Here is a 134480-nt window from a genome sequence, read left to right on the forward strand (position 1 = left end):
TGCAATGAGTATGATAAAAAATAAGAGAAAAATAAAAACATATATATGTATGAGAAAATAAATAGAAAACTAAAATTGTTCTTCCTAGAGAAGGCATGTAAAAAATTTGGCTCTCAACAACATGGGTATAAAGAAGTGACACTGTCCAAAGTTTCAATTTGAATTGGGTTAATCAATTTGAAAGAAAAGCCTTCTTTTGTTGTATTTCCTTTCCTTGTATTTTTAAGAGCCATGCTGAAATTCTCTGCCGTCTAAATGTTAAGAAATTTCACCGTTATATATATCGCTTAATTCAAGTTTTAGATATGCATATATGTAAATTCTGAAGTTATTTTTTTAAAATAACATATCAGCAAATAAAGGCTCAAGCTTAGTAGAATTTGTTTGCATGATTATGACAAATTTTATTGATCTTTTATATAAAAATATAAATATGTGTTAATATTATTTGTTTTTTCTAGCACACTTTAATTTATTATTGATTAATATTTAAAACGTTTTTAGTAATAAAATTTATAATTTATTTAAAAGTTTATAACTTATTGAGTATTAAGATCCATATAAACTTTCTTACGCATAATTTCATAAATTGAAATAAATTTTAGTTAATAATAATAATAAAATATTATAAAATATGTGTTAATATTGTTTTTTCTATTTATTCCATCTATCTATCAAACTTTAGAGTATGCTAGCTCCTAACATTCTTCATTACTCTATTTCTTCATTGAAGGTCAATAATATATATTTTAAAATACTCTTATTATTTCAATACCCAATTCTCAAGAAGAGTGATGTTAATTATTTATAGGATTTCATCATTATTTTCTTAGACCTCAAATATTGCGCTGCAACAATTTTTTATACAATTAGTCTTTCATGTTATTGACTGACCTTAAAATAAGATGAAGAACACGGCTTTAGTATTTTGAGTATTTTATTAAGAATAATACGTTTTTAATTTTTTTTATATGTCACCATTTAAAAAAAATTATTTGTCACTTTAAAAGTTTAAGAAAATATTTATTACTTTTTTTTTTATTATACTCTTACTCTTTAAAAACTAATAAATAAAAAAAATTAATTAATTAAAAATTTTAAAAATTTAAAAATAAATAATTTTTAAACAAATTAAGACATTAACTAATTTTCTTAAACTGTGTGAAATAACTTTATATATGATAGATAAAGAAGAAACAGAGAGAATATATATGAATGAGTTATAACATTTATTTAAGAAAAGAAAATACTAAATATTTAATAAAAATAATACTTATTATATTAACAATATAGATAATTACTTTAAATATTTAATAGAATATATTCAATGATCGAATATTAAAGAAAGACTGCACAGATACACCATTGTTTTACTAAATCTTTAATATTTATATTACATTATATTATATGAACTGCATATTTCCTTTACATATCTTTGATTCTTGGAAACTAATAAACTACAGACACATACTGATTAATAAAGGGAAATAAATTTATTTTTAACAAGCTAAACAATATTATTGGATTTTAAATTTAGGACATTGAATTACTTCCAAAATTTAAGATGGAAGGGACTAACCTTGTTCAACCAAAATTACTTTCACACTGACCATGTGAATTGGCTTAATTAAGGTAACCATCAATATAGCTTGTAAAAAATCAGGGAAGGGGTCTCGATATCAGAGTTGTCTATTCCAATTTTGTAGATTTCAACCAATGAACTATAAGATGCTTTAATTAACATATCCATTTCTCATCCAGGATAACTAAAATATTTTAAAAACAATATTCATAAATTTTAAAAAATACAACAAACTGCTTGAAAAAAAAAAATTAAAATGAGGTATTATATAGATTTTGAAACTCACTACAAGATTAAAGGTATATATACTGCTATTCTAAACTCATAATATCTATACCAATGGTTTAATCTTTACTAAAAATGTTATATTAACAAAGATTAATTAAATACTAAATTGTTGGTAATTAAATGAGAATTTTTTGTAACGAGACAACTAAATTCATTTGCATCTTGGTCAATTTTAAAGAGATGACTGAATGCTTTTGTGTTTCATTATCATTTTGCATTGCGAAAATGGGCAATAAAGAAGCTATTACCGCTGCACTCATCACACATGCAATGTGAAGAAACAAGTGCAAAGGCTATCCAAAGACACAAGCATTGTGGTGACGACATACGAGGGAATTCACAATCATCCATGCGAAAAGCTGATGGAAACTCTAACCCCTCTTCTGAAGCAAATACAATTTCTTGCTAGCTTGTAAAGTGGAGCTGTTTCTTGGCCACAGCTACATGGATGCACGTATATATCAAGCACAGAAGTTAACTTACTTATATAAATGCTCTTTGCATTTCTAATTACTTTATGTCATATATATTACTCTAAGAAGTTTATTACTAGTTTGCTTGTAAACTTAATTTTATATGAATCAAGATCAATCTATATATGATGATGATCACTTGCGATGATCTGGGTAATAAAACTTGTGTACATTTTACAATAAATCACGCTGTACTTTTCAACTTCAGTCTTTCTTTGAGTTTCTTGAATTCTTTTTTACATGTCTTGAGGTACTCAACTAATCCTTAATTTATGGTTAATTTTATAATTTTTAAATAATGAAAATGTTTTAAGTTATGATACCTTAATTCACCCATATATAAATGCATCAACAAAGCTTTTCTCCTCCTCAAGGGAGAAAAAGAAAAGAAAAGCTTTTCTCTACTATCATTTTCAGTTTTCTATCTTAGTTGGCCATTACAAAATTTCAACTTTCCAGTTCCAATACATTATCATCGAATAATTAACTTTTGATTTCCTGCTTCATTACCTTTGCAATTATTCCTTCTCTAACTTTTATCTTGAGTAAACTTGTTTTATTTATTTTCCGCTTAATTTCTTTGTCAAGTATCCTAGTAAATTTCCAACATTCATACATTCTTATTGAATGACTTTTTATCTCTTTCTTCTTTACAATTGATTAATTCTCCTTGCACTAACCCTTCGCATTATTTTATATTTTTCATATAATTATTTTGCCTTTTACAGTGTCCGCTAGTCAGTTGCCCATTTCAGTTCAGCAATATTCTACAAATATTTCACATTGAAAACTTAATAAAATCACGTTTCAATGTAAAAATTATAATTTATAGAGTTGAAATTGATCCACATTTGAATGGATGGATTTGACGGAAATTAAAAAACGTTATTAATCATTCTGATTATATATTGTCTTAGTATGCAAAACTAAAAAAGAAGACGATAATTTTTTATTTTAAATAAACATATTTCAATTGATAAATTTTTAAAATAAAAGATATAAATTAATATATTAATAAAAATTTAGTATATTATCATCCTAAATAATAATTTGAAATTAGAAGTATACCCTCCCATGTTCTCCAATAACCCTCTCACAAAGCGATGGGAGATGCTAGTGTTCTGATGCCTTGGGTCGTTAGTCCATTGTTGGTCTCTACTAGGACACAAAGATGTTAGCCCATAAAATCTAAAATTGCCCCATCCAAAACCTCCACAACCTGTCAAGCATAAAAAATAATAAAATTAGTAACTTATTTTAAAAAATATAAATATTTTTTAATTTTTAAAATATTAAATAAATTATCATTGTCAATTTAAAAACGATAAAAAATTATCTATGTTGATAGAAACAATAGCAATATTTATTTTATATTTAAAATATAATTTACAGAAGATGCTTCCCATCTATCAAATTTCGTCGAACACAACCAAAGGTATTGAAGCTGGCCAGATAATGCCAAAGAATGAATAATCTGTATACAACTTTTTCATCAATTATTGCCGCATATTTATCCCAAACACAAAGCTAGATTCTACTTTCTACGTTATCTTTTCCCCTGTATTATATTTTTTCTATAAATTAAATATACATAATCGTTTTTTCTTTCTTTCATATTATAATATTCTAATCTTGAATATAATACTTTATTCTTTCTTTTTCTTTTCTCTCTCCTTTTCTGGTGATTTTTAAGGGAGTAGAAGTGATTTATTCTTTGATTGTTACTCTTTTAAATGGAAAGTGTCAAATTAATATTAGCTAAACAAAAATTCAAATCACAGACACTTTATAAACAGAATGAATGCCAAAGGAACATTTGCAATTTAAAAATGTAGAGTTACCAATAACTCTTTTTGAGGTTCTCTTTTTCATTTTCTCTCGAATCCCCTTATTACAAGGACTAGCACGTTAAGCTTCATAATTCATTCACATTATTGTACCTTCATTTACAATATTCACTTTCTTCTCTCCACTCACCAACGTGATCACACCCATCAGCATTAACAATGGAGGCTAATTTTGTCGGCTAATTAAATGTTCTCTTTTTTCTTTTCTACTTATTCCTCCTACTTTTCTTTCACGTTTCACAATCCATTTTCCATTTTTTATATTTGTACCTCAACTCTTTTGTAAAACAAAGATCAACAAAAATATTGAACTGGAGTGAATTATGTACCAATGCAAATGGATCAAGTACAAAGAAGATAAGGGGGTGTAAGATAAACCCCACGATTCAATAAACTTAATCCAAATCAAATACAAAAATACAAGTTAGTTTGTATTGTTGATTTGATTCAATTTAATAATAACATGTTTAATATAATTAGTTCAAATCTTGAATTTTTATAATACTAATTTAATGACCTAGCTTGTCAAAGTTTAATTTTTTTTTATTGACATTCAATAATATTTTGATTGGTTACTAATTTACACGCACATAAACACGTAAATAGTACACATTATAGTTTAATTTAATTGAATATTTAACTTAAACTTTACAAAATATATCAGTATGTTTCTATTTGATGGACTTTAAACTATACATTATCTTTATGAATCTTGAAAACTTTTCCAGATTCTCACACTACCTAGCTTTGACAAGTTACATTTTATATTATTTTTGGTAATTTGTTATAAATTTATTTTTTTCAACTTTAGAAAGGTCTATTAATTATTAGTTAACTTATTAGCTTTTTTTAACTTTTTATATTATTATCATATCTATATTAGTTCACTTGCTTTTTCAGCTCTAAATTATTCTTAAAATAGATATATCAATTAATAAAATTAAGTTATTACCAAAATCAACGACTACTACCAAGCATACAGCATAATGCACCAACTAAATTTACCGTACGATCAAATTTTCGTTTCTAAGCACAAAAAATTATTTCTCCCTATTCGCCAACAAAAATCGTTCATTCAAATTTTCTTTTTAATTATAACAAATAATTGATTTTATTTTGTTAAATTTATATTTTAAATTTTTTTTAGATAAATGTTTGAAATGAGACACACTATAATTAAGAGTTAAAAAATGAAAATAATAATAGTTTTTCATACTTAAGATAAAAGAAAATACAGAGAGAGGTTCCTTCCTTGAACAGGTGGCACTGTACGTACATGACACGCAACACAAGTAGCCGACATGAATGTAATAAAACGACACCGGGAAAGACTTAGGAGTGTCCCTTTATGATTATCATTTATGATCATCGTAATCGGATCTAATCCTATTCCTAGCTCCCCAAAAGTCCAGATCCGCGAAGCAAAAAGGGGCCGCGCGCGACACGTGTGACGTGTCGGCACTGAGTTTTGGTTTGTAGTATAAATATGGGAGAGGGAGTGGGTTTGAGTGTGAAGGTATCGTTGGGTGTAATCGGTGTGAGTCTGATATTTGCAGTGTTGAAAATGTCGCAGTTGTTAGACAAAGCCAAAAACTATGTTTCTGAGAAAGTTGCCAACATGCCCAAGCCTGAGGCGACTGTCACCGACGTCGATTTCAAGCGCGTCAGCCGCGAGTGCGTCGAGTATTTGGCTAAGGTCTCCGTTTCAAACCCTTATTCCACTCCCATTCCTATCTGTGAGATCAAGTATTCACTCAAGAGTGCTGGCAGGTTCACCTCTTTGTTCCTCTTTTTTCTTAATTATTATTATTGGTTTTCTTTTCGTTTTTATTTTTAATTTTCTTGTGTTTGCGATTTTGATGCAATCATCGATCGTAAACCAATGGTGAATCAGGTTGATTTTTAGGATCGTTTTGCAGGGCACTGCTAAATTACTCTTCAAGATATATTGTGCTCTAATTTTGAGTTCTGAAAATTTAAACTCTTTAATTAATATTGATGATGTTATAAAGTTATTTATTTATTTATTTTATTATCTTTATATATTTAAAATGTTAAATTAAACGACGTTTTATCAAATTAGATATCAATAAGGAGTTTTTAGAATTTTAGAAATTAAATTACCTTACTCATATATTTTTAATGACTGATTCAAGGATTATTTAATGAATTACTTGATTTTTGTATAATTTATTTTATTTTCCGTGTTGATTGTCTTAAATAATTTAATGGAGATATTCTTCAAACTAGATTTTCTGTGTTTTAATATGCTTATTGTTATTTTTATGAATTTAACTTTATATATTCATAGTCTTAATTAAAAATTAACTTTACTGATGTTGTATATTTGCATTAGCTATTTTTGTTGGTTTGTAAATTTGATTTGTTGTTGGGTGGTGAAAGGGAGGTTGCATCAGGAACAATCCCAGACCCAGGGTCATTGAAGGCAAGTGACACAACAATGTTAGATGTGCCAGTGAAGGTGCCTCATAGCGTATTGCTAAGCTTGGCAAAGGACATTGGTGCCGATTGGGACATTGATTATCAATTGGATCTTGGCTTAATTATTGACCTTCCTGTCATTGGCAACTTCACCATTCCTCTTTCTCAAAAGGGAGAGATCAAGCTCCCTACCATTTCTGATATGTTTGCCTAACTTTACCACAAAACCCTTGGAACAAACAAAATAAAAAGTACACCCTTATCTCTTTTCTTTATCATTTCGCTTCACTTTTTTTTTTCCAATTTGGTTGTACCCTTTCTGTTCTTAGTATATATGGATGCTGTCAAGTATAAACTACACGTGACTATAGTGTTTTACATCACAACTTTGAAAGGAAGTTTTTTTGAAAGCTTGGGTTCGTAAGTGTTACAACTCTATGCCAAAACAATTCAATGTTAAGGGCTAATTCGATTGACCCCTATTACCCATTACCCTTTCTAGTTTGGTAAACATACCTCATTTACGAATGTTGTTCACAAGGCAAAACTGAGTGTGATTTGGACGAGTAAAACTAATGTGTTGGTTTATGTTTCAAAACATTATTCTTGGTTAACCACAGTACATCATGGGTACATAAATCATAATTTTACATGCCTAGCCTTGTTAAATAGTCGCTAGATCAATACAATGTTAATTGAATATTTTTTTTATTTGACTTAAATTAATTATCACTTTAAAATATTAAGAGAATATTATTTTTTTAATGATACCTTTATTTATGGTGGATACATTACTTTTTTTTTATTTATCCTGTTACTTGGGCTCATTTACGATTTCAACTTCTATATGAATACATTAAATAATCCTGTTTGCATGGTTTGAAAAACTAGACAAACGAGTTACGATCCTCTCAACTGAAAAATTTGCTGTAGAAACGTGCAATATTTAATCAAATAATAAAATATGTTTCAAATAATATATATTTGATATTAGATGGAGTAAAAATATTACTATAGGAAATAATTTTTCTTAGAGAGCCTTATCTAACGATAAAAAGAATAATTAAATCGTGTTCTAAAACAAACAAAAATGACACTTGGAGGCCTGCTCTTTTCTTATGCTTCTGGGTTTAACTGGTGCCTTGATTGAATGCATTTTTCATTTTAGGTCTTTTAGGACTCTTTAGGCCCGAGAGAGAACTTTGTGTAAAAATAATAACTGACATTAAACAATATGGGGATGTAGCTCAGATGGGAGAGCGCTCGCTTAGCATGCGAGAGGTACGGGGATCGATGCCCCGCATCTCCAATTAATATATATATATTTTTATTTTTATAGTGGCTTAAATTTTTCAAGATATTTTGATTTATATTCTTCCTCTTCTAGAACTTCAAAATTGCAAAATAGACCAAGCCTGTTGATGTAAAGATTTGCATGACTCAACAAGTTTTCGTTCCTAACTAGTTGTCATTTTTTTATTTTTTTTCTTCAACATTGATCTAATTTTAATATGCCAAAATGAAAATAACAACAAGGCTTGCAATCATTCTTCAAATACCAAATCAATAAAGAAAAAGTCAAATTTTTGCATTGACCAGCACATAATTATAACATTTTATGAGAAAAAAAATAAAATTATACAAATTTACAATAAGAAAATTAAAATAATATTAATATTTTAGTGCACACACAAATTGTTATTGTGTGCATGTTAAATGTTTAGTAATAGTTAATTTTAATATGTTTTTATTTGAATTAAAGAATTAATCTTTATATAAGAGTTCTAGAGAATTTATATATATCAAGGAATTGAGTAAAAATTATCTTAGTAAAAATCTATCTTAAACCTAAAAAGAAACTAATTGGAAGTTGATTTATCACTTAACAATAGGTGAAGTCTATATTCTATCCCCCTTATCATTGATTAAATTCAAACTCTCTAATTACGTACTTTTTGCTTTGCAATCCTTTTTTCATATGAATTTTTATTATAAATGAATTTTGCAAGTTTTATTTTCTGGAACTTTTTTTTTTTTTTAGTAAAATAATGTTTTAAATTTACTTCTTGCGAGACGAAACTCTACTTATTATTTTATTATTTGCATGATTCAGTATCTTTCTTAGAGCAATTATCAGCACACACAAAAAAAAAAAAAAACTTTAATAAGCTATGAAATATTTAATTAAAAAAAAAACTTTCTTTACAAAGATCAATTAGCTAGTTGCCAATTTAGATAACAAAAAATCTATATTTATAATTTTATTAAAATATTTTTATTAATAATTATCATCTTGATCACATTTCACTTTCAAAAATGTAAAATTCTAAATACCCATCGAATTTTTTAATTTTTGGGCATTTAATCGTCTAACAATTTTGAAATTGAAATGTTGACTCATTAAAAATCTTGTTTGAATCCATGCACATATAATGTCCCTTTATTATTTGTAAAAGAGATGGCGTCTAGACTACAAATTAAGACATCTACCGACATTTATATATTAAATATGAATTCTTATTTTTAAATAAAAATATATTTATAAAATCTCTTTAATTCTATATTAGTAATAATATTTAATTTATTTTAAAATACTAGGATTATTAAATTTAAATATAATAAAAAATTATATTTTTTTTATAAATTATTTAAATTAATAATACTCACAGCGGGTACCAAAAATTCATTAATTATTACAATTTATCCACCAACCATGGCAGCCAAGCAAGTCTCGTAACGTGTCTCTGAAACCGCATGAATGCACGCTGTTCACTGTTCAGGATAAGTATTTATCGCCGACATGTGTATGCATCCATTAAAGGTCATTGTCGATCTACAACTGATGCTCAAGGACGCAATTTTGTCTACAATGGCCATGCCAAAACGTCTCCATCATGAACCAATATTTAAGTATTACGAGCCAGTGGATGATACTTCACACATATTCATCCATCGTTGATTCATTTGGTGCTTCACCAATGGAAAGAGAGCTGTTCCTTCACATGAATGGTGGCAAGGGAGAAGGGAGTTATGCCAACAACTCCTTACTACAAGTACCATTTTTCTCTTCATATAAATGTGATCCATATTAAATTATTTTAGCTTTATTAAATTAGGATATTGATCTGATCGTTTTGATTTTCTTGCAGAGAAAAATGATACTTAAAGCCAAACTCATATTTGAAGAAACAATAACGGGGTTATATTGTGATTTTTCTTCGAATTGCTTGAAAGTGGCAGATTTAGGTTGTTCTGTAGGACCAAATGCACTTCTTGTGACCTCAAATGTTATTGACATTGTTGATACCATAAGCATCCGCTTGAATCGTGAACCACCCACACTCCAATTTTATCTCAATGATTTATTTGGGAATGATTTCAATACTATTTTCAAATCACTCATTGATTTCTATAAACGATTGGAAGAAGATAAAGGACACAAGTTTGGTCCATGTTTTATCAATGCCACCCCTGGATCCTTTTATGGAAGGCTCTTTCCTAATAATTCCATCAACTTCTTCCATTCCTCCAACAGTCTCCATTGGCTCTCTCAGGTCATCAAATAAACTCTAATCACTTCCCTCACAGCTGATTGAGATGTTATGGTTGATAAGACCTAGTAAATGTTTCACTATATTTTTCCAATGTCATTTCAAGTTCTATTGTTTGATTTGCCGATTTAAAATCTTACATTGTATATTTATAATTTTTTTACAGGAGATAATTCTGTACCATACACTCTTTTAAATATGCTAATACAAATTTAAAAACTCACGCAATCTTAAAAATTTTACAATCTTCTCATTTATATAAGAATAATTTAGGTTTTTTTATTATTATATAATTAATTTCCTTTTTTCACTAAAAAAATATTTATTATTAGTTAAATTTATTAAAAATAATAGAAATAATAAAATTTACTTTTAATTTTATAATTTTTATTCATATTTTATATTCTTTTTAATAAATTTGAATCGTGTATAAGAAATGACACTCTTATTCCTTTTATATATATATATATATATATATATATATATATATTTTCATATCGATCTAATCAAACTAAAATCTAAAAAAGTTTACCCAAAAGTTGAAATATAAAAAATAGGAAATACATATACGGTGTCCCTTACAGTTCATGACTTCGCACATAATGATCAGGAAATTCATTTTTAACTTATATGTTTTTGTTAATAAATTAAAAATATTATGTTAATTTGTATTTTATTTTTCAGATTTTGTGAAAGAAATGATGACAAGATGTAAGTTTATATTTTATAATTAGTAATAAAAAATTAAATGTTAAAAATTAAATTAAAAAAAAAGAGGAAAGCAAGAATATATAAAAATAAAATAATTTTAACATTTTTTTATTACAGGATCCATTATTGGGGTTACTGTCACATAATTAGCACAAGCCCTCCAGCGGTATACAAAGCATACCTTAAACAGTTTCAAAAAGACTTGAAATTGTTTCTGAAATCACGTTCTGAGGAACTTGTGCCTGGGGGGGCAATGGTCTTGGTTATCCTTGGCAGAGATGAAACACATAGAAGAACCATTTGGGAACAAATTAGCCTAACACTCAACGACATGCTCTTAGAGGTAATTAAATGTTACTTTATATTAAGTTTTTAACACGATTTTGTTGGTAACAAGTTTTTAAATAAATGATTTGTTAATTACTGTTATAGTTCTTCTACAATAACTAATGTATGATTTTGAGATTTCTCAACAATTTTTAGAGCACACTTATTAGTAGTTTGGTTTTTTTTTTTTTTATTGTTACATATTAAATCATTTAAATTATATTTTTAATAATCCTTTTTGACAAAAAAATATTTTAAAAATTTAGTTTTTCCTACAATTCACAAAAATGATATTTTATTTAAAAATATATAAATTTCTTCCTTCTAAACCGTAATCTCATATTTAAATAAATATTTCAACTTTTATCAAATTATCACTATATTTTCTTAACTTCAAAAATTATTTCAGATCTCAAACAGAAATCCCCAGTTACTTTGATGTACAAAAGATTTTAAGTGTGTACTTGGTTGTTTTCCTGGATAAAAAACTATTTTACTGAAAAAGCTTCACTACTGTTTATTTGTGTTTAGGATTTGTTAAAAAAGTAAATAAAAAATTTGATTATTTTAATAACACTCTTCATAACTTATCTAAATCTAAAACTTAATTATTGAAATAATCTAAACACATACTAAGTATTTGATGCAAAAAAGCAAAGAGAGTTGATTTACTTTTTAAAAGTAAATTGACTTGATTTATTCAGAATAAAATCTTGAAAATTAAAATCATACACAGTTAAATTAAAAGAAGTCGATAGTAGTGCAATAAAGTCTTTTTAAATTACATAACTCATTGAGAATGTACACTTTTACACTGCAGGGTTTGATTGAAGAAGAAAAATTGAACTCTTTTAACATACCAACATATGAACCCACAGTGGAGGAAGTTAAACATGTGATTAAGGAAGAAGGGTCATTGTCCCTTCAAAAACTTGAGTTTTTCACCATGCCTTTGAATGAGTGTATTACTGAAGATGGTGACGATTCTTCTGTAGATGTATATGCAAAAGCCCAATTTATAACCAAGATTGGTAGAGCTGTAATGGAGCCTCTCTTGTCAGCACACTTTAACGCAATAATTATAAATGAAATATATATCAGGCTTCAAAAGAAACTAAGGCAACTAATGGAGGTGGAGAAATTGGAGGGTACTTTTTTGGTGATATCCATGACAAAAAATGCTTAAAGAGAAATTGTTCAAAAAAAGATCTTTAGAAGTATTGTTGCTTTTATGAATTTGCTGATGAAATAAAATTGAGTAGAAATGCAACTCTAGTTCGTTGTTAAGATTTGTATCAGTATGTCACAAATCTTAAAAATGACTTATAACAGTACTTATGCACGTTTCTCCTTTTAAAAATATTTCTCTATTCGTATGCTTATATTTAATATGTAAGAAGTGGCTTTTATTGACCTAGAAGTTGAGATACTCTCATGTTCTCTTTTTAATATTTATTTTGTCTTAAAATATCTCTAGATCTCCTATTTTTAATATAAATTAAGTTTGTTGGCCAATAAAAAAATGACTAATTATTTTTTTGTCTCTATAAATATTAATCATTTTATGATTAGTCTTTATAAATTTTTTTATCAGGATTTAGTCCATTTTGAATTAGAAAATTAAGATTTAGTTCTATCATTAATTTTCTTTCTATTAAGTGCTAAGTTAATTGATGAAGAGCCAACTCAGTATTTCATGTACCTATCTCGAGATCTAATCATTGTCTACATGTCATGTTACGTAATTTATTTTTTATTATTTAAAAAGATTTACAAATAAATCTCTAATTATATTTTTTATATTTGCAAATAAGTTCTATTCTTTTTTCTCTTTTTTACTCTCTCACCTTCCCCCTTCCTCATCCTCACACCCTTTCCCTTCTCTTTCCCTCATCTACACCCACAACCACAACTCCAATCCTACCTCTACCCCTTCCCTTTCCCCCACCCCACACTTTCATCTCCACCACTTTTTCCCTAAATAGCAACCCTTCCTCTCCCCACACCTCCATCTTTACCTATTTATCTATACCGCAATCTCTCTCACACACTTTCATCTCCACTCCTCTCCCTCTCCTAAACTGTTATCTCACCTCGCAACCCTTCTCCTTCCAAGCTATCTCACCCCACCACACCAACCCACCCAACTCTAATTCCAACTCCCACTCTCGTACAATACTTATTATTAAGATGGAGATGAGAATTTGAAGCGGTCAAATAATGTTGTCATATAGAATGCCAAGAAGCAAGTGTAGGAGAATAAGAAGTCAATCAAATAATGATGAAGTCAATCAAATAATGATGGTGTTGTGAAGAATGATGGTGGCAGGGATAGTGATGATGGCAAGGGTCGAAAGTTAGAGAATGGTCACTCCAATGGCAATTTTGTTGCTAAAGATTCTAACCTGAATAGTAGTGTGAATGAAAGTTTTAAAGTACACAAAAGGATTTAGATATTTCATAAAATAAATAAAGACCTGCCAATGTTGGGTCCTATTAATTAACAGAATAATTCATAGACAACTTGACTTTTGTTCATAGCCATGACCATGACTTTCCAATCAATCTCAGGAAACGAAAAAACTAACTCTCGTTCAAAAGAGTTCTAAAAGTTTTACTAGTTCTTTAAACAAATTGTTTTTTGTCTCAAACACTCTCTAAAAGAATTTCAATAAATGTCACAAATAAGACAAAATATTTACGATGACTTTTTCTGAAATGCTTCAGTACACAAATTGTCTTTCAATCAGTGTCACTGAGCTCATAATATACCCAATTTCTTTAGTCTAAAGCGAAGTCTTGAGTCTAAACAGAAACATATACACAACGCGTGCCATGATGCCAGAGGCCTATGCGAAGGGGTTAAGGAAGAAGAATGACTCATTTGTAATTATATAAAATGTGTTAAAGGATTTATTTGTAAATATTAATTTTAAATAAAAAAATAAAAAATAAATGATGTAACATATCATGTAGGGAGTGATTAGACTTCGAGATAGTCACGTGAAGTGCTGAGCTAGCTTTCCGTTAGCCAGCTTAGTATTTAACAGAGAAAAGGTTAACGGTAGGGACTAAATATTAATTTTTAACTTTACAGGAACTAAATCCTAATAAATTTTTTTTATAGGGATTTATTACAAAATGATCAATATTTATAGAGACAAAAATATAATTAAGCCTAAAGAAATTTAACTGTATATCATATATAAACATAAAATAAAATATTGAATCTTTTATTGTTTGTAGGCAAGTATACCCATCAAAAAGTAATAAAAATGTTTCACTATATTTTTCTAATGTCATTTCAAGTTCTATTGTTTGATTTGCCGATTTAAAATCTTACATTGTATATTTATAATTTTTTTATAGGAGATAATTCTGTACCATACACTCTTTTAAATATGCTAATACAAATTTAAAAACTCACGTAATCTTAAAAATTTTACAATCTTCTCATTTATATAAGAATAATTTAGGTTTTTTTATTATTATATAATTAATTTCCTTTTTTCACTAAAAAAATATTTATTATTAGTTAAATTTATTAAAAATAATAGATATAATAAAATTTACTTTTAATTTTATAATTTTTATTCATATTTTATATTCTTTTTAATAAATTTGAATCGTGTATAAGAAATGACATGGACTGTAAGGGACACCATATTTACATATTAAATCATTTAAATTATATTTTTTAAATCCTTTTTGACTAATATCTTATAATTTAAAAAAATATTTTAAAAATTTATTTTTACCTACAATTCACAAAAATGATATTTTATTTAAAAATATATAAATTTCTTCCTTCTAAACCCTAATCTCATATTTAAATAAATATTTCAACTTTTATCAAATTATGACTATATTTTCTTAACTTCAAAAATTATTTCATATCTCAAACAGAAATCCCCAGTTACTTTGATGCACAAAAGATTTTAAGTGTGTACTTGGTTGTTTTCCTGGATAAAAAACTATTTTTACTGAAAAAACTTCACTACTGTTTATTTGTGTTTAGGATTTGTTAAAAAAGTAAATAAAAAATTTGATTATTTTAATAACACTCTTCATAACTTATCTAAACTTAAAACTTAATTATTGAAATAATCTAAACACATACTAAGTATTTGATGTAAAAAAGCAAAGTGAGTTGATTTAATTTTAAAAGTAAATTGACTTGATTTATTCAAAACAAAATCTTGAAAATTAAAATCATACGCAGTTAAATTAAAAGAAGTCGAGAGTGCAATAAAGTCTTTTTAAATTACATAACTCATTGAGAATGTACACTTTTACACTGCAGGGTTTGATTGAAGAAGAAAAATTGAACTCTTTTAACATACCAACATATGAACCCACAGTGGAGGAAGTTAAGCATGTGATTAAGGAAGAAGGGTCATTGTCCCTTCAAAAACTTGAGTTTTTCACCATGCCTTTGAATGAGTTTATTACCGAAGAAGGTGACGATTCTTTTGTAGATGTAAATGCAAAAGCCCAATTTATGACCAAGATTGGTAGAGCTGTAATGGAGCCTCTCTTATCAGCACACTTTAACGCCATAATTATCAATGAAATATATACAAGGCTTCAAAAGAAACTAATGCAACTAATGGAGGTGGAGAAATTGGAGGTACTTTTTTGGTGATATCCATGACAAAAAATGCTTAAAGAGACCTTGTTTGAAAAAAGATCTTTAGAAGTATTGTTCCTTTTGTGAATTTGTTGACGAAATAAAATTAAGGAGTAGAGATGCAACTCTAGTTCCTTGTTAAGATTTGTATATGTGTGTCACAAATCTTAAAAATGACTTATAACATTACTTATGCACGTTTCTCTTTTTTAAAATGTTTCTCTATTTGTGTGCTTATATTTAATATGTAAGAAGTGACTTTTATTGACTTAGAAGTTGAGATACCCTCTTGTACTCTTTTGAATATTTATTTTGTCTTAAAATATTTCTAGATCTCTTATTTTTAATATAAATTAAGCTTGCTGGGCAATAAAAAAATGACTTAATTTTTTTTTTTGTCTTTATAAATGATAGTTATTTTGTGATAAGTCCCTATAAAATTTTTCTATTAAGATTTAGTTTCTATAGAGTTAGAAAATTAAGATTTAGTCCTGTTGTTAATCTTCTTTCTATTAAGTGCTGAACTGGTTAACGAAAAGTCAATTTAGAACTCCATCTGCCTATCTCGAGGTCTAGTTACTACCTACATGTCATGCCACGTAAATTTAAAATTAATATTTATAAATAAATCTCTAATTACATTTTTTATATTTGCAAATAAGTCCTGTTCTTTTTTCTTTTTTTTACTCTTCCACCCTCCCCCTTCCTTCTCTTCACACCCCTTCCCTTCTCCTCCCCTCATCTACACTCACAACCACAACTCCAACCCTACCTCCACCCCTTCCCCTTTTCCCACCCCACACTCCGGTACTTTCATCTCTACCAACCTTTCTCCTAAACTGCAACCCTTCCCTCTCCCACACCTCCATCTTTATCCATTTCTCTATATTGCAACCTCTCTCACACACTTTTATCTCCACTCCTTCCCCTCCCCTAAATCGTTACCCCACCTCATAATCCTTCTCCTTCCTAGCTATCTCACCCCCATCACACCATCCTACCTCACCTCACCTAACCTAACCTAACTCTAACTCCTACCCTCATATAATACTTATTATGATTTGAAGTGGTCAAATAATATTGTTACAGGAAATGTCAAGAAGAGGAGAATAAGAAGTAAGTCAAATAATGATGGTGTTGTGAAGAATGATTATAACACCTTAAATTTAATTTCAATTTAATAAGAATTTCACAAATTCAAATAACCAATTTTCATAAAATACTTCAAAATAAGGGAAGAGTTACAAATTAATATCAAATGATTGCTACAAGACTAGTTTAGTTACAACAAATTTTAAAATAAAAACTAAGTCTGATAGCAGTCCATCTATCCCTTCATTGAGTCCGGTCTTGATCGTCTTGATTACCTAAAAAATGAATGTAAGGATGAGTACTCTACACTACCTAAAACACACATTCAATGTAGAGTCTCACATCCAGAACCTTCCCAATACATTCAACAAACACAATCACAGGCAGTAATTCACATCCATAAGTACAAAACACAAATCTGTGCATATGCATACCAGCCACACTCACTATAGTACTGTGATCACAGATTTACACCATGAATGGTCGCCGGTTACCCCCGCCTCACGGATACCACGTGGACAGTCACGAGTCGCTCAAAAAGGATAGTGGTCAAAGGTCTAGTCAGGAAGAGAGTGTGTGGCCTGCGGTGCACCCGTTCCGTAGTTGGTGTCACCACCACTCCCTCTTCCCCAAGGTATTTCTACCGTCCTTATCTCCCACATCCCCAGTGTATTGTTGAACTATTCACAGCACATTACAACGGCGCTAACATGCCCATTCACACATATTCCATTCACGCATGCAATGATCATGCTTACACATGGCATACAGCCCACATGGCACTCAAATATACGGCACTAGGCCCACATTTATTTCACATTACACGGTGCATAGCGCACATTTATTCACAATATCATTAATTCACCAATCAATGGCATTCCATCACACACAATCACTCTCACAGGGTCCAATTATTCCACCACACATCACATTGCATATCAATTTTCATCAAACACATAATTTCTATCTTCTATCTCAGCCACATTGCATTAACCATCAAAATACACAAGAATTACAATACATTGAGATAGGGTAGAGTCTCCCCTTACATTGGATTGACGTCTCATGCGCTAAATCCACCAAGAAGTGCTCTCCCTCACGGATTTCGTCTTAAACACATAGAAACTCCATGAGAACCCAGGGGAAACACGAAAACAGAGAAATGGGATGAAAAACTGAAACCCTACCAATTAAAACTTACCTCCAAGCGTTCCCCACACGGATTCAACCTTCAATCAAGCTCCTGAACGCCTTTGGAGGCAATTAATCGGTGGAATAGGGCTTTGGGAACGAGAGGATCAGAGGAATTTTGAAGGGAGAGGGAGAAATAACTCTCCCCGAATTCTAACCCCCTTTAAATCCTTTTCTGGTCGCGACACTCTCGCTACAGCGAGATATTCTCGCTGCAACGAGAAGACACGCCCTCTCGCTACAGCAAAAAACCAGAGAAAACTGCACTCTGGTTTCTGCAGAATCTTGCTACAGTGAAACCCTCTCGCTACAGTGAGACCCTCTCGCTACAGCGAGACTGCACCCAGAAATACACCCCAAACTGTTGTTTTGTCGCTATAGTCTCTCGCTATAGTGAGACGTCTCTCGCTACAGTAAGAAGGCGACAATTCTAGTCCTTCCTATCAGGGTCCTCTCACTGCAGCGAAAATAGCCCAGAATTACTCCTTGCACTTAGACACTTAGCCCATTTTAGCCATATCCAGTCATGCATACACATAATACACACATCCATATACTTAATACATATAAGCATCATTATCAAGTAAGTCGACACGCACATATATATGCATTTAGATTTATATAAATAACAATAATTAATATTACTGAAATTCGGAGCATTACAATGATAGTGGCAGGGATAGTGATGATGGCAAGGGCCAAAAGTTGGAGAATGGACACTCCAATGGCAATTTTGTTGCTAAACACTACAACAAAATCATTATTTAATGACTATTTTTAGTGACAAAAAATTTTTGGTCAGTGACTAATTTAGAGACTGAATACATTATTAATAATGATAATTATGTTTTATCTTTTAGTGATTAAAACAGAGATCAATTTTCTTTAAAATTTAGCGACCAATTTATTTATCTCTGTTAGTGACCAATTGAGATATTAATTTAAGATAAATGTTAAAAATATTTATTAATTAATTTAGTGACTAAATTAGTGACCAATTTTTTTAGAAAATTACAAATTAAAATATTTGGTCACCATTAGTAATTAATTTATAAACTGATTTTTCAAATAGTAAAATAAAAAAAAAACAGTAGTAACAGATTTAGAGACTGACAGATGATTTATTAAAATAAAAAATAAAAATAAAATTATTAATTATCGTAGTGAATAAATTAGTAGCTAATTGTATAAGAAATTGATGAATTAAATTTTTTATTTCATTATTTATTTAATATTATTTATTATTAAATTTTATTTACGAACAAATATAATTTTTATTTTATGCTTCATAATTTATATTATTTAAAATAGTTATACAAAATATTTTTTGTTAATTAATAAAATCACACTGATTTTATTTCTTTTTCTTAAAGAGTCTTAATTTTTCTATTTTATTTTATCAAAACATCAATCTTAATTTTTAATAAAAAATTTTAATCTGTGAATTATTTCACTTAATAAAAATTCATATATTATCTTTTTTATTGACACAAGAAATGTTAAAAAAAATTAAAATAAAAAATGCTCCTACTTCATCAGAGTTATTTCGTCACACACACCAATATAAGAAGGATAAGATGCGGGTGAATATAAGAAATCTGTGCATATAGATGTAAGTAACACTTTTATGTAATTCAAAATTATTTTTAATGTATGATTTTAAGGCTTTTATCTTATATTATTATTTCTAACAGGCAGAATTTACACGCACATGGGAGGAAGCAACACAAATATCATCTTCTCAAGAATCCCTCCACTGAGCGAGTTAGATGTGTGGCATGAGGTAGCTGGAACAAAAAAAGCGAAGAGTATATGGCCTTGCATTGGAGTCCACTGTGGTAGCTGAGAGACTTTTTCCAAGTTCTTCATCATCTGAGTAGGTGCGAAGAGAGGAACTTCAAGAATTAAAAAAGAAATTAGAAGAAGTACAAACTGAAAAGGATGACCTTCGTACTAGGGTGGCAAATACTGAGAGAGATATTCAATTCAATAACCAATTGTTACGAAAAATGATGGAAAAGATAGACTTCCAACTTTCTGGTTTACAATCAATGCAACCTATTTGTGAAGAAGCAACAAATGGAGAGTTAGAATCAGAGTCAGAATGAAATATTTAATATGTGTTACCTTATATTACTAGACATATCTTTTTATATTATGTATTGAGTTAGAGACTCATGTAGTGTATGCAATGGGAGACTTTAACAATTTGTATTGTGTTTTAGAGATTTATTATGTATGCTAAAATATGTCTATTATATCTAAAAACAATGATTATTATTGATGATATATATGTGTGCTTATCAGGTTCCATTATGATTAATCAGTTCATATGTTTTAAAATTAATATTATATTATTAGTGACCGATTTTGGCACTAAAAATCAATTTCTACATCAATTTTGAAATTAGTTGCTAAATCAATCTCTAAAATCTATCACTTCAAAATTGGTCTCTACATCAATTTTGAAATCAGTTGCTAAATCAATCTCTAAAATCTGTCACTAATTCAATTTCTAAAGTTCGTCACTAAATCGTTCTCTACTTTCAATAACTAAATTGGTCTCTAACATTAGTCATTAGATTCATCTCTAAACTCCGTCACTAAATTTGTCTCTAACGTCAATCATTGATTTTATCACAAAATTAGTCTCTAAACTTCCTAACTAATTTGATCACTAAAATCTATCACTAATTTGGTCACTAATTCAGTCTCTAAATTAATTAATAAATATTTCTAGATCTCTTATTTTTAATATAAATTAAGCTTGCTGGGCAATAAAAAAATGACTTAATTTTTTTTCTTTGTCTTTATAAATGATAGTTATTTTGTGATAAGTCCCTATAAAATTTTTCTATTAAGATTTAGTTTCTATAGAGTTAGAAAATTAAGATTTAGTCCTGTTGTTAATCTTCTTTCTATTAAGTGCTGAACTGGTTAACGAAAAGTCAATTTAGAACTCCATCTGCCTATCTCGAGGTCTAGTTACTACCTACATGTCATGCCACGTAAATTTAAAATTAATATTTATAAATAAATCTCTAATTACATTTTTTTTATTAGTGATTAAAAAATCAGTCACAACTAACTATTTTTCTTGTAGTGTAAAGATTCTAGTAATGTGAAATTCTAAAGTACACAAGGATTTAGATATTTCATAAAATAAATAAAGACCTGTCAATTTCAATGTTGGGTGCTATAAATTAACAGAATTATCCATATACAACATGACTTCTGTTCACAACCATAGTCATAACTATCCAATCAACCTCAGGAAACGAAAAACCTAACTCCAGTTTAAAAGAGTTTTGGAAGTTTTATGAGTTCTTTAAATAGTTTTTTGTCTCAAACACTCCGACTTTAAAAGAATTTCAATAAATGTCATAAATAAGACAAAATATTTACAACGACTTTTTATGAGAAACTTCACTACACAAATTGTTTTTCAATCAATGTCACTGAGCTCATAACAAACCCAATTTCTTTAGTCTAAAGAGAAGTCTTGAGTCTAAATAGAAACATACACAAGGTGCATGCCATGATGCCAGAGGTCAAGGGGTTGAGAAAGAAGAAAGACTCATTTGTAATTATATAAAACATGTTAATGAACTTATTTGTAAATATTAATTTTAAATAAAAATAAAAAATAAATTATGTGGATGCTACATAGATAGTAATTGGACTTCGAGATAGCCACATGAAATGCTGAGCTAGATATAACTGAGCACTTAATAGAGAGAGACTAAATTTTAATTTTTTAACTTTACATGAACTAAATCCTAACAAAAATTTTATAAAAACTTATTACAAAATGATTAATATTTATAAGAACTAAAAGCATAATTAAGCCTAAAAAAATTTAACTGTATATCATATATAAACATAAAATATTTGATCTCTAATCGTTTGCTTTGTATTTTTGACAGCTAGGTTTTTGTCAATTTCACTTTAAATAACATTTCTTCTTTGTGAGGAATATTAGGGACACTTGAATATGGTTTTTCTCTTAAGATTCTTTTCGGTATTTGTCATGGCAAGTGAATATCTTTTGGAGTTTTGAGTTTAGTATGATTTTCTCTTATACCCATTTTCATTTGTTTTGGATTCTGCGTTGGTTGTGCTATTTTTCTTTTATCCTTCCCACGTTCTAAGCTTTTTAAATTTGAAGGTATTCTATATGTTTTGTTTGAATCTGAACGTGTGAGAAAGAAGTTGGATCTGATTTGAATTTTATAGGCTTGGTGTCGGTGGTGTGCATTGGTAATTAATGGAATTAAGCTAACACCAAACAAATGAAGAATGAAAAGAAAAATTAATATTCAAATGCTTCCAGTTTGGATTAATTGGATCTAACACTAATAACATAAACAATGGAAACCAAAAAACAGGATATATGATTTCTTCTCTTTTAATCGTAAGAAAACTAAATACAATGGAAACCAAAACAAATGACAAAACTAAGAAATCAGTAACAGTAATCGTAAGAAAACGAAAAATGAAAGACGACATATTCATTTCCATACTCAAAGTTGACAAAGTATTTTTAATTAATGAGATCGTTAGAAAACTTGAATATGATTTTAACATTTTGTGAGAAAAATAAAATTACGCAGATATGAAATAAGAAGATTAAAACAATTTTTAAACTCTATATTTTCGTTTTTTTATAAATACCATTTTTGTATATATTATTTTTAAATATCAGAGGTAAAAAATTAATCCTCATCAGCCACATGTATAACATGCAGGATAAGTAGTATTTATTGCTTGTGTTTTGGTTTGTTGGGTACATCTTATAAAAGGTGATGATAGTCTCGTGTTTTCAGTGTGACATTGTTCTTGATAGATAATTTATCATTTTTTCATTTGGTGCTTCATCAATGGGAGAAGAGCTATTCCTTCACATGAATGGCGGCAAGGGAGAAAGGAGTTATGCAAATAACTCCTCTTTACAAGTACTTCTTGTAATCTTTCTCTTCATTTAACTAAAATCATATTTAGTCTAACATTGATTTTATTGCAGAGAAAAGTAATACTTGAAGCCAAGCCTGTACTTGAAGAAACAATAAGGACGCTGTATATAGATTCTTTTCCAGATTGTATCAAAGTGGCAGATTTAGGTTGTTCTGTTGGACCAAATGCACTTCTGGCCACATCAAATATTATTGACATTGTTGATACCTTGAGCAAGCACTTGAATTGTGAACCACCCACATTCCAATTTTATCTCAATGATTTATTTGGAAATGATTTCAACACTATCTTCAACTCTCTCCCTGATTTCAGTAAAAGATTACAAGAAGTTAAGGGGCACAAGTTTGGTCCATGCTTTATTAATGCCACCCCTGGATCCTTCTATGGGAGGCTCTTTCCCAATAATTTCATTCACTTTTTTCATTCCTTCAACAGTCTACACTGGCTCTCCCAGGTAAAATAAACTATTGAGGTGTTTTAGTTTTTTTCTGTTTTTAACCATTACAATAGAAAAAAGTTGAGTTGTTATCATTTTATTACTTTCCATGATGTCTTTTTTATGAGTCATTACTTTTCCCTCTTTCTCCATTATATTATATATTTTAACTCATACTTTTTTCTCTTGTTTTTGTTATAGGATCCATTGTTGGGGTTGACTGGGGAGACAGGATCACTTAATAAGGGAAACTGTTACATAGTTAACACAAGCCCTTCAGCTGTATACAAAGCTTACCTTAACCAATTTCGAGAAGGCTTTAAAGTATTTCTGAAATCACGTTGGGAAGAACTTGTGCCTGGAGGGGCAATGGTCTTGGTGCTTCTAGGTAGAGATGAAACTCCTAGAAGAAACATTTGGGAAGAAGTAGCCCTAACACTCAATGTCATGCTCTTGGAGGTAAACAACTTTGTTTTTAAATTTCATTAATCACTATTTTAATGTGTATCTATAGAAAGACAAACAAATAATAAATTTGTAGTTTTTGTGGTGCATGAATTTGTACCATTTAACATTTTTGTGTGACACCACAGGGATTGATTGAAGAAGAAAAAATGGACTCCTTTAACATACCAACGTACCAACCTACATTAGAGGAAATTAGGCTTGTGATTCAGGAAGAAGGGTCATTTTCTCTTCAAAGTCCGAAGATTATCACTTTGCCTTGGGATGAGGGCGTAAATAAAGGTGGTGATGCTTCATTTGTTGACGGAAATACAAGAGCCGAATTCATAGCCAACTACACAAGAGCTGCAATGGAGCCTCTCCTGTTAGCAAAGTTTGATGCAAATGTTATAGATGAATTATTTCTAAGGTTTAAGAAAAAGCTTGTGCAACTAATGGAGGAGGAGATATTGGAGTATGCTAACTTGGTTATATCCTTGTCCAAAAATGGTTGAAGAGGTGTTGTTCAATGGAAGATCACAAAAACTTGTTTATTTGGTTTGAATTTGCTATGCTTTTGTGAAATAAAGTTTGCCAGCAAAAACTTAGTTTAAGCTTAATTGTGTGTGATTACAGTGTGTTGTTAGGATAAATTATTGTAAAAGAAGAAAAATAATATTTTTTTTATGAATTAAAAATAATTTATCTCTTTGAATTTGAGCTTTTCAAGCTCAAATTAAATCAAACCTATGTTGTTGGTGCTGTGGCTCTCACAAGAATCTATAAGAATAAGCCATCTTCCAATACAACCTTAGCCTATAAAAAAATCAAAACAGGAAAATTTTTATTGGAGTGAAATTTTTTTATGGTAAAAAAACTTATTTAAAATATTTAAAAGTGAGAGTATTAAAATAAAGTTTAAAAAATTAAAATATTAATTTAGCTTACGATATTAATATTTATTATTGTTATAAATATTTAAAGTAAGATTAAAAATAATATTAATATTCAAATAATAATATATTGACATGTCTATTCTCATGATATTGATAAATGATTATTGTTAAAAATATATTTTATTAACAGAAATATTATACATTTTTAGAAATACTTGTTGAATGTTTTTTAGTTAATTTATTAATATAATATTCTTATAATAATGTCGCTATATTACTTTGTGGATCTACAGTTATCACTTTGCTCCCACTTTTTTCCATATTAAATGTTATCTATTGGTATCTGGAGTAGTTAGAGACGTGCAGTATCGCATCTTAATCCTGGCTAATTGCCATTAGCATTTTTATGTTTTGCTTTAGTGTCATTATATTGTAGTATTGGGAGTGGCTCTAGAAACATAATATCTAGGATCCTCTGAGTCTGACTTGTGTATTACATATTACATAATACATCTAAACTCTCGACTGCCTATACATGTCTCATTGGGTTTGGGTAATGGTTCATTTATTAAATTTTGGGATTATCTTTGGGTGGGTAATGTTCCTCTTTCTTATGATTTTCCTAGACTTTATCATTGGACAATGCCCCTGTCATTCAGTTGACTCTTTATCTCACCCAACTGTTTCTTGGATTTTTCACCTCTTGAGATTGACAAGGAATTTTCTGAATGTCAGTCTCTTTTGGTGTCATTGGATTCAATCCATCTTTCTTCTAATAGATAAGAGGATTTGGTTCGTAGACACTTTGTGTTTATTTTCTTGCATATCATACTTCTAATTTTTCACATCAGACCCACTAATGCTTCCTATCCTCTGAATAAGTGTTCTTGGATATCTTGTGCTCTCTCCAAGATCAAATCCTTCAATTGGACCGTGGCCTTTAGTAGGATTAGTAATTACTTTGAATTTGACACCCCAAAATGTTTGATTTCCGTGTAATGTGCAGATTGAGTGCTGAATCTTGTTTACATTTGTTTTTGCCTTGTCCATCAGCATCTTATCTATGGAATAAATTATTCAGTGTTTTTGGTGAACATTGAGCTTGTCTAATGGACCTTTGGAAGTTTCCATGTGTTAATTTCCAGAGGATTTGATGTTGGCAAAGTTGCCAAAAAGCTTTTAGCAGTGTTCTCTGTCTGCAGTTCTTGGTGTATAAGTAATGTTAAGAGTCTTCTCAGACGGCAATCTTTTATTGAGTTCATTTGGCTTTGAGTAGTTTTTGTTAGACCAGAAAGTGTAGAAGAAAGTCCAAGAGAACATTTGCTGGATAGAGGCCCAGTTAAGCCCAAAATATGGTATATGTATTCTAAGGAAGAAGGGACCAACTGTAAAAGGTCAGGCTAACAACTAACAAGTAGTTAGAAAGTTAGTCTAGGTCTTTGTTAGTCAGAAAGTATAAAAGGAGACTGAATAACAGAAAAAGGGGGAGGAAATGAATTGTATTCTTTGGGTTGGAGATTCAATCTCTGGAAGGAGCTGTGATCTCTGCAATTGCTTGTAAATTATAATTCTTTCTTGATAGAGCAATAAAGATTCAGTCTCATTCTTTCATTCTTATCTTTGAGTCCTAACAGTTTTTCTAGCTTCTTTCTGGTGTTTTGTTCATGATCTTTTTAGAGAGGGGATCCTTGTTAGTTAGATCCTTAGATAGATTGGCATGTTGTGTTGTTGCATGTTTCTTGACCCGTTTTTTTTCTGTTATGTCTTCTTCAGTTATCGAGGATTTGTTTTCCTCTTTTTGTATATGCCTTTTTATCTTAATAATTTTTTTTCTTATTATAAAATAGCACATGCTGGTAAAAATTTGGAATTTTTTTACCAAATGCATGAATATTTTCTTTTAACAAATGCATGAAAATGTGTTGTATTCAATGTTTATACCATATATTTTCTCCTTGAATTGTCTAGTTGAATATAGTACTTGGTAGATTAGTTATTATGGTTAAAGATATCATTTTTTTTTTTTTCAAATTTTATTACATTTCTTGTAGATTGAGCTCATTAGGAAGATCAGACTTGGTTGTTGTTGTTATTCTTATAGATTGAACAATATAAAGCAAAAATCAAGCGACTTCAAGCATCCGAGGCAGAAATTAAAGCACTATCAGTTAATTACGCAGCTCTATTAAAAGAAAAAGAGGGTATAGCTGCCTGGTTATTACTTTCCTACATATATGCACCTATAATACGTTCATTTTCTTCTGTTGTTTCTTATGTTGGAGCTGTGTTTCTTATTCAGTTGTTGACTGGCAAAAGGAAAACTTGTGATGCCAAAACTTAGTCTCTTTTGTTTGCCAAAAATTCATTCACCCAACTTCAATCCTACATGTGACATTTTCATTAATGTTTCTTTCCATCCGTTCATGGATAAGTATACATTTTAAAAAATAATAAAGAGTTTTAAAATAAGTTTATAAAATTTCGTTTCATAGATATTGTTTCTATTTTTTTAGAATTTTTAATTTAATTGTTTGAATTTAAAGAATACAAAATTAAACAAAACAAAAATTTAAATATAAAACTAATTAAAAAATTAAAATAGCACAATATCTAATAATAAATTAATCAAAAATAACTTAAGGCGTGTGGTTTCACTTTTATACTTTTTTTATTTTTTTTAGATTAATTTTAATTTTAGTTTTCTTATGATTGTTAACCATTCATACTAAATCTATTAACACGCAAATATCATGTAATGTTAACAATTTTTTCTTCAAATTATTACCATCAATAATCATGTAAAGTAAAAGAAAAAAAATATAAAAAAACTTATGAGTTGTTAATTTAATAATCATGATAAAAAAATTAAGCTTAATCTACCTAATCATTTGTTTTGTTTTACTCTATAAATTCATTAATTATATATAATATGATTGTCTATAATATAATTAGTTATGATATGTTCAAGAATTATCAATTCTGACATATAAATATAGCGTAATAGAATAACACTATTCAAAAATTAAAATATAAAATTATCATAAATCATAAAAGTTTTATAGAGTCATGTAAAGAATCTATTATAATATCTAAACTATGGATTTAGCTAAACATAATATATAAAAAAATTAAAACAATAAATTAATTTATAGTAATAAAAAATAATTGCAAACTAGATAAGTATAAGTTTTCAACAAAGAAGAAATAAATTGACTATTGATAATGATTGAAATTAATAAAAGAGTCTAGGCCTGGTAACTTCCATGATCAAACAGGTAAAGCTCTTTTATTTCTGAGGTTACAAGATTAATTGACTAAGCCAACTTCTTGGCCTTCAATGCACCAATTGGAATCTTACTCAAGACCTTAGCGTCAAGAACAGCATACTGCTTTTTAATCTCAATGACAGCCTTCTCTGCAGGTAGGTCTATCTTATCCTCGTACTTCTCATAAAACACAGGAACCGTGTGCAACAAAATAAAAGCTGTACATGGAATGAATAAGTAAATGAATAAAATTACGTAAGAACATTTTTATATAAAAATTATGTAATTAAAAGGAGTACTGATTACTCTTACTTATGTAGAACAGGGTCAAGAAATTGCACCAGTTCCCCACAGTTGACAGAATTCATAAGCCAACAATAACCTAACACAACATCCACAACGAATCCTCAATATAACACTATAAGAATAGTAGTATAATTCTAAATGAGAAAAAAAAAAAGTTAAGCAAAACATTCAATAAGACAACCATTAATCCATTAAAGCACAGCGGCATGCAAGACCTGAGGAAGTGCCACAATCTTTGGAAGTTACAAGCAATTGGCCCAAAAATTTAATAGAGATTCCTTAAGAAAAACTTTTATTCGTATATTCATATAAATATAATGATGACAAAAAGTTGCAAGGTTACATATAATTGTGTCAAGCAGTAATCTATATATGTTATTTACTTTAGCACATTAGTCACATGCATATTCTTACCTAATTAGTTCTTTCTTTTTTTTTTATTCTCGTGGCTCGGTACTACTTAAGGTTGTGGCTGAAAGGCATGTCCTGCAGCAATAACTCTGTATACGCCCGGTACAAATTATAGAACAATTTGGGCTCTGAGCAAGTAATAATATTATTACATACAAATGTTATTATTTTTATGTTTTTAAATAATATAATAACTACTATTATTAAAAAGGAATAATATTATTTTTATATTTTTTTTATCTCTTTCAATTACATCACATATTATTTTATATTTCTATATATTTTTTCTTCTTATTTTGTTTCTTAAGTAAAAAATCATTGTAAAAGTGTGTTGTCGATTAGATTATCCATCGAAAAAACCTTACCTGGACTCAAGAATATTAATAGCAGAATTTAATTTTGACTTACGAGGGAAGATTAAGGAAATTATATGCAATTTTGATTGTAGACGAACAATTTTGAAAGACCAGAACAAGAGTGAGGAAGAACATTGTGGTAGAAGGTGATAACTTCTGTTTGGATATGTTAAATTATAAATATTTTTGCAAGGAACAAGCTACAGAAATGGAGAGTACAAATTCTATAAATGTTTGAGCTCCATGCACTTGCTTTTTTTAACACTTATCAATTAACTGAAAAATATACCTAACCATCAACAAAACTAATCAACTTAAAAGGATAAATGAAATACTGCTCAACTGTGCTGTATAATTTTCATATTTATATAAACATCTTAAAATTACTCTAAATATGATGCAGGAATCTTTGGTTTTGGTACACTTATAATCTTGGCAAGTATTTGAGTTTTTCTTTGCTCGGTGGGAGAGGTAGAAAAAGGGATTTTGTCTACAGTACTGTTGATAAAATTCATAGAAGATTAGCAAGGTTACTTTGATAAAATTTATCCTCACTTCTATACGCATGTACTCTTATGTAAAATCTCTAGTTACCAGAAAGGATATATATGATTCTATTGATATTGTTGTCTGTAATTTTATATGGAAGGGTCAATCAAATTCTGGCAAATCTTGTCATCTTGTGGAGTGAGATTTTTCAGGTTAAGATATATGGTGGTCTAGGTATTCATCCTGCTAGGGTGTTTTAATGTCTCTATGTTGGGTAACGTGTGATATGATACATGATAAGGATAAGCTTTGGGTTACTATGTTGACGGATAAGTATTTGAAAGACGCAACCATTCTTCATGCTACTATGCCCAAGAATGCTTCTTAATTATGTTTGAAAATCCATTATGTGCTCTTTACAATTACTGAAACCTAGTTTCAAGATGCAACTTGGTAAGGGTGAAGTTTCCTTTTGGTTTGAGCCTTGGTTAGTCAATGGGTCTCCTTGTGATTTTGTTCTGTTTGCCCATATTAATGACACTATCCTTCAAGTGAATGATTTTTTTTATGATGAAGCAAGGTATTTTGATGACCTTCACACCAATATTTCCCAAGAGTTAAGGATGACAATTGTTGGTAACTGTATAGACAATGTATCTAATGATACATTGATCTAATCCTCTGACTTCTAGTACATATTTTACAAGAGAAGCTGATTTGAATATCATTAACCATCTTTACCTTCATGATTCCCACAATGATAACATGACTAGCCTGGATCTAAAAATTGAGTCTTCCAAAAATTATTTTACATTTTCTTCGGTGCATAGAGAACAATAGCCTGCCAACTAACCCCTTTTTTGTTGTGTCATGAGACGTTTTTCTTTTGATGTTTCTTGTTGTAGGTGCAAAAATGAAGAAGAGTCTATTATTCATTACTTGTAGCATTGCCCAAGTTCTATTTCTCGTGTGACTCAAGGTACGCACCGCTTTCACCCTTATGCTCCCCTCATTGACAATATCATAAGCTTTTCTTTCAAGGATTGGAGCATTATTTTTCACCCAAACTTTTTGGGAAGTAATTAATTATTGTGCTGATTGGCTGGAAAAACAGTGTCTCCTCTAACATTTCTTTTTAACATTATGAGCCATACTCTCCTCAGCTTAGCTCTCTAGTTTTGAATAATGGTGGTGGTGTAGCTAGGGTCCACATTTGCTGGCACCAAATGCAAAATTGCTAGCTAGATCTGTTTTGGCTTGATGAATGCTTCAAATTAAGTCCATATAAAAGCTTGGTCACAACTATATCATCATTTTCACTTTTGTTTTCAAGCCTTAGCCTAGCATTTGTGTAAAGGAGAGTTTGTATATATCTCGATGTTTTGTAAGTGTTAAAAGTACTCCACTAAAAAATATTGTCAGTGAGAAAATACTTTTAAGGAAAAATATACAGAATACGGCTAGAGTCATGAATGTGCACAAAAATTCACTCGAGTTCATACTTTCTACACCATATTTGAAATATAAAAAATGAAATATACATTGAAATTGATTGGAATATATTCAATCTAAAGTTATCATAGCAAGAATTGGGAGCAAGATCGCAGATGCTAATGCATTAGATTGAAGAATTGTTACAACTTTTAAGATTTTAGGTCCTTTGCATAGAAATTCTCTGTTCCCCTGTGACCTTTCATCGTTTGTCACCTGCTCTTACATGACACCAGCACATCATTTGCATGGCTAAGTAATACCAGGTCCATAATTTCCCTTTTATATATTTATATTTCTGCACCACAAATTTTTGTGGAGTTGGTTTTTCTCAGAAAAAATTTAAATATTTTGCGTAAGTAGACAAAGAAATCATTAATATTGTGTATAATTATAAAAGTTGGATTCATCTAGGTTGTTTTACCATAATATTTGTCGAATTGATAAGTACACAACTAGATTGGTCATAATAAATTAGACTAAAATTGGTTTTATTGTTGTTGTTGATTTAAATTGTGATCCCGAATCTATTTCTTGTCTAATTCTTGAAACTATCATAAAGTATTTGTGTATAACTTGAGTTGTTAAGCTCAAACACAAAAACGATAATCCAAAATAAAGTGGCCTTCAATTGTATATGCAATTTTGTTATACCCCCATTTAAGGATTTATCATCCATTCATTTTTTATTATTTATTCTGTCTCGTCATATATGTAAAATTTATAAGATACTCTTGTTTGATTACAAATATAATTTTTTTAATTTTAGTAAATAATTACAATTTCATTTTTCTACAAACCATTCAAAACAACTTACTAGAAAAGGCTAAAATTATTTTATTTAGTTTATGGGTTCTTTAATCTTAACCTACAGTCTAAACAATTTAAAAGTCATTACTTTTTGACAAAGGTATTTTTTTCCTCCCAAAAAAATTAAACAAGCAGTCTTTGTATAATATAAAACTAATGTGAATGTTGATGTATTATATATATTTTCATTTTTTTAAATATTTTTACATCTTAATTTTAAAAGTATAAATTTTATAATTTAAAATTTAATTTAAAAAATATGAAATATGTAATATTATCAATAATACATCTTATTTATTTTATGTTCTAATCAAATTATATAATCTAATTAAAATATCATGTAAATTTAATTAAATAAGTTAACAAGTTACTAATAAGTTAACCAAATCAAATAAATAATATTTTTTAAGAAGGTAAAAATATCTATATTCTTGGAACTTGGAGGGTGTGCTAGTTTCGTGACCTTGTCAATTGTCAAAACTCTCCAATCACCAATCCCAAACTCTGAAGCCTCATCCGCACTGAGAAATTCTCCACTCGTTGCCTTTTTCCAACAAAAAAACATCAATTATAAATATCATTTACATTTCTCATTTTGTCTTTTGCTCATTCTTTGCTGTTACACTTATAGCGTGTGTAATAGTACTAAAATCGAAATGGCTTTGTTCTTGACAGATCGCCGGACAGAGACCAAAGTCTTGACCCAAACGGGCCATAAAAGGAAGCATAGCAGGAAAGGGAAAAGATCAATAGAAAAGTGAAGGGGAAAGATCAATAAAAAAGGGAAGGCTAGATGAATTTGAGTTGTGGCGCAGCTAACCCTATCCAATGCTGCCAATGGGATCTCTAGTTGGAATCTTTGGCTGTTACCCTTTCAGGTGTAATAGTTCTGAAATGGCTTTGTTTTTGACAAATTCCCGGTAGACAAGACCAAAGTTGACCCAAACGCCTAGCATAACATGAAAGATTAATAGAAAAGGGAAGGCTAAATGGAATTGAGTTGTGGCGGTTGTGGCGCAGCTAACATAACACACAGCTAACCCTATTCAATGCTGCGAATCGGAAATCTCTAGTCGGAAAAAACGCAACTTCCTCATTAGTCTCAAGCTTAACTCTCACGTGATGATTAATTGACTCTACTAGTTTGTCTTATGTTAATTTAAGACGGCTTTGCTTATATATATATTTTGATACGGTGATGTGATTGACGAATCTTTTTATTGTTACTAGGACTCTGTTGCTAAACAGATTAACACAATCCAGAGCTGCTATAAATCATGTTTCTCCAATTACACAGTTACCCTTTAATTTTTTATACACCAATAAATTAATTAATTTAAAATTTAATTTTTATAATTAGTTTGTGTGATAAATAAATAATAAGAATTTAGTTTTAATATAATATTAATGCCAAAGAATTGTATTATAAATTTATTAAAATATACATAAATATAATTTTATATTAATTTTTATTAAATTGATGTGAATTGAATAGAATATTTAATACTTAAAACAAATTTTATTATATTTATAATAATTTTTCAAATTAATTTACCATTGCATTAAAAAGTAAACAAAACAAATCAAGAAACAAAAATTTTCTTTCTCAAAATAATTTTATTTTATTTTTTATTAATGACTCAAAGTGCTTTAAATTAAATTAGATATTTAAATTGGATGACACTCTTAAAAAAAAGTTGAATAACTAACTTAGAGATCCAATACATTATTAATAATGATAATTATATTTTATCTTTTAGTAATTAAAACAGAGATTGATTCTCTTAAAAATATAGCCGATCAATTTATTTGTCTTTATTAGTGACTAATTTAAAAATTAGATTAAAATAAATGTTAAAAAATTTATTAATTAATTCAGTGACAAAATTAGTGACCAATTTCTTTTAAAAATTATAAATTAAAATATTTGGTCACTATTAATAACTGATTTAGAAATTAATTTTTTAAATAATAAAAAAATAATAGCAACGACTTAGTGACTCTTTTTTAAATTAGTGACTATTTTTATTTGTCATTATTAATGATTGATTTAATAATTGATTTATGATTCATTATATCAAAAATTTATTAGTTGATATAGTGACTAATTTAGAGATCGATTTTTTCAGATAATTAGCAACTGATTTATTAAAATAAAAATTAAAAAAAAATATTAATTATCATAGTGAATAAATTAGTAGCTAATTATATAAGAAATTAACAAATTAAATTTTTTATTTTATTGTTTATTTATATTATTTATTATTAAATTTTATTTACTTACAAATATATTTTGTATTTTATGCTTCATAATTTATGTCGCTGGAGTGAAGTAAGTGCTTTGAGTTCGATAGTTTTTCATGTCTTGAAATAGGATATCATTCTTTCTTTTAAAAATCTAATATTAAAAGTTAGTTTAAACAAATTGTGAGAAGTGTTGAGTTAGATAAAGTTAAGATAACTCTGAATTTTTAAAATTCAACTTAGTACTGAAGTGAGTCCATTAGATTTGATTCATTTTGATATCTTTAATAATAACTTTTTTATTTTTAGATTTTAAAAAGTAATTTTTCTTAAGTCATGTCATAAAATTCTCTATAATTGACACTATATTACTTCAAAATACCTTATAATTTATTTTATGGTAAAATTCTTGAGCGAATTCAAAATTATATATGATACATAAATGTAGACTTTATTAAATAACAAAATGAATTTATATAATTTTATCTAATAATTAATTATATATGTTATTATATGAAATATATGTTATGTTAATAACTAGTATTTCCCTATTATGTTATCTAATAATTAATTATATATGTTAATATATGTTATCTAATCTTTTAATTATTTAATTTTAATATAATTTAACATAAATAATTTATATTATATAGAATTATGCCTTTAACAATCAGTAACTTGAATATTGGACAAAAAAAATTCATTTTTCTGAATATGTTTTGAATATTTAAGTGTATGTGAAATTAAAATTAGAATTTTATTGTAATAAAAAATTATTATAAAAAATTTTAAAATATGTATAAATAATCTTAGAATATATTTAATAATATAATCTTATAATTTAAGTTAAATCAATTTGTTAGTTCCTGTAGTTTTTTAAAATTTTAAATTAAATTTTAATTATTTAAATTCCTTTATTAAGTCCTTATAGTTTTTTTTAAAAATAATTAAATCATCAATAATTGAAATATATATATATATATATATATATATTATTTTCAACAAAAACATCAATCATATTATTATTGAGTAGTGATATATTTGATGTTGATTTATTATTAACACTTTAATTTTGCATGCTGATAGAGATAAGTTTAAAATAATTTTTTTCTTTTATTGTTTTATTATAATAAAATATTTATACAAAGTTTGTATAGAAATGATTTTTTAAAATATTATTTTTCTAAAAAAATTATTAAAATATAAATTTTTTAAAATTAATTTTTTGTCTAAAATATTTTTTGTAATGTGGCATAAATTTTGTGCAAAATTTTAATTTTTTATATTTAAAAATAAATTTATTACAAAAATGATAAACTCAAAAATTTAACATGTGTCATATTATTTTAAATTTTATAATGAAATTTAATATTTCAAAAAAATAAATTTCATCATTTATATTGTAGAGAAAAGTATGGACTTTTTGACACTCGGAGAGATGAGTATTGCCATTTAGCACATGTCAGGCGCACATACTGTAAAAATGTTGTTGCTTTGGTGAATTTTCATTTTCATTCGTTCCAAACTTCTACACTCTTTGTACTTGCATGTTTCTAAGTTTTTTTATTTGGATTTCTTTGATCAAGTTTTGATCGATTGCTGATTGGTTGAATGTAAAATATTTATGAGTATTGAGCTGTGATAAGTTGAAGAATATGAACATGGATATTAATATGAAAATGTTTAAGTAATGTTTTATAATAGTATATTTGTGATGACTTAGTGATTATTTTTTTTAAATTAGTGACTGGTTTTTTTTTTTGTCATTATTAATGACTGATTTAATAACTAATTTATAATTTATTATACTAAAGATTTATTAATCGATATAGTGACTAATTTAGAGATCGATTTTTTTAAATAATTAGCATTAATTTATTAAAATAAAAATTAAAAATAAATTTATTAATTATCGTAATAAATAAATTAGTAGCTAATTATATAAGAAAATAACGGATTAAATTTTTTATTTCATTGTTTATTTAATATTTTTTATTATTAAATTTTATTTACTCACAAATATAATTTTTATTTTATACTTCATAATTTATATTATTTAAAATAGTTATATAATTTTTTTGTTAATTAATAAAATCACACTGATTTTATTTTTCTTTTTTAAAGTTAAAGAGTCTTAATTTTTTTTATTTTATCAAAATATCAATCTTAATTTTTAATAAAAAAAATTTAATTTGTAAATTATTTCACTTGATAAAAAGTCATATATTAACTTTATTATTGATAAAAAATGTTAAAAAATTAAAATAAAAAATTTCTTTAAAAACTCATATTATTTTTTATAAAAATATTAATTTATTTATTATATATTAAATAAATTATTATAATAAAATGAATGATTCAATATATGCAATTTTAACTGAAAGTAAGACAACTAATTTATCAAGAATAATCAAATAAATATGAATTAATATAGTAATGTATCAATTAAATATTTTCATATAATTAATTAATAAAATATTGAAATGATTATCTTTTTTTTACTTTTTAAATTTGATAAATAAGTTTTTTTTTATTTTAATTTTATTTTTACAATTGTATTATTTGAATATCCAATAAAATAGAATAAAATTATAATTAAAGTTAAATAAGTAATACTTTTCTATAAAATGAAATCAAAATAAAAAAATTACTATATTTAATTTTTTATTGAAAATTATTATTAAATTAAATAATGATGATTTTTATTTTATATTTTTAATATTTATATTTTTTAATGTTTTTTATTTTATTTCTCTCTAAATACTAGTTGAATAAGCTTAGATAATCAGTATGTTTAGTAAACTTGCTTGTATATATATAACAACTAAATTTTACTAAAATAAAATTTAAATTATAAATATTGTAAAATATTTCAATTTTAAAACATAATTACACTTCTTAAATTATATTTTTATTTTAAATATAAAATTAAAATACCATACCTATATATACTAATCAAAATTTTAAATTAAAATGTGTATCATAATATTGAAAGAAAAATGAGTGAATTAAATCAATTTTATTATTACTTTTAGGAAAAAATTATAAATTATTTTAGTTTTTACTCACATTATTTTAATGTTATTTTAAAATTTTCATTTGTTCATATATCCAATAATATAGAACAAAAAATATATATATCTGATAAAAGTTCTTAGATCATGAAGAAGTTAAAGTCCATCTTTATCAAAAGGAATTTATACCATATTATTAGTATTGGAAATATCCTGAAGAAAGTGACCTAACTTTATGTCAAGTATTTAACACTCATCCTCACACTATAAACAACGTGGAAGATGATCATTATGAACACTTTAATATATTTGAAAGCATGATTTACAAAGCTGTTGGTTCAAGGTATCAAACATATTAAAATGAAAAAGTTAATGAGTCTCCTATTATTGATGCTAAAAATTTCTATGATCTACTACATGCAGTGCAAAAGCTATTATGGTAAGGATGTAATTATCATATTGAATTATCTGTTGCTATTAGGTTATTGACAATTAAATCAAAAGGAAATATTGTTAGAAATTTTATTTCTAATAGTAAATGTGGGCAATACATATTATTTATAACATTTATATTAGCTATTTACATTTTGTTGGACTCAATAAAAGTGATCTAATTTTGGAGAGCCTTTAGACTGTTGATTAAAAATAATATGAATAAAGGAATATGGGCTCAATAAATGGAGACTAGATTTGGCATGTTAGGGGTTGATGGAAACCCTAATAGGTTTAAAATCATAAAGTTGGTCATGGTCCCCAATATGCCAAAATAACAATACGTCTCTCTGTGCTCCCATTATAAGAGAAACATCAAGTCCTGGGAAGGAATCCGATAATTTTGACTGAGTAAGATCATTGCAACAAAAGGCTATTTCACTGCAATCTCAAAGATCATTACATTAAAGGGGTATTCCGCTACAACCCCCAGGTTAACGTCGATGAATCCAGGTATTCCTATAACCTCCTATCTCTATTCGATAATCTGACGTAATGGTTCTTGAGTTTTATTTGAATTCCCATATGGTTCAAGTGAAAATTTTTTAACAAGTGATATCAGAGTCCCATTACTGTTAGATTATTGAATTTTAAGATTGATTAATTTCTGTTTTCTAGGATCAATTTGGTTTTAGTTTATTTTTTGGGTTCATCCGATTTTGGGATTTGAAGTTCAAATGCATAATAACATGTATATGTCTAAATGCTTATGCGTAATTTGTACATATATGGTAACATATGCCGCATGATTATTATTATTTTTTTTAATAATGCTTGGCATTCTTTGGAACCATATAAGTTGTTTAAAGTACATACATACATATATATATATATATATATATATATATATATAATTTTTGCATAAAATGACTGTGGCGGTAAATTTGTGACAGTTATAAAGTTATTTATTCATGTGAGTGATCTTCTGTCCAAAGATGGGATTTTACTTTACAAAACTTACTGTCAAAAATTGATCGTTGTGTGAGAGTACCTTATGCTTAATGGGATAGATTTTAAGGTTTAGAAGGAAGCAATCGAGATTATTCTTGGTTGCGTGCATCTTGATTTGGCATTTCAGGCCGATAAACCCACTCTAACTCTGGAGAAATTGGAAGAGGATAAGGTTGAAAATGAGAATGCTCAAACCGAATATGCCTAATGATTATGAAGCGATCTGTTCCAGAAGTTTTTCAAGGCTCTATTTTTGAAAGTAAGAGCACTAAAGGTTTCCTTTATGCTGTTGAGAAGTATTTTACCAATAATGAGAAGGCTGATGCAAGCAGTCTGCTTGCCAAGCTTATTTCTGAGATACAAAGATAAAGGAAACATAAGGAAGTACATTATGAAAATGTCTAATCTTGCATCAAAATTAAAAGCACTAAAGTTAGAGTTGTCTGATGACTTCTCGTTCATTTAGTTTTGATTTCCCTTTCTGCACAATTTGGGCAGTTCAAAGTGAGTTATAATACTCAGAAAGATAAATGCACCTTGAATGAATTAATTTATCACTGTGTGCAAGAGGAGGAAAGGCAACAAAGAGAACAGACTTAAAGTGATGAATTCTTTGGCAAAAATAAAATCCGTCGCAAAAATTTTAAAATTTTAATAATGTCTCTAAGCAAGAAAATTAAAAATTTTGATAAGATGAAGAAGGCTTAATATCCTTCATTGTTTGATTCATTAGTCCACATTTAGGTATGAATGTATGATGATTTGTCTTTGTATTATGTTCAGATCGTTGCCCAGCTTCTTTCTGAGCGACTTATTCCATTTGTTGCACTTGATGTAAGAAGGTAACACAACTTGCTAACTGAAACTATTATCCTTTTCTTGTGGATGAATGATTTGATATCTATACTAGGTTATAACTTATAAGCTTAGTTAATGTTATTTCTATTAAAAAAAAATCATGCATAATATTTGCTATTTCTATCTTCTGCCTTCCAAGGAGAAAAGAAAAGAAAATTATGTTGATAATATTTTTTGTACCATTCATAAGTCAGCTAGATGGGCTTAAATATGATGTCTGTGATTTTGTTTTACTTTCCTTTGCAATAGTTGGTTTATGTGTATAGTGTTTTATACTTAAATTGTGCATCGCAATAGTTCTAGTTCAATGATTCTGGTAATTAGAGACTAGGATGGGATAATCTTAGAATGTATATGAGCAAAGAATTGATAGGCCATGACATAATTGTGAAAGGGCGTTGGTCTATATATATTATTTACTTGGAGAAATTATTAGGATACCTACAAGACTGGAGTACCCTTAAGTAATTTATCTCTTAACATAATGTATATTAAGATTCTTTACCATGGTTTGATCTAAAAATATGTGAAATAATTACATTGTGTAGTTTTAGATGGGAAACAGAGATGAACTAACTAGTTTTCCATATTTGTTAATATATTCAGTGATAGAGTGGTTGCTGGGCGAGCCCTGGATCTCCCTATGTACTTTGGAGATGCTGGTAGTTGAGAAGTGGGTGCATTACTTCAGCACATTAGTCACATGCATATTCTAACCTGATTAGTTCTTTTTTTTTATTCTCGTGGCTAGGTACTACATAAGGTTGGGGCTGAAAGGGCATGTGCTGTAACAATAATTTTGGATATGCCTAGTGTAAATTATAGAACACTTTGGACTCTAAGCAAGTCCTTCCCAAATGTGAAGACTTTTGTCCATGCTTATGATGTTGATAATAAGAGATACCTAAAGAATTTTAGTTCTCCACCTTTATCTTTTATCAAGTATAAGCTTGTTATTTGACAGCTTATGACAATTATTTTCTGTTACATCCATAGGCTCTTAGTTTAGCCTTTCTTTGTGCATATAAAGAGGTTCCCTTCTACCTCTTCTCTGTGTGTATGTGAGTATTTACTTTCATTCAATTCAATAATATAATTCAGTTTCTTTCTTTCTCTCTTTCTCTCATCTTCATCAACTCTCATATGGTATCAGACTGCGATCCAACCATGGCCACAAAATCTTCTTTTTCTCCTCCTTCAATTGTTCAAACTCTTATACCAGTTTCAATCAAGCTTGATGATGAACATTTTCTAATCTAGAAAATGCAAGCAAATGGTGTCATTAAATCCTTCAAATTAAAAAAATATATGGATCATCACAAAGATGGTGGTATGCCTCCAAAGTACTCCGATTCAGAAGACAAATTGTTAGATGAAGTTTCAGAAGTATATTCAAATTGGGAGCAGCAAGATCAATTGATCTTTACCTGGCTTTTAACATCTATATCACTAAATTTGCATTCAAGAATAGTGGTTGCAATCATGCATTTCAGATTTGAAAATCTTTACATCTTTACTTTGAAACACAAACAAGAGCTCGTGTTTGTCAATTAAAATCACAGCTTAAAAGAATAAAGAAACAAGATTTTTTGAATTCATATCTTCTTGCTATCAAGAAGATCATCGATACCTTGGCATCAGTTGGTTCACCTATTGATCCTGTTGAATGCATTTAGATTATCCTTAATGGTCTGCCAAGTGAGTATAATCCTCTTGTTACTTCTATCATTTCAAGAACTGACTCATTATGTGACAGAAGTATAAACTTTGTTAACTACTATGGAAAATAGGCTAGAAAGACAGAAAAAGAAGAACAAACATCCTTGAATATGTAAGCAAATTTTGCTCAATTTCAAGGAAGCTTTCAAGGAAGAGGACAAGGATATTTTTGAGGCCGAGGTCAACAAAATAATAGAGGAAAAAATAGAGGATATTTTATAGGTGGCAGGAATTTTGGAAGAGGACCTAGCCATAGCTATGACAAGCAAAACAACTATAATAGACCAATGTGTCAAGTATGCAATAAACAAGGTCATATAGCCTTGAACTGCTATCACAAGTATAATCCCTAATATTAAGACAACAGTGCTCAGCATGTCTTTAACAATTTAGAAATTCAGCAAAAAGCAATGATCATAGAAGTAAATCTTGATGATCAATTCAGTATCTTAGCCGTTTTGATACCTTTTATGATCCAGCTTGGTACCCTGATACAAGAGCTACCAATCACATCACAGCTAATGCATCAAACATAGCAGGGAAGTCAACTTACACAAGAAAGTCAAAACTCAAAATGGCTAATAAAGATTCTGCATCCATTCAACATATAGATCATTCCTATATTTACTCTTCTAACTCAAATAAACCTCTTTTCTTGAAAAATCTACTATATGTTCCTTCAATATCTAAGAACTTGATCAATGTATCTCAATTTTGTAGAGATAACAATGTGAAATTTGAATTTCACTAGTATAAAAATGGCTTTCTACAACAGAAATCTACATCGATTAAAAAAAAAACTGATGAGAAAACAAAGACAGTGACATTTTTGAAATTTTAATGAACATTTCTACATCAATTTGGTCAAAACCAATATTAAATGTGTTTACTACATCAGTTGTAATTGACACACGATGTTAAATATTTTCTACATTGGTTGTTACTGACAACCATTGTAGAAGAGTGTTTATCACTTCACTTTACCGCTTATGAACAATCACTTTTCACTTGTCTAATACACAGAGCACATTAGTTTTTGTTTCTTCCCTTTCTCGCGCAAGGTATAAAAGCTTATTTTTACAACTCAAACTTCTTTCTGTGTCGTATAAGGTACTTAAATTGCTCTCGAATTTGGTTTTATATGTTTCAACCTCATGTACACGTTCTTTTCACAATTTTCATGTTTAAGGTTTATTATTTTTCCCTCGTACAACCTCAGCGACAGCAACAATCTCATTTTTTTGAAAATTACTTCAAACTTTGTCGCGACTACCTTTGAAATAAGTGACTTTATCTATTTGTATGATAGTTAATTAATTTGCTTTAATTATTGGATCCAATGCCATCCTTCATTACTGAATAAATATGGATTAATATTGTATTGTTCCTTTTATTTAACATAGAATATTGTATTTTGAACTCTGCCATTATATGTGTCAATTTTTGTAATTCTTACTGCTTGCACACACTACCTGTCTGATAAAACTCCTCAATGAAATTTTTAGTAAAATAGGTGTAACGGGACTGGATAAAAAGCATATAGTTTAAATTAGGCATAGGAAACACATTAATTTTTAGTTGTATAACAACATACAAGGGGCAGAATCTATTAAAGTTTTATGGTATGATTAGCAAGTAGCAATTGTAATTGTAAAGAGGAGCTAGTACCATGGTATGCTGTGAGTGTCTTGAGGGATTGGACAAGTTGTTATACTAAATCAGTGATGAGTTAGTTTGTATAAGGCATGTTAAAGTGTACTATGTATTAGATAAATTAAGAAGTTGACCTTTTAAGGTGATTCAAGTAAGGAATTAAGCAACCATTGACCAGAAATATGTTTGATTAATATTGGAAATGTATCTTTTTTGTTGTCATTGATGGATAATTAGCAATCATGGTTCTCTCTTCTCAGTTCAATATATTGTAATGATGGATATTTACCAGTTGGGGTTCATAACTTGATTTGTTCCTTTGTTTAACCACCCTTTAATTGTTAACTCTTTATGTAACTATGGATCGCAGTTGGATAAATTGTAGACGTACAAATGAAGAGTATGAAAATGGGGTCGAACAGTTTTTACAATTTTCGCAAAGAAATATACCTAATAATATCGAAAGATTTTATTGTCCTTGTGTGAAGTGTTTGAATTTAAGGCAATTGAGTGTTAAATATATAAGAGAACATGTGCTCTATGATGAATTTTACAAGAGTTATACAACATGGATATGGCACGGTGAATTAGTAAATATGCCTAACTTGTCCCAAACAACTGAGGTTGAAGTAGACATGAACGATTGACTGGAAGATATGACATGTGATATTGGGAAAGAGCCTTTTCAGAGATAACATGTTTTTGAGAACATATGTGAAGATAATAATAAGCCTTTGTATCCAGGGTGTCCCAATTTCACATGATTGTCAAGAGTGTTAAAAGTAATTAACTTGAAGGCAAGAGATGGGTGGACTGACAAAGGTTTTACTGAATTGCTTGAATTATTGAAAGAGATGCTTCTAGAAGGTACTACCTTTCTATATCGTAATTATAATGCAAAGAAGATCTTTGTCCAATGGGTATGAAGTATAAGAAGATACACGCCTATCTGAATGATTGCATTTTGTATAGAAAAGCGTATGAAGGGTTGCATAAGTGCCCTTTATATGGGATTTCAAGCTACAAAACAAAGGACTTTGATGAAAATTGTGATGTGAGAATAGAAGGACCACCTGCCAAGGTTTTATGGTACCTTCCAATAATTCCTAGGTTGAAGCGATTATTTGCTAGTCCGAAAGATGCAAAGAATATTAGATGGCATTCAAATGAAAGGGTACGTGATGGAAAGTTGTGTCATCCAACTGATTCCTTGTAATGGAAGAAAATTGATCAATTGTTTCTAGATTTTTGTAATGAGTTAAGAAACCTTAGGTTTGGACTTGCCACAAATGGAATGAATCTTTATAGTAACTTAAGTAGTATACATAGTTCATGGCCTGTTTTGTTGGTAATTTATAATTTGTCTGCTCAGTTGTGCATGAAACGCAAATATATTATGTTGTTTATGATGATTTCTAGACCAAAACAGCCACAAAATGACATTGACATATATCTGAGGCCTTTGAATAAAGACTTGAAAACATTGTGGGAAGAAGGTGTTGAGGTATGTGATGCTTACAGCCAGCAATACTTTAATTTGCATGCTATGGTCTTTTGTACCATTAATGACTTTCCAACATATGAAAATTTAAGTGGATATTGTGTTAAAGGTCACAAGGCATGCCCAATTTATATGGAAGGCACTTATTATCAACAATTGAAACATGGAAAGAAAACAGTGTACATGGGACATCAAAGATTTCTGAATCCAAATCACCCATATTGGAGACTAAAAAAGGCTTTTAATGGATGTCAGGAGACTAAAATTGATCTTATACCCTTAACATGACAGGAAATATACTTGAAGGTGATGGACATTGCAGTTGTGTTTGGAAAGACCCAAAAGGCAGGTTCAGATAAACTACTTTGAAAGAAAAAATCTATATTCTTTGATCTTCCATATTGGTGTATCCTTGATGTAAGACACAGTATCGATGTGATGTATGTAAAAAAAATGTGTGTGACAGCCTAATTGGAACATTCCTTAATTTAAAAAGAAAGACAAAAGACAATCTGAACTCCAGCTTAGATTTACTTGAGATGGGTATATGAGAGAAATTAGCACCATGATCGGTTAGTAAGAGGACATATTTACCACTAGCTTGTCATACTCTGTCCAAAAATGAAAAAAAAAATGCCTATGTCATTGTTTATAAGGAATAAAAGTGCCACAAGTTTTTCTTCAAACATCAAAAGACTTGTCTCAATGAAAGACCTCAAGTTAGTTGGGTTGAAGTCTCATAATTCTCATGTTTTGATGCAACAAATGTTATCAGTTGCCATTCGTGATATTTTGCCCAAAAAAGTGAGAGACAATATAACACAACTGTGTTTGTTTATTTCATAAAGTATGTACTAAAGGCATCAAAGTTAAAAAGTTAGATGAGCTAGAATACGAACCTGTTTTGATACTATGTAAATTAGAGATGTATTTTTCTCCATCATTTTTTGACATCATGGTGAATTTAATGGTTCATCTTGTGAGAGAGATTAGGTTATTTGTCCCTATTTATTTAAGGTGGATGTATCTAGTTGAGCGATATATGAAAATATTAAAAAGATACGTGATGAATCTTCGATGTCCAAAAGCATCAATAGTTGAAAGATACATTGCAGAAGAGGCCATTGAGTTTTGTATAGAGTATTTGTCAGAAGTAAGACCTATAGGGCTTCCTTATTATCGGCATGATTCATGGTCAACAGGAAATGGTACACGAGGTTTAAATGTGAAAAGCATAGGTGCAGCAGAAGTGTTGCAAGCACATTTATATATTTTGAATAACACTAATGAAGTTCTTCCTTATTTATCTTCTCACAAGAACATATTGAAGAAAAATAACCCTCGGATGAATGAAAGATCGTTGTTGAATGAGCACAATAAGACTTTCTTAAAATGATTTGAAAATGCTATTCTCAATGATGATACTGTATCTGAAACTTTAAAGTGGCTTGCGCATGGTCCAAACTTTGATGTGATATGTTGGAGTGAATATAATATTAATAATTTTATGCTAACTGTCATTACAGTCAGCATTACAGAATCTTGGACTTTGGTAAATATAACATAATTGCACATAAGAACATAGAATATTTGTTTATTTATAATTACAAAGCTAATGCTTATTTGTCATTTGATTTTATAGATATTTGTAGATTCTGATCCAATCCCTGAAGAGGAAATTAAAGATATCAAAAAACATTAGGCACAGTTTATTTTAGATATCAGTTCAATTTCTTTCTAAGCTTTTAATGATCGATTAAGACAATATGTATTGATTTATATATGTACGTATTCATTTTATATATATTAAATTGTGAATGTTCTCAATCAGAAATAGTGTGATATTTTTCTATATTTCAAATTGTGTAGAAATGCATTAATTAAAACGTATATTTAAAAATAAATAAACACTTTTTATATCGATTGTGACCATAACTGATATAGAAAGTGTATTTCTACATCGGTCTTGACCATAACCAATGTAGTAAATACACTTTCTACATCAGTTATGGTCACAACCGATGTAGAAAGATTACATATTCTACATCAGTTACTCTGAAAAGCTGATGTAAAAAGTGTATTTACTACATCGTTTGTATGCATAACTAATGTAGAATATATTTTTTTACATCAGTTGTTAACCGATATGAAACATCACTATTTACTACATCGGCTATATATACATCGACGTATTAACTAATGTAAAAAACTCTTTTTAATTAATATTAAAAGTCATTTATGTACTAATGTTTATTGCCAATAATTGTTGTGTCAAATCTCAAGAAACTAAGCACACACTTCTGGAAGGACACTTCACAAAAAGAAACTATGTTTTTTATAACATTTCTATAAGACCCTCAGTTTGTAATTTTGTTACTTCAGAAAACTCTAATAATATTTATGATTTGTCTAATAAAGTTTTTAATGACAAATACTATAATAATTGTATAGGCTTAATTATAATTTTGGTCCCTATAAATATAAGCATTTTTGTGATTAGTCCTACAAATATTTTTGTTTGGAAGTAGTCATTCTAAAGTAAGAAATTAGAAAATAGTCCTTGTCGTTAATCTTCCTGCCGTTAGCCAACTCAGCACTCCACGTGACGTCACATAGATGTCTAGTCACAACCTACATAGTTTGCCATATCATTTAAATTTTTTATGAAAATTAATTAAAATAAATATTTATAAAAAAGTCCATAAATATATTTTATATATTTGCAAAAAAAAATTCTTCTTCATTCCCAAACTTCTCTCCATCTCAACCTCTCTCCCACCCCACTCCCCCCTTTCTGGTGCCTCTTCCTCATTTTCATCCTTCTTCCTACCCAAAAAAACAATAAATATTTTTTAGTGACATTATATTCATTGTGACGCAGAAGGGAAGTTCTCTCCTTGTTGTTAAAGCCATATCTGAAGCTACAAGACTCCGAATTGAGTGATTTCAAGGACGTTGGAAAGCTAAGACACAGATCTACAAATGTTTCTCTCATAAGCTTTGTCAAATTCCAAGCCGAAGATGGTCATTTTTGAGCTCGAAAAGTACCCACGGAACTGCCCCTGCATTTATCCATTTTTGGGCTTTGTTTTGTTTTGTATTTCCTTAATTTCTGTAGCTGCAAGACTCCGAATTGAGTGATTTCAAGGGCGTTGGAAAGCTAAGACACGGAGCTACAAATGTTTCACTCACAAGCTTTGTCAAATTCTAAGCCGAAGATGGTCATTTTTTAGCTCGAAAAGTACCCACGGAACTGCCCCTGCATTTATCCATTTTTGGGCTTTGTTTTGTTTTGTATTTCCTTAATTTCAGCCATGGTTACAGAGATTTTCAATACAAATGTGCTAGCTCTTCTTCAATTTATCCGATTAGAGTTTGTTTCTTCCTCTTCTCTCTTTCAATTTCACAAGTATGGTTTAGATTTATGCTTCTTGTCGCTGGGCTGTTGATGTTAATCTCCTTCTTACATTTCGATTTTTGCTATCTGTTGTTGAATCTCTTGGGCTGTTGCAATTTATTATGGATGTCCTTACGGCCCAATAGCCTCTCCTACACTTATGTGCTCCTCTCCATAGAACGGCCCTCTAACTCAAATTTGGAGTATACCGAGATCTACTTTAAGAATCTGGTAAAGCAATTGAAGTCTGGGTAGGCCTCTCGTGAAGGATGGTGTGCATGAGGATTATGTCTACTAAAAGTTGGGGCAGAAGATGGAGAAGCTGTAATCAAGAGCAAAGGATTTGAGAGATCAGTCAATGCTTTTCCTTTTCTTCTTTGTTGGATTTAAGTGAATTGTTGTATCCTCCGTTAATGAGTTTCTTTCTACTCGGAAGTTAGTTTTCGGATTAACTTAGTGTTTTATTTAAATCCCTAGATGGAGGTAATGATGGAGTGTGGGGAGGAAGAATGGTTGGGATTAGAGTGGAGCGGTTACAGAAAGTGAGGAGAGGAATTGATTGGAGAAGAAAAAGGGTTTATTTATAAATATATAAAATGAGTTCTGGAGTTTATTTGTAAATTTTAATTTTAAATAAAAAATTTAAATGACATAGCAAGCCATATAAATTGTGACTGGGCATCTACGTGGTGTCACGTAGAATGCTGAGCTGGTTTTCTATTAGCTAGTTCAACACTTAACAAAAAGAGAGTTAGCGGCAGGAACTATTTCCTAATTTCATACTTTAGAAGAATCACTTTCAAACAAAAATATTTGTAAAACTAATTACAAAAATGCCTATAAATATAAGGACTAAAAACATAATTAAGCCTAACTATATATATATATGTGATTTCTTGTAGTGTATTTGTATACTTAAGAGAGATATCAACTTCTATCGGTATAATTTATATTCCTATTTTTAATAACTTTTTATTAAATATTTTTTTAAAAATTAATTCATTAGATAAAATTTTTAATTACTTTTTTTTATATACACATCAAAATTAACACAATATATAAATTTGAAATACATTAAAAAAATATAAATTTTTTATTGTAATCTTTTAATTATTTAATTTTAACATAATTTAACACAAATAATTTATATTATATAGAATTATGTTTTTAATATGTTTTGAATATTTAAGTGTATGTCAAATTAAAATTAGAATTTTACTATGATAAAAAATTATTATAAAAAAATTTAAAATATATATTAATAATCTTAGAATATATTTAATATAATCTTATAATTTACTTTAAATCAATTTTTTAGTTCCTGTAATTTCTTTAAATTTTAATGATTTAAATTCTTTTATTAAGTCCTTATATATTTTTTAAAAAAATAATTAAATTACTAATAATTGATATATATATATATATATATATATATATATTTAACTTAAATTTAACATGTTATAATTTATTATTTTATTGGCCATTAGATTTAAATTAAATAAAAAGTTCAGAATAGATGTAAAAAATTTAGATTTATTTTGGTTTAAAAAGATTTTTCTCTATTATAAGTTAGGATCTATTAATACTAGGTATAAATTTTTTTAAATTTATATCAAATTTTAATCATATAAATAAATAATTTAACAATTAAAAAATTATTTGTTAAATTAAAATAATAAAATATAAGTTTATAAAAAAATAATTTTTTAACTATTAAATAATTGATTTTTACATTTTAGTATAAATGAATTATTATTATTATTATATATCCTTTCCGTTTTACTTTTCTCCGCCTTTATCAACGAACCAACACGTCTCAAGTATCACACAACGTGGCATAAATATTACTATTATTCTCAACCAATTTTTTTTTTTTAAATAAAATAAAGGAGTTAGGAAAACAATTGCATTGCAAAGAAAACGCAGAGATAGATTCGTGGCGAGATCTAGCTGAAATTGCAGTGCGCGCACCTTAACTAAATCACAGATTCAACAATAACAATTCGAATCTCCTTTTTGGTTTGAATATGTGGGGCACAATTGCCAATTTCAAGGAGAACTTGAACAAGATTGCCCTCGATGTTCACTTCGCCGACGACGATGAAGACGACATCGTTTTCCCTCCCGACGCCCAAAACCCTGCCGTCTCCGATCGCCGCAATTCTCACAGCTTGGCGCATTCCAAATCGGTTTCTAGGTCGCCGCCACCGATGGCCAACGGAATAACAGATTACCCCTGTTCTTCTGAGGTATGTGGTCCTGAAATTAGCTACAAGGTTGTGTGTGTTTTGCGATGCGATAATGGAATATGGCGTGGAACATTGGAATGTTAACTTCCGATGTGTGATTGTAATTGCTTAATGGGTTAGTTATTGAATCGTAGAGAGTTGGAATTTGAATCGAGAGTGGAAGCAGAATGATAAATCGTTGCGTTTCATTTAGGAATAGTGTTAGTGAAACACATCGTCTGGATAATTCAAAAGGATGATTGCAAATTATGAATAGCTAACTACATATTAGAACAATTGGCTGCAGAAATGTTGCCATCGGAAGTTCTCACGTTCCTCGTTAGTGCTGAGGCGGAGAGGAACTGTAGTTTCACTCACAACAAAATCTCTTCACCTTATTAGCATATGTGCAGTATGTGAGAAATTTTGTATGGCTGACATTTCTGTATGTTGCTGCTATAGGGTTAGTGTGCATCCAAGTTTGTAGTAACACAACTAATTATTTATGCACCATATGAGTTCATGTCTACTTAAAATTATATCGGTTAGTTTTTATTGATTATATTTCTTTTAGTGAGTCTTATTGTTGTCTGTTACGATAAGTTGTATTAAGCTTAAGCTGGTTTTGTTCATAGTAAGGATGGAATGGTGATGATGAGTGACTGTGATGTAACGTTTCAATCCACTACTTGGTTCTGCTCTCTTAGCAGAAGGCTGTGTATTTAATACCTGGGCTGATATGATATTACGATTAACCAAGCTAACCTGGTTTGAAAGCTGTTCAGAGCAAAGTGTTGACAAGTGGGTTTTTGGAGCTTTATCAAAAAACTAACTTGAGGGCAGGCCACAAATAAGGATTGATGGTTGTTTCCATTGTTGTTATCTTATGGGCTTTTGGTTAGTGTGTTTGACTTTGCTTTTGCTATCTTACTTTGTGGATCTACAGTTATCACTTTGCTCCCACCTTTTTCCATATTAAATGTTATCTATTGATATTTAGAGCAGATAGAGACGTGCAGTATCGCATCTTAATCCTGGCTAAATGCCATTAGCAATTTTATGTTTTGCTTTAGTGTCATTATATTGTAGTATTGGGAGTGGCTCTAGAAACATAATATCTAGGATCCTCTGAGTCTGACTTGTGTATTACATATTACATAATACATCTAAACTCTCGACTGCCTATACATGTCTCATTGGGTTTGGGTAATGGTTCATTTATTAAATTTTGGGATTATCTTTGGGTGGGTAATGTTCCTCTTTCTTATGATTTTCCTAGACTTTATCACCGCTATTGGACAATGCCCCTGTCATTCAGTTGACTCTTTATCTCACCCAACTGTTTCTTGGATTTTTCACCTCTTGAGATTGATGAGGAATTTTCTGAATGTCAGTTCTTTTGGTGTCATTGGATTCAATCGATCTTTCTTCTAATAGATAAGAGGATTTGGTTCGTAGACACTTTGTGTTTATTTTCTTGCAAATCATACTTCCAATATTTCACATCAGACCCACTAATGCTTCCTATCCTCTGGATAAGTTTTCTTGGATATCTTGTGCTCTCTCCAAGATCAAATCCTTCAATTGGACCGTGGCCTTTAGTAGGATTAGTAATTACTTTGAATTTGACACCCCAAAATGTTTGATTTCCTGATTTCTGTGTAATGTGCAGATTGAGTGCTGAATCTTGTTTACATTTGTTTTTGCATTGTCCATCAGCATCTTATCTGTGGAATAAAAGTATTCAGTGTTTTTGGTGAACACTGAGCTTTTCTAATGGACCTTTGGAAGTTTCCATGTGTTAATTTCCAGATGATTTGATGTTGGCAAAGTTGCCAAAAAGCTTTTAGCAGTGTTCTCTGTCTGCAGTTCTTGGTGTATAAGTAATGTTAGAGTCTTCTCATACGGCAATCTTTTATTGAGTTCATTTGGCTTTGAGTAGTTTTTGTTAGACCAGAAAGTGTAGAAGAAAGTCCAAGAGAACATTTGCTGGATAGCGGCCCAGATAAGCCCAAAATATGGTATATGTATTTTATGAAGAATGGACCAACTGTAAAAAGTCAAGTCAGGTTAACAAGTGGTTAGAAAGTTAGTCTAAGTCTTTGTTAGTCAGAAAGTATAAAAGGAGAGTGAATAACATAAAAAAGGGGAGGAAATGAGTTGTATTCTTTGGGTTAGAGATTCAATATCTGGAAGGAGCTGTGATCTCTGCAATTGCTTGTAAATTATAATTCTTTCTTGATTGAGCAATAAAGATTCAGTCTCATTCTTTCATTCTTTTCTTTGAATCCTAACAGTTTTTCTAGCTTCTTTCTGGTGTTTTGTTCATGATCTTTTTAGAGAGGGGATCCTTGTTAGTTTATAATACAGTTTCCAACAGCAAATATGAAATAGAACAAAGAAAAGAGGAAGAAAATAACTGTGATCCTGTATTAATTGCAATAAAGAACATACAGAAAGGAGAAGCAGAGCTCCTAATAGAGAAACAAATATGCTGCTTCTACCCAAATGCAACAAAAAAACAGAATGATCTCCCCTGATCACTTATGATTCCTATATAGCAGAAATATCTCTTATTTTTTCTCCCTCTCTCTCTCCTCTAAATTCCTTTCCTACATCTCTCATGCCACGTCAGCTCCTCCTCTCTTCCTTCGTGAATACACTAACAGCTGCTTGGGATTGGATTTCCCTTCATGGGCCAAAGGCTCAACTGACCCACTTAGGAATGGGGCCTTATCAGTTTAGATCCTTAGATAGATTGGCATGTTGTGTTGCATGTTTCTTGACACCCCCCCCCTTTTTTTTTTGGTTATGTCTTCTTTAGTTATTGAGGATTTGTTTTCGGCTTTTTGTATATGCCTTTTCGATCTTAATATTTTTTTCTTATTATAAAATAGCACATGCTGGTAAAAAATTGGAATTTTTTTTTTACCAAATGCATGGATTTTTTTTTTTCTTTACCAAATGCATGAAAATGTATTGTATTCAATGTTTATACCATATATTTTCTCCTTGAATTGTCTAGTTGAATATAATACTTGGTAGGTTAGTTATTATGGTTAAAGATGTCATTTTTTTTCAAATTTTATTGCATTTCTTGTAGATTGAGCTCACTAGTGAGATAAGACTGGGTGGTTGTTGTTGTTCTTGTAGATTGAACAATATAAAGCAGAAATCAAGCGACTTCAAGCATCCGAGGCAGAAATTAAAGCACTATCAGTTAATTACGCAGCTCTATTAAAAGAAAAAGAGGTATAGTTGCCTGGTTATTACTTTTTTACATATATGTACCTATAATATGTTGATTTTTCTTCTGTTGTTTCTTATGTTGGAGCTACTCAATGTTCTAGTGTTTCTGGTTCAGCTGTTGACTGGCAAAAGGCAAACTTGTGATGCCAAAACTTGTCTCTTTTGTTTGCCAAAAATTCTTGTTACTTGTTGTTTGGAGTTTTTTCTTACTTCCTTAAAGAACTAATGTTGGTTTTGTTTAGCTTTTGCTTTTTGAAATCTTTATGGACCTAATATTTTTCTAAACAACAGTCAATCCTGATTATTCCAGTTGGTAGGTTTGCTACAATGATAAATTAATGCCACCAGGATCTAATACTAGTCAATTTTTTATGAAAATCAATAGAGCTTTTTAATGGTTTCTTATATTGTTTGATTAGGTGTCCTCCTACATTTCATCAAATTATCTTTCTTTTGAACCACATTTTTCACTTAAACTTCATTGGTGTTTTATCACATGATCCATCAAACAGACCTTTGGCAAACTTTTGTCATCTCCTTAATAGGTGCTACTCTAACTCTTTTCTTAGATAATGTCATTCCTAAATCTTCTATATCCCCTGGTTCAGCTTATTTTCATCACTGCTCCATGCTCGTTGCTATAGAGCTTTGGTAGTGTAATAGCTATTTGGTAGAATTTTCTGAAGTTTTTATTAGAACTTTGTCCCCAAATTGCAATTAAGCATTTTTCAACTTCATTCACCCAACTTGAATCCTATGTGTGACATCTCCATTAATGTTTCTTTCCATCTGTTCGTGGACAACTGTATCCGTTGAAAAGTAATAAAGGGTTTTAAAATAAATTTTTAAAATATCGTCTCACAAAGATTTTCAATTATTAAAAATTTTTAATTTAATTATTTGAACTTAAAGGCTATGAAATTAAATAAAACAAGAATTTAAATATAAAACTAATTAAAAAGAAATTAAAATAGCGCAACATCTAAAAATAAACTGATCGAAAAGAACCTAAGGTGTATGGTTTCACCTTTACACTTTTCTTTGTTTTTTTAAATTAATTCCACTCATAATAAATTTATTAACACTAAATGATCATGCAATTTTAACAATCTTCTATCTAAACTATCACCGTTAATAATCATGCAAAGTAAAAGTAAGAAAAATCATAAAGAGTCTCTAAATTATTAATTTAATAACAATTAAAATAGAAGAATTAAACTTGATCTATTTAATCTTTTGTCTCGTTATACGCTATAGATTCATTCACTATTTATAATATGATCGCCTACAATATAGGTAATTATGGTATATTCAAGAGTTGTTATTTTTGACATATAAATATAGTGCAATAAAATAACACAAATCAAGAATGAAAATACAAAATTATCATAAATCATAAAAATCTCAGAGTCATGCAAAGGATGTATCATAACACTAACTATGAATTTAGCTATACATAATATAAAAGAAAACCAAAACAATAAACCAATCCATAATAATCGAAAAGTAATGTAAACTAGAGTTTCCAATGGAGAAGAGATTATGAGAGTTTTTAATCCCTAAAACATGCTTTCAAGGCTCTAGTAGGCGTCAACAATGGACTATCACTAAGATTCAAAATGTAAAAAAGTGATAGATATAAGGTATATCAGACCCTGAGGTATCTTTAATAGGGTTTGAAAATCTTAAAATTGTTTCAAATTTGGACTTCTTGCACCGTGCATATGGTCAAAGCACACCTATGCTGGCTACTGAGGAATGGGCGTGCTGGCTGCTGCAAAGCTCATTTTTCATTTAATTTGGGTCCAAAATACATTTAAAACATAGTTGTAAGTTGTAACCTTCTCATATTAATCTACATGATACTCATATAAATTAGTATAAATATTTGATAAAATAATGGTCACAAATAAATATATAGACTATAAAAATATGACAAAATATATACTTATCACCATCATGGTGTAAGATGGATCCAAGATATATATATATATATTGTGCACCTAATGGTACGATGTAATCCCTGGTTTGGACTTTATATTGTGTTTGTTTAAAATAAGGTGAACTCCGCTGTAATACATCATTTGAAGAATAAGATATATCTACATATTCTAGATTTCTTGCTGTTTTGCTAAGCTCTAATGCCTTCTCCCTTATGCCTAATGGAAAGAATTCTTTATTTTCTTGGATATATTATGTGACATCTATCTAAGGCAGAGGTTACACATTACAATTTGTCCAACTTTTTAATTTGAGATATTTTATTACTGGCCTTTGGAGTTTAACTATCCATCCCTTTCAACTTTGCAGGATCAGATCTTTAGATTGAATAAAGAAAATGGCTCATTAAAGCATAATTTGGAAGCTACAAGTCCAGCATCTGCAAATGGCACTTACACAGTCAAGGTGATCCTATATTCTAATTCAAACTTTATTGTGAAGATTTCAGTGTAACATAAACTCTTAACCTGTGCTGTAAGTCTTTTGTTGAAGTTGTTGTCTTGTATCTCATGATTTTCACATGAAATTTATTAATGATGAGGATGAGAGGTGCTGCATCATTACATTTTCTAAACTTATGCTATTTCTGGTTAGAAAAATGCAATCACCCTTTATAGGACAAAACTTAGGTGCCGCACGTCAGGTGTTTTTGGTGTTGTATGTCTCAACTCATGCATTTTTGTAATGATTGAGAAAATATAGTTATATATAATAGTGAAACTATACATAATATTTTGTAATCTGTTAGGCCTCAGACGGGGGGGGGGGGGGGGGGGGAGAACTTGGAGAATGTATGTACAAAGAGCCAAAAAGTGGGAAAAAAACACAGTTAGGGGGTTTAGAATTAGTTGAGTGTCAGAGAGGAAAGTGGATATGTACAGAGAAGTCAGGATAAAAGCATTCATTGTGAGAGTTGCATACTGTAAGAGGGAATCACTGGAGGGGGCTTTGCTCATTGCATTTGTGAGTCGTCAATAAAAGTAACACATTCTTCAATTCATTCCTCTCTTTCTCTCAGCTATATCTTTTCTGAAGTTCATAACGTTATTTGCACTGGTTAATAATAGTAAAATGTTTGGACAGTTCTACTCCATTGATGTATCCTTTTATTTTAAGTACTACTTTTCCATAAATATCCTGTTCTGGGGGTGCTTTCTGAAAACTTGGTGTGACAGCACAAAATGGTTTGTTTGATTGCTATTTGCTGTTTTGCTTTTCCTTTTTAGTTGTCATGGATCCCCTGCCCTCCAACCTTCTAATTTTTCCCCTGTCTTGATGAATTTTTCTTTTACCATAATAATAATAGTAAATAAGTAAGTACATCTATGTGAAGCATTTATTTTTGTTTTTTCTTTTGGGGGAGAGGGGGGTCTTGTATTAATAGTAGTTAGAAGAAACTTGATGGGAATGGCCTGTTTTAATCCTGTAGAAAATAATAGTTAATGAGAAAAAAAAAAACTAGCTTCTGTAATCTATTTCCTTCCCTCACATTGGGATATTCGGTACTCATTAGGCTGGTGAAAGCATAAGAATGTTATATTCTGTTAGAACTTAGTTGGAAATCAGTTACTGAATGTCTTGTTCTTGACAGATAACCAAGGATTCTTGTTGATTACTTTTGAACATTTGTGCAGGGAAGTAGTGAACAATCATCAAATCGACAGCATAGGTTCACAACTCAAATGAAAAATAATTATCCTACAAACAACGGAAATACATCTGCTTTGGAATCCGATGCTATTCAAAGTAAGATGGCATCTAAACGTTCAAACTTACAAGTAAAGGACAAGGTAACCACACCTTACATTTTTGGTTATTCTTAAATAATGAACCAATAGAGGAAGATTGACCATTAAGTGGTATGCATTGATATTACTTACCTATTTTTATCACCTTTTTCTGGTTCTATGTGTATTTTTTTCGTGAAGTCCTAAGGCCATATGGTGTACTCTTCAATGAAAAAAGAAAAGGAAAATCACTTTTATTTTCTTTTTCTATTTTTTTAGAGTGAAAGCTTGTTCTCTTTTGTCTGGGTCCCTTTTGATTTAAACTTTTTGATAGGATTTATATTTTTATTTTTAGTGATGAGTGAACTTGACAACAGATGTATGAATATGCCTTCTAGGAGCTAGCAGATTTGGTAGAGGGAAAAAATGGCCCCACAGGTGCAGCACATCTTCATGAGATACAAAAATTGAAGTTGGAACTGGAGCAAGAACGCAATAAATTGGCAAACATTCAGCTAAAATTCCAGGGTCATTATTATGCATTTAGATTATCTGGATTGTTCATCATTCTGTTTATTTATATAGAAGACTGTTAACAATCAGGCTCTTTCTTCATTTTCAGAGGAAGAGAAATTGAACAAGTCTTTCCAGGAGGAGCTTAAATTATTAAAGTTGGAAAGGGACAAAGTGAGTTTATGTAAACATAGTTAAAAATTTGATGTTCATGGCTGCAACACCTTTCCTTTATTACATTCAGTATATGGTTTACAACTTCAGAGAGTTATTGACATAAAGCAATAGATGTATACTATAAATGGATGTTATATTTCAATTTGTTGTGCAGTCTTGGATGTCTATTCAATTATTGTTTGGTGTGTATGAATACTCTTCAAATTGCTGCTTGTTATTCAACTGTTAAAGGACTTGTAATAAGATATTGCATACAAGATTCTGGACAATTTTAAAAAATATCTAATGTGTAAATAACACCTGATGAACTAGATACTGGAATTCAGCATTGAACTATTAATAGATGAAAATTGAAATAAAGGCTTAAACAACACTACCTAATCTCCCAAACCTGTGAAGCAAGAAGAAAAATTACCTAGTCTTTCATTCTAGGAAGGAAGCTGCCATGCCACCATAAGTTCAGATAGCAATTCAGATTGAAAATCTTCCATTCTGTCTTTGATTCAGTGTTGTTAAAATTAAAAAGTGGCCTTGGGGGAATGGCCTGGCTAAAATTGCAAAAAACCAGTATGAAGAACTGTGTTGCAGATTTCACTGGTGGAAAAGGGTTGCCGCAATATTTATGGTAGCACAATGATCATGGCAGATATTGATGAAATGGCAGTTTGGAGTGAAATTATATAAGCGAAAAAGTGTAACGTTTTTGTGCAATGCATGTCACTCAACAAGCCAACCTCACTCAAACCTCACTTTGAAGTACATCTTTTCTGAACAGGACCTCAATCACTGCTGGATTTTTCTCCAGCAAACATCTTTGTCCAGTGTTTCTTCTTTATTTTCCATTTGTGTTTCTTCTTTCTCCAATTCCCTCATGTATTTCCTCTCCCCACTGTCAGAATTTTATTTCTCTTTGTTCTATGTCTTCTTTGTCTTCATTTTTGTTTTCTGTCCCTGGTGAGCCCTGGTTCTTTCTGTACCACTGGCAAACTCCAGTATGGCTGCAAAACCATTATTTATCTCAAACTTGCCCCTATTCTCTCTTCTCAGCATCTAGTTTTTAATTTCTTTTCTCTCTTCCTTCTTATGCTAAATCAAACCTCACTTGTACTCAGGTCACCATGTGACCCATGTGTGGTCCAATTGTGTGATTTGACCTGTTTATAGTTCTATAGAATTTGGGGAAATGAGTATGCTGATGGATTAAAAATATTAATTATCGTAATATTATTTATTAGATTCTTTTTATTAATTTTTCATGCAGTTCTGTTTTTAAATTTTATTTATTATTAGTTAATTGACTAATGAATACTATTTTTATAAGATTTTAACAAAAATGTTTTTGCCCTAAACTAGTTGAGACTAGGAGCAGAAAATAGTTTTTAAAAATTTTAAAATAATATTGACAATGCATAATCTATAATTTTAACCTGCCATTTCATAACTGTATTAGATTGTTTTATGGTTTTCCTTTGTGTGTATTTTTTGTCTTCCAACTTGAAATTAATGTCCTCATCTTTATGTTTCTATAATTTTCTTGTTCTTGATGTGTTATTAGTTCTTTTGTTTATATTCAGAAGATTATTTTAACATTTTTGTATACATTTTTAGGATAGGTGGCATTCTGGTATTGCCACAATGCCATCTGTCATATATATATATATATATGGCAATTTTTTGGCTCCCTGCCATAAGCTGTCTTCCGCCCTCACACTGCTTTGGTTGTGAATGGAATATTGAATAATTGATATTAAATCAAGAGAAAATCATGGACGAAAATCAAGAATGGATTGCTAAAAAGCAAATGAAAGTATATTCACAAGAAAATAGGACTATATATTAAAAGAGAACATGGAGCAGCTTTTCCCTATGCTTCAGAATCCCCATATCACTGGCTTTCTGAATTGTATCTTCTAAACTGAAAAGGAATAACTTGACTGCTTTCATATTTACCTTAATAACTCCCTTTACATCATTGATATAATGTGTTGTTTCAAGAAATCTGGATTTTGGTTTTGTTGTAGTATGCAATTTGATAAGCTGGGCTATTTTAGTTTTTGGCTATCTAACCCATGCATATATTGTATTATTGCTTTGAAGACAGCAAATGACGTGAGCAAATTACACAGTGAATTGAATGAGAAAATATCTGAAATAAAGTATCTGCAATTGGAGTTGTCTAGACGGGAAGATGAAGAAGCAAGTGACGCTGTGCATAGTAGCTTCAAAAGATTAATTGAAACTTTACAGAAGGAAAACAGTACCCTTAAGGTTGGTAGATTTATGCAATTTTTTTCATTGTAATACAAAAAATTTCTATGGTCTTATCACTCGAAACTTGATGATAATTGCTTTCGATATTGTGCTATATTATATCTTATGGTTTTTAGATGGAAAAAGATGAACTTGAGGCTGTGCTCAAATCAAGTAGGATGTCTTTCACTGGAAAAATGTCACCTGATGCTTCTCAGATGCAGAACAAGGATCCAAGCTGTAACAGTGATGTGAGCCAAAACATTTTAGCAACATTGACTTTACAGGTTATACATTAAAAATCGTGTATATAATCTTTGACCTCTTTTCTCCTCATTTCTGGGGCTTTGGGAATTGGCTTTTGGTAGCAGTTATCAGATCCTTCCAAAGGTTTTCCAGGGAAAGAAGACTTGGAAAGATCCTTACATAAGCTTAGTAAAGATTTAAAGGAGACACATAAGGAGAGGGATAAAGCAGTACAAGAATTGACCCGCCTTAAACAGCATTTGTTAGAAAAGGTTGCATTTTTCACTTTACATTTTCGATGCAGAATGAATAATGATTGAGCATTTTGTAAAGGCATAAACAATATACTAATTATCATAATCTGTCATGTTTATCTCCAATTATTGTTTCCCCCTTATATTATGTTTTGTTCCCATAATCGTCTATTAAGTGTGAATGACTTAAATTGCATTCATCCACATACATCAATCTTTCTGCAGTACACTGATGTTCACTACACTGCTTTTTGACTAGGAATCTGAAGAATCAGAAAAAATGGACGAGGATAGCAAAATCATTGAAGAACTACGAGATAACAATAATTATTTAAGGGCTCAAATTTCGCATCTTGAAAAAACTGTGACGCAGGCAACTGCAAGTCAGGAGAAACTGAAGATAGCAAATGACAATGAAATTCTTAAGTCCAGGGAAATCATTGATGACCTGAACAAGAAACTTGCAAACTGTTTGAGCACAATAGATGCTAAGAATACTGAACTTATAAATCTACAGACAGCTCTTGGACAATATTATGCTGAAATTGAAGCTAAGGTTGTTTCTAATTAATTTATTTTTTTAGAAATTAACTGGAATTGATTTAGTTGTTAACATTGCCTCACTATTTTTTTCACCAATATCAGTGTGTTCTTCTTGTCTATTGTTGCAAGTAGAAAACTTATATCCACTATAATTTGTTTTCTGAAGGAACATTTAGAAGGAGAGTTGGCTCGTTCAAGGGAAGAAATGTCCAAGCTTTCTCAATTGCTGAAAGTATGAATCTATCTCTCTCGCCAACTGTTTCTATATATTAGACAACACATACTTTATTTAAAAGTTTAAGGGAACAGTGTTTGACCCTTTATGCTTACTGTAAAAAAAAATTGATCTCCACTATCCACGAATCTTGGTCTGCATTATTTTTATCTGATAATTACTTTGGTAGAAAACCTGGTGGAGTAGGATATCATGGTACCTTAGCTTGTGGGCTTCCCTTCAAGAGTTAATCAGAAAGAAATGTATTTCTTCTTGTACAGATTCATCCTTTCAGAGAATAGAGAATTAAACTTGAGAGAAGTAAAGATAATTTGGAAGCATATTAGCTTTGTGTAGGCTAATTTCAAAAAGATGATAGAAAGCAATAGGTGGGTATGGAGAGCAGTTAATGCTATTGGTTATCACATTAGAGGGAGCATGTGATAAGGGAGAGCTCTAATCCAAATGTCCTGCCAATGGATATGGAGATCGCTTCTACATCCATAAAAGGAAATCTTTGGTTGATTGAAGGGACCTCTCCCTGGATTATTGACTACGATCATGAATACTTTCCCTTGCTGTAGACTATCTAATTTATTCATGGATCAGTTGATGTAGGGATGCCATTTCACCTTGTCACATAAGGCTGAAGATTTATGATAAGTTGACAACCTATCCAGTTAAGGCTGGTTTATGGAAACAATTAATTCAATATCTCAGACTTATTGGGACGGCGGTTTGGGATAATTCAGTTGGCGATGGGGCTTACTTTTGATATATTTCTATCACTATGTCTTGGATTTTTATTTGATTTTTTTTCCAGTTCTAGTATAGTAACCTTTTTTTTTTATTCCTTAAAAGCTTAACCCATCCTATATTATCCCCCGTTCTTCCTTTAAACTTTGCTCTCATATATTGATACATTATTTTGTTTTCCTGACTCGAGTATAAAAAGTTAATTTATTGGTGTTTCCAATTAAGTAACATGTAGATTAAATGGTTGCCAGGATGCAGATTGTAGAGCAGATTTACTGATCAGTGAAAAAGAAGAAATTTTAGCCAAGCTTTCTCAGTCTGAGAAGTTACAATCAGAATGGAGAAGTAGAGTAAGCAAACTTGAGGAAGACAATTCCCGATTGAGGCGAGCTCTTGAACAGAGTATGACACGGCTAAATAGAATGTCAGTGGATTCTGATTTTCTGGTCGACAGGTTGGCATGTTTTTCATCAAACTATATTTTCCATGCAATATCAGCAAGACCATTTGACTTGGGATTTGGAAGGTTCCTATATTTCTAGCTGGGTGGAGATGAAATCCTTGATGGGGTTATTGTCTATGATTTTTTTGTATCTATCGTATTTTCCTTAAAAGGTTTAAAATTGGAGTCTTATAAGTATGAATCTGGGTTAAATTTTGACTTGGAAATGTTTTCTAGTCATTGTTTTGCTTCTATTTGAGAGAATAAATTATTATACTGATATAAATTTTATGTTTGACAGGCGCATTGTGATAAAACTACTTGTAACATATTTCCAGAGAAACCACAGCAAAGAGGTATGGAGGTCTTCTAATTGTGGCTGCTTTAGATGAATCATGCAGAACTGCCATTTCCTTTATGTTGTGTAACAATCATAACTTTGTGTGAGCGTGTGTGCTTATGGAAGTAATTGTTATATGTTTAGATTCATGATGAGGTCCACATCCTATAATAGAATAACCATGCTAGGATAGGGCTTGAAGGAGTTGAAGTGTTAGTTGATGTCTTATGACACTATTAACCAGAGAAGGTTGTGAAATTATGTTCTTCACTTGCATTTGTTTACTCCTTGCAAAGTGTAAAATTAATTAGTCCTTTTAGCAGATATGTGTGATGTCTTGTTCAAATTGATCTTGCTCATGAAGTTGATATTTGGGACAGGTTTTGGATCTAATGGTTCGCATGCTTGGATTCTCTGATGAGGACAAACAAAGAATAGGTGTTGCTCAACAAGGTCCAGGAAAAGGTGTTGTCCGAGGTGTTCTTGGGTTGCCTGGCCGCCTAGTTGGAGGTATTTTGGGAGGAAGTGCTTCAACTGAATCAGCTGGAAATGTAGGATCAGATAACCAGGTGATCTCTTCTCGTCGTCTGTTTGTTTATCTGCATGGTTTACTTAGAAGGGGAAACTGCAAAAGAGAATATTGAGTAGTTATATGTCGCTCGAGTCTATGACATATACCAAAAGATTCTTTTACAAATGCTGCACATCATGACTTGGAATTAATACTTTTCCCATTTCAGTCCTTTGCAGATATGTGGGTTGATTTTCTTCTCAAGGAAACAGAGGAAAGAGAGAAGAGGGAGTTGGCAGGAAGTACAGGTAAATCCATGGATGATTCACACGATAAAAGTAGTTCTGCTTCACCACCTTCCAATCAGAGGTTTAGCACTGGGACAGCATCATTTAATCCACCTACCAGTCCTCTCCCTCGTGGATATTTTCAGCATTCTGAACAGTTTGATTCCGAGTTCTCAACAGTTCCCCTTACATCATCGGATAGCAAAACTATGAGTTCAAAACTTCTTCCTAGATATTAAATATATACATTTTTTATGTAATTAATCAGGGGTATAGATCATTGTTATATTGTAGAAGTGCAATCTTGTTTAATTAATTCTTTCACATGAAAAATGAGTGTAGAGTGTATTTTATTCACAAGTGTCACAATTATTTTTTCATTGCCTTCGTGTTCCAGTGTGGATACTCTTGCATAATTTGGAGCACTGGAACTGTGGTAACATATTTTGATGTATATCTATCTCATGTAAGTCGCTCATTTTTAAATTATATGATATATTGTCTCGTGCACCATGTCTCGCGAGCCTGCGTCACTCCCTACTTTATAATGAACCTATATTTTGTCGTCTCTTTATTAACTTAATTTTCTCCAATTCTACTCATTTGTCTTGACAGTTTTCTTTCCGATAGGCAACTATTTTTCAACATGATGATTATAATCAATTAAACACTAAAAGCAGCCACTGAGCTTTGGGAGACTCGAGCCAGTCCATATCCTGTTCTCTAAACCATTATGGCAGGCAAACCACGATCAAAAGCTTAATTTAAATGGCGAAATCTAAGATCACTAGTAAAGAGAAATAATGCCCAATACCCCAATGCATTTCGCCGTTTACTAATTTCCACTTATTTGTATACTAATTTACTGCTCGAATATATTACCGAGTTAAAATATACATTTAGTCCCTCTTTGATTTATAGTTAAAATATCATCTCGCCATTTTCATTAAAAGAAACACATTCCAATACAAATACGTACTTCAAATTAATTCAAACACATCTCAACACATTCAAGGATTGAAAATCAAATTATACCCAATTCTAAACTGATATAAACTAAGACTTAATTTTTAAAATAAACTGATGCTAAATATTATTCGTTCGAATCCATAAATCTGTCTAACAATTCAATTAGCAATCCAATATTTTAAACATTGGTCCAATATATCAATATCAAGAATACAAATCCGGCAGCCAAACACATCGAGGGTAACAAATGCTTTTTACTAGAAAAAAAAAAAACAAAAAAGAAGCATACAACTATTATATCTTCAGTAACAATTACTGATTGAACAACTCATACAAACATACAAGAAGCCAGTAAAATCCATATGCTTGCATAGTTAGAAACTATTAAGTACTAATCAAAGATAAACCACACCCATTGCCATTGACACCGTACCAACCTAAAACCAACTCAAAACATAATAACGATTGATATTGATAAAAGAGACTGGGCCCTGGCAACTTCCATGAACAAACAGGTAAAGCTTTTATTTCTGAGGTTACAAGATTAATTGACTAAGCCAACTTCTTGGCCTTCAATGCACCAATTGGAATCTTACTCAAGACCTTAGCGTCAAACACAGCATACTGCTTTTTAATCTCAATGACAGCCTTCTCTGCAAGTGGGTCTATCTTATCCTCGTACTTCTCATATAACACAGGAATCGTGTGCAACAAAATAAAAGCTGTCCATGGAATGAATATGTAAATGAATAAAATTACGTAACAATTTTTTTATATAAAAATTATGTAATTAAAAGGAGTACTGATTATTCTTACTTATGTAGAACAGGGTCAAGAAATTGCACCAGTTCCCCACAGTTGACAGAATCCATAAACCAGCAATAACCTAACACAACATCCACAACAAAATCCTCAACATAACATTATAAGAATAGTAGTGTAGTTCTAAATGAAAAAAAAAAAATAAGTTAAGCAAAACATTCAATAAGGCACCCATTAAGCCATTAAAGCACAGCAGCATGCAAGACCTGAGGAAGTGCCACAATCTTTGGAAGTTACAAGCAATTGGCCCAAAAATTTAATAGAGATTACTTAAGAAAAACTTTTATTTAGTATATGCATATAAATATAATGATGATAAAAAGTTGCAAGGTTACATACTACGAGGAATTTCTTCAAATCTCTTCCAGAACCAATATTATGCAAAACAGCAAATCCTCGGTTGATTTCAATTCTCAATGCAGACGCAACTTGCAGGAATGGCTCCTCAGGAAGATGAACTTCCGGAATGCGAGGTTGGGATCTGCAATATGATTTTGATATTCCATGCAAACAATTAGATGAAGAAAACCCTAAAACACACAACAGCAAAGAAGTTCCAGAGGCTCACTTGTGGATAAAAGTATGGGCATTGGACCACAAGAACAGAACAGCAAGCAGCAGCATTAAAATGTGACAGACTAGAGTAAGAAGGTGATATTCAAGCAACTCAAAAAACACCCAAACAGCAGTGGCTCCGCCAAGCACACCAGCAGATATTTTCTTGTTCCTCCACAACAAAACGTCAGCAGCTGCAAATGATGATTGCCAAAATGTTCCATAAGATAACTACACAAAGTCGCTAACAATTCTCCATTTGATGACAGACTTATCAAACAACTCCTCAATTCTTTATTCAGCATCCCAAGTTTCACTAAAATACAATGCAGCCTAGTCAAATTCGTAGTACAATCAATTTATTATTATTATTGAAAATAACGTTACATCAACTTACCTGACTCGTCTAGAATTTAAAACAACCTGAAAACGTAACATGTAATAAACTACAAAACAGTGGCAAAATAACACATAATAAATACTCAGCTTTGAGAAAAACCCCTTTTATTTTCAAGAAACCACAATATATTAGTTCACAAAACGTGGCGCTCAAAAAGGTTTACATTTTAGTAACCCCGATCAGTGATAAGAAGGTCAAGTCACTTTCTTTTCTTCCTTTTTTTCTTCAATTTCTTGCCGGTTAACTTTTTTCTACTCCAATAGTTTTATCCATAACATTCCCACATCGAATCCATTCACAAAACCCAAAACGCACAAAAACGACAACAAAGAAGAGAGAGAGAGAGAGAGAGATACGTTTTCCGGCGCCCAAAACGGAATGAACGGGCTTCTCCCGGCCAAAAAGGCGAAAAATCTTATCCTTAGCGGATGAAGTAACGGTTTTTTCGGAGTCGGAATCGGAAGAAGAGGAAGAAGAATCGTGACCGTGAAGCTTCTTGCTAATCTTGTCCGTCAACGATACGCCGCCGCCGGTGGTGACGGTGCTTTCCGGTTGGTCGGCCATTGACCCTTAAATTTCGAAGATCAGAAAAACCCTAACCCTTGAACTTCGATTTCGGAGTGAGGAAAGGGAAGAAGCTTTCTTTCTTTCTTTCTTTCGTTGAATGTGTGAGTGATAGGTTTCGGAGTGTAAATCTGAGTGTAAAATTTATAGGTGTCGCGACTTCCGAGGTTCGGGTGCCCGAAGCTGAGGCTCGGACAAAATTTGAAATAGAAATGACGGCGTTTGAATCTCGAGGCATCACGCTGTGTTGACGGCGTTTCAAAATGGTAAGAGAACGGATGCTTGTTTGCTATCAAATAGAAGAGAGTACGAAAATTATTACAAATTTGCATTTTTTTTTATTTTCGATTTTTTATAAAATATAATAAATAGTTTTATCATTGAATTAAATTTTAAAAAAAAAGTAGATATAATTTTTTTCATAACTATTCATAATTTTATTTTATTAACATGTCATTGCGAAACCAAATTTTATATTTAGCAAACAGTTAAGTGTACTTAGATTAGTTACAAAAATTATGTTTATAACTAATTATCATGATAATTGTTTGTATAAAATAAATTTAGATTTAGATAGATTAGGTAAAAATAATTTTAAAAGGTTTTTTTTTGTTTCAATTGTATAAAATAAATGTTTTTTAGGTAAAAATAATAATAATAAATTTAATTTTGTGTAATAATTAATTTTAGTATTTAAATAATTAATTGTGAATAATAAAATAAGAAAATAAAAGATATCTGAAAAACTACTTTTTAGCTTTTAATTATAATTTATAAAATTTGCTTGTATGAGATAAGATGCTTCCTTTGTAAATAATAAATAAATTAATCGAACATTATGAGCTAATTTTTGAAAAAAAAAATACTAAACAAAACTGAATAACATTTTTTACAGCTCATTTTAAATAATCAAATCCACAATATTGAATGGAAATAAAAGAAATACACTATTTTAATAAATTAAAATGAATACATAATTTATCAAATATATTGATCATAAATATGGGAAACTATTATTTCATATATTGTTTTTTTTAAATGTATTCCTTATGTAGTTATTTCTTTAGTTTTTAAGATATATAGCAACTAAAAGTACATTAATTATGAACGAACCATAAGAAAACACATTTTATCTCATGTATTGATCTAAAATAGGGGGGAAATTAAAAAAATAATATAATAGAAATAATTAATGTTCTAACTTATTTAAATTTTATTATATTTTAATTAATTCTAATAAGTTTTTATGAAAGGGAATATTTAAATAATATTTATTTCATATTTTTAGGCTTAATTGTTGATATATTGAAATTTTATTTATAAATATATACAATTAATATAAGAACTTCAATAAAAATCTTATATTGTATATGCTGAGATAAAACTCATTTAAATCTTAAAATTTGAAGATGAATAATTATCTTATTAAAAAAATATTAATTTTTAAAAGGAAATAACTAAATAGTAGTCAATCTTGTAAGAGAAAGATAATTTTGTTAGAATAATAAAGATTATATTAAGTAAATGTAATGATCATGTTGAGTAAAAATTTATTAAGGTTTTATTAAAGAATAAATAATTACTACGGTATTGATATTTATGTTTATAATTTAAGTTGTTAAGATTTACTTATAGGCTCAAATTTTATCATAACTTTAAACATTATAATTTATTCCGTATGTCACACGGGGACAAATACTAATGAGAACACGACATTTTTCTTTCTTTCTTGTAATTGTTTTTGTGTGTACTAATCAAATATACAAATCTAGTCAAATATGGATGATTAATTTAATCACATATTAAAAAGAGTGTGGTAAAAGCATTGAAGTATGCTAAATTTTAGTAAAAGTAGCGTTCTAACTATCTTGTAATTTTGATATTTTGCTTCTGCTTTGAAGATTTTAACCATATAATAATTATGTATTAGCAATTTCAAAGCCTCCAACTCCAAAATCACCCAAACGTGGCTTCAAGAGAATGAAGCAGAACTTGGTGTGAATCCATAAGAACCCTCTATACCATTTGTAGGGTATAGAATAGTATACAAAATCAGAACATCCCTTAAAAAATATACCAATTATTGGGTGTTAAGACCCTTACAGGTAGAGAGATAAGACATATTTCTAAGGAGCTACACATACCTTTACATAAATGTAAATAAATGGATAATTATTTTGGTCTTTGTGGTCTCAACACAATCATCATAATATTCAATACCCGACTTCTGAGTCTGTAAATTTCTCTCAATATCGTTTTTTATTTAAGTTTAATTGTATTTTTACATATTTTAATAATTATGTGTAGTTTTATTTTTTTAAATTTTATAAAAGCTAGTTAACTCATTAATTTTAAATCGAAACAAATTTTGTCTCTCAACTATTTTTTTACTTTATATTCTTGAATTATTATTTTTATTCAAAAATTCCAAAAAATTATGATGCATTTAAGATATGAAATAATTATGACAGTTCAAAAGTAAAGAAATTAGTGAAAACTTAATAGCATTTGAAGTATTTATTAAAATATAAAATTAGGATTTAAAAAGAAAGTTTATAATTTTTTTATTCTGAGTATATTTTAATGATTTTTTAGAAAATAATTTAATTAATTCAATCTGTAATAATTTCAAGTAAAATAATAAAAAAATAGATAAAAAAAAAAGTTTGATAAAAAACCCGATTAGCTTGATACTGAAATCTCACACAATCTAAATTAAAGGAAATAAAAATATAACTAAGTCTTTTATTTATTTACAAATTTCAGATTCAATCTCAAAAAAAAAAGTTTATAGGTAAGTAAAGTTGACGAAATAGACCTTTTCAATTGAATTGACCACCCTCTGTTTTTTTTGTTAAATTTATCCATTTTTACCATCTCCTCAGATAAGCTAATTAGGCGGCTAACTGGCCGGTAAAAAATTGTTAAATTTAGTTGTTTTGAGGAAGCACTTTCTTCTTTATTATCCTTTTTAAATTTAAATTTCTTAAATTTTTTGGTACCTAAAGTTGTAACCTAGTTCTTTGTTTGTTGTTGGACTTTTAGTCCCGTTTATTAAAAAAAAAAAAGGACACAATTTTTTATTAAAATAAGAGTCAACCTTCAATAGTTGTAACAATCACTAATTAAATTTGATAAAATTTGTATTCTTTTTTCTCTAACCTAACCATATCATGTTATTAAATAACACGAAAAGATTAAGATTTGTTCTTTATGAGGAATGGTAAGTTGTGTAGCTGTAAGGATTCTTTAAAAAGCACCTTTGCCTTGCGTTGACAGAAGATCATAGCCATGAACCCATGGCCTTTGGAATCCCTTGGAGCTTCTTTGCTTTCAAGTTTAATCAGACAGTGAATAGTCTGTTTTGCTTATTATTCAATTCATTTTGGGCAGAAAATGCCTCTACTGGCTCAAGAAGGCCTATTATGTCACCAAGAAGCCACTTTGTTTCATTTCAAAGTTCAACAGTCATGATTCAGAATATCATGTATGAATGTTCAGTACCACCAAATCCTAAAAGTTAGGAAAGTATGGAGTGTGCCTCATAAGCCAAAAAAAGGAAGAAGTAGAAGAAATAAATAAATTAAATATCATGATGTTAAATCGAAATGAAAATTTGAGATTGGATTCCATGTGCTATGCAATTTGATAAATGGAGTTTGGCACTTACCTAGTGGATTATCCAAGTGTTGTTATGGTTGGCTTAACTAATACTTAAATTTCCATCAATAAAAGTGATGTCAACTCAGGCACATCTTATTTTGGGTATTCACAGTGTGTTGAAAGTAATCTCTGCAATATTTAACTAATACATGCATCAAGTGGAACACTGATAGCAACAAACTAGGAACAGCAACTGAGTATAGAAAGCACTAGTGCATAAGGCTCTTATAATTGGTCAAAAAAGGCCTCCAACAGAGTCCAAGTCCTCCCCACTCACTCGAGAATATAGAAAATATATAAATAAATGAAATTGATTTAAAAATAAGCTCTCGTCACATAATGATGGGGAGCTATACAGAAATAAAGTCACTCTTAAGAATAAAGTAAGTTTTTCTAAAAATTAAGAAATGTTGAATCTATTTTCAAATTATTTAGTGAGATAAGATAAGATAACAATATATTTTTGCTGGACTACATAATAAAGCAGAGAATATTTCATTAAGATAAAGCACACGTTACTGTGGTCGTTCGTGCACATAAACGTGCCGAGAATCCTTTGACATTCTACACACTGAAAATGATATTTCATCTAATTCTTGTTATAAAGTATTTTACAACAAGAATGTTGAGAGAAAACAGAAACAGAATGAACGGATATCAAATGCAAGTTGTATACAAATGACGACAAATATAAAAAAGTGGGAAAAAAAGGAAGCCAAAAAGCACCAATATCTTCTTGTTCTGAATGAAGTGGAGGCAAAGTGCAAAGCTAATAAAATAAAGAATGAAGTGGAAGAAAAATAGCATCACCGAGTGAAAAAAGAAAGGTCAAAAGGGCAAAAACAGGAGAGAAAAAAGGGTCATGCAATGTCAAATCAACCAAAATATACTACGGATCGTTTGTTTTATTGTTCTAACATAAAATTAAAATTTGTGACACAAATTAACTAGAGCCCAAGTCTTATTTACATTCAAGAGATCAAAATCAACTTTATTGAAGTCCAAAACAAACGCAAACTGCAACTATAAGATTTAGATAACCTTCTGTCACAATTGCCAGGGACAAAAGGAGCACTAACAATATGTTAACTCATTCCAATTAACAAAAATGACATGAATCATGATCGGATAAGGGTTGTCAAACACAATCTTATAAAGTGAGAAGCAAAGATTTACTCGTAGAATGTTCGAATGGACATGTATCTACTTTTCCTCCATCGCTATTAATTATAGTTTCTGATTTTTCATCGTATTTCCAAACACATATTTGAATTAATGCTATGTAAAAAAAAAAAAAAAAAAACCCTATTACATAATCAAACAACTAACACTCAAAAAAAAAAAAACTCCATCTTCTCCTCTTCACCATCCCCAAAAGCAAAAAAGATAGAAACTTTGAATCTCCTAAAAGCAAAAGAGAAAAAAACCCCATCACAGAAAAGAAAGAAGAAGTCACGTACTTGGTCTTCTATCAGCAGCATAGTGAGAAAGCGGAACCACCTCTTGCAACGGCGTAGATAACGGCGTTGGGAGGGGCGAGTTCCGACAAACGGGGCAAGACCCATTAAGTTTGAGCCACGAATCAAGGCAACAAAGGTGAAAGTAATGACGACACTCGGGCATCATCCTCAGCATCTCCGAGTCCTTGTACTCACAGAGACAAATGGAACACGTGGTATTATTCCGTGTGGTGTCCCTGTCTCTGCTGAACTGAAACCTGGGATAGGAGTTTATGACGCTCTGGTCAAGACCCACAGCGACGTTAGGCTCGGCATCGTCGTCTTCGGCGACGAAGATGACACGTGGAAGGACGAGACCGTCGGTGGTGGCGGCGGTGGTGCGGTGGCGGTTGCGGTGGGCGCGGCAGCAGAGGTAGGAGGAGAGGAGGAGGGTGGAGAGGAGGAAGAGGAATGCGAGGGCTATGGCGATGGAGTAGCCGAGGCCGAGGTTGGTGAAGTATGTGGTTGTTGTGGGTGGAGAGGGAATGGAAGAGGAAGAGGACATGGGGTTGCACAGAAGAGGGAATGAAGGGGAAAGAGATTCTCCATTTGTGAGGAGAGAGAGTGAAAGAGAGAGAGAATCAGAGAGGTTTGGATGATATTTTTGAGGGGTAAAGGGTGGGTGAGGGTTTCATCTGCTGCATTTATTGCTTTGTTTTTGTGGAGAGTCTCAACTCTCAAGCACGCTCTGAGTTAAGATCATGCATTTAATTCTCTATATATCAGAGAGAGAGAGTGAAAGTGTGTGTGAGAGAGAGAGTTAGCAATAAGCTTCACAGTGGTCAGTGGATGAATAGTTGAGTTACTGCTGGGATGTGTCAGTGGAGTTAGCCATAGATTTCGTGTTTGTTTTTTTTAAGTCTTTGTTAACTAATAACATAAGAATAATAATTAAAAAATAAAACATTTTTAATTCTTTTTTACAGTATATTTTTAATTCTTTAACTATTATCAATACTGAAAAATAATTTAAAAAATTAATAAAATACGTGTTTCTTGGCCTAAATTATTAGTATTATTATATTATAATTTTTTAATATGTATTCAACTGTGAGATTTTTTTCTTTCAATAAAAAAATTTAAATATAAAATTTGAACTTAAAATTTTACTAATCAAGTATGCTTCATATGAAATTGTAAAAAAAAAATGCTTCACATGAATCAATCACACGTCAATAATAATAAATTTTCTAATATAAGTTACATGAAACAAGCCTCAAACAAGTAAATCTTTTTAATTATATATGAAAAAATATTATATAAAATAAAATTGTATTTTGGTAAGTTTTATATCTTTAAAAAAAATCTCTATTCTTGTTAGAAAACGTCTTCTTTGGTGTATAAGAAAAATTGTGAGGGTTAGTGTGAGTTAGGTTGAGAAAAATGTAATCATGATTTAGGGGAAAGTTGAGGAAACCTACAACGAGGTATAGAGCTTGTAAATTGATATTCAAATATGCTATTAGGGTGTGAGGATGGGAGAGAGACAGTGCTAGAGTTGGAACTTTGCACCTTCTTTTGTTACAACTTTGCTTTCTCCACTTTGGGTTTTGGAGGTTGGTACTTGGCAGTGGAGGGGAAGCATGGAACCAAATGCAATTATTCATGAGTCAACTACAAAAAAACACTCTTTGCTTTGGTGTGGTTTTTTTGTCTTCTTTATTTATTTTTATTTTTTGGGATAGTAGTTAGGGGAGATGAATTGTGTGGTGGTGGTGGTGTTTGAGGTTGTAATCGTAGGTTGTAATATGGAATGTGTTTGGGGTTCGTTGCAGCCTCTGTTGGTGCGTGGCACAAAGTGAGAAAGTGTTGATGATTTGTTTTTGGGGGAGAAAGTGAGTGTTAGGACAGACTGGTTCACATTAATTTGAGTTGATTGAAAATGTTGAGAGAATATGGAGAGAGAGCAACAAAACATTTTCACTTGCACGGATCCTAGCTAACCTCCATTCTATCTTCAAGAATGCATGAAACTTTGACTCAAAGATTACAACGATAATGCCATTTATATAAAACAAATTAGACAGAGTACTTTTCTTGTATATCAATTGTAATTTCATTTAAATGGTGCATTCCTATGAGAGGTGTTTACCCTTTCTGGGTGTATATAGGAGTGATCACAGGGTGGATTAAAATTGAAGGGAGTACTTCTTTTGTCAAAGCAAAAAAGTAATGTGTTGAAAAGAATGGAGTTTGCTAACCGATTCCAACGAGTACTCAATAATTAGATTCAATTAAACTTAATCATGACATATCTTGACTTTAAAAGACAAAATTAAGTCGTTAATAACAAAATATATGGGTAAAGAGAGCTTGTTATTGGAGATTTAGATTGAACTTTCGTTTCACAAGCTTTATTTTTGGAGAAATATTACTTTTAACGATTAGTTAAAATATATTTAAAATGATAAAAAAAATCACATAAATTTTATTTTGTTTTTTAATTTAATATTTTCTAATTTTTTATAAATTTTAATAAAATTAAGTGTTAGAAAGTACATTAAAACACCTTTTTATCTTGAATAATGCTATTCAAACACTCTCTTTGGATGTCTATACCTAATACCGAGAAAGTGAAGTTTTAATTTAAAATTTTTAAAAATAGACACTGTTGGTATATGATATACGGTATAGACACTTAAACAATGTGTTTGAATAGCATTATTCTTTTATCTTATTTCGTGTAACACTTTTTTTTTTCTCTGGCAACGATTACGGTGACTTATGATATATCACTCATATTAATAATTGGAAGAGACGTAGAAAAAAGAAAAAAATTACGAGACAAAAATATTAATTTAAAAATAACAATAAATTTTTTATAAATTTTAATAAATTTTATTCAATAATAAAAAATATGTTAAGAAAATGTGTTAATAAGCATGTAGTTCTTACATGTAATTCAATTTTTTCTATGGCATTATTCTGGCGTGTTTTTTTAAATAGTTGGATGGTCTTTAAGACTTCTCGTTGGACTGTGTGTGTGGGATGCTGTTATATGTACATTTATACTGCCTTTTTAGTGCGTTGGATTTGGGTTTACTAAAACCTAAATTGTAAAATTACTCTTACTTTCAGCAGACAACATAAATTCTGCTCCTTGTCCTCTTTTAATTGGTTCTTAGTCTTCTTGCTAAGACTTGCTCATCTAATTTAATAATCAGGGACGGTTGGATTTAGGTTTATATAGAAAGTGAGCTATGTTTTTTTTTTTCGTTTATATGTTATTTTTTAATGTTTTAAATATATGCATGTTTTTATTAAGTGTAATTTTATTGTAATGTTGTTTATATTAATTTCGTCAAACTATTAAATATAACTAGCTATAGCATGGATGTCACTTATTTGAGAAGTGATTTTGTAAATTTTAGTGATGTTATTTAAAGTGAAAAATAAAGTTTTGTTTAAATTGAATAATTCTAAATTGCTAAACTATATATAGTTGGATAGAAAGGAATAATATTTTAAAATGTTATAAAATTTTAACTAGATAATTTTTATGTTGAATAAAAAAATTAAATGATATATGTCTTTTGAAAAAAAATTAATTTTTTTTTATTATACTTAACTTTATATAATCATCATTCATAATTCATCATATATCTAACTCTTACTTTTATAATTTTGCATTATTAATTTCATATTCTTTCAAATTCTTAAATTATCCATCCAAGCATAACTTAAAAGATTTACTAATAAACATTAAAAGTTTATATTACAAGTATTTTAAAAAAAATTGAAAGAGTTTTTGTTTATTAAGTATTTTAATATATAGAGAGAAAGATAGGTAAAATGAATAAATCTATCACTTTAAATAATTATAGTTAAAATCAAATTCAATCAAAATTGAGGGAATTTCTACATACACAGAACTTAAGCAAGGAAGATTTTGAAAAATCAAATCATTTTCATTTTAAAACCATTCAAGAAAACATTTACAGATAAAATAAAGTTTTAAAAGTATATAGTAATTACAATAAATGCTCTTGACAGCTGTAATACAATTTTTCAGGACCAATTTTATCAACGACACTCAAGTAAATTGAAAAGGATAAATTTTGTGATCCTCATAAAAAATTTTAAGGATATCATCCATGGAAAATTTTAACTAATAATATTTAGACACATATTTAAATAATAAATTTATTTAATAATAAATTATTATATTTAAATAAATTAAAAAATATTTAAATTAAAACTAAACAAATTAAAATTTAAAAATAAAATAATAATATTATATTAATATATTTTTTATATTTTTAATTTTATTATTATTAATATTTAATTATTAAATTAATATATTATTTATAATTATTTTTATTTACAATAAATAGAAATTACTTAAATATAAATTATATTTATTTGAAACTAAAAATTTATAAAAAAAAATAAAATTTAATATACAAAATATATATAATAATAATAATATATAGTAAATAATATAATTTTAAATAAATTATATATAATAAATTTTTTAAACTTGTCATATATCTTTTTTTTATTGGTAGAAATTTTTTGGGTACGGTAACTATAAAAAAAATTTAAAATACCACGTTACACACCATTGAAAAATAACTCAAATTTAACTCCAAGGAATATAGCTTAGTATACAAAATTAAGAAGAATGTGTAGCTCAAAATTTTCAATAAAAAAGATCATCACAGAAATTTCAAACCGTTCTGTAAGAAGATGAGTAAGCACAGACACAATTGAATTTCGATGATGCATGTCTCAATAAAAATTGGAAAAAAAAAAAAAACAAACAAACACACACACACACACACACAAAAGCTCCGAGTCATCTACGATCGTTCTTCTAAACATGTACATTAATTATTTCATGCTGGCACGTAAAACAAATTTACAAAAAGAGAATCGCCCTAGGAAAATTAACTCTAATTATTTTACCTTAGATTATTAATTAATTAGACACATTCTATGATATTGACACCATTATTACTACCTTGCAACAACGAGTTCCTACAAACGGGACACGATCCATTAACCTTCAACCACTCATCAACACAATCTCGATGAAAGTAGTGGCGACATTGTGGCATCATCCTTAGCATCTCCGACTCCTCATAATCCGAAATACATATGGCACACGTGGTATCGTGATCATGTGTGGTGTCCACATTGGTTTTGCTATAAGGGAAAGTGTGATAAGAGTTGATGATGTCAATGGAGAGCCCATTGGAATTGTTTTGATCATCATCATTACCATTATCGGTTGATGATGTTGTATTAGGGTTTTGGCCTTGTTCACGCTTCACAGAAATATAGACATAACATACCCGAATGAAGAGAGCAACAAAGATTATTAAAAAGAACAACTTAGTGAATATGTCTAAGTCATTTTTATGGGGTGAGGATGAAATGGTGGCAGTGGTGGTGATGGAGATGGAGGGAGAGGGGGAGGGAGAGGACATGGGAAATGGAAAGATGGTTTTTTTTTTTTTTTTGTGTGGTGGTGAAAATTTGACAAGATAAAAAAAATGGTGTTGATGAAATGGAAACTAGTTTGGCACTGGAAGGTTGGTTGGAGTTTTTATTTGTGGTACAGGTGGAGGAATGAGGATTTGGTTGAGTGTGTTGGATCGACAAGACAGAGAACAAACTTGAAGCTAATTAAAGTTATACACCAACAAAATCTAAAAATTAACTTACAAGGAGGTAAGAAATTAACTTTCAATTAATTTTTTTGGTTTTCACAGTTGCTATTGTACTTGTTTATTTTATTTTATTTTATTTCGTTATTTGGGTTGCATGTTGTCGATAAAAGATTTTTATTATAGGACTTGTTGCGTAATTTTATTTATTTAGTGCCTGTTTGGGGAAAAAAGTTCACTTAATGGAGTCTGATTTTTTTATATCAAATTAACGGATTAGATTAATTACATACACACTTCAAAATACAATGGATGGAAAAAAAGATGGTCTTCAAGAAAAATCCGTTTCTAATCAATACAAACAGGCCCATATCTGTGCGTTAATGAAATTTAGACAACCCATTCTTATCGTTGATAGGATAAATGGGTTGTGTTAGAATTTTTTTTTCCCTTATTGTCTTTCTTTCTATTTTTTTTTTCCATCGTTCTATCCTCTTTTACCAAAGGAAGTGTTAGTGCACGAAATCAAGGAAATTAATCAACTAATGACGTATTTTAGTTGTCATTCATTACTAAACATGCACTTTGTCTAAAGCCTTCTGATCACACTCAAAAAGCAATGACCCGTCCTATGTGACTAGATATAGCTAGGACACCGAAAATGAAAGTTCATAAAAAATTACTTACTAAAAGTAATCTATTATTTTGGGGTCCTATGCAGTAGTCCGAACTATATGGCAACAAGAACGAAAAGTCAAACAAGAATTCATACAATTCCACTTGTGCCACAACAATTGGGCTCCCTACGGTGTGTGATCCACCATCTTCAATTCAAACAAGTTCCCCAATGAGGTATTTTCCTTCTTGTATTTGACATACTTTATTGTAACATTGTACCTCAGCTTCTCATTTTTATATCTGAATGCTAATGTCTGAGGTGACTCTGTCACCAAAGAGCCCTTGGGTTGTGTCTGGCTCAGTAAGTAGCAGCACACTCTCCAACATTGGTCACTGTCCTCTTAAACTCTTGGAAAACTGACTTCTATTTTTGTTGTAGAAAACTATAAATGAAGGGGTAGTTAATATCAAAGGATAGTTTTGGACAGTCATTGGAAGTTGAGCTTGTAACGGTTAAGATTTGTTTCTGGGTGTACTTTAAAGCACATAGGAGATTAACATGGTCTTGTGGGGTGGCATCATATATCAAACCTGGATCAAGTGCTCTATTAGGATCAATTTCACCACCTCCTATGAGGAAGGTAGCCATTATCTTTAATTGGATTTTGGGTTTTATCCAGAATGCTAGCTGTGGTTACTAGTGCTGACCTTATAGCAGCAGCACTCCATTGAGGGTATGCAGCTTTCAAAAGAGCAACAGACACCAGAATCATGAGGGCATGGCATGGCATGGATGTTCCAAGGATAATATTGTAGTCATTTGGTAAGAATTACACTTTGGTGCCAATTCTATCTGCTACTATACGAGGAGAGTAAGCAGCAATAACAGTAGTGCCAGGTGCCATTATCTCAGGCTTGAAGACCAAAGGAAGGACCTCTTGAAGAGTATGAGGCAACAGCTGTGCTGGCTTTATTCTAACAAATGTTCGTGTTGATGTTGGCTGTTAGCTTTTTATTGCTTTTTTCATACATGATAACTGGCTTTGGTAACATTCCTCATTTGTTTATACAATAGTCAGGGTCTGATTTTGAATCACACAGATTGATTCCTTCTGGGCCCACTTGGGATAACACCTGCACTCAGTTGCATGCCATAGGCCACTTGAAGAGTTTAGGGAGAGAAGTTCAAAGGTGTGAGTGGTGTCCATGGTGGCAGTTCTGTCTTCATATGCTGCAACAAAGCCATGGGAGTTCTTAAGAGCCTCTTACTCATCCGTAGATAACATTGCACAAAAGCCATACATGGCATGGTTATAGGAGTATAGTAGTTTCTGTTGTTGCTTGGATGATTGATCAAGTGTGGTTGTTTTTATGGAATGAATGGTGGATTCAAACCAATCATGATGAGTTTTGAAGGCTTGAGCAAAGAGGGATTTGTCCGTGTGGGACTATGTATATATGTGGAACTCTCAGCATCGCCATGAAGAGCCAATAGAAACCATGGAGTGATGAGGAACATGAATGGAAGAGAAAACACAAACTTGGGCATTGGTTCCATAAATTGTTTATGCTGTTGACGATGAAAATATTTGGCTTTCAAACAAGAAATTTAAGTCTATAGAGCATCAATGAAATTGACTTATAATTATTTGCGAAATTGAGGATGATATTACAAGAAAAATAATCGAACAGATATTAATTTCTTACTTTAGAAAGTGCTTTATAATAGTAAGAAAATAGGCGGTTATATCTGTTGGTATAAGGCAATAAAACTCATGTATGACTTTTGTATTGCTATATTGCACCCATCAGATACAATTGCTTACGCTGCGGTCTATGCACGAACAAGTCAAAAACGATTTCATTAAACGTTTTATTTGGTCAATAATACAATATTGTTGTGTGGACACACACAAACTTTATCAAAATTAATTAGTGTAGTGAAGTGACCCCTGTGCACATGCCTGAAAATGTCAATTTTGGTGTTAATCAATGGTTTTAATATCCAATCCCTGGTTTATACTTTATCAAATTGATATATTTACCATTATATAACATGCTAAGTAATAAATTAATTTTAAATTACATAAATTTATGTGAAATAAATTTTAAATTAATATTAAAATATTTATTATTTATTTTATAATAAAATTTTCATAATTTTTTATAATTTTTTCTTATATATTTTTCCTTTTTTTTTAATATTCTCGCTCACTTTGAAAGCGATCATTCGCATAAAATTTATATTTTCATAACAATATTTTATATACATTTAAGAGCTTAATTTTAATACATTCTTAGTGTAAAAAATTGTTTACTGTCAACTAATTTAATTAGTATGCACTGTGTATATTGTTGAAGCTGTCCTTAGCAGCATCAAATCAATAAGCCAAACGATTTGGGTATAATTTAAATTTAAATTAATTAGTTCTATTAAATTAATTTAAAATCTAATAAACTACAGCACGTACTCATTTTTTAAAAATATGGGTATAATTTTTCAAAATATAAAAGATAGAATACAATTTAAACTTCTCTCTCAAAAGGTATAATTTACTTTAATTTTATTATTTATTTCTCTCTCTTATAACACAATATTATTATATTATACTTATTAACACAAATTCAGAGAAAAAAAGAACTTATTAATATGAATGGATGTTCATCTCTATTATATTAATGTAAAGTCAGTGAAATAAGTAATCCACATTAATAAAAAATAAAAAAAACATTAATCATAAAATAGTAAAAGATCGAGTTACATCATGTTCCTGAGAAAATGTGTATCTTCCCATTTAAGTAAAACAACCATGGAACTCAAATACAAATCCAAATTTGTTTAATATGCTTATTTTCTGTACTTTTCAATCAAAGGTTTTCTCCTTAATTAGTTGTTTATCGTTGTCTTCTTTTAAGAACAACCCTCCCTTTATGGGCTTTCTGTTGGCAATAGCTCTCTTTACTTTGGTATTATACTTTTACTATTTAATTAGAATGTATTTATAGAGTAGAATACAGCATAATTTTTATATTCTCATTTAATTATGAATTATTGTATTACTAAAAAAATATTAATTTTTGTAATAACTAATTTACATCTTGAATAAGACTCTTCTAAATCAATTTTGTTTGTAAACTGAAAAATAATAATTTATTATTAATATAATTTAAAATACATAATGATACTAATATATAGAGATTTGAGAGTAAATAATTTCTTACTTTTTTATTTTATAAACAAACTCGCTTTAGATTTTTTTTAAAAGTAATATTTATCATGTTTTTTAATTACTTAATTTTTTTTTGAAAATTATACTAATAGTGTATTAAAGTTAAATTTATTATTATATTTATAAATTTAGTGTTTATTTAGAAACCTGATAGATGATGTTCAACCTCATTGGACACTTTTGAAGGCACCTCAAATTAAGTTTTACTGAAAGAAATAATAAATTTTAATTCTATTGAATGGATGAGGTTAGAACATGGCTAAAAAATATTAATTTAATATAACATTACCAATTAAATATTTTTTAATGATTTATTATAAGATAATTTTTATGATGTTTTATAAATTAAAGAAATATTCTATACTCTCTTCCACATAAAATAATTACTATAATTAATTTTACATTAATAAGTAATAAAATTAATGATTTATTTAAAAAATATAAATATATTTTAATTTTCAAAGTATTAGAGAACTTTTAACCATTGATTAAAATATATATATAATGATCTTTCAAATTTATGAATATCATAATATATACATTATTATAATTAAACAAATAATACAATAGTCTCACATTTTTATCAAAAGTAATAAGGTATTAATTAACATAATATAGTTTCAATAAAGTATAAAATAAAATGTAATAAATATTTTAAAAAATTATAATGTTTAATATTATTAATTTATTTAATTATACATAAAGAACACTTAAACTCTTCAAATTATAAAAATATCATATTAATACTCTTGAAATAATTTTTTTTTGAAAAATCATAATTCATGTATGTGAATAAACATAAAGGAATTGAGATTATCCTAATAAGTGTTAATTTGATATAACATTGTCAATAAATGTTTTTTTTTAATAAATTGTTATAAGTTAGGAGGAAAATACAATAATCTCACCTTAACAGTAATAAGGTAATAATTAGCATAATATAGAATTAATAAAGCATAATAAAGTATAATTCTACATTTAGTTTAATTTAGATTTTTTTGTTACCTTTTAAAATTAAAGATTTTGATACCTATTATCGAATTTTACATAAAAAAATACAATTTCTTAACTAGATTTCAGATATTTTTTATATATGATATCTAAAAATAATATATCAAAATATAATGCTTTTAATATATATATATATATATATATATATATATATATATATAAAGTGATTTAGAGATACAGAACAACTAAAATTTATAAAATACTAAAAATTATTAATAGTGATTTTTTAAAAATATTAAAAAATTAAAACTCGTCAATAATATTTGAAAAATATAAAAAAAAACTTAAAAACAAAAAAATTGTCTATGACAGTTTTTAAAAATGCAATAATATTTTTTTAAAGTATGAAAACTCATTATTGATATTTTCTGAATTTTTCTAATATTTTTGTATTTGTTTCAAAATTCTATATTTTAATATTTTAAATTTTTTTTCATATAAATAAAGGAGCCACTGTATTTCAACACGTGTTTTTAGTAATTACATTATTTTTATATTTTTAATTACTTTTACTATAGCGTGCGAGTGCAAGTTTTAATCTAAAATATCTATAGATAAAAAATTGTATTTCTCCGTAAGAATAATTTTTTTTCTACCAATTTATATTTTTGGGGGTTATTATGTTTATTGATGTTATTTTTATTAATATTATTTAAAATATAATTATTTTTTTAGAATATATAAAAGTATAGAATAAAAATTTATTAAAAATTATAATATTTAATTAATAAAGAGTGCTCAAACTCTTCAAATTATAAAAATAACGTATCAATACTCTTAGAATATGTTTCCTTTAGAAAAATCCAAGTTAATGTGCGTGAATCAAACGTAAAAATTGTGACTAAAGACGTATAGCATTCAATCGCAGTTCGTAATTGATGAAATGGAGTTACATGGAGTCTATAACGCAGAAACAAACAGATTGTGAATTGGTAGATACACAAATGTTGCTTTTCTGCATCAATTTGTTTTCTATTTCCAGAAAGGAAAATCCTAATCTGTGGATTTGTTCAATGCTGAGATTCCAGTGGATTATATTACATTTCGCGGATTTTGAGTAGATTCATCTACCTGCAAATTAGATATAATGATATAAATATAGAGATAATCTCCAAAAGAAGACCTGTACAAAGAAGAATAACTGAGCAAGGAATCAAATTGACCTACTGGTTTTGTGTTGCCACCGACAGCTTCAAAAATATCCATAAAATTAACGAGCAAGATCAACTCGTAAGCATCAAAACACGGATACGGATACAGATTTCGGTTTCCAAATTTCAACGCTTAGCAGCTTTTTCTGTGACTTGTTTGCACCACCAAAACATAAAATTAACAGCAACTTTTGTCATTTCACAATTTTGTCAGTGCCAATTCTGCCTTTGTTCTGTATATTAAAATACGGAAAATGATGTTTGTGTATCATGGAGAAATATTTTTAGGTGCCCTTTTTCTTTTTATTTTAGGGCTTTTTTTAAAAAAAATACATGCATGTATGGATATATATGATTGTTACACTAATAAACTTAAATTATTACATCTTTTAATAACTTTTAGTAGAAAAAGAACTATTTACTTCTTTTTCATTTTAAAATAATATAAGTGGTGATGAAAAAAATAATGTTAATTTATTTTTAGTAAAAGATAAAAATGTATTTACTCATTTTGAAAAAAAAAAAACAGCATTTTTATGGCTTCCTATTAAATAAGAAGTGAATACATTTCTATTTGTTTACTTTGGAGACGAGTTTAATTTAATAGAAGTATTTTACCCCCATAAATGTATAATAAATTCAGAAGAAGTTTTAGTAATTACATCTTTTAATATATTTTTTAATTACTAGATGAATTTCATACAATTCTTATCAAATACGGAGTAGACCTAAGTTATTCAACGAGATGTAGATAAAATTCATCTAAGATGTTAAAAAAGAAATATAAAAAAAATGTTTCAGTTATTACAATTGATTCTCTCACCTTGACTCTTAAATTTTGATAATATTTCCATGTATCCACATTACAGTGTATATAATGAAATCTTGCTTGACTTGTCCTTGCTATGCCATAAGCATTCGTATCTGATTGGTGCAATGCACAAGTCTTACGTGATGTTTATTACGTAGAATCAATAAAAAGCGCATTTTCTTATCAATTATAGCACTATTAAATTTTTCTGCAAGAAAAATTTCTGTCCACGATTTGGTGAGTAATATTATCCTCACATTTGCAAATAATTGTCTATGTCAACATCATTGATGTTATACAAATTGAACTTTCTTATATATGCATGTATCCATCCTATTTGAAAGACAATTTTTCATTGCCATCTGCATAAATCAATGGAGCCAAAGTCTAATTTTGTGTTTTCACTTTCATTCATGTTCCTATTTACTCCATTGTTTCTGTTGGTTCTTCATGGCAATGTTGAGAGTTCCTCATACATAGTTCACATGGACAAATCCCTCTTTCCTCAAGTCTTCAAAACTCATCATGATTGGTTTGAATCCACCATTCATTCCATAAAAACAACACTTGATCAACCATCCAAGCAACATCAGAAACTACTATACTCCTATAACCATGCCATGTATGGCTTTAGTGCAATGTTATCTTTAGATGAGTTAGAAGCTCTTAAGAATTCTCATGGCTTTGTTGCAGCATATGAAGACAGAACTGCCACCATGGACACCACTCACACCTTTGAATTTCTCTCCCTAAACACTTCAAGTGGCCTTTGGCATGCTTCAAATTTAGGGGAGGGTGTGATTGTGGGTGTTATTGACTCTGGTGTGTGGCCTGAGAGTGAAAGCTTCAAAGATGATGGCATGACCAAGAACATCCCAAACAAATGGAAAGGAACATGTGAGGAAGGACAAAACTTTAACACTTCCATGTGTAACTTCAAATTGATTGGAGCTAGATATTTCAACAAGGGTGTGATTGCTGCAAATTCCCAAGTTAGAATCAGCATGAACTCAGCTAGAGACATAAATGGTCATGGTACTCATACCTCATCAACAGTGGCAGGAAACTATGTTAATGGTGCCTCTTTCTTTGGCTATGCCAAAGGGGTAGCCAGAGGCATTGCACCTAGAGCTATGCTTGCCATGTACAAGGTGATTTGGGAAGAGGGTCGTCTAGCTTCTGATGTCTTGGCTGGAATGGACCAAGCTATTGCTGATGGTGTTGATGTGATTTCCATCTCAATGGGTTTTGATGGTGTTCCACTTTACAATGACCCTATAGCAATAGCTTCTTTTTCAGCAATGGAAAAGGGGGTTGTGGTTTCTTCTTCTGCAGGAAACTATGGTCCAAATCTTGGTAGCTTGCACAATGGAATCCCCTGGCTTCTGACCGTGGCTGCAGCCACCATAGACCGTGCATTTGGCACTCTAATTCTTGGAAATGGCCAAACCATTATAGGATTGACCTTATTTCCAGAAAATGCCATAGTCAAAGATCTTCCACTTGTTTACAATAAGACTATATCACCATGCAACTCAGTGAAGCTGTTATCCCAAGCGGCCACAGCAGGGATCATTGTGTGTGACTCAAATTCAGACCCTTACTCAATATATGACCAAAGGAGGCGTGTTACCAAAGCCAGTTTGTTAGGGGCAGTGTTTATCTCTCCTATATACCTTGAAATAGGATTTATGGACTCTCCGAGTATTGTAATCAGTACACAAGATGCACCATCTGTGATCAAGTATGCAAAAAGCAATAACAAGCCAACAGCTAGCATTAAATTTCAGCAAACATTTATTGGAATAAAACCAGCACCAGCTGTTGCCTCATACTCTTCAAGAGGTCCTTCACCTAGCTATCCTTGGGTCTTAAAGCCTGACATAATGGCACCTGGCACTAATGTTCTTGCTGCCTACTCTCCTCATATACCAGCAGCTAGAATTGGCCTCAATGTGTTCTTACCAAGTGACTACAATATTCTCTCTGGAACATCCATGGCATGCCCTCATGCTTCTGGTGTTGTTGCTCTTTTGAAGGCTGCACACCCTCAGTGGAGTGCTGCTGCTATAAGGTCAGCACTAGTCACCACAGCTAGTACTATAGATAATACACAAAATCCAATTAGAGATAATGGGTACCTTCCTCAATCTGCCTCCCCTCTGGCAATGGGAGGTGGTGAAATTGATCCTAATAGAGCACTTGATCCAGGTTTGATATATGATGCCACCCCACAAGACTATGTTAATCTCCTTTGTGCTTTGAAGTACACCACCAAACAAATCTTAACCATTACAAGGACAAACTCTTACGACTGTGTAAACCCATCTTTTGACATTAACTACCCTTCATTTATTGTTTTCTACAACAACAAAACAAGGTCAGTTTCCAAAGAGTTTAAGAGGACTGTGACCAATGTTGGAAATGGTGCTGCTACTTACAGAGCCAAGGTAACACAACCCAAGGGCTCTATGGTGACAGTGTCACCTCAAATATTACCATTCAGTTATAAAAATGAGAGGTTGAGCTACAGTGTTATCATAAAGTATGCCAAGTACCGGAAAGAAAATATCTCATATGGGGATCTTGTTTGGATTGAAGATGGTGGAAAACATAGTGTTAGGAGCCCAATTGTAGTGGCACCAAGTGGAATTGTATAGGTCTGGTTAGAATTATTGTTCTAATGGCCATAAAATTCTTAACTCCTTCATGGGACACCCCAAATATAAAATAATTGATTGTAAGTAATTTGGTATGAGCTCTCATTTTCTGGGTCTTGGCTATATCTATCTAGCCACATATGGCCATAGCTGTTTGTGGAAGCGTGATTCTGAAGGATTTGGACAAAACTTTGAAATGCATCACTAGTCGATTAATTTCACTGATTGCATGCATTAAAGCCAGGTGTCTTCACCAACACTCTTGCACAGCAAAGACTTTTAATTGGGAATATTTCTTGCAAGTTATTGACAGAAGAAATTTTGATGTCACATTGCTATCGAATATAATATTTTATGTTTAAAATAATTTATTTCTTATAAAAAAATTAACATATTTAATGTTGCTTCCGGATTATGAATTGATTACTCATCGGATAAGAAAACAAAAATACCATTCGCTCTTCATTCACATTCATATAGTTGAATTACTTCGTAAGCTATTTAATTGTTTTTATATTCAACTTAATGTATTTCCTATTAGATATAATATATTTAATATTGCTTTCCGCAGATAAAAACAAAAATAGAATAAGCTAGAATATAAAAACCATTCACGTAGTTTTCAAAGTAGAATTATTTTCTATGCCACTTAGGACTAATTTAAAAAAATAATATAAAAATAAATTAAAAAAAATGTCACAAGTGAAAAAAATTGTATCTTGCAAATTTTAGAGAAGTTGAATGAGAATTTTCAAAAATTAACAAATTATAAGTCATTTCTAATTTATGAAAAAAGTTTTATTATTTTTATATTATTTTTATATTATTTTTTTTATCAAGGCTTCTCTCTAAGTATACCTAAATTAGATTTATATAACTAAAATCAAAGTTTATTAAGAAATATAAGTTGTCTCATGTATGGTATTTGAATTTAATTTTCTTTTATACACTGATAATAAAACAAGTAAAAACTTATATTTTTGAAAAAAAAAAATGTGTATGGATAAATAAATTTTTCATATATCTTTATAATATTTTATTAATTTCAATTCACAATGTTGTTATATTTTAACACATTTACTATGAAATATCTTTATTTTTATCTCTTCCAATGGATCATTTAATGTAATATATAACTTTTTTATTTAATATTAAAAATTATTGGCTTCAATTTTTATAGCAGAGAAATTATTATTATAAATTATCTTTGTTCTTCTTCTTTATAATCTTCATATGTCCTCTGAGTATCTTTTTTTGGGCTTCTTGCCCCTTTATTAGCAAAAAAAGAAAATTAATTTGGCTCTAAATTTTCTTAAAACTATTTCTTTCTCTTTTTTTTGGTAAAAAAATTATATATTTAATTTTTGTCAGAAAACGGTTTAAAGGGAACAGGCCGAGTTAGGCCCAAGTTAATCCAGTCATTAATCATATGTTATTTTAACAATCAATTTAGGTTTATACCATACACTTTATATAAATTAAAAAAATAATTATCGTATATTATATAAAGCGTAAAAAATAAACAATCAAATCAAGTGTTAAAATAACATTATTAATAAAAAAAATTCTATTTGTAATTTATTTGATTTAAGCCAAAACACATAATTTTTCTCGTCAACTTACAATTTAGATTAAAAAATTTGTAGATAACTTTTATTAAAAATTATATTAAAAAGATAATAGCTTAAATATTTTGATTTTAGTTTTTATAGTTTTTTTATATTTTAAAAATGATTGATTTTGTGTTTCATTGATATAATTCACAAAAAAATAATTATTAGTGTAAAAATTGAGACGTGCTAATATTTAAGTAAGCTATATTATCATTTAATAATCATTAGAAAACAAAATAATTTTTAAAAATGTAGAACATAAAATCAAAATATCATATATTTTTAGAGAAAAAAACAGCCCTAATTCAAGTAGGTTCTGCTAAATAGTTTCCTATTTTGTCAAAGGCATGCATTTGTTTTTATCACATTTGGTTTCTTGTGAAGAATAAGGCAACAAGATTGGGACAGGACGTGACTTGATTTGAGACCTTAATTAGCCCGTGAACATGAACATTGAATTTATCAACCAAGCTCTTTCTACAATATTTTGATCCTTGCAGATTGCAATTACATAAAATAATTACCATGGATCCATCTGATTATGCAAATTTCTGTCTTATTTGACAGAGAAGATTCATATCTATCTTATTTGATTGTGATGTTGTTCTTATACTATTATTATGTTATAAAAATCAATTTATATAAAGATAAAAAAACAATTGTATCAATTGCAATGTTCGATTGTACGAAAATGATACAATTTTTCTTGACATAGTATAGTGAAGCAATTATCAATTAATTGTCTTTAGAAAATTTTGTTTACAATCAATTATCATAAAAAAAATTATAACATTATGATAAATGCCAATCAATGCATTAAGGATATTGGTTACAAAATGTAAAGCAAAAAAAGTTATTAAAAATATTATTGATACACTTTTATTATAATTTCAAACCTAATTTTTAAAAGAAATTTTCTGTTTCTTAATGAATTAACTAACATCCTAAGAACATTAATTAGTAAAAGCATAACTTTATTGACAATTATTATCAAGAGGGTTTATTTTCACCTAGGAAGGCGAAAAAAAATTATTCTACTTATTCATAAATTAACATGGCTTGGAAATATTTTATTTCTCTTTAGTTATGAGAATTTTTTATTCTCATGTCACTTTTTTTTTAAGAATATTAAAACATTCTTTTTTACTAAACGCACCTTAAAAGAAATTAAATATTTATCATTTGAGAAAAGATTATTATTATTATTATTATTATTATTATTATTATTATTATTATTATTATTATTATTTAATGAAGATTTGTCACATCGGCTAAAATGGAGTCCGAATCATCTTCTCCTTTTTCTTATTTATTTTCTCGTCTAATGATTAAAATTGTTATAATACAACTTTGTTTTAAACTTATCAATTCTTTCAAAATTTTCAATAGTCAAAATTGTGTCTATATTAAATTAAGTCAATGATGTTTATAAAGAAATATTAAAAAAAAAAGCACCCAAACAAATAAGATATATTATTTCACGTATAACAGTGGATAATTACGAGAGAAAAAAAAATAAATTAGCTTCATTTCAGACTTAGTACAATTCAAAGTCGTGATTCTTTTTTATTTTTCTAACTAACAAATTATTCTGAGAATCTAAAAGAAAATAAAAAAAAAATATGAGATTGGTAAAAAAATTATACAAAAAAAATATAAGAGATGTTGAAAGAATTAAACGGATAAAATTTTAAAAAGAAAAATGAATCTGATTCAAATCATAGTCTATATTTAAGAAATGGAAATAATTCATTTTACGCCAAACGTGACCAATTCGTGCGAGTCAATAGTGTTTTTATATTGGCTCAAGTTCTTATTATTGAATAAAAACGAAGAACAGTTCTTTTTTTTTCTTCTTCCACTTTGGTACCATCATTCAAGTTATTTTTTCTTCGATGTTTACAAATCGATCACAAAGCGAAGTACATAACTGTGATCTCTGTTAAAAGCTTAAGCCTAACTCATTTTTAAAAATTAATTCATGAAAAAAAATGTTCATGTCTTATACAAAAACGTTTAATTATATTTCTAATTGACATAAGATATTTTAATTAAAAAATAACTCGAAACCAAAAACGAAATATCGTTTTAAATCACACAAGGGAACGGGTCAAACTAGGGAATGTCTATGACTATCAGCCTCACCCTCACAAAGCCCTTTGGACTATATGACTTGTGGCAAGTGTCTTTTCCATAGCCTTGCTGGTTACACTGGTAATGCAAGCAAGATACTTTTTTAAACATTTTTTATTTTTAATAAATTTTAAAAATGTGTTAAATAATGTGTTGGGATGGAAATTACTATTCTCATTCAAAGTTTGATAAAATTTAACATTTTGTTGATTCATGATTGGGCCTAATAGAGTATAGTCTCTCACGTAATCAATAACCAAAATTTTTGCTGTAGACATTACAATATGAATAACTGTCCTTGCCATCCATATTTGAAAATCATGTGCCAAATCCTCTCATGCTGAATATTCGGCATACCAAGACAAAGGATAAAACATGCAAAACCGCGTGACAAGAATCATGCTATTGCTACCTTTTAAACGTTGAAAAAAAGTGTATGCAACTCCTTTGTTGTCTCCTCTTGAAACTTGTTCATGGAGCTTCACAAACTCATCATTCTCAACACAATCCTGCTCCTATTATGTATCTTTCCTCACTCATTCAATAGTCAACAAGTGTATCTCAATGGCACTGTCTATGATTGCTCTGTGAACCCTTCTGCATCTAAAGGATACCTTTGCAATGGCCTTCAAAAATCATGCACTTCCTTTTTAGTTTTCAGGTCAAAGCCTCCCTATGATAACCCTGTAAGCATTGCCTACCTTCTTGGCTCTGAAGCATCTACCATAGCCTCAATCAACAACATCTCAAGAGATAACAAGATTCCTTCCAATAAATCAATCATTGTTCCTGTCTTTTGTTCATGTTCTGGAAACATCTATCAGCATAACACACCTTACACTGCCATCAAGAATGACACATACTATGAGTTGGTCAAAGAAACTTTCCAAGGCCTCACCACATGCCAGGCAATGACGGGTCAGAATTACTATGCCCCTATCAACATTTCGATTGGTGCTGAGCTCACAGTTCCAATCCTATGTGCTTGTCCCACAGCAAACCAGGCAGGAAGAGGGGTTACCTCTTTGTTGGTTCACTTGGTGAATTATGGTGACACAGTTAAGTCCATAGGAGAGGCTTATGGTGTTGATGAACAAAGTTTGCTTGAGGCCAATGAATTGTCAGTACCACAAAATGCAAACAGCAGCATTGACATCCTTGCCTTGACACCTATTTTAGTGCCTCTAATAGGGAAGAGTTGCAAAGAGAACCCAGATAAATTCTATTGTAAATGTTTCAATGCAGATGGAAGCTCCAAGGGGCTCTTCTGTGATCAATCTGATGGTAAAAAATTCCCTGCCAAATTGGTTGCTGCATTAGGTATTTTTGTCTGAACTCTCTTAAGTAGAATTAAAAATTAGTTTTATTGAAATTTTGGTTTTCACTTTTTGGAATAACATATCCTTTGTAAATGATTCACCTATTGAGATAATGTTTGGTTGTTGTTATGGATTCCCCTAGCTGAGAGGAGGCATAGAGTAGAATGAATGATCAGTGATGACACCATGACAACATTTAATTTTCACTTAAATAACTAGAGTACTTTGAACTTGTTATTTGCTAATTTCTACAGAACAAAAGGATGTTTCTTGCAAGTCTATCTTCCATCTGAATTTGAAAAAAAAAAAAACTTTGTATTTGCAGGAGTGGGCATTGGTGCAGGCTTTCTATGTTTGTTTCTTTTGGGGTACAAGTTATATCAATGCATACAGAAAAAGAGACATAATATTTGTAAGGAAAAACTGTTCAGGCAAAATGGTGGCTACTTGTTACTAGAGAAGTTCTCATATTATGGAAAAGGAGAAATGGCAAAGCTTTTCACTGCAGAGGAGCTACAAAGAGCAACAGATAATTACAACAAGAGTAGGTTTCTTGGTCAGGGTGGCTATGGCACAGTGTACAAAGGAATGCTACCAGATGGAACCATAGTTGCAATTAAAAAGTCAAAAGAGATTGAAAGGAACCAGATAGAGACTTTTGTCAATGAAGTGGTCATTTTATCTCAAATTAACCACAGGAACATTGTCAAACTCTTGGGTTGTTGTCTTGAGACAGAAGCTCCATTACTAGTCTATGAATTTATTCCCAACGGAACACTTTCCCATCATATACATAGTAAAGACCATGAATCATCCCTTCCATGGGAATGTCGCCTTAGAATAGCATGTGAGGTTGCTGGAGCATTGACATATATGCATTTTGCAGCTTCAGTTCCTATCTTCCATAGAGACATCAAACCCACCAACATACTCTTGGACAGTAACTACAGTGCTAAAGTGTCTGATTTTGGAACATCAAGATCAGTTCCATTAGATAAGACTCACTTAACCACAGTTGTAGGAGGAACTTTTGGGTACATTGATCCTGAATATTTTCAGTCTAGTCAATTTACAGATAAAAGTGATGTATATAGTTTTGGAGTTGTGCTTGTAGAACTCATAACTGGGAGAAAGCCCATTTCATTCTTATATGATGATGATGAGGGTCAGAATCTGATTGCACAATTCATTTCTTTGATGAAGGAGAGTCAACTTTCTCAAATTTTAGATGCAAAAGTGGTTAAGGAAGCAAGGAAAGATGACATTCTTGCCATTGCAAATCTTGCCATGAGATGCCTGAAACTTAATGGGAAGAAAAGACCAACAATGAAAGAGGTTTCAACAGAATTAGAAGCACTGAGAAAGGTACAAAGTTCCTTGCAGATCAACCATGATCATAAGTCAACAAATGACGGAAAATCATTTGAGCACAGTCCTAGTGACATAGTTCAAGAATGTACAGAGGAAAGCATGTCACTGTCCTTGCAACTAGAGTCCATATCTCTCTAGGAGGCCATATTGATACCTGATTCTTCATTTCTTTGTAAGTTTTTCTGTGTTTCATTCACTATTCAGTATATGGATAAAAGTGTATCCCCTAAGATGGCTAAAGAGAAATGACAATATTTGAATTTCTCCACAAAATCATTAGTTTATAATTGGCTTACAACAGTTTTAAAAAAATACTAACAACATACTTTTAATTATTAATTAAAGTTTATGTGAGTCTCATTTTAAATTTAATTAGTCTTACTTATACTTAATTAACAATAAAGAATATATTAAAAAAGGCTATGTTAAAAAATTTGTTCTTTTTACTCCTCAAACATTTTTCAACGCTGAAAAATTCAGTTGAAATTTAAGATCCACATTCACTTAACATGGGGTCACATTATTTCCCATATTTACAAATTGCTAATCAAACAAAACCATGCAAAATTCACGGACAACCTTTTGACAGCGCACAACTGCTATGGAAGTGGGTTATCAGCTACAACAACATCAACATTTTTTTATAGTTACCAGCTGGCACTATTATGATAATCAGGTATGCTAACATCATAATATGCGTCACTATCAATAATGATCAAATCTGTTTGCGGACATCAAGTTCTTGCTGCACAGATTTTGCTTTTTCACCATCTTATTTTTTTTACTGAATAGGTTGAATCAGTGAGACATTTGGCACATGTTTAGTGGAAGAGGGTGATGTACTAGCCTTACCATCAAATCAAATTTGGATCGATTGACTTTGGAAGAAGAACAATAACAGCTTAGTACTATTTAACATATAGATTATTTCGACCTTACATAACCCTTTTGGGTAAAGATGAATTCTGTTTAGCCTATCAAAGTAATCACCAGCTGAAGGAGCAAATCAGAAGTATATATAATTATTTTTTGAATTAAAACAATTTTTGCAAATCCAAGAATGTTATAAATGTTCTAATAGAGTCGAAGTGAATTTAGTGAATTATGCATTTTTCATTTACGACCCAGTGGAAAAAATCTAAAGTATTTATCGTTTACTTTGTTCGGGACGTGTTTACTTTTATGATTTTGATTCGTATTATATTAGGACTAATCTACAATAATTACTTGTCTTCCTAACCTTTTGGAATGTGGTGTTGTGAGATAAGAAAATTAAGCTGTGAAACAATTATTACAGGTACATATAGTAATAGCAGTATTTTTGGGCACTGCTTATTATGCGTGGAGCAATTGTTTTTTCGTTGTTATGAAGAAATTGTTCAGTACATAAAATTGAAAAGTTATGATTCCGAATTGGTCAGCAAGCTGCACTACACGGTCAAATTTTACGAAGCAATAGTTTGCAAATTGCTTGACGGAGTTGTTATAGTATTTTATATTTAATACGTGTAATATCGTAGAAGACAGGAAATTAATAAAAAATTTAATCATATTAATGTATTGAGTTTTGAATTCTACAATTTTATTGCGTATGAATTATTATTATTATTATCACAATATTTTACAAGTTAAAAAAAATATTTTATATTATCATGTGTCTTACTTAAAATGTTAATTAAGAAATAAAAAATAATTTTTCTTATTAAGAATAATGTTAGGATACATTAAATATTAGAAAAGCATGGTCTATAAATAGATGAGCAATACAATGTATCAATTTGTATCTGTCTAGTTGAATGAAATATTATATAAGTTAAATAACTCTTCCTCCTCTCTCTTTTCCCATGCGTGTGTGTTAAACTTATAGTGATTAAAGAAGCAACGAAAAGTGACATTCTTATCATAGGAATCTTACAATGAGATGCTTGAGACTTAATGGGGAAGAAAATGACAAAAAATGAAAGGTGTTTCCGCGGAATTAGATGCATTGAAAAAGATACAAAGTTCCTTACTTATCAACCATGATAATGAGTCACCAAATGATGAAAAATCATTCAAGCACAGCATAAGTAAAACTGAGAATCCGAATTCTACAAACAGAATCCACTTCCTTTTAAGTTATCAGATTTATACCATATTCTTTGTTAATTATGATTTGTGTTTCATTTTCAGCACGTGGATGATGGACTCGTATCATGTAACAATTAACATGTAACCGAAAGATGGCTAAGGATAAAGGAATTTATTCTAATTTCTCCAAAGAATATCAATCTAAAATTTACCCCATAATGACAACTAGTTACAAACTAATTTAGAAAGAAAAATGATAGATATAATGGTGTTTCTACTTATAAATGAGTTACATAACTCACAGATTGTTACAGAATATGAGAGGATAATCAACTAAAGGTGGAAAATGTTCACAAATTGCTGATGTGACAATTGAGTAGAGCACAAAGTTATTAACATGACATCATTATATTTTGCACTTCAGAGTTTATAAATAGACAGATAGATTATATTCACATCAACCTTCTTTTGTTTTTTCTCAACATAAACATAATAATAAAATCGCGCATTTCATCATTTTTTTGTTTTCTTCAATAAATGACAAGGATTTAATATCCCTAAAAAATTCAGTGAAAATATAAAATCAACATTCATTTAGCACAAGGTCACATCATCTCCTACGTTTATAGATTTCTAACCTACAAAACCATGCAACATGTAACCTTTCTACAGCTTACAACAGTTAATAAAACAGCAAATACATTTTTAAGATTTACAAGTTGGCACGGTGATCATCAGATATAGTCTCTTCAGAAGATGTGCCACTATCAATAATGATCAAATCATCTGGTTTACGAACATGATGCTCAATAGACTTGTTCATCTTCACCACCCCATATTTCCTTCTTGAATAGGTCGAGTAGTGAGAACCATTTGACATGTGTAGTTCATTTGTCCTCAAACCATTGAACAAATTTTGAGGCACAAAGCATGACTTACCAGCATTAAGGCAATGTTCAGCAGTTCCTGGCATCTGTGGATGAGAATTCAATGAAACAGCTGAAGACATAGTTGGCTCAAAAGACTTTGAAGGAGGAGTAATAACTGCTTCTCTAAGCCAGTGAGGCAAATTATTCTTAGAAGCCGAATAATTAAAGGCATAATCGTTAGAATAAGAGTTTTCACCAGAAATACTCAAGCTTCCTGAAGAATTGAAAAATCCCATTTCATATTTATCTATATTGTTGTTGTAAGAGGCTCTCCTGGAATGAACAGTTGGTCTGTGCCTGCCTGCAATGGTGTTGTTTATTTGAAAATTAAACCTGGCAAGAGATTTCTTCAAACTTGATTTCGGGTCTAAGTAGCAAAAGTTTCCTTGCAATGATGCTGCTGCTGCTGGTGGATACATGAACTGTGGAACACCAATGTCATTCAGAAGTTTTAATTGTTCATCTTCCCACCTCTCAGCAAGGTCCCCTGGTACCCTTAATGGAGAAAACCGCAATCTTTGATCCCTTAGCATAGCATCCCAATTGCCCCTACCGTGTCGCCTCACGCCAATCCAGAGATAATCCAACTCCTCTTCAGACCACATGATAGGGTGTGGCTTCAAATTTTCTTGAAACTTTCCTCTTTCATTTAAAATTCTAGTTCTGCGTACAAAGTTGTCAAGCACTACCTGGTGCCTGGGAAGGAATGGTTTCCTGTTTGAAGACTGGCATAATCCATCTTGGACAATATCTCTGGCGGTTGAATTTGACAGAGGTAATGCTGAAAAACTATCAATGGAATCAGTGCCTCCAGTCTTGAGCTCCATAGGTAAGGACAAACCCAGAGAAAGAGAAATCTTTGGCATGGGTTTTGGTCGATTAGTTTTTGTATGTTGAAGATTCATTCTTTCTTCAGACATCATTAAACCTGCCAATTGAGGTTTAGTACAACTTGAGCAAACACCATCTATAGCTTTTCCTTCTGAAATCTGGATGTTCAAGGCAAGGAGAACCAGATATCAGTAATGGGCAACATTATCATCTTGAAAAAGCAACATATAACATGAACTTCACAGTTGCTGATATTCACAAACTCATGCAAAAAGCAGAAAAAGGATGAGAAATACTTCATTCGTGAAGTAAAGTCTATGTATAAGACATTTTAAAAGATAGCCCAGTAAAGGGAGTCTTGGTAGTTGGTACACAAATTTCCAATTAGGGATAAATTAAAACATTCATATTTCCAATTAGGGGAAAAGGAGTAATGTCTTGTCCAGTTAGTCTTCAGTTAACTACTTAATCATTATTTCTAACTTCGGTTAATTCTTCCTATTTGGAAATATGGTTGCAAGGATTCATGACATTGCTGTTTCTAAAATATAAAAATATCAACTTTGAAGTCATAGAGATGTGTAAAGGTATCCTTCCGTACCTGTGTATTTCTAGAGTTCAAAAATTCCAGTTCAGGAACTTGATCTTCGGCAATGGCAGAACTACTACTTGCAGATTCCAATTTGGCCCCAAGAGTTCTCAGCCTCAAATGAAGGGGATGCTTATCAGTACCCAAGTTCAAATCAACGCTGTGCTCTTCTGTACCACATGAAAATCCTATATGAATTATGAACTCTAAATAAAATGGAAAAATGCATGTTGAAGTTTGCAAGAAAATTATATAACAGAAAAACTACTTCATGATTACAGAACAAAACATTCAGATTCATCATTTACATGTTTAAGGCTGAGCTAAATATCATACCTGCAGAGTTAACAGGCAGGTCAAACTGAGGTTGGTGTTCCCCAGTTTTCATCAAGTCATAGCATGAAACGTTTTGAATGGTCTCTCTTACCAACGGCTGGGAGTTCTCCAGTACCTGAGCAGCAGTTGTGACAGCAGCAGAGGAATCTCTGGAATCAACTTTGATAGAGACTCGTAAGTAATCCTTATGTAGATGTTGGTCTTCCTTGTAAATCAGACAACTGTGACTTGGTTCTTCTGTTCCAGCTGTATGAGAGAAATTTTTTACTATGTTCTCCCCATGACATAGTTGCTCACTCACATCTGTTGTACTGTTAGAAATAACACAATGATATACAAGTTCCCCCCAGCAACAAACAATTTCTATTGGATATATAATATTAAAAAATTGTAAATTATTTTGTGAAAATATACCAGTACCAGGTTTCAGAAACAAATCCTCGAGGGCATGGAGAGTCAGCATTTTTATCCTGTCATAGAATTAAAAGCTACTGTGATTCACACGAGTCTGCAATCAATTAATTAACAGCAGAATAGGACACAAACATCATTGATGGATGAAGTTTCTTTTTCTTTTGACAATATGAGATTCTCCACACTAGAACACCATGTTCCACAACATACACTAGTCCAAGAATTTGTCAATCAAGAAGCAAAAATCAAAGTGAATAAAGTTATTTTGAAAAATATATGCTTAAATACACAAATCCATGGATAATAACGACTTGCATTTGCCTCCAGACCAGTACCGTTTCAACAGAAGTCAACATGTTTGTTTTGACATGAGGTCCTCTCCACCTAAAATTTCATGTTCCAGTTCCACAACATAAAATACTCCCAAGAATTTGTGAATAAAGAAGCTAAAACCCTTTTTCAAATAGAGTAAAGCACTTCATAAAATTTAAACCAGCATAAGCAGAAAAACATAATCCCATGATTCACTGCATTGACCAGTCAATAGTCAATACATATATATAAATCGGCAATGGAGAAAGTAATAATCATAAAATGTGGTCCAAATCAGAATAATAATACAAACAAGCTTCTATGAATAGAATCCTCTCCTAAAACATTTTAACAGTAACATAGAATTCATGAATCAATCAGAATTTCAACAAACCATAAGGTTTAAGAGAATCACCAGGAAGCCATACTTTTTCTTGAGTTTGACAAAGCTCCCCTCTTTCTGAAAGCTCTGCAGATTGATTAAGGTCTGTTAGAAAAACTGTAGAGCAGCTTCTATATAATGTTTCATCTTGAGTTTCATTCAATAATTTCCCTCTTTCTGAAAGCTCCACTGATTGATTAAGGTCTGGTACATTATCTACAGGACATTCCTCACAAGATGATTCATCGCTAGAACATGGATTTCCATTTGCAAGCATGCTCCACTTGGTTAACACTGAAATATTTTCCTTCTTGTGCAATAACTTGCTTTGCCTATCAGTCCCATCCAAACCTTTTTTTCTTTTGTAACATCGGTTGAAGGTTATTAATGGACTGATCAAGTTGGTCTGCTTAACCACATGACCAGGTGGGTTTATGAAACTATTATCTTTGGTGTGAGAATCAGTAGATTCATCCACTGAATTATTCAAAACGGGAGATTCATTAACATGTGAAGAACTGAATTCCTTTGTAATGGATGTTTCTGAGTTGACTAAATTACAACCATTCCCAGCATCCAATTCAACTAATGGGGAAATAATTTTTTTATTAGAACAATTTTTATGGGCATAGGAACTTCTCTGACTATCACAATCATTTTGTGAAGCCTTTTCCACTGATGAAAATTCACCAACATCCCTCTTGGCTTCATCCTCACATGAATGAGATGCTGAAAATGATTTCTTTGTGGTAACCATCAATTCTGTTGCATCATAATTTCCAAGCTCTCCTGCCCTGAGGCCACTGGGCTTTTGAACTGGAACCAAAGATGAACAATCTGGCTGTTTGAAGCATGGGATTTTTCCATCACTAGTATCCTATGAAACAGATAGATGAATAAGCCTGTCAGCATGCAATCACAAGAGCTCTCCACATAACAGGCAATTGAATGTTATTCCAACAGATACTTTGTTTAGTCACAAGAAATAATTGGCTTACTAAGAAATTTACAATTATATGTTGATAGCAGTTATCACAACGCATCATTAGATCCCCAGTGAAATCCAAGATGAAACTTAATATTTTATAGAATTCTCTAGCATTTCCATTATTCTTTAAAAAGAAAAGCTCAAGTTTGGAGATTCTTTGTGGCCAAGATATCTCGCCTACATCTTTAAAAACCTTGCTAATAAAAATATTCACTTTTCTATCAGCTTCTTCATTCCTCCATTCAAATCCCTCATTTTAATCTAGGCCTTCTTGCTTTCATGTTATACAATATATTACAATCAAAAGGTCTTAACTCAGCCAAAAAGCATTCAACCAGACCCATCCCCAGCAGAGGCAAAGCTTCTTATTTAGAAAGAACTTCCCAGTTAGTCACAGATAAGAATTGCCATTGCCAGTGGTGGGTTCAAAAAAAGAAAAAACACTACATGATAGCAGTATGAGAGCATCATACTTTTGACTTCCAATATACATCAATCCACTTAAATTAAGTATTTACTATTTTGTTAAAATAAAAGCCATCTTGATTTTGTAGAAATACATGAATCAACCCAGCTACTAGCTAGTAGTTTATGCCAAGTGTTATAAGAGGCTTGACAGACAAATCTTGCTAGATATGAAATAGCAGGGGAAAAAGAGAGTCACTTGTGATGTTCCAGAAACAAATCAAAGAAATCAGAAGTTGCATCAATCTCACCCTTGGTTTTTCTTCATGCTTTTCTGATGACTTCACCTCAGTTAGCTTGTCATGTTTAGTTTGTGTAGGTAAAGAACGATTTTGGGCACCTTCACAAGCTGAATTTTGGCAACAATTCCCATGGATAAAACTACTACTTAGAGATTGCCGCTTTCTTTTGTAAGTTAGAAACACTTTGCTGCCAAACATTTATACTTCTTTGAAAAGGACTCCTAAACTACTGAATGCTAGGCTAAAGCACTGAAAACAAAAGTAAATATCGGTCATGATTGAATGGAGCTCATTCCATGAGGAAGTAGGGAGTTCATTATTATGAATATAGCAAAATAACTGACTTACAGATTGAATATATCTATCTCAAGAATCACAGGACACATCTCTCACAGAATTTTGGATTGTTACAGCATATATCTTCAGTCTACAAAGCCAATTTTAAGCCCTTTGTTTGAAATACCCTTCTAATTTAACCTGCAAGTTAGTTCAAAAGTTCTTAAGCGGCTGTAATTGGCATAATCTAATATGAATGAATGCAAGAAGGATAAACAAGTTTCACCCCAAGCATTTGAAATATTATTACCTAAAACTCCACTAGGACCTTGCAGAAACATATTGTGATGGTAAAAAATCTTAAAGAGGTTTTAGTATCAGCAAATTTTCATTTTCATTATATGCAAAACCAAATGGAAACTTGTGCATTTTATAACTTATAAAAAATGAATGACCAGCTATGCAGGGCACATCATCGTTGCTATGACAATAAGGTAGATTCAAGAAGCTAAAGTAAAAATGCCCATCTTTTCTTTTACAGAGAAGTCCAAGGCGCCACTGAATAAGGAGATTTCCATGATTTTCTTGCAGTTCCTTCACCATAGAAAACCACAAACTCCGAAAGAACCTTAGACAGCAATTGCATTAATAAAAAATTGACCAGTGGAGCATTTATGAGGTTCTCTAACTTAAAATTCCACATTTAGGCAATCCCTAACTGAAGAAACTTTTACAGATGCATCTTCCAAACAATAATTTTTTTCTTCAAAACTTACCACCATTGATCCAAAAACTTGTTTCTTGTCACTACCACAAGAGGCAAGCCACACTAAAGCTCTCTACTAACCTGGCCTCTAACAAGTCACCACCATCCACACTCAACGAATTTCAAAGCACAAGCATGAAAATGCACCATTTAACACAGCAAGTGTTTGCAAGAACAAAGGGGGGTAAAAACCAAACACAGCACAGAGAAAGGAAAAAAGAAAGAAGAAGCTTTACTCATAAACTGAAGATTAACATATCTAAGACAAACCCCACCATATTTTTTCTTTAAACCAAATAAAAAAAGATTCCTTGCAGAAAAACCTAACAAGAGAATGGGTCCATTCACAATAGAGAATCACGAGTTTCCATTTACTGTTCATCCGTTTTCTACAGCACCCAAAAGAATTTGTGAAATTTTAAGCCATGCAGATAGCAAAAAGAATCAAACTTTGGCAAGCAGTGAACCAAAACAGAAAAAGAAATGATAAAAATGAAAGAGTGAAAAAAAAAAGAAAAAAAAAAAAAACAGAAGCAGCTTACAAAAGATGAAAGCATAGACAGGTGAAAGGAACAATAATACACCAAAGTTGAAAGCTCTTGCTATTGTCAGTATCTGTGTCCACTCTAAAGTACTTTGAGAAACGTAGCAAGAGCAAGAGCAGTCCTTGTACAATGTATTTGGTTCATGTTTTTCATTTTTCTTCTATGATGTTTTTTTCATTTTCATTAATAATTAATAATAATAGGAACACCCTCACTGACAGCAACGTTGCTTTTGCTTGCATTTTCACTCCAATAATGTACACGTCACTTCACAGAGGTTATTATGTAGGCCCAGGCCCATTTCTCAACCCAATTTGAGTAACCACTAAGAAACCAGACCTTTTTGCTTATGGGCCATAACTTGAAATCCTATTTCTGTATCATAAGCCATTATATATATATGAGATAATAAGAGTTGCTACAATTTTATTTTTGTCTTCATTACGAAACCATACTTTGAAAAGTTAGGCATGGCAGAAAAAGTAGGTCACCCCCAACCACACCTATCTCCATTATTAAATTTAATTGAGCTTGAAAGATCAAGTTCACCTCAATTTAATTAAATCTTCTTAAGCAAAGATTTTATTTGTAAATCAAATGAATTTCCAAAATTAGCGATTCCAAATATATTGTTAAGGTTGTAGGTATATGTCAAGAAGGATTGAATACAGTGATAATTGATAGTATAAAAGTCAATCTCACAATTATGTATTGATGTCTGTGTAAATTATTTAATAAAAATTTCAAAAATCATAAAAAATACACTTCAAAGTAAAAGAGATTATTTCAGTTTCTTATAATTTTTGTGTCAATATTTTTATTACTCAGTATATAATATTTGTTTTATAAAATTGCACGGTATATAATAAAAAATTATTACGAAAGTGTCCGTAAAATTTTATTAATAAAACAATATATGCGTACATAATGCTCATGGATATTTTGAAGATATAAAGGTTTGCCAATGTGTTGTTTAAAAGTTAAAAAATTAATTTTATATTTTAAAAAAGAGTATATATTTTAATATAAATATATTATTCAAAATAACTTATACATATATCTTAATTATATTTAATGACTTATTTTTTAAAAATTAATTCACTCAACTATAAAAGCATACGGGCATAAATTAATAAATTAAAACAAACTTTACTTATTCAAAAAATAAGAAATTACTTTATTTCCATAATTTTTAACATACTTATAATATATTTTAATAAAAATTCATTATTTTTTAATTAATAATATTTCCATTCTCATTTATTAGACTAGAGGGAAAATATAGAATTTATTTTTATTTGTTTATTTACATAAAATTCAAAGAGAATACGTAATTATATTTTTTTCGTTATTACACTTTTACCTGTATAAAATTATAAATATAATAAATAAATTATTTGTACTAATTAAGTCAAAGAAAATTTCATGATATTTTATGAAGTTTATTAAATAATTATAATAAAATAATAAAATCTTTTATGTATATATACATATATATTCTTTAAACATATATTGAAAAATGGAGGCAGTATTCAATTGCATTAACTCAGTAAGAAATTGATACTATTTTTATTCTTATTTATTGGCTAACAAATATTTGTTTATATTTATATAAAATTTAAAATAAATATTTATTATTACCTTTGAATAAAAAAGTAATATAAATATTTATATTTTTAGAGTAGTTAAAAAAATATAAATAAATAATAACTTCAAAATTAAATTTAATAAATTGATTAAACTTATTAATTTATATAATTTTTATTTATTTCTAATAAATAAATAAATAAAAACTGAAGTAATATGAATTTTCTTTATTTTATTATTAACATTAAAATTACATATTAAAGTTTTCATCACGAGGATAAGTTAAAAAGAATGGATATGCTCTTGAGGAGAAATAAATAGTGTTAGTTGTGTGGCGACACGGTTACGCATGGCGCCACCATGGGGGGTGACAATTACGCGGTGAGTTCGCGACTTGTAATGATCTATAAAAACGATGGAATTGAAAATTGAGTGAAGAGCAGTTAAGAAAGCAGAGAAGAACAAAAACGACGTGCCTTCGCTCTGTAACCGTTCACGTCCACGTGGCAACCACTCTCTATTCACGCTTTCTGCTTTCCTGAAAGCAAAAAGCATCACAACTATACCTTCCCCATCGCCACCACCAAACCCCAATTCTCTTTCCTCTCTCCACAACCATTCTCAATGGCCACCTCTCACCACCGCTCCGCCTCTTCTTCCAGTGACGTCTCTGTCTACTTGGACGCCAACACCACTGCCATTCCCACTCCCTCTTCCGGTAACTCTTCTTTTCGTTTTTTCTCCACTCCATTCGTTACTATTCTTTTTGTATATATAATGATCATAATACAGAGTTGTTTTCTAATGTGGAATAACAGTGTAAAATAATAATAATAAATTCACGTGGTTATATATATTGGTTTGTGTTTTGATTGGCCTTACGCAGGACGTATTCACAGGAATTCATCAACTACGTCGCGGAACGTGGATGTTGCTGTGGCTGAAGCTGAAACGCCGAATCAGGTTCAACCGAAGAGTGTTGCTCAAGTTAGTGGTAAGAGCAAAGGAACCTTCAGTGCAGCATCGGTTGCTAGGTTCCTCGATGAGACAGTTCCGTTCAAGAAAAAGGTTTCAATATATCACTCTATCTTATGCACATTTGAGTTTTTTATTGTGCAATCGGGAGCGAACTCGCTTTTTGTTTAATTATGGTGGCAACTTTGTTGTTCGAATGTGTTCGGAAATTGCTAGTTAGATTTATGCATCGATTGACTTGGAGGTTTTTATAATGAAATGTAGTTTGTATGCATGGAGGTTGTGGAGTATGTTGCTAAAGATCATGCTGTATGGCTTGCATCTATTGATGTTACTTCAAATGATGTGACTATAAAACGTTAAATGAATGCTTGTGAGTTTCTGGTTGCTTATATTTTATAATCCTTTTGAACTGTTTGCAAATGTGATAGATTGGATGGATAAGACGGGCTTCTACACTGAAGAATGATGGTACGGTTGAAATTGAAGTTCCAGGACAGGGAGGTAGTATTGAGCCTGATGTTAGAGGCTATGAAGCTGGTGATGAATTTAGTGATGCGATTTCCGGTCAGGATATTCAGCCTATTCAGCCACTTCAAATTGTAATGCTAATAGTTGGTACACGGGGAGATGTTCAGCCATTTGTTGCAATTGGGAAGCGTCTACAGGTTTTTTGTATTCCTGGCTTCTGCAGTGTTAGTTTTTGTGCAATGGTCATTTAAAATTAAGCATTATACCTGTACATCGTTACTTTTTTGGTGTGCTTGAGATTATGGCTTCCTTTGGAGGAAAGGTATCGAGCTTGTGGAAATAATTAGGGCTTGAAATGTTTAATTTTACTCTGTTAATGTAATGTTTCAAAATAATAGGAATTAGGTTATTAGTTTTTCTTTTCTTTTCTTTTTTTTGCTGAAGTTATTTATTCAAGGTTTTAAATTGTGGTTGGGCTTCTGTGTTGCAGGCTGATGCAGTCTGCAAAGTAAAACCTAGTTTATATTAATGGCACGAGCTTTTATGAAAACTGTAGTTAAAAACATGATATTCTGGACACCATTTATCGGTCTTGATAAATCCTTCAAATAAACATTGTATAAATAAGAATTAGCAAACGTTGGATGAACCCCCGTTGTTATTTGTTTGCAACAAAAAAATTTCTGTAACAGACAAAACATTTTCTAGTTTGCTACTTTTAGTGCTAAGACCCTGCTTTGGCTTGCTCCTGGGAACATCACTGGTCTCTTCTAATAAGTAATATGTGGTTTAGGTTTTCTTTAGCAAGTGGATATCAAGTTTACTGTAGGATTTTGGTTTTAACTTTTACAGTCTATTTCAGACAGTCTCGCATGTGATGTCTTACCTCTTCCACCAATTTCAAAATGACTTGATCTTACTTCGCTCTCTTAAGTTATCCAAGTTGAAACTGTTGTCATAGGAATCATAGCTGATCCTGGAGCTTGGTTCATTTTTGTTTTCTCTATGATTGAAAGTTGAAACTGTCAGCTTCTTCTGTGTTCCATAGTGGATTGAAACCTGTTTTTAATTATTGTATTACTTTATCAAACTCCTGAAACTTTCTAAAATCTTGGTCTCTTTATTTTTTTATATCTTTTTCATTCTCTCCTCCTTGATAAGCATAGTTTTTTTCAACTTATCTACTTATGTCAATTTTAATCCTATTTAATGCAACCTAGTTGAGGCTGGTGTCTTTTGCAGGTAGATGGCCACAGGGTTAGGCTAGCTACTCATAAGAACTTCGAAGATTTTGTCTTGAATGAAGGCTTGGAGTTTTACCCTTTGGGTGGAGATCCTAAAGTTCTTGCTGGCTGTAAGTATTTCTTATCTTTTCCAAAATATGATCTTGCTAAATAAATCCAACTTGTTTTAACGATGATTTAAAGGGTATGTAATAACTTCACCTGGTAATGGCCACTGGAACTATCTTTTATTAGTATCTTGACATTACAGTCTACCTTGAACCTCATAGTAGGACTCGTTTGTAGTTTTCTTTGTTATTCAACCTGAACATAATTAGATGAACACATTCATCTTTGACAATAAGCTAAGTCTAACGGCACCCCTTCCCCCCTAAACAAGAACTACAATTTATGGTATGCCATGAATATTTGTCAAAAAAGACATATACCCAGAAAACTTTATAAAAAGAATGAAGAAAAATATAGCTTGAATAGAAGTTAGATGAAAGATATATCAAATAAAGAAGTGATATTTACTCCACAAGAATGAAAGATTTTAGCACATTATGCCCATTTCCTAGGTGAGGGGATATTTGTACTACAGCTGTCAAAGTTAAATATACGTAGTCATCTGATGAATAGTATTTCTTCTCGATGTTCATGCATTCAAATTTTTTATATACATGTTTTCTTCAGATATGGTCAAGAATAAAGGCTTCTTGCCATCAGGACCTTCAGAAATACATTTACAAAGAACTCAAATCAAGGATATTATTAAAACTTTGCTTCCTGCATGCAACAAACCTTACCCAGATTCCAATGTCCCCTTTGAAGCAGATGCAATAATTGCCAATCCTCCAGCATATGGTTAGATTCTACTTCAATTTAGTTTTTCTTTCAATTTCATGATGCTTTGCCTCACAATAATTATAAATATCATTCACACAGAAGTCTTTTTCAATTGTAGCAAAAATATACATTCAAATATTTTATCAAGTAATGAGATTATATAGTTGTCAAAATTAGTTCAACAACAAACTTGATACCATAAAATTTAAGGACTTGTTTCCTCTAACCTGCTTGGTGAGTGCTGAATGGTAATCTCACAGTTCATTTTGACTGTTCCTGTATTTTATCTGTTAACTCATCAATGGTTACCAATTCAAGTCTTTATAGAGTAAAAGTACACCATACATTTTAGAGTATCTCAATCTAAAATTTCAATTATATTTTCTGTTAGAAATCAAGAAGCAATGAGAGAGTGATAGTACCCAGGAAAAAAATGAAAGAAATCTGAGAGAATTGTGGAAACCATTAGTTCTGAAGCTATTGACTGAAAGAACTAACTTCATCATACAGATTCTGTTGTATTTACCGTGTCTGATTAACCTCTAAGGACAAATATACTGTGTAGTTTGGTTAGACCATAGGAAGAAAAAAATTATTGAAAAAATTGCTGGAAATTTTCTTTTCTTTTTCTTGTGTGGTTTGGCACCTTGTAATACTGTTGAAGCCCTTACAAGGAAACATCTCTAGAGTAGCTTTTTAACTAGAATTAGTTTCCAAAATCAAGGTGTTGTGAGCCTTAAAAAGCAAAGTTTCTGTAGTCCTATGTTGATGGAGTTTGAAATTATTAAATTTAAGATGTGGACCAAGTTGAAGGCATAGGATGCAAGGTTTATTGGTTGCAGCAATTTTCAGGTTTTATATATTTGTTGTATTGATATAGTATGTAAATTTGATAGATAAAGAGCTAGAGGAACTACGGATTATCTCATTTCATAAAGAAAAGGGTGAACTAATGGTACAACAAAGAAAGGGATATAAACTATGGGAGTGTTCGTAGCTGTGAAAAGTAACTCATGACAGAGAGAGGGAAAGAAGACATACTTGGCTTAACTCGAATACACATTAATGATTCAATATCCTAGTTTTCTCTACCATAAGGAAACATATTTAGATTAAACAAGAGTTTCCTCCTTTATGTTGCTAAGAATGGGAGTCCCAAGCTTGGAAACTGCTAAAGAGCAAATTGAAAGGAAGTTTGTTAATGAATGGTAGAAATCACTACAAGACCTGGAAATAATCTTGAGTTTATTCACAGCTATTATGAATAACTAAAAATTATTTTATGTTATTTTAATGTATATGAACTTATGCAGGGCATACTCATGTTGCTGAGTATCTTAAGGTTCCTCTTCACATATTCTTCACAATGCCATGGACGTAAGTCTTGTTTGGTGACTTATCTATATTTCTGTTGAGTGCTGTCCTATATGTGTGTTATATATTGACTTAGGAATTAGGATAGTTCTCAGTTGTGCTCATTTATTGATTTCTATATTAGCATAACAAACATGTAAGTAGATAAATTTGGGGACATTTTTGTACTTTGCTCTTGAATGATGATGGTTGACTATATATATTTGCAGGCCTACCAGTGAATTCCCACATCCTCTTTCCCGTGTTAAGCAACCGATTGGATACAGAGTGAGTTCTAATGTCTGCCTGTTAATCTGAAGTTAGCCAATCTATTAATTCCCCATGGATGTCGAAGTTATTGTTTTACATTGTGTTTTGAGTCTTTCAGCTGTCATATCAAATAGTTGATGCTTTAATCTGGCTTGGGATACGAGACTTGATAAATGATTTTAGGAAGAAGCAGCTGAAGCTAAGGCCTATTACTTATCTAAGTGGATCTTATTTTTCTCCTCTTGATGTGCCCCATGGTTATATATGGAGCCCTCACTTGGTCCCTAAACCAAAAGGTTAGATATTTATTTATAGTGTGCTCTCACACCATTGTAGTCCTCACTCACGGTACCCTTACCCTCTTTGCATTTTCTGCACTCACTTTCTCTGACCTGGATCAAAGGATGTGGATGTGGTGATAGTCTAATTGTGTTTTACTTCTTGATCTGCAGACTGGGGACCTAAAATTGATGTTGTTGGATTTTGTTTCCTTGACCTTGCTTCAAATTATGAACCACCACAATCACTAGTGGATTGGCTTGAAGAGGGTGAAAAACCTATTTACGTTGGATTTGGTAGCCTTGTGAGTTTCTACATTCATGTGTTTAGGTCTGATTACACTTCGATGAATCTGCAGAAATACTGTTTGTCTAAATATAACTTTTCGAAGTGACATTTGCCAGTAATAGATATATGTGGCTTGTTCCGTACTCAGGCATTGAATCAAATGTGCCATACCTTATGAGAAGGGGAGTTTAAAGATTTATTTTTCTTACTTGTTCCAGGAAAGTGTCCATAATTTAATTGAGTTCTTCCAAACTATAACTCCACTAAAGAAGAGAGATCTGTCTTAAATGAAACTCTATCAGTAGAATATAGGATTTATACGCATTGAGAAACAAAAACAGAAAAGGCTTGCCCTAGAAGTGAAAATAAAAGATCTTCCATTTCTAGAAAGATCAATAGAATATGTATTTGTCAAACCATATAAAAACTAGAGAAACAAACCACTATTTATATTGAGCTATAATTCTGCACTAGATTGTATTAATCACTAAAGCACATCTAATGTAATTTTTTGGTTGTGGTCTTGAACAGCCTTTGCAGGAACCTGAGAAAATGACTAAAATTATAGTTCAAGCTCTGGAACAAACAGGGCAGAGGGGTGTCATCAACAAAGGCTGGGGGGGTCTTGGGACTTGTGAGTCATGATTTCTACTTCAAACATGCCATTAATAAACTTGTTTTGCTGCTCTGATTCTGAAGCACGTTGTAATTTCTGTTTCTCAGCGGCAGAACAAAACAAAACTGTGTACTTATTGGACAACTGTCCGCATGATTGGCTGTTTCCACGATGCACCGCTGTGGTACCTGCAAAATTTTTCTCAGTAGAAGTACTATTGTTTTTAATTCGAATTAAATTCTAGTTGAAAGTCTCAAATGTCAGGTACATCATGGGGGCGCTGGAACAACTGCTGCTGGTCTTAGAGCTGAAGTATGTATCGTGTAATGTGAAATCTTGTTAACTTTAGTGCTGCCTGTATCTTACAATAGGGTCAATCTTTATTCTCTTTTTCTGTAGTGCCCAACAACTGTTGTACCATTCTTTGGGGACCAACCATTTTGGGGAGAGCGGGTGCACGCTAGAGGAGTAGGTCCTGCACCCATCCCGGTGGATGAGTTTACATTGGAAAGGCTGGTTGATGCCATAGACTTTATGCTGAAACCAGAGGTAACATTTAACTGTGATCAGAGCAGGTAGTATAATGAATGTAGCATGATTGTGTTCCAGGTTCAGCCCTGTTCACGATGCATAAATATCTAATGCAATAATGTACCAGGAAAAGGAGAGAGAATATACACGTGATTATCCGTTTTATCTTTAGCCATGGATAATATAGTTTGTGCTTATCTAACATCCATTCTTTGATTGGTATGCATGCTATACCGATTTATTTTTGCTGTGCTATGGGAAAGTTACATATACTTCGGAGACAAAATCAAGCAAAAAAAGTTCAATTTACCATTTCCCCCCTGAAATAGTGTGGAATATGTGGGTATTAAACAAATGGAACTGTTCTTCACAACTTTAGCTTTATATGGTCTTTCAGACTCAGTTCTCTTTTGTTATTAAATATGGTAATAGGTGCTGTGGATTCATTGTCAACTTAAGACTAACGAAGCTTTCCTTTTTATTTTATTTTTTCCTTTTTATGTGTTTCTGATATACCCGGGATTTTATGCAGGTAAAAAAGCGTGCTGTTGAACTTGCTAACGCCATGAAAAATGAAGATGGAGTGTTAGGAGCAGTTAAAGCATTCTATAAACATTATCCGAACCAAAACTCAGATAACGAGGCCAATGCCAAGCCAGTTACCTCCGTAGCCGAGTACAAGCCAGTTCGGAAACGTTTCTCTATACGAGGATGCTTTGGTTGCTATACATCAGGATAGATAGCTTTCTTAATATATCGACCATATAGGGAAAAAAAAAAGGCCTTCTTCGTACAGCATATTTGTCCATGCAATCATGTTCATTCTTTAGTCTAGTTCTGCTATACCAGCAATTGAGAAATGCAAATTGCCCTGGTGATTTTGTTGAGCTTCTCCAGATGCATTTCGAAGTGAACGATCTAGTATTGTCCAATTTACTGTAAATACACAATAGCAGGGCCGACCCAAGCGGATATCCTAGCTTATTTATTTATTATTATTTTTCAAAAAACTAATTATTATTTGATCTATAACAATAATATTAACTTCCTAAGAGTAATGAAAATCCTTTCTCCTTAAAAAAAAAAACCTTCATTTTATCATATGATAAAGTTTTGACCTATCTTATTTTGGACTTTTTTTTCTACTCAAAAGAAAAATTGTTGTCAAAAAAATAAAATAAACTTTTTTTAATGAAATAAACATATACACAAATTACAAACTAATTTTAACAACTTCTCCGTCAGTTCTTATTAGTTACAAATTTAAACATCGAAAAGTACACCACCTATAATTTGTGCTTGAAAAATAAAGCTTAGGTTAAAAGTTTATAAAACTATCAATCAAACTAACTTGAAATTCATTTCTCTTGTTTTTAACTTTAACTTAAAATGGATTTTTAAAGAAAATATCTATCATTTTTCTCTTTTCATAAATTTTATGTCTTAAAAAAATTTAAAAGTAAAATATAATAATATTAATAAACTATTTTTATTAAGAAAAACCCCATCTTACAATAAGGCACTATATAATGTATTCAGAAATAAATAAATAAATAACAAAAAGTAAATAAAGTATCTTATGTTATTACCATTAAGTTCTCGTAAATGAGTATTACTAGTGAGTGTCCTAAAAATATTGGTTAATAAATTGATTACAAATTATGATAAGATTGTATTAATAATATTAAATATTATTTTAAAAAAACTTACTTTTATTTATTTAACTAATATTTTTATGGTACTGATTAACATTCTCCCTCATAAATATTACTATTTTTATATAAATAATTAAGTAATGCTTTTGAATTAAAAAAAAATCCACGTAATATAATTTAAAATTTGAAATCGATAATAAAACAGTAAGAAATGTTTTATGCTGGTTTTAATTATGAAAAAGTTACTCATAATTACCGTGTATATTTTATTAAACTGTTCAGTTATTAATTAATTCAATGTTATATATATAAATTAGGGATGACAAAACGTTTCAACCTGTCTTATTCTGTCCTTTCTTGCCATTGACATGTCAATCTGCGATTTTTTTTTATGAGTTGAACATCAACTTGCCCTGTTTTGACAGTAGATTGACTTGTTTAACACTTTAAAGAAAATAAAATTATATAAATTTAAACATGAAAAATATATATAATTAAATTATAACTTACATAAATGATTAACTTTATTAATAATAATATTTTAAAATTTATATATAAAAAACAATTTTTTTTTATTTTTTAAATATATAACACGATAAGTCCACCCTGCCCTCATCTAACCCGCTTGACAGTACAAGTTAAGTGGAGACAGTTCAATGAGTTTAATAGGTTGAATCCATTTTACCATCTTTGTATATAAGATTGGTACGGAGGTTGACTGATGTACAAAGTTTTTTTTTCACATTTTTTTTTCTTATTTACTATTTCTCTTTTGCAAAATTGTTGACCCTTGAACTTCTTGAAACTATGCTGGTTAACAAAAATAATATTTTTATCTTAATCCACTTTTCAAACTTTTCCCTTATTTTCTTTATATAAAACAATAATTTTCTTCTGTATTCAAAATTTTGAGCCCTTTAATTAACTCACTACATTTTTTTTCTAATGTTTATGCATTTTGTTCATTTGTTTGTTAATTTTATGTGGGTAGTAGTCCTATTTCATTCAATTGCAACTTTTTTCCTCTAAAATACAAGTTTAAAGTGTTTTTTTTTCCTATACATGTCTACAACGTTTTAAATTTTATTTCCAATTGTATTGCAATTAGATGAATATTAGGAAAACACATATTTAGTACATTCTTAGTTATTAGTTAAAATTTATTAAAAATTATAAAAATATAAGAAAGAAATGCTAAATTGTGAGTGAGAAAGACTGTTAAAAAATGTATTTGTGTTACTATCATTTCTCATATAAAATTGTAATAAAAAATTGTAATTGTAAACGAGAACTCAATTTTATTTTTTTACAATTTTTGTTAATGTGTATTATTTTTTTGGTCAACTCACAAACTTGTTAATTTGTGTATAAACTCTTAAATTTTCACATTTATCGACATCGAATTAGATAAACATAGCCTAATACATATTCAAATCAATGATAGATAAAACATTACTTTCTCCCTTTACACCCTTCCTCAATCCTTTGTCTTTGACTGTTTGAAATATCAGGTATGCTGGTGCAGTCATCTTCATCAGGCTAGAAAATAAAATTATATTAATAGTGTCTCCTTTATCAACTGATCTATTTCAATTTTATTAATAAAATAATGTTGCATTTTAAAGATGCATAAGATATACGATTAATCAAGACATCACTTGAATAGCTGCACTAAAATGCAGGTATACAAATAGCCATCACATTAGTACAACTGATCATATTTTTTCTTTGAAAGATTTTACGACGATAAATTTGTGAACTTATTATTTATGTTCACTAACCTATTTTTAAAGCACTATATTCAAATAATGACCGTCTCCATCGACATATATACAACATTTTTTTAGTAACTTGAGTTAAAATGTCTCATATCAGCTAAAAATAGTTAAAATATTGCTTATAGAACTTAAATAAACCTCATCCTTTGAACTAACTTTTGAGAAAGAGTTAAGGGATCTGATGGATGCACCAAACCCAGTGGACAATGTCACGTAGAGGATCCTTTTGCAAGCCTAATTTTCTAAGAACTTCTTCAATAAGTGCTTAGTACACAAAGCATCAAATTTAATTTGTTCAGACGCTTCTCATCTTTTAAGTTATATTTATAAATATAATTCTTGAATTGCACTCTTAATAAGAATTGTAAAGATGAAAAGGACTTTTAAGTTTTTCTCTCTTCCTTGAGAAAGGAGCAGAGGTGGGGGGTGGTTGGGGGTATGAAGCCTTAACTTCTTACTACATAATTTCACTTAAACAATTGGAAGATAGCAAAGAATTATACTTTTTTTACCCCCTTTTCCACTCATTTTATATTGTATGGTTTATGATGTGCTACAGCAGCAATTAGGACTGAGCCTGATAATAAACTTGACCTTTTGTATTTATTTCATCCTTATCAGAAATGCTCATAGATGGATCCACTTCCAATGTTGGCATCTGTAATGAGGGTACAATGGGAGGTTTTATACGGTGTGTTACAGTCATTCTCAACCCTTGTGTCGTATGAATTGTAGCTCCAGTAGTCATCTCAACCTATGAAAGACAATGAGTTAGTCACATCAGATCCTAGCAATATCATGGCATGTTGGCACTTGCCAACCAATCATTTTGTTAAGTACCATTTTTCATCACTGTTAACCTAAAACTTCAAGAAATGTTCAAGCAATCAACTTTAAGACTATTATTTTCAATCTTAAGGGGTTGTATGGTTTGAGAAAATGTTTTCCAAAAATGACATCTTATTTTCATTTTGTTCTTATATATTTGTACAGGAAACAGTAAAACTTGTTTTTATTTTTACTGTTTTCCATACATAACGTTGAAATAAGAAAACAAAATGAAAAAAAAATGACATTTTTGAATTAAAACTGAAAATAAAAACAAAAAACACTTTCTGAAACCAAACAATTCTCAAGGTTTAGATAAAAACAGTTTTTAAAACAATCTCTTGAGACTTCATCAAAACTTGAAAATATCACAACAAAGAAACTTACTGGTGGAGCTCCAACTGCCATTTGAAAGTTGAATCGTCTAACAAGCATTGCAAGTGCTACTACAGTCTTTACAATAATCATCATAAAAGCATACAAATTTTCATTAGTATGCACAATAACATTTGCCATCTGCAATTCTAAATAAAACTGAATCCACTCATAATTGTAAGGTTTGCCACCTAGCTAATTGAAAAATAGCAGATAAACAAAAGATTTAACCAACATAGCAGTGAACGTTACCTCGTATGTAGCAAACAAATCACCTACACATTTCCGTGGTCCTCCACCAAACGGAAGATATCTGAAAGAGAGAATAACTGTGTTACTACCTCAGCAAATTACATTGTTTCATAGATTAAAAACTATTGGCCTAATATAAGATGTTATCCTCCTTAACATGAGAGGTAGATGTTGAACAAATAGATTAAATATAAGTAATATACTTGAAGTTTTGATTCGTCTCATTAGGGTTTGGTCCATCTAATGCCCATCTTTCAGGTTCAAACTTATCAGCATCATCCCACAGTTCTGGACTGCGATGCAGGTTCCAGACAGATATAAATATATCTTCACCTCTGCAAATAATTAATGATACAAAATTGCCAATGCCATAGATTAGAAAGGCAAACTCTCAGTATATTGCATGTTGAGAAAAAAAATTATATGATATCCCTTAATATTTCAGTAATTTACACCCTGCATCTTCATTTATTTCAGAAAAGTTTTCCTTTGATTTTTCCCGACCAGAGAAGGCTGCAGAGAGGGCTTAATAAGTGTGTGGACTATGGATTTTCAAAACAGGAGGTCTTTTCTTTTTCTCTAAAGTTGAGGTAATTTAATCAAACCATAAGGAGGTTCGCATAATACTCCATAAACAGGGGCTTTGAGTTCACACTTTTGGTTAATGATAAGAGAAACTTGAAGACGAAACAAGAGAATAAGACTTCTAAACAAGAAAAGAAACATTGGCAAAACTATTTAAGACCAAGTGTTTTTTGGAATTACCTTTTAATAGAATACTCTCCAAGAACATCATCCTCAAGAGAGCGGCGAATTAACACAGGCGGCTGTGGGTAAAGCCTAAGTGACTAAAAGTTGAATATATTTAAAAAAGTTAATTAGTAGCTATACAAAAACCATATTAAACATAATGAGAAGCATGCCATTTTATACCTCATTGATCACTCGAGTTGCATATTTGAGTTTCTTCATGTCTTCAATAGTTGGAAATCGATCTCCAAGAACAGAATCAACCTACGAAAAATCATATAATATCAGATTCTTGGGATTTGAAAGCCTAATATGATGTTTGATACTCGTTTGAAAGGTAAGAATCTCATGAAACCTCTTCTTGGAGCTTGGACATGACCCTAGGCTCCTGCAGCCAATGAAAAAAGAAAACCGAAAATATTCTTGTATCAGCCATTACTGCATTATAAATTAATTCTTCATTGTACATGTGACTACAAACAAATAACTGAAGTGTATGCAATGCATCTCAATCCGGGGTTGAAGTGAAGAAATAACTGCAATGATCTATTGCACATGCATTATTTTCCAAACTTTTCCTGTTGGGTTAAGTAAAACTTTTGCAATGAAACCGAAAATAAAAATAAAAATAAAAATTACATAGCATCAGTCAGCCCAAGAAGGAATGGGATAAGTAGCATAGATCAAATCGCCAGAAAACAATTCTCCTTTTTATTGAACCTTAGTCACGCATTATTACCTTAGTTAGAAGATAAAAGGTCCAAGTTAAAACAGCAGCTGATGTTTCATGTCCAGCAATAAGCATTGTCATTAAATCATCGCGGAGTTGCTTGCTTGACACCTAAAAAGAGTTATTATTTCATATTATGCACTCACATCAAATTTTTTTTATTAAATAAAATAATTTGAGACAAAGCTAACATACATCATCTCCTGATGCCAACAGGAAGTGCAGAATACTTGGATCTTGTTCATTCATGTACTCCTCATGAAACTGTAACTCTTCTTCATCCACCATTCTCTGAAAATGATAATTAAAGATATATATGAAACACCATAGAGTTTAGTAGACAGTAGTTCTAGAGGTTCACAATAAGAACATGATGAATCATTGAACTGCAATTTGACATAAGACTGGCTAATGACAGCAGGAATTTATCCTATTATAAAATTGATATTTATCTAATTAACATGCATATCAAAGAATGAATCTTATATTTCTATTGTTGAAAAGAAAATCATAAAAAAACTATTGCATGGCTACATCCATGTTCTGCGTAACTTACCAAATTTTCACAATCTGCACTCTAATGATCTAATCATAGAAGTTCCCCTAATCTAATGAAGAGAATGTGCTTCTATTTCTGTGAAACTTAAATGATGAAAAATGGAGGACCAAGAATGTGATTCATCTTTCATGCATTACGTAACACAATTAAAACTATCTCACTACCCACAAGATATCTGAAAAATTTAGCAATTAGGACAAGAAACATGTCTGACAAATATGAATTCATTTTTAACAATGTCCATGTTAATCACACAAAGTTTCCTCAGAATTTGACTTATGCTAAGAGTTTGGGAATCAGGACTTTAGAAGATAGTGTAAAAGATCTTGCAAAAAGTGCACGTTCATGATGATGAACATAAATTTATAATCGTAGCAGGTGCCAAAATGTAGACAGCATATCAATATTCAGAAGTGTCTTTCTGCAGTGGCAACACATATTGCATATCTTACCAGATCCTATTTTGAGAACATAAGCTTGTGTCACTCTAATGACAACATTACCTTGCATATTGCTATCAGATCATTGAGCGTATCATTGACCAATTTGAGAGCAGCATTAACCTTCCTTTGACGTGGCGATATGTCTTTCCATATTGGGATCTCCCAGACTGGAATTGGAGCTACACTCCGATCTTCTGCTTCTCTCAATACATCATAAACAGCCTGATATAATTAAATAAAGTGCAACGATATGAAGCTTGTGTATAAAGTAATTTCATTGGCATGAGTAGATAAATTGTAAAGTGGAACAGTGAATGTAAATAATGACAGAAGGATAAGAGAATATTCCAAAAATTATACCTCAACTATACCAGTGTCATTTGATAAACTATCAAAATCATAATTGAATACTGCCTTGCCAATGATATCCAAGGTCAATCTAGAGAAAAGTGACTCCATCTCGACATCTTCTCCATCAGATGCAGCAGCATCTAGCTTCTTGCAGAGCCTATCTGTAGCTTGTCCAAAAAGGCTAATCATAGCCGCTACATACTATAATCAAAATCAGGAAATGAAATCAAAAGCATACAAGTTGGAGCAGAAATTTAAGAAAAAGTGAGAATGAAGTAGTAGCAAACATCTCTTGACTCCCTAAAATGAATAAATCAAAATAGTCATAATTGACATTCTGATGGTAATGAATACTGATAAGTGAATCTATGATTTTCATTGATTAGCAATGCTGGCTAGCTTCTAAAATTTTCAAGTAACCCTCAAATAACACAATTATGCCAAGTTTAATAAGTATTTGCTCGTTGAGATAGCCATTTTCACTAACATAAATAAGCACTATTTTTCCAACATAAGAAAGGAACCCTTTAAATCATGACCTTAGCAGCCAAGAAATCTATCTAGGACATGATTCAAAGTGATGAAATAAATCAGTCCAAGAACACTAGCAAGAAAACCTTTTGATGCAATGCTGGGACTATAGCACGTCGTCTAACTCGCCATATTTCCCCATCAGCTGGGATGAGACCTTTCCCCATTACAAAGTCTAGGATCTCAGCCAATATACCCTGCACATGAAGAAGTAACAATGTATGAAAGAAGGGTCGGAGCAGAAAAGCACTTGAACAGTAGCACTCATTGTTGACTTTTGAGTTGAATACCTTTGAATAAGCCTTTGAATTGTTTCTCAATATGTGTTTTGCAATAGATGGGTCAGATACTATCAGAAAGGACTGCAAGAAAACAAAGAAGGAAACTCAATTATCCCTATTCCAATAGCATGCAAAACCATCCATTTAATTACAAATCGCCTATAAAGCAGGCAAGTCAAACCCTGTTGACTATCCACGTATAAGGTATTGTTTTCAAAGAGAAATAAACTACATTTCAGCTGAAAACAAAAAAATAAAAAAAAAGCACTAACCTTTGGTCCAAAGTTCAACCTGAAAATCCCACCATATGTGATGTAAAGTTCATACAAGGGAATGAAGAAGGGCTCACTTCGAATGGCTTTGATTGACCCTTTTGCCTCAGGAATTTTGGGGTAAACGCCACTCCCTTCAACCCAACCAAACAAAAATTCCAAAACTTCATTGGGCACCCCAAACTTTACCAAGATCTTCAGTAGAGAAAGTAAACTAGATCAAACCCACAAAAGAGAAAACAAACAAATAAACAAACAAAAATCATTCTTTGAGCAAACCCACTTCAAATTACATACTATACTTTAGTTAGACCAAAATTGAAAACCCATAGGGGTTGCTAACAACCACCCGACCACTGTATTAACTTACAAAACCCCATAGAAGCAAAATTTTGAAAGTTTAAGGTTGTTTACGCATACCCAAATTTCTGTTTCACAGTGAATTCCCCTGAGGCAATCCTAGAAGACAATGCAGCTCGTCGTTTCTCTTCAAGAATGCGCTCCACGCTTCTGACACCATCATCATCATCCACCGAATCTGGTTCTCTCCCATTCAAAGAGGAACACGTAACCACTGAGGAAGAAGACCCTCTTTGAGTTGTTGTGGAACATGGAAAGCAATAAGAAGAAGAAGAAGAAGAAGAAATGGTGATGGGTTTGAGTCCATTTATGCAAATTTGTTTGAAGTGAAAGCGTTGATGAGTGGGAATTGAAAGAGGAGTTTGGTGAAGAAGAGCAACGTGGGAAGCCATGGATAACACAAATGTTGTTGGAAACAGATAAGTGGTTTGTGCACTAACGCATAGTTTCTTTCTCACTGTGTACGTTTCTCAGTGGAATCTTTTGAATAACCAACGGTGAACAATTTGGTTAGATGCTCTTTCTCGACTCTGGTTTGTTCGTGCCATAGGAAGCCACGTTCAACTTTTTATTAACACGCCAAGTGTGTTTTGTTCAACAGGTAAAGTCAAAAAGAGGGCACATCATTTTCTTTTGGAATCTTTTTTTACATGGTACGAATCTACGAATAATTTTTTTAAATATTTAATATAGTTGTTTTAAAATGAATTTTGTATATATAAATTAAATTGTTAAAACTTTAACTTATTGTAAATTCTGTTATTACAGTTTTATTTGTTTGTAAAAGGTTTGTAGTTTTTTAACTAAATGTTAAAATTAATGGTTTTCAAAATTTATCTAACAAATTAATAAAGTTGCAAGAGAGGTGAAATGTGATATTGATTTATATAAATCGATAATATTTAAATAAAATAATATTGTTATTTAAATATCACATATATTTTTAATACGAGGCAATAATATTAGTTGATGATATTGGATTTCAAGTAACAATTTATAAATCTTTAATTGTAGCCCTTTTATTAGGTGGCTCTTTTATATTAGATGAGGCAGTCACACCAATTTGTCCTTACATCGTATGAACTAATCAGATTATATGTTTCATTAAAATAATTTGTTCTTTGGGATATGTTATACATTGTTGATTATCCATCAACTAATAACAAAGAGATAAAACTTTAGTGCATTAATAGCATTGTAAACAAGCTTAGAACAAATACATGTTTGCAAATCAATTATATCATTTTTCAACTTCATTAATAATTTAAAAATAATTTTATTAACTTCAAATAATTAGGCCTGAAATGACACCAAGTCACCAACCGACTCTTCTAAGTAGAATTTAACTCTTGACAACTCATCTTATCATGTCTTGTGTTCCTTTATATAAATTACTCTATGAAATAAATAATTACATTTTAAATTAATTAAAAAATTATATACATTATTAAGATTAAATTTTTTATTAATAATCTAAAATAAAATAATTTTCACAATCACTTATTTTGTTTTTGGGGTGATTCTCCACGTTGAAGCTGTATAGGATTTGGTGCAGAGGGATTGGTCTCTGTGATTCTCTGGCGGATATTATTCATCTCTTTTCTGATTCTTCTTTTGTCCTCTCCTCGACTAATACTACCCCCAAAATCAATTTTAATGATTTTTTTTTTTGTTATTTTAATTATATTTAACTGTCATTAAAGTTCGTTCATTTTAATTATTTTTAAATATTTTCTTCGTTCATTCTTAATTTCTGTTTCTATGGTCTCTACCATGCCACAACCATGACGTAAACATTTCAATTATTTGTGTGTTGTTGTTATTATTAATTATTTAAGTCTCTCTCTGTCAATTAATCTATCATTCACATGTATTTTTTAATGGTGGAAACCTCTATTGGTTAATACTAATTTCTTAACAAAGTTATAATCTTATTTTATTTTACTTTCCATATATAATTAAGAAATAAGTTTCTTAGAAACATGTTTTCTAAGTATTTGATTTATTTATTCTCAATATATTAATTTATTTAACTATTTAAAAAAATTAAAATTTGATATCTGTGAAAACCCGTTTCATACTTCAGTCTGTTTATTCATAAAATGAAAAAACATAATTATAATAAAAATAACAAATTTGTAAAAAATGATATGATAAAAATGAGTGGAAAATAATAGAAGAGAGATGAGGGTGGACTTTTTTTTTTGGGTCCAGAGAAGCACGGCTCTCAAAAGCCCAATTCTCCACAGCCAAAGTCAGCAACCCCCATATATTTATTATTTATTTGTTAGCTTGTTTACTTATTTTGTCTTTGTCAATTAATTAGGTAAATTTTTGGGTTTATCTATTCACGAGTTAAAGTGGATGGTTAGTAAATTATTTTAATAAATAATCACTTATTTATTGAGGTAACTTTTGAAAAATAAATAATTATATATTTTAAAAGATCTAAATATGCACTAAGTTCAGTAAACTAAAGGACATATATAACTATTGGGTTCAATATATTAGTGGAGGATTGGAATTGTTCTTGTATTATTGGGCGTAGTGTGGGGCTCTTTAGTAACCGCATAGAGGACAACAAAAAGAATTGTATTATTGTGCATCACACATATGAAGGCTTATATGAAGTACCATGACCAATATTCAAAACTTGAGCTTAGTAAATTCTCACATTTCCTCTCCCAATCCCTTCGCCCAATGACCAATAAAAAAAAGTTGAAATTCAATCTACAAATATTGAGATTGATAAGTTGCAACCCAATGTTGAAGTCCAACTTGTAAACAATGCCAAGGCAAGTTGGAGCTAAAGATGAAATTGAACTTGAACCCAGTGCAAGTAAAACGAAACAGTAAATGACTAAATTAACCTACCCTCAGTGATCCCCGTGGTGATGGGTTATTGATAAGGTGAGCAAATTGACAAACGATTAATAGGTCCCAAATATATCCAATAATCAAATCAAATCATACCATAAAACCGGTCTACAAGTCATAATACCAAAGGAAATCTCTGAACACACATCAGAGTAGCTGAGTACCAAATCCAAAAGTATTAACTCCCAAGAGTGCTTAGAAAAGCTTATTGAAATCATAGAAAATCCTCATAATTGTCTAAATTTTCTTGACTCATATATATATGTAGCATAATTGGCAGCTATGTGCCAAGATGAAGCCATTGCATGCGATCAATTCGAACCTGACCCATCGCTGTTACCTGCTGACATGAATATATACACACACATATCATATACAACAAAAATAATCCCAAAGAATTGACATACATATATACATATGTTAGATAATAGAATAGATTAAAAAACTTACCGTTGTTATCATTGTTCCCAAGGAACAACCTCAGATGGGGGTCCACAGGTAAGCCTTGCGTTTCAAATGCTGGATCATACATTCGGTTTACATTAGGCCTACATCAAATAACAGATTCATTTTGAATAAATAAATGTATCACACAGAAAGCAATACATAATAGGGTAGACTATATTATTAGGTATACTATATATAGGCATTGTTAATATATTGAGAACATCAAAATGTGTTCAAGTTCCATATTCTAGTTAAGAAAAATAGAAAATTAACTCTACCTTGGTGGGGAAGGGGAAGGGTTTTCACTGCCTTGAACAATTGGATGAACCGAGTTACCCAGCTGAACCTCTGCTGATGAGCTGTTGTACTCTATGGTCATTCTCATCTGTATTCAGAGGAATTCATCATAAAAATTTATTACTCAATATTTGAAGGATGAATGATTAAAATTAGAATCACTCCCGCCGAAAACATCTATAAATTATAAAGATAATTACACTGAACTTTCTTAAATTTAATGTTAATTAAACTAAATATCCTTTTTTATAAAAAAAAATCACACACACACACATATATATATATATATAGTATACTTACAAATTAAAAAAACCAAAAGAACTAACCTTAAAGAAGGTCAGTGTAAATATGATTAAAGTATTTAGAAGATGTATAAGTGAGTATGTGTGACACAGAGGACATAATGCTCTCTCTTTTTCTCTGTGTGTGTGCGCGCGCGCTCATAACATACCCTAACATTTCTTGAGCTTGATGATGATTCTCCTGTTTCATATGAGCGAGGATGAACACCCAGTACTCCTTGCTGCAAAGAATAAAACAGAGTATTAATGAAAAGGTTATAAAATAGAATAAAATTAATTTTAGAAGCATTCAACTGTTGAAGTAGACTATATAAGAGACGTATTTAAGAGATGTATAAAAGAATATGATTGACAAAGAAAACAACATAATCTCTTTCTCTTTCTATGTGTGTGTCTTATAAAATACCCTGACATTTCTCGAGCTCGATGATGAATCTCCTATTTCATATGAGCTAGGACGAACACCCAGTACTCCTTGCTGCAAAGACTGAGTAGTAGAGCATTAATGAAAATGTTATAAACTAGAACAAAATCAATATTAGAAGCATTCAGCTGTAGAAGTAGACAACATGCACAAATGTTTTTGTGTTGGTTTCAGATGTCAATAAAAAGTGCAGATGTCAATTTAATCTTTCAACTAAGAAATTTGTATGTGTGTTTTGTAACATACCCTAACATTTCTTGAGTTCGATGACAAGTCTCCTATTTCGCTAGGAGGAATGCTCGGTACTCCTTGCTGCAAAGAATAAATTAGAGCATTAATGAAAAAGTTATAAAACATAACAAAATTAATTTTAGAAGCATTCAACTATTGTAGTAGACAACATGCACAACAGCACAAATATGTTTTTGAGTTGGTTTCTAATTTGTCACTTATTGTTTATATGGAGTTCATATTTTAAACGATTACACTAGAAATTACAAATTTTATTTAAACTAACCTAACACCCAACTATTATTAAGTTCATCTATGACACTCTAATTTGGTATATATAAAATATCATAAAATTTAATATATCAATATACATTGAATCTTATAATTTTTAAAAAAACTTATCCACATAGTTTCTTATTATATATTTTTAGAAACATTAAAAAATGATTTTTCTAAAAATCATAAGAAGAGTGTAGGAGAGGTGAATGTAACCTTTCAATTAAGATATGCGTAAGTGTAATTAAAACTAACCATTAAAAAGGTTAGTGTAATTATCCTTAAAATATATAAGAGATGTATAGGTCAGTGTGTGTAAGTGAGAGGACATAATGCTCTAAGTTTCTCTTTCTATGTGTGTCTCGTAACATACTCTAACATTCATCATGCTCGATGATGACTCTCCTATTTCATACGAGTTTGGACCAAAGCATTAATGAAAATGTTATAAAACAAAACAAAATTAAACTTTGAAGCATTCAAAATTTTGAAGTAAACAAAAGACACAATGATCACTCTTTCTCTCTCTCTCTATGAGTATGTTTCATAACTTACCCTAACATTTCCAGATGATGGCTCTCCTATTTCATACAAGCTAGGAGGAAAAGGCATTAGTCCTTGCTGCATAGAATGAAACAAAGTATTGATGAAAAGAATATAAAACAAAACAAAATCAAGTTTAGACTTTTAAAGTAGACCACATACACAAATATGCTTTTAGTTAGCTTCAACACATCAATTGTCGCTTATTCTTTGTATGTTTTTTTTTTAAAAATTGTTAATTTTTCCTTCCTTGAAAGGAGTTCATAATTTAATTGTTAATTTTTAACTAGTAAATTTGGATAACTGTGGTTACAACAATAACTCTATAACAAAAGCTGAGTAACAACAATGATATTGTCGTCGTGATTTAGAAAGGAAAAGAAAAAGAATAATAGTCAGGTATTACTAGTAAGAAAGAGATTCAAAGGTTTAAATTTAATTTTTAGCAACTAAGATAACACTGTAAGAATGCAAGAAATAAAATCTTGGTTTGTGAGATTATAATCGAGTAGTATATAAGATCATGATAATCTTTAATAGATCATTAGTAAGAAGGATATAATCGCAAAATTCAGAAAATAAGAATAAGTCATTCATGAAACCGTTGAAAGTTAGTTTTGTGAGTTAGGCGTTATAAATAAGACTCTTTTTGTAAATAAATAATAATCAATCAATAATATCACAACTTCTTGATTTGCCTCTTCTATCTTTTGAGAGAGAATGAGTGAATGTGTTGAAGGGGAACAATAGTCTCTTATCTGACAATTGGTATCAGAACTTGGCAACAATGGTGGGATCCATGACGAATAAAGACCTTGAAGCGCCCATGGAGGCTTTGGAGAAGGTGGTTGCAAATTCTCAACAATAAACACAATCAGAGTTCGTAAATATGCAAAAATTAATCGAAGGTCCTGTGACTTCAATACATAACAAAAAGAAAAAGACATTGGATGATGATGTTAACAGCGAGACGCTGATATTCAAGAACACAAATGTAGAACTCGCTCACATTCCATTTTCCTCATTTGATGATTCTAATTTTCATGATTGGAGGGTGAAGGCAAAGCAGTTCTTCCCGATGGAATTAGAGATCTCATGGCCTAGTGGTCTAGGCCATTTTGAAGGGGGGAAGGAATTTGTAATAGGTCATTAGTTGGAAGGATATAATTGCAAATTTTAAAAAATAAGAATAAGTCATTCATGAAACCATTGAAAATTAGTTTTGTGAGTTGGGAGTTATAAATAAAACTTTTTTGTAAACAAATAATAATCAATCAATAATATCATGACTTCTTGAGTTTCTTCTTTTGTCTTTTGAGAGAGAAAGAATGAGTATGTTAAAGGGGAACGATAGTTTCTTCTCTGACATAATCACTACAATGACTTTATATAGAGGTGAAGTTATAATATACATTCAAATTTGAATTTTCAATGATAAAGACAAGATGCAAGAAGGAAGAAAATGCAAGTTTGGTTGGCAAGATTCTATGTTGAATAACAAATTGGGGTCATAGTAGTCGCAATGACAATTCTATGATAAAGGCAAAGTTACAATATATATATATATATATATCACTTAATATGATATGTCAAAAAAATTTAACATTTTTCACACATTCACTAGTGTCATAAATCTACTACATGATGAAGTATTATATGAGAGACTAATGAAAAAAATTTTAAAAATTAATTACTAATATACTTTATGTTTATTATCTCAAGATCTAATTTGTAAGTTTACTCTAATTTATTTATGAAAATTTAACACTCAACAAACAAGCATTTTATAATTCATATGATTACTTAGGAAATAAAATAAAAAAGTTATGGCTACTTAACTCTCAAGCATGATACTCTAATTTGACTTTAGTATTTTTTCTTTATTGGAAACTATAATATTTAATTTTTTAATGTATTTAATTTTGTAATCTTAAACTAATTACTAGCTAGCTATATATACGCACTTACTATATATTTTTACTATAACGCTCCCTCCCTCTATCTCTTTGTGTATCTGTCTCAAACGTACCTCAACATTTCCCAGTGATGACTCTCCCATTTCATACAAGCTAGGAGGAAAGCCCGGAAGTTCTTGCTGCAGAGAATGAAAAGGATATAAATTAGAACAAAACAAATTTTAGATCCATTCAATTGTTGTAGATAACATGCACAAATATTCTTTTGCATTCATTTTAGCACAATAACAAATTTCTCCTCCCCTTCTGAGAGTTCATAGTTCAAAAGATTACTCAGGAAATAACAAATTTCATTTATGAAAACGTAACTTCAACTATTATTAAGTTCATCTATCACAACGTACCCCCGCATTTCCCAATGATGACTCCTCTGTTTCATACGAACTGGGAGGAATGCCCGATAGTCCTTGCTGCAGAGACTGAAACAGGGCATTAATGAAAAGGATGCAAAATACAACAAAATCAAATGATCTATGCTTTTTCAATCGTTTCAGTAAAATAATTTCATAACTCAAATGATTATCATGATATAAAAAACTTAATTTACGATACCCTAACTCTCAACCATTATTAAATTATTCTAAAAATTTAGCATAGATGAAAAAACATTTTTCTTAAAAACATAATGCTATCTATGTGTATATCTCATAACTTACCCTAACATTTTCCGATAATGATTGTCCTGTTTGATACAAGCTAGGAGGAAAGGGAATTATTCCTTGCTGCAAAGAATGAGGCAGAGCATTAGTGAAAAGGATGTAAAATGCAATGAAAGCAATCTAAGATTCATTCAACTCTCTTTCTTTCTGTGTGTATGCCCCATAACTACTACATACCCCATTATTTCCCAATGATGACTCTCCTATCTCATACAAGCTAGGAGGAAAGGGTAGTAGTCCTTGCTGTAGAGAATGAAACAGAGTATTAATGAAAAGGATGTAAAACAGAACAAAATCAACTTTAGATTCATTCAACTGTTGAAGTGGACAACAGGCACAAATATGTTTTCGTGTTGGCTTCTGCACAATAATTTGACACTTATTGTTCGTATGTTTTCTTTAAAAACTAAAAGTTGTTAATTTTTCCGTTATTAAATTCGTCTATTGCACTCTAATATGTACAATTTGAAAAGTTAAGTAAAATATCATTCAAGATTAAACTTAAAAAGTGCATACATATATTCTAATTTATTTTTATTTATATTTGTCTATTTATAGAAAAAAATTATGCAAACTAAAAAAAAATCATCATTAATTGGAACAGAGTAGTATTCAAGTTAAACATGCATAGCTAAAATAGCTTGTGGCCTAAATGAATTAAGCTGTGGAATTATAATTAATCTGCTCAAGTAAAAAATATAAAAATAAAATAACGATATACCTGTTGTTGAGTGTATGGGAATTGAGTTTGATTGAGGGACACTCCACCAGGATAATAGGTATATCCAGCTGCAGGGCCCACCACTTGTTGGAACTGTATCTCATTGGTTGTCTCAGAAATTACGGATACATAATTCCTGTTTATACATCTCAATTAAAGAAACTGCCCTAAAAAACTATATGCTAAAATAAATAAAATGAATACTCAAAAATTACCCAGACTGGGAAGTCAGCAACTGAGGTTGTGGTTGAAAATTTGGGGTATTAGCCATCTCATGAATCATAGGAATTGATTGTGGCACTCCATTTGCCCCACCAACTGCATTCTAAATCACAAAATAACAAAATTTAAACTCTCAATGAGACATTATGAAGATTCAAACAGAACAGCATCACTCTTTCTAATTGAAGGCACTCTTTCTAATTGAAAGGACAAACAGAACATGAGAAACAGAGACAAGTGATTTTCTTACCATAGGTGCGAATGATTGGTACATTTGAAGCCTTGCAGAATACTCCAATTGAAGCGAAGCGGCCATGTGAGATGATTGAAGATTGTAGCCTCTTCCCAAACTAAGTCCAGTGCTTCGCGCAGCAGGAGCAGCAATAGAAAATGGACTTCCTCCATTGTTCCCCTCCATCACCACATTCTCAAATCTATATCAATATTTTACATGATTAGTTTAATTCAATTGCATTCTCATTCACTCAGAGAAAAATTGTCAAACAACTTGTCACTTGGCAACGCTATAACAAAACCATTTATACAAAAGATAAAGCATAATCACAGTTCTCTATATATGTGTTATTTGTTGATTTAAACTAGAATTTTATCTTAAAAAATATGCATTCAATGTTATCATTCATTAATGAAGAAAATCACATCTAAATGTTGACCGTGTATAAATTCTAGAACTTACCGACTGAAGCGTCGAACAGATCGAAAAGCATATCGAGAGCTCTGGAGAGAGGTCAACCTCTGCTCCGGATTGGAGACTCTGTAAGCTCTCCCCGTCCCCTGCATGTTCAAATTATACATGCACGCACGCATATATACAAAAGATAGATAGATGCATACATTGATGAACAAATGAAATTTCATGCATAATATAATGTTTTGATAGAACATACAAGAGATGAAGGGGCGAGCTGCCCTGTTCTTGGACGAGTAGGTCGTGGTTGATGCAGTGGTACAAGGCTATAAGAGTTTCCAGCATCAATTTCAGGTATCAACTGAGCACTGTTATGTGTATCATAGATCATTAATTAGTGAGAGATTCAAACCATAGTGATCAACAAACACAGATAAATTAATGTTAATGTTATGTGAGATTGTTTATCACCTTATAGCCATAGGTGTTGTGGCGTTGATCAGGTTTTGTCCAGAGTTTGTTAAAGCTACGGTGTTCTGCTCATTAGTTCCATTTGAGAGATGAGGCAAAGATGATCCTTGTGCTCCTTCTCCCACCCTTGAATCCTATCATAATATTAAGATTTATGCATGTTATATATGATGTAAATGAATAAACGATATCCATTTTCGCTTCACCTTTGCCCTCAAATCACATTTTACTTCATGCAGCTCACACCCTAGGCTCGTAAAACAGGCATACAAGGATCAAACCAAAATTTTAAGGTAACTGAGAAATTAAATACTATTCAAGCTATTTTTTTTTTAAAAAATTTGTGTACATTGTTATTTTATCACAATAGCCTTTTATTTAACTTACACAGTAATGTAAGAAGATCTTTCTTATATATATATATATTTTATATTTTTTTATTATTATTATTATTATTATTTTTTGAAAATAGGGTAATATATTATAACTTTCAAGTTAAAATAAACATAAAAGAAAAATATATTTGTTAATGTTCCTGTGGGGTCAAGCAAAGTAAATACCTGAAGATATTGACTTCCTTCGGTTGACATAGTGAACTCAATAAGCAGCTGAAAATTTCTAAAATATGCACATAAAAATATAAATAAAATATTTAATTAAAAATTTTAAATCACTTTATAGTCATTATAATTAAGTTAATTGTATTTCTAACATGTACAATAATAAAACAAATTCTTTCTCGTTAAAGTAACAAGTATGAGTGAAAAGTCTCTAATAGATACAGTAAAAAAAATTGGGTAATATATGAAAATGACTGGTAACTTAATAAATGCCTTAAAGTTTTGACTTGGACATACAATCTAAGTCTATTTGTATGATTTGCTTATGGTCATTGATAAAAATCAAGATGAGTATTAGTAACTCGTGATAAATTCGTGTGATAAGATCATTGTATAAAAAATCTTCCAACGGTGATGTGTATGTCGATTATATACATTTTGAAAATATAAATCAGTTGATTAAAGATAGATAACACTTACTGATATAATTTTATCTTTCAGCTCGATGTAGATAGTTGCTTTGGAATGTTCCTGAGATTTTAAACAATTAAAGACAAGTCAAATATAAAATTCGATGTTACAAATATAGTATATATTTTGTGTGTTCGAAGACTATCCATTTTTGCAAAATTAAAAATGTTGATGCCTCTTAGTTGGGGGAAAAATTCAAAGCAAAGTTTTTGTTCTATATTTGACTATGTTTATCTTATTTGATTATTTCTTTGATAACTCATATTTCATAAAAGAATATAAGTTTGTTTATAAAAATATAAAAGCTTACAATATATATCTCACAAATTAACAAAATCTTTTTAAAAAAAAGAATGAGTTCTTGTTTGCAAGATGCGCAAAATAGCCTTTTAAAAAATGTCAGATAAGAACTAAAATCATATAAGCAGAGTCATAAACATAGGGTTTTAACATGCGAGACTACATCATTTGATGAGGTTATAAAATTTCGTAATGGCCATTACAACTACATCAAAATACAATTACAATTTATCGTATTCGGCGCTAGGATCCTCTCATGTTCAAAATCGAACATGACCGTCATGTTCGTGTATTTTTGAACATTCGTTTAAGCAAAATTTGTTTAAGCAAAAGTTCAAAAATACACGAACATGACCATCATGTTCAATTTTGAACATGAGAGTCTCCGGATCCACTCAGCGCCAGGATCCTTTCAACTACGACAATTATAATGGAACCATAAACAAAATTTAAAATTTTGTAAACAAATATAGAAAGAAAAAAAAACTTTAAACTTGTATTTTCAAGTAAAAGTTGAAATTGAGCAAAAAGTGTTACTATCTACATACAATTGACCACCAAATATACATAAATATAAAAAAAAAATGCAATGAGTTAATTAAAAGTAGAAGGGTTCAAAAGAAATTTTTGATCGCTGCAAATATCTTTCAGAAAAGGTAATTCTACTCGAATCGAGTACTATCAGTATAAACCCGCTCGAATCAGGTAAGATCAATATAGACGACAAAACATTTCCTTTAAAGTTCCTCTCAAACTTGGAAGCTCTAACATTTTTGAATGCACCTAAAAAAATATTTCTTTGTACAAAAAGATAATGGAGGAAAAAATTTTGGAAAATGGATTAGGATAAAATTTTATTTTCATTCACCAACAAAAATTAATGAAACTCAGACACCAAAGTTTAGAAAAAAGAAAAAAAAATGGAAAGATAGTGAATAAGAAAAGAACCTTGTATGCCAAAAAAGAGAAGCTCTTTGTACCTCACTTTGCCTTAGTACCATTCTTTATATAATGTTCAATTAAATGAATTAATAAATGAACGGTTTAATAAACTATGCATGATAAGTATAACAAATATTTTTTATAAATAAAATTAACATTAAATATTTTTTATACCTTTGTTATCAAATTCAAATTTCAAGTTATGGTATGTAGATGTCTTCTAATACAAAAGTATTAATTAATATTTTATATTTTAAAAAATGACCATAGAATGTAACTTGCGTGATAAATATAATATTTAAATAAATAAAAATAATATATTTTAATAGAAATTACAATACTTAATGTTATTACTAAAATTTTATCATAATTTTTAATCATTTTTTATATTTATTAATTTATTAGTCAATATTTTTAAATACACTCATTAATAAAATTCATTTAAAAATCTTTATGGTAATAATGTAAAAAACTTTGTTTATTTTTGTTATTTATTTGTTAATGAATACACTATTATTAATAAATTAAATTTAAAGCTATCCTGCAATTAATATAAGAATTACTTAGCAGAACTCAAATTATTAGAGTGAAAATTATTAAATGCACCTTATATAACACCCTCTTTTTGGGTGATCCTTGCAATATCTTCATTAATGCATGTCACTAAAAAATTATATATCATAAATGCTCATTAAAGAGGTATATAAATATGTAATAAATTTTATTTTAATATACTATTAATATAATATTTTTATATATTTTTTATTATTTGTTGCAAAAGTATTAAATATAATATTTTTAAACTACAAGTATTCTTTGCTGTAAAAAATCTTAATTGAGTCAGATAGGACTACCATAGACAGAACTCTCTCCTGAATATCATATTTTCGTTCGGTGGAAGACTTTTATAGTAATAATAATATTATTATTTAATTCAAAAATATTATCTTGAATAAAAAATATATTTAATAAAAAAAAATTAAAAATATTTTATTAAATTAATTAAAATTTAAGTAAACAATTTTTGTATCTTTCACATGACTATTAATATTTTGTGTATTTTAAGAGTATTATTAAATTGAAATAAATTTTGAAATAAATCATTAAAAAATATGTTCGATAAATATTTTAAAATTTTATACACTTTTAAAAATCTAAATAATTCTAACATAAATTTTTTTATTAAATTAGCTAACAGTGATTTCACACTTCTACATAACATGTTTATAAAAAAAAATTATAATATTTTATTATTTAAAATTAATATTTATAAATAATTTTTTAAATATATTTTTAATATTTACATAAAAGTTTATATTTCTGTTCACTACTATTACACAAATTTAAGAATCAATAATAAAAAATGCTCAACACATGCACACAATCGCACAAACACATCCTTTTCTTTTTTATAATGAGATCGCAGAAGATGACATTAGTTGGATAAACTAAATTATTTATCCATGCAAATATATATTTACCCAAAAATTAATGAAAATTCATTTATTATTTTATTATATATTAAATTTATTTGATTTATAGTGTTAAAAAATCATAATTCGTTTAAACCTCATTCAAATTATCTTTGTTTAAATAATAAAAAAATAATTCATATATTTATATTATTAGTATAATTTATTTTTCAAACAGCGAGAAAATAACAATATTTATATTAATAATTATTATAAAGTTTAAATACTTTTTAACTACTTCTAAATAGTGTTTATTTTAAAAAATTACTCCATAAATTTTTTATTTTATTTTAATATCTAACTAATT

The 134480-nt window shown here is 30.2% G+C and overlaps 11 protein-coding genes, 1 non-coding gene and 1 pseudogene across 21 annotated transcripts in view; 8 read left to right on the forward strand and 5 right to left on the reverse strand.

Annotated features, from left to right (window-relative positions):
• The window catches only part of LOC113861074 (probable WRKY transcription factor 24), a 2876-nt gene extending 590 nt beyond the window's left edge, over positions 1–2286 (forward strand). The window contains exon 2 of the mRNA XM_027493682.1: positions 2109–2286. Coding sequence (XP_027349483.1) covers positions 2109–2286 — 178 coding nt within the window. The remainder of the gene's footprint in view (positions 1–2108) is intronic.
• Positions 2287–5573: 3287 nt separating this feature from the next.
• Positions 5574–7244, forward strand: LOC113863111 (desiccation protectant protein Lea14 homolog). Its single transcript, XM_027496541.1, has 2 exons — positions 5574–5960; positions 6594–7244. Exons 1-2 carry the CDS (start codon positions 5677–5679, stop codon positions 6844–6846), a joined length of 537 nt encoding a protein of 178 aa, XP_027352342.1. The 5' UTR covers positions 5574–5676; the 3' UTR covers positions 6847–7244.
• A 624-nt stretch (positions 7245–7868) lies between these two features.
• On the forward strand, positions 7869–7941 carry TRNAA-AGC. The gene has a single exon. It is a non-coding gene; the product is annotated as a tRNA-Ala (tRNA).
• A 15073-nt stretch (positions 7942–23014) lies between these two features.
• On the forward strand, positions 23015–24503 carry LOC113862492 (salicylate carboxymethyltransferase-like). The gene is made up of 4 exons (XM_027495577.1): positions 23015–23089; positions 23158–23562; positions 23746–24003; positions 24138–24503. The coding sequence occupies exons 1-4, from the start codon at positions 23015–23017 to the stop codon at positions 24501–24503; spliced, it is 1104 nt and encodes a 367-aa protein (XP_027351378.1).
• A 25220-nt stretch (positions 24504–49723) lies between these two features.
• Positions 49724–64091, forward strand: LOC113861335 (golgin candidate 3-like). Of its 2 annotated transcripts, none has more exons than XM_027494094.1 (15): positions 49724–50091; positions 53224–53322; positions 55630–55725; positions 56955–57110; positions 57446–57575; positions 57670–57734; positions 59835–60005; positions 60125–60238; positions 60356–60505; positions 60747–61043; positions 61197–61262; positions 62252–62454; positions 62744–62798; positions 63163–63351; positions 63523–64062. In XM_027494094.1, the coding sequence occupies exons 1-15, from the start codon at positions 49870–49872 to the stop codon at positions 63817–63819; spliced, it is 2310 nt and encodes a 769-aa protein (XP_027349895.1). In that variant the 5' UTR covers positions 49724–49869; the 3' UTR covers positions 63820–64062. The 2 variants fall into 2 exon arrangements, with proteins under 2 accessions (XP_027349895.1, XP_027349894.1); XM_027494093.1 differs by having other exon boundaries at positions 49728–50091; positions 60359–60505; positions 63523–64091.
• On the reverse strand, positions 63988–67005 carry LOC113861336 (reticulon-like protein B1). 2 transcript variants are annotated; one of them, XM_027494096.1, is made up of 5 exons: positions 66683–67005; positions 65940–66120; positions 65711–65852; positions 65366–65435; positions 63988–65271 (listed from the first exon to the last, which is right to left on the reverse strand). In XM_027494096.1, exons 1-5 carry the CDS (start codon positions 66888–66890, stop codon positions 65102–65104), a joined length of 771 nt encoding a protein of 256 aa, XP_027349897.1. In that variant the 5' UTR covers positions 66891–67005; the 3' UTR covers positions 63988–65101. The 2 variants fall into 2 exon arrangements, with proteins under 2 accessions (XP_027349897.1, XP_027349896.1); XM_027494095.1 differs by having other exon boundaries at positions 66638–66993.
• Positions 67006–71269: 4264 nt separating this feature from the next.
• Positions 71270–72810, reverse strand: LOC113863029 (RING-H2 finger protein ATL67-like). The gene is made up of 2 exons (XM_027496404.1): positions 72799–72810; positions 71270–72625 (listed from the first exon to the last, which is right to left on the reverse strand). Exon 2 carries the CDS (start codon positions 72555–72557, stop codon positions 72006–72008), a length of 552 nt encoding a protein of 183 aa, XP_027352205.1. The 5' UTR covers positions 72558–72625; positions 72799–72810; the 3' UTR covers positions 71270–72005.
• A 4167-nt stretch (positions 72811–76977) lies between these two features.
• On the reverse strand, positions 76978–79831 carry LOC113862493 (annotated as a pseudogene).
• A 4991-nt stretch (positions 79832–84822) lies between these two features.
• LOC113860973 (subtilisin-like protease SBT1.9) lies at positions 84823–87145 on the forward strand. Its single transcript, XM_027493562.1, has one exon. It carries the CDS (start codon positions 84860–84862, stop codon positions 87143–87145), a length of 2286 nt encoding a protein of 761 aa, XP_027349363.1. The 5' UTR covers positions 84823–84859.
• A 4211-nt stretch (positions 87146–91356) lies between these two features.
• Positions 91357–93719, forward strand: LOC113862494 (wall-associated receptor kinase-like 1). Its single transcript, XM_027495578.1, has 2 exons — positions 91357–92211; positions 92536–93719. The coding sequence occupies exons 1-2, from the start codon at positions 91365–91367 to the stop codon at positions 93717–93719; spliced, it is 2031 nt and encodes a 676-aa protein (XP_027351379.1). The 5' UTR covers positions 91357–91364.
• Positions 93720–96145: 2426 nt separating this feature from the next.
• Positions 96146–102890, reverse strand: LOC113860971. 7 transcript variants are annotated; one of them, XM_027493559.1, is made up of 9 exons: positions 102192–102348; positions 101871–102043; positions 101488–101616; positions 101149–101388; positions 99491–100321; positions 98757–98806; positions 98337–98647; positions 98013–98170; positions 96210–97572 (listed from the first exon to the last, which is right to left on the reverse strand). In XM_027493559.1, exons 4-9 carry the CDS (start codon positions 101335–101337, stop codon positions 96364–96366), a joined length of 2748 nt encoding a protein of 915 aa, XP_027349360.1. In that variant the 5' UTR covers positions 101338–101388; positions 101488–101616; positions 101871–102043; positions 102192–102348; the 3' UTR covers positions 96210–96363. The 7 variants fall into 7 exon arrangements, with proteins under 7 accessions (XP_027349362.1, XP_027349361.1, XP_027349360.1 ...); XM_027493561.1 differs by lacking the exons at positions 101871–102043; positions 102192–102348 and adding an exon at positions 102724–102890 and having other exon boundaries at positions 96146–97569; XM_027493560.1 differs by lacking the exon at positions 101871–102043 and having other exon boundaries at positions 96149–97569; positions 102192–102730.
• A 2027-nt stretch (positions 102891–104917) lies between these two features.
• Positions 104918–112099, forward strand: LOC113863154 (sterol 3-beta-glucosyltransferase UGT80A2-like). The gene is made up of 14 exons (XM_027496612.1): positions 104918–105031; positions 105200–105381; positions 105720–105956; positions 107002–107113; positions 107679–107849; positions 109145–109208; positions 109415–109472; positions 109573–109750; positions 109907–110037; positions 110553–110655; positions 110745–110821; positions 110902–110949; positions 111037–111186; positions 111701–112099. Exons 1-14 carry the CDS (start codon positions 104938–104940, stop codon positions 111905–111907), a joined length of 1812 nt encoding a protein of 603 aa, XP_027352413.1. The 5' UTR covers positions 104918–104937; the 3' UTR covers positions 111908–112099.
• A 2006-nt stretch (positions 112100–114105) lies between these two features.
• LOC113861421 (protein LUTEIN DEFICIENT 5, chloroplastic) lies at positions 114106–120876 on the reverse strand. Of its 2 annotated transcripts, XM_027494224.1 has the most exons (16): positions 120394–120873; positions 119974–120187; positions 119711–119782; positions 119507–119617; positions 118899–119090; positions 118599–118760; positions 117732–117827; positions 117546–117647; positions 117162–117194; positions 116990–117070; positions 116822–116904; positions 116260–116391; positions 116057–116117; positions 115817–115882; positions 115196–115355; positions 114106–114362 (listed from the first exon to the last, which is right to left on the reverse strand). In XM_027494224.1, exons 1-16 carry the CDS (start codon positions 120723–120725, stop codon positions 114358–114360), a joined length of 1902 nt encoding a protein of 633 aa, XP_027350025.1. In that variant the 5' UTR covers positions 120726–120873; the 3' UTR covers positions 114106–114357. The 2 variants fall into 2 exon arrangements, with proteins under 2 accessions (XP_027350025.1, XP_027350026.1); XM_027494225.1 differs by lacking the exon at positions 114106–114362 and having other exon boundaries at positions 114726–115355; positions 120394–120876.
• Positions 120877–134480: the final 13604 nt, after the last annotated feature.

The sequence above is a fragment of the Abrus precatorius genome, unplaced genomic scaffold (genome assembly GCF_003935025.1).
Source record: "Abrus precatorius isolate BTA unplaced genomic scaffold, Abrus_2018 Scaffold3, whole genome shotgun sequence".
Classification (NCBI taxonomy): Eukaryota; Viridiplantae; Streptophyta; class Magnoliopsida; order Fabales; family Fabaceae; genus Abrus; species Abrus precatorius.

Excerpts from the sequence above, each read along its gene's own strand:
- LOC113860971 (XM_027493556.1), bottom strand. The coding sequence starts at position 101,337 with ATGTTTGGCAGCAAAGTGTTTCTAACTTACAAAAGAAAGCGGCAATCT. Across the intron at positions 100,322-101,148 it reads AGCATGAAGAAAAACCAAGG|GATACTAGTGATGGAAAAAT; the intron begins GTGAGATTGATG and ends TCTGTTTCATAG. Across the intron at positions 98,807-99,490 it reads TTTGTCAAACTCAAGAAAAA|GATAAAAATGCTGACTCTCC; the intron begins GTATGGCTTCCT and ends ATTCTATGACAG.
- LOC113861335 (XM_027494094.1), top strand. The coding sequence starts at position 49,870 with ATGTGGGGCACAATTGCCAATTTCAAGGAGAACTTGAACAAGATTGCC. Across the intron at positions 60,239-60,355 it reads ATCCAAGCTGTAACAGTGAT|CAGTTATCAGATCCTTCCAA; the intron begins GTGAGCCAAAAC and ends GGCTTTTGGTAG. Across the intron at positions 60,506-60,746 it reads AACAGCATTTGTTAGAAAAG|GAATCTGAAGAATCAGAAAA; the intron begins GTTGCATTTTTC and ends CTTTTTGACTAG.
- LOC113862492 (XM_027495577.1), top strand. The coding sequence starts at position 23,015 with ATGGGAGAAGAGCTATTCCTTCACATGAATGGCGGCAAGGGAGAAAGG. Across the intron at positions 23,090-23,157 it reads CAAATAACTCCTCTTTACAA|AGAAAAGTAATACTTGAAGC; the intron begins GTACTTCTTGTA and ends ATTTTATTGCAG. Across the intron at positions 24,004-24,137 it reads TCAATGTCATGCTCTTGGAG|GGATTGATTGAAGAAGAAAA; the intron begins GTAAACAACTTT and ends GTGACACCACAG.
- LOC113863029 (XM_027496404.1), bottom strand. The coding sequence starts at position 72,557 with ATGTCCTCTTCCTCTTCCATTCCCTCTCCACCCACAACAACCACATAC.
- LOC113860973 (XM_027493562.1), top strand. The coding sequence starts at position 84,860 with ATGGAGCCAAAGTCTAATTTTGTGTTTTCACTTTCATTCATGTTCCTA.
- LOC113861336 (XM_027494095.1), bottom strand. The coding sequence starts at position 66,890 with ATGGCCGACCAACCGGAAAGCACCGTCACCACCGGCGGCGGCGTATCG. Across the intron at positions 65,436-65,710 it reads ATTTGAAGAAATTCCTCGTA|GTTATTGCTGGTTTATGGAT; the intron begins GTATGTAACCTT and ends ATGTTGTGTTAG. Across the intron at positions 65,272-65,365 it reads CTTGACCCTGTTCTACATAA|CTTTTATTTTGTTGCACACG; the intron begins GTAAGAATAATC and ends TTCCATGGACAG.
- LOC113861421 (XM_027494225.1), bottom strand. The coding sequence starts at position 120,725 with ATGGCTTCCCACGTTGCTCTTCTTCACCAAACTCCTCTTTCAATTCCC. Across the intron at positions 118,761-118,898 it reads ATGACACTGGTATAGTTGAG|GCTGTTTATGATGTATTGAG; the intron begins GTATAATTTTTG and ends TAATTATATCAG. Across the intron at positions 115,356-115,816 it reads TGGCAGTTGGAGCTCCACCA|GTTGAGATGACTACTGGAGC; the intron begins GTAAGTTTCTTT and ends TGTCTTTCATAG.
- LOC113863154 (XM_027496612.1), top strand. The coding sequence starts at position 104,938 with ATGGCCACCTCTCACCACCGCTCCGCCTCTTCTTCCAGTGACGTCTCT. Across the intron at positions 105,382-105,719 it reads CAGTTCCGTTCAAGAAAAAG|ATTGGATGGATAAGACGGGC; the intron begins GTTTCAATATAT and ends CAAATGTGATAG. Across the intron at positions 110,038-110,552 it reads ACGTTGGATTTGGTAGCCTT|CCTTTGCAGGAACCTGAGAA; the intron begins GTGAGTTTCTAC and ends GGTCTTGAACAG.
- LOC113862494 (XM_027495578.1), top strand. The coding sequence starts at position 91,365 with ATGGAGCTTCACAAACTCATCATTCTCAACACAATCCTGCTCCTATTA. Across the intron at positions 92,212-92,535 it reads CAAATTGGTTGCTGCATTAG|GAGTGGGCATTGGTGCAGGC; the intron begins GTATTTTTGTCT and ends TTGTATTTGCAG.
- LOC113863111 (XM_027496541.1), top strand. The coding sequence starts at position 5,677 with ATGGGAGAGGGAGTGGGTTTGAGTGTGAAGGTATCGTTGGGTGTAATC. Across the intron at positions 5,961-6,593 it reads TCACTCAAGAGTGCTGGCAG|GGAGGTTGCATCAGGAACAA; the intron begins GTTCACCTCTTT and ends GGGTGGTGAAAG.